Source organism: Triturus cristatus, chromosome 5_2 (genome assembly GCF_964204655.1).
Source record: "Triturus cristatus chromosome 5_2, aTriCri1.1, whole genome shotgun sequence".
NCBI classification, from domain to species: domain Eukaryota; kingdom Metazoa; phylum Chordata; class Amphibia; order Caudata; family Salamandridae; genus Triturus; species Triturus cristatus.
This window is the reverse complement of record NC_140588.1, coordinates 1098242397-1098386575: the sequence shown is the minus strand read 5'-3', so window position 1 is coordinate 1098386575 and position 144179 is coordinate 1098242397. Positions and strand designations below refer to the sequence as shown.

Below are 144179 nucleotides of genomic sequence, written 5' to 3'. Positions count from 1 at the left end.
TTTGGCTGAGTGGAAACTGGTGAACTTACATGAGCAGCAGGGCCCAGGGAGGATCTTCTTAGAAAGATCGGATCTTGGGACATACGGCGTTGCGTCATTTCGATTTCACTCTCCAACACCGATGATGCCCTCGTTATAAATTGGTCTAATGTCCCAGCTACCATCCCTATAGGTGTGGCTTTCGTGCCCCTTCTAGCAGCCATTTATGTCAAATGCTAAAAGTGTATAGATGAAGTACGAGTACTTACAATTTACAGAAGTTGTTAGAGGGCTAGCCCTGCCCGGCCTCGGACGGCCACAGATGGTCCCGCCCTTGTCCTGCGACACGGGCCTCAGCTGTTCTTATGGGCGCCTCCTGGCGCTGGCGCTGCGTTCAATGTGTGCGCTGCCGCTAGTGCTACCGGGAAATGGTGTCCCGGGGCAGCGACGCTGACTCTGGCACCCTTTGACTCTTGGCGGTGGCGGTAGTGGCGTGGATCGATTCTGTGCAGGCTGTGCAGGTAAGTTTCTCTGCTCCCCCCCGCTCTGCCGCCCTCAGCTGTTCTTATGGGCGCCTCCTGGCGCTGGCGCTGCGTTCAATGTGTGCGCCGCCGCTAGTGCTACTGGGAAATGGTGTCCCGGGGCGGCGACGCTGACTCTGGCACCCTTTGACTCTTGGCGGTGGCGGTAGTGGCGTGGATCGATTCTGTGCAGGCTGTGCAGGTAAGTTTCTCTGCTCCCCCCAGGTAAGTTTCTCTGCAGTTCAACAGGGTCTGTGCTGCTTCCAAAGACTGCATCGATGTTTCTTAGACGTGCATGGAAAGAGACCGGTGTGGCTATTCTTCACCTGAGCGGGGTCCAGTGCAGACAATTCCAGGCTCTCCTCCTCCTCGGGCCGGGGTAGGTCCGGTGTCTGAGCGCTGCCCCGGGGAAGGGGGCGGTGTATGTTCGGCGTTGCGGGGGGGGGGGCGATGTCTGAGGCGTGGCGGGGCGGGTGGGTTGGTTCGGTGTCTGAGGCATTGCCCCCCCCGAGGGTCTGAAGATGAAGATTCCTGCACGAGATGACGAAGACCTTCCTCAGCCTCAAGCGGGACAGAGTTGCCGGAAGTGATCCGATTTATACCTTCTCAACGTTAAAAGTTAATAAAATTTTCAGAGTGGAGTACAAAATTAATTTTTCTATACAAATCAACTGGAGCATTTATAGACATTATACATAATTTTAAAAAAAACTCAATTTAAAATAATACGCAATTCATCCATTTTTAAGAAGGTTCATATTAACCTTGTTTAAAATTTAAGACAGTTTAACATTTCTGCAAATTACAGCTAATTCTCTTTTAGATAACTTTTAATTACCTTCATATAGTTGCCTAATGCAATCGCGATTTTGAGGTTAGGCATTTCTGTAATTAACTCCACCGCCTGTGTCCGTAACTTTATGCCATATTTTAGAAACATTGGACGGAGACATAATTTACGCTGCTCTAATAAAGTTGCACAATCTAACACAATATGTAATATATCGCCTTTTGTTCCCAAAGTACATTTACAATGACCTTCATGACCTAACATTTTTCTTTTTGATTCTTCATTTATCAACCAGGGATTTATACCGGTTCTCAGTCTTAAGATTTCCTGTCTATACCAATGATTTGGTAATAGATCCAAGTAAGGGAACCAATTTTTATTTAACCATGAATCTCTCATAAATTGCACAGATTTTTTCTTTGCCAGATACTCCATATCTGCACTTCTAGAGACTTCTTGTCCGTACTTACTAAGATCACTTTTAGTGAATTCTACATCCAAGGAATCTTGACCAATTTTCACCTTTAAATTCTTACAGGCTAATCGTATTTTCTTCCTATTCTCTTTAGCCCATTTTATATTACTGTTTTGAATTTCTTTTCTACACCATTGGGATACTTTCTGGCCTCTCTCTATATCCAGGCGTTTCCAGAATCTGATTAAGGCCGTTTGTGCCTGTACCCTCCAAGCAATTGTACCTAACTCAATTCTTATTGCTTGGATCATCGCCGAATGTGGTAATGACATTAATGTTTTTAGGCATTTCCCTTCCTCTAGATCCCAATCACATTTGCCACTCAAGTGGAGAACTTCCGCTCCATAGAGTACTTGTGGGGGTATCATTGCGCTGAAGGCCTTTAACAGCGGTCTGTGCGACATGTTTCCATAATCTCGATTAAATTTTTTCAGGCCACAGATCGATGTAAAGGCCTTCGCCTTCTGGGCCTCTATATGGGTGTACCACTTCAGAGACCTGTCAAACCACATCCCAAGGTAGCGATATTCATTCACCGTTTCTAGTTTCAGGTCTTCTAAAAACCAATTAAATCGAATATCTTTTTTCCCAAAGCTTAAAATTTTTGTCTTTTCCATATTTACTGTTAAAAATTTCCTTTTTACAGTATTCATTAAAGGCAATTAACTGTCTTTGAAGACCTATTTCAGTCTGGTCTAATATTACCAGATCATCTGCATATAGTAGACAGGACACTTTATTTCCATTCATTCTCGGGCTTGCGCTTCCTTCGACCTCTAGGGTTGCTGGTAAATCTGCTAGAAATATGGCAAATAGCAAAGGGGCCAACACACAGCCCTGTCTAAGGCCATTCTCAATTGCTATTTTTTGCGTCAATGCCCCTTCTGTGTCTCTAATTACTTGTGCCCAGTTTCCACTATGCAGCTCTTTTATTATCACAAGTAAACTTTTAGGGATCTTTTTGTTTACAAGGGTTTCCCAGAGGCATTCTCGGTCAACTGAGTCAAATGCTGCTCGAAAATCAACAAAACAGCAGCACAGCTTACCATTTAGTTCTATTGACTTGCGTGCTACTGCCCACAGTGCAAAGCAGTGATCAACCGTAGAGTGGCCTTCTTTGAAGCCACCCTGTTCAACTGGTACAATTGAAAACTCCTCTACCCAGTCCTTTAGTCTATTTAAAATTATTTTTGAAAATACTTTTTCTCCTATATCTAGCAGGTTGATCAGCCTATAGTTTTGTGGTGCATTCATATTGCCTTTTTTATGGACTGGCCTTATTACCGCTCCCTTCCAATTCTTTGGTATTTTCCCTACCGTTAAAATTTCCAGAAACATATGAGAAAAGAATCTCGCCCACCACTTCATCTGTGACTATATTATTATTGCTGGAAGGTTGTCTGGACCTGCTGCTCTTGTTAATTTTAATTTCATTATTGTATTTTCTACATTCTGTTCTGTAAAATCTGTTTTTAATTCTTCCATTATGTTGTGCCATAACTGGGGCACTTCCGCTTCTAGGCCTCTGCGAGGGCCATACAATTCTTTCAGGTACTTCTCCCATACAGCCTCGGCTATCACGCAGTTCATTGCCCCCACTGGGTGATCGGCAGCTGCCTTCACCGGCTTCCAAAACTGTCTTATATTTTTCGATTCAATAGATTCCAGTAAATTTTCCCAACATTTATCTTTATACACCCTTTTTGCATTTGTCATTAGCTTTTTATATTCACTTTTTAATTTGTTGAGATGACTTTGTCTCTTCCGGTCATACTTTTTCCTAAGGCTTCTTTTTACTTTCCTTATCTCTCTTTTTTTCTTTAGGCAATCTGCAGTAAACCATTTTGGTTGTCTAACAGGGATTTGCTGCTGATTTATTTTAACTTTTGCTAATTCAGTTCGAAGGCATTGCACCACTTGATCTATTTTTCCCTCATACCAATCCAAATTTTGACCCCCTATATCTCCCAAGATTACCTTTTGTTGAAATGATCTTAATTTTTCTATATACTCTTCCGTTAATCTAGTTGTTACTCTCTTGGGATATTCAACTTGTTGTGAGATTACTTTATCTCGAACTTTCGGGGCTCCTCCTTGGATCTTCATCTGCAGGGGATTGTGATCACTGCCTTCTTTCTGTAATATCTTAAATTCCCTTATAAGAGAGAAGTTCCAAGCAAACATAAAGAAATAGTCTATTGGGCAATTTTGTGAGCCTATTTTGAATGTTTTCTCTGCTGGGCAATCTGATTCAAATCGGCCATTCAGGCAGAAAAGGCCCTTCGCCCTAAGATAATTTCCCAGCTCTTTATCCTGTCTTAATATTTCACAGGTTGGAAAGATTGCTTGTTTTACTTCATATGCGTCCAGTATACCCCTATGCCAAAGGTCTGCCTCCTTTGGGTACAATTTATGGTTAAAATTCCCCAAAATAAAAAATATGTCAGAGTCATACTTTTCACATAAAGAATCTATATCATTTTTAAAATATACCAACTCAGTTTCATACTCAGTAGCATTCTTCCATTGCATATACACATTTATAATGGAGAGGTGTGGCTCACTGGTTAGAGGCGGCAGATCCGTAAGCAGAGAATCAGCCAGGGACCAGGGTTCAATTCCCGACATGGCAGGGTCGTGGACCAGGGTCAAAACGGACTCGATAATTCTCACCTTGGTACCTACTCTAACCAGGAACACACTCGGCAACTCTGGGCATTAGCTTGCCTCATCTCCACAACGGCCCCCCACATTCGCCGGGGATGCCTGGTTTCACCTTGGAGATACCCTGGAGGGACCATCTCACAGGGATAGCCAGGACAGGTTCCCCAGCGGTCTACAGCGCCAGGATGCCTCAGGGCAGCAGTGCGCTTTACAAGACACATACATTTACATAATAATTATATTTTCATATTTTATGTCTACAGTCAACAGAGATAATCTACAGGCCAGGAGCCATTTACATTTTGCTTTTAGCGGGGTCACGTTATTTGTTACTTTTGTAGACAATAGGGTCATGATACCCCCTGCAGGACGGCCGAATCTTTTTTTCTTTGCCGGTCGATGGAGTTGGAGGGAACCATCGAAGGTTGGGGTTTCGTCGCATAGCCAAGTTTCTTGCAGGCAAACAATTTCCACTTTATTTGTTAGCTTAGTTATATGTTCCTGTTTTATTATATCTCCAAGGCCATTTATGTTCCATGATACGAGATTAAGGCTATGCGACCCCCCTTCATCCTATTCCACCTCACTTAACCCTCCATCTTCATCCATTATATCCTTATATCTCCGAGGCGGTCCTGCAGGGCTACATCTTTGGCTTCAAATATCCCAGGAGTTATCATTTACTGAATTATTTACTACTACATTCAGAGTACATCCCCCGGCCTCATTTCCCTCTAGTAACCTCACCTGTCGCTTTCCTAGACCTGCATGACAGTTTAGAAAGCTACTTCCTAATTGGCCATTTCCCTTTAGTTCCTTCTCTGGGATTAGCCTTATACCTTCCTGGTTTATCTCACTCGCCGCTTTCCAAATTGCCATTTTTACTAGGTCGGAGTAGACCAGTACTCTTGTAATCTCTTTTCCACTTATGTTTTCTATAAAACCCACCTGTCTCAAATCTGGCATCTGACTGTGGAAAAAAGGCAGAAAAGGGAGAAAACACAATGGAAAGGCAGGGCTGGGAGAAACCCTGCAGCAAGCACACTGGGACATGAAATACCCTTTGGCTGAAGCAATGCAGTAAATGGAAAGAAAAACAAGCAACACAAGGTCTGGTATACAGAGGTTCAAACATCTATACAGGAACAAAGGGCCGCACTCAGTAGAAGGTTATATGCAGATCTAGGCAGCAGCAAGCTCTGGATGGAGACCATGACCAGCTTTAGGGAGGTGCAACCGGTGCCACCGCACCGGGCCTGTTTGCTTAAAAGCACCTGCTGTTGCGTTCCTGGCCTCAAGCATTTTTCAATTAAAATGTCAAGAAAACTCCAGTGATTACTGTTCTTCCAGGCAAGATCGGCGTTTTGTCTTAGTAACAATTTTGACTCGTGGAAGTTTTGAAGGTAGTGCAGAGGGTTAATATGCCTGCTGCAAATAACATGTACCATGCAGGTAACAAAGTGAATATAATGTAAACAGGTCAGTGGGTTACTGCTTTTGTCAGAGACTTCCTTTTGTTAGTTTCAGTTTACAGTGAGCTATTAACTGTCATCAAAGAACTGCGTGCAGACTTCAAGGTATAAATTAAAGATATGGATTTTTTCCCCAGACTTTCATTATTGTAATGTTGCAAAAAGTGTTCATTTTGGGTACAAATCAGTTCTTGCTATTAAAGATTGCCCCAATCCATTGTGTTACATTTTAAATTCAGAGTTTGTGCTTCTCCAGACCAAGTACTCTTCACAACATTTACTATACAGTGATTTACAGACCTACGATTGATTGTCTCTGTGTAATGCGTGTGTTATCTAAAATGCTTTGACACCCTTCACTTTCATGGGTGACGTGAAAAGATTAATTAAATGCATCTGAGAGAGAGGTTATGAAGACTGTTAAAGGGTGGTAGTGAGGGTATCCGTGACTGAGGTGGTCGTTGGGGGCACCAAAAAACATTGTCGCACTGAGCATCCACCAGTGCTAAAGCCGGCCCTGATGGAGACACATGACTGGGCTGCACAAAAATAGGCAAAAAGTATGTAAAATTCCTATCTTCCACAAGTCCTGAACGAAAGAATCTACTGCTGAGAAACAGCAAGACCAGTGCCACCTCTGGGTATCTGTGAATACTTGGCAATGTATTCTGAGATCAGTAGTCTATGGAAGCAAACATAGGTTTTCCAATACGTCCAAGACTGAAGCGAGAAGCAGCAAACGTCATACAGTGACTTTGAATGAGTCTTAGTGGAGCTGCTGATGGTCCACGTACAGTACCCCCAGAAGCGGAATGATGGAACTGTAACAGTGTCCCTATAGAACTATTTTAATTTACTCTCATTTTTGATCAAGTTCTTTGAAAATTGTGGTTTAAAATGTACCATGTGGCCAGATTATTTCAAGATTACCCCAAGTGGAGAAACATCTTTCCTCACCACCTTGTCTCCAACCAAATGAGTGCCAGGTTTCCTTGCCATTTAAGTTATGGTTCACAGTAGGGGTCATTTTATTTTTCTGGTTACTTCCCTACCAAGATTTTCCTTTCCTGGAACAAATGTGGGTGGTCTGTGGGGAGAATGCACACAATGACAGTGTTAGTGAAATTAAAAAAGGTAATGACGAAATATTCTGCCATTGGGAGGGTCGTATCTGCTATAGGCCTTAAATCAAGCAATCAACATTGCCCCACAACCCACCAGTTTTATAGTGATAAACCTGCTAAAGGGGCAGTTAGGTCCTCTCCATAAGGATAATCATGATATACTACAGACTTAGGGGTCGATTCCGATCCTGTAAAAAGGCCTTACAAATCCTTGTAAGGAGCGTTTTACCCATACGACTCGTACCCGGTAAACTCTCCTTACAACCTAGGAAGTACGATTCGTACAGAAAGCCTTTTTCTGTACGAATCGTACAAAAGACCATACAGGCAAAAAATACCAGCGATTCTGATCCGGAACTGCTTGTACGCGACCTCTGCACGTATGCAAGCAGCGTTTTCCGGCCCAGCAAGTATGATTCGTCCCGCCGTCACCAAGTACCACGCTTTCATTACAGGAGCGAAAAACTGCCGGGAAACCAGGACCCTATGCCACGGAGCCCCGGTACGCGACGGACAGCCATGAACCCCGCCCTACGTGTCAACCTATGACCTGGTGCACCGCAACCGACGCACACGCCGCAGAAGGTGAAAACAACATCCAGGGGCCAGGGTGGAGGTGAGGGGCAGGAAACATATCCCATACCAAACACAAACCTATAATATGGAGGCCATACTTTACCACCTGGAACTGGTCACTTGGGGGGCGTGTCCACCAACCCCTACGTGCCGCAACAACGGAAGTGGATAGGTACGGTTCGTACCACACGTACCCCTATGGCACCATGACAACAGTGGTACGGACCGTACCCACGCATGAATGCGTGGGTACGGTGCGTACCACACATACCCCTAGGGCACCATTGCAACAGTGGTACGGACCGTACCCACGCATGAATGCGTGGGTATGGTGCATACCACACGTACCCCTAGGGCACCATTGCAACAGTGGTACGGTCCGTACCACACGTACCCCATTACGGTAGCAGGAAATGTTGGATACGAGGCGTACACATGCCAGGAATGTGGGCATATAGGACTGGCCCAGCATGTCACCTTCATAGTGTGTGTAGGTCCTGGCCAGCAGTGTACAGCTCCAAGGGGGTGCGTGGGTGGGTGCAGAGGACTCCCAGCAGTGTCCAGGCATATGAGGGGTGGGTGCAGAGGACTCACAGCAGTGGACAGAGATATGGGGGCGGGTGCAGAGGACTCCAGCAGTGTCCAGGTATATGAGGGGTGGGTGCAGAGTACTCCAGCAGTGGACAGACATATGAGGGGTGGGTGCAGAGGACTACCAGCAGTGGACAGACATATAAGGGGTGGGTGCAGAGGACCCCCAGCAGTGGACAGACATTTGAGGGGTGGGTGCATAGGACTCCCAGCAGTGGACAGAGATATGGGGGTGGGTGCATATCACTACCAGCAGTGGACAGACATATGAGGGGTGTGTGCAAATCACTACCAGCAGTGTCCAGGCATATGAGGGGTGACCTTTTTTCCAACTGGACGTGAGCAGTTATTTTTTCAAAACAGCTCTTACACAGGTTTTATTTCGTCACTCAAACAGAACCAATAAAGTATTATATCTGTTTCAGTAGATGATTTTAATATTCACTTTTTCACTGCACTGCTTTCCTCACCACCACTAACAAATATACCACATCCTTTTTGTACTACGGTAGATACTATATCTTAAACCGTGAGTAAGATTCTAGTTGCCCGTTTATGCTGTTGCCTTGTTCTTTCTAGAGGGCACAGTAAGGGCTACTGGATCCCAGATGATGTGGGTTGCTACCCAGCTGGCTGATGGGATTCATTTTCACTAGTAAAAGTACTCACTTGCTTTCTGATTTTTGAAACTTTGACCATAGGTTTTCTATTTTGTAGTTATATCATAATATGAGGGGTGGGTGCAGAGGACTCCAGCAGTGTCCAGGCATATGAGGGGTGGGTGCAGAGGACTCCCAGCAGTGCCCCACTCCCAGGAGGATGGCTGTCTTTCACACACTGCATGACACACCACATGTGTGTGTGAGTACATACAACACATCCATACCCACCCATGGCGGATGCCGCACAATACACACCCTGATTTCATGCCAACACACTGTATAGTCATGGAAATGCATACAAAAAAAGTTAGCCAAAGGGAACACACACTGTCACGCACATCACAGGAGTGATAGGAATGTCCAGGTGCTGGTCCAGCCACCCAGATGTTGTCTCTCATGGAAGGAATAGGCTTCACTGCGACTAGATACAATGGCCACAATTGTGAGTCAGATGCACAAATACCCAGCATTTCATTGTGTGTTAGGCTGTGATTACACACATGCATGGTGCTGAAAAGGGGCAATTGGTCCCTGATGCCATTCCTACATACCCAAAACACAAGTACAGTGACTGGCAAGGATGTCACAGACGATTCAGCAGGAGACATCGGTGAGCAGGCATGGCCATTGTTGAAGGGATCCGTCACCAACAAAGGATATGTTGACACAGGTCAGCACAACAATTGTGCAACTGCAGAGAACATGTCAGGTGCCACAGAGGAAGGAACACTGCTTGGGACAATGTCTCCCAATCCAAAGGAACACACACTACCAAATCATCTTTTCACATTGAGATGGCACACAGATACCATGGTCCACCTCATGACCATCATACTAAATCATTTCTCAGAACCCTAACACATTACCAGAACACCAACTTCATGGGCCTCCTCACCAACATCAAGTACCTGAAATGCAATAGTGTTGAAACTAAATGAAAATGCTTTATTCAGCACACAAAAAATATTATGTCAAAGAATACACTATTTACAAAGCCCAATGGGCAGTCCATAGTTCGAGTGCAAGGGTGGATGTAGGTGAGTGTGTCCACCCCTACCTTGCCTGCACAAAGTCACCTCAAGGGTTGTCGACCGGGGGGGGCATCATCACTGGGAGTACCAGGCACCGCAGGGACAGGAGTGGGTTGGGTAGGTGTGGTGGGTGCAGGGCTTGACGTATCCACCACAGGGGGTGGGGTAGCTTCAAAGGTGGTGGTGAACAGCTCACTGCACACTGCTGCCAGGGCGTCCAGAGGAACCCCTGCACTGGAAGAAACTGCAGGGTCAACGGAGGGGGGTGTCCGAGGGATGGGGTGCAGCGCTCTTGGGGAAGGGTGTGGACATGGGGGGGGACTCAACTCCCCTGCCCAGGGACTTTCTCACCCGCTTGCGGGGTGGTGTCACAGTGGGGCTGAGGTACAGACTAGCCATGAAGGTCTCTTTGTCTGACAGTTGGGCAGGGGAGCTAAGGGGAGTGGATTTGGAGGAAGTGGGTCGTGAGGACTGCGGACTCCGACTGTGGCTGCGTGTCTGCCATTTTCCCCCAGACCCTGTGAGTGTGACTACATCCCCCTGAGTGTGCGTGACAGGAGGTAAGCGCTGTGCCTTACTTGGGGGTGTGCTGGATGTGTCTGTTGGGTGTGTGCCTGTGACTGTCTGTGTGTGCTTTGGTCAGGCATGGGAGAGGGCAGTGTGGATGGGTCTGGGGTAGGGGGGGACAGAGCGCCGCAGGAGAGACACTGCTTCCATCAGTGAAGAGTCCATGGACCGCAGAAACCGGCGTTGATCAGTCATCGTTGATGACATGCCCTCCACGAACGATACCAACTAGTGTGTTCATGGAGGACATGCAGCATCGATGCCTGACCAACCTGCAACTGCCGCAGTGTCTCCACAGACTCTTCACTGAGGGCAGCAGGGATGACAGGGGCAGGGGCTGCGGTGCCTGGTCCGAAGGAGACACGGTGGGACACTGCACGGACAGAAGGGACTGGAGTACCTGGGAGGGCAAAGATGGCAATGGAGGAGGCGGGTACAGATGTTCGGATGATGCCAGATGTTGTTGCATCCTCCGCCTCCTCAAGGATGTCAGCCTGGGACCCGTCGGTGTCATACATGCTCTCGCCGCAAGACAGGTCCTCTGACTGACTTCCCTCGCCCTCCGTGCCACTGTCTCCTGCTGTCTCCACAGCACTGGTGGCACTGTCGCTGGGACCCTCCTCAAGGTCCATGCAGGTGTCTCCCTCGCTTGTGGATGATGATGCTGTGGGCTAGGAGAAGAAACAAAAAAGCATCAGTCACCTGTATTCATCTGACACATGAGCACAAGAATAATTGGTCACAGTGCATATCAGGCAATGCATCATGAGTAACAGCTACATTACTCCGCACATATGTAAGCCCTGTACTGCCCAGTTGGTAGGCTCACCATGCCACTTGGACACCAAGAAAATAAATACACAAAAGGCCACAACTTGAATGACAAATACACTGAGGAGCTAGTGTCTGTGAACCGGTGAGCACAGCAATACAATGAAGTCATGACACCTCTTGTTAACCCAGAAAGAAATAGTAGTGGTGCACTCAATGTAAACTAACACACCTCAATACTCAAGGTGTCACCACAGTCAGAGACCTGTAAGTCCTTTGGAACACAAAACGAACAAATGTTGGTACCTTAGGACTCTTAATACTTTACCCAATCTACATGTATTGAATGTGCCAATTGTCCATTTCGTGAAAAGAACACTCATGTGCCTGCATGCAATATGTGGCACAAGGCAGTGCACACAAAAGTACATTGACACTGTCATTGAAGAAGCTGGCACCTTTTCTGAGGAGCCACTGTTATAAATAGATGTTGTTTTAGAAAGTACATATACATGGGCCCACGAAGGTCTTGATGTCTTGACACTCGTTAGTTTGTATCACCGACAACTAAGGAGTCTCACAAAATCAAGACCACCGTGGAAACATGTATATGGAGAATCTGCAACACCATTTATTTAGAACAGTGGCTTCTTTGAAGAGGTGCCAGCTAATTCAATGACAGTGTCAATGTACTTTTGTGTGCACTGCCTTGTGCAACATATTGCATGCAGGCACATCAGTGTTCTTAACACAAATCATCAAATTTCAACATGTTAAACATGAACAACTGTTGACAAGTGCTGTGAGTGCCAAGGTACAATTTATGAAGAGTAAGGACTTGAATCATGTCAGTTGTCACCAGGCCATCCGTCACCTGATTACACAGTTGGCTACACATATGACCTACTGCCTGTCATCTGGAGTGGCACACATGTCCACACCCAGGACAATGCATCAGCTAATGGGCCTGCAATTGGGTGGTAAAAAAGCCCAGCTGTACTGTGGGGACACCCTCATGGCAAGCCAGAATGTACACACAGATGTCAGCACACAAAGTCAAAACTGCGTTGCATCAGAACCACACACGTGCAAAAAATGTCTGAGCAGGATTCTTGTTGGTAAAAAAATGACACATGCTGCAAAGCACGTACATTAAGCACTGGCCAGCATCACAGGGGCACAGGACAGTGTATTTTAGTCCAGGCAATTCTCACACACAAGTCAGACCTGGCAATGAAAAATCAGGGTTGCACATATATGCCTCTCCCCCCCCCCCAATACCTGAGTCAATGTGATTGATACAGATCAAGAAGTGACACCTCTTATTCAGGGTTACAACAACTGTGCTTGAAAAATTGCTTCATGTACACCACATCACCTCGTGGGGCTGGCAACACATATTTGTGACAAACAACCATCAACAGATTGTTGTGAATAGCCACACAGGCACTGCCCAGTGTGAGTATGCTCAAGCAAAATGGTGTATCCCTGTCCAGTGGACACATGTAGCACACATTAGCCAAATACAAACTTGTCCAGGGAACAATGCCATAGAGGCAGACCTATGCAGAACACACAGAGAATATGCACAGTGTTGGATGACACACATGATTTGGAGGCCAGGGTGTCTCAGGGGACTGTAGTGGGCACACTGCTCCATGGTCCTGGAATGAGCTGACTGTACCATGTTCGACCGTCATGGCACTATGCATATCTCACACTCATGCACATCATGTCTGAGTCCACAACATTGGTCATGCATGCTGCAAGGGTGTCCAGTTGAAAGCTCACACTCCTATGTTGAGAATCAGCATCTGTGACAACAACTATGGACGTAAAACATAGTGAACAGGTCATGGCACAGGCAAGGTACCGACACAAGTCACAGACCACCCTCCCACATGATGCAGAAAGCAATGTGCACTTAGATGTACTGGCACCCTAGATGACCATGTGCAAATGTGATTACACACACACCAGGGGACACATGTCAAGGAGAGGAATGGATGAAAAAGAGCCCCAGGTGACATTTGGGAACAGGAAATGCACTGCCCATATGAACTCCGTGAGTGTATTCATGAAAAATAGAACCTCCTAAAGCTGGCAAGACATAACACGACAAAAAGCCATGTACCTACCCCCTCCTTGCTGCAGTCTCTCCTGTAACTGCCTATCAAGCTCAGGGAAGACCACCGCCAGGACACGTTTCATCTGGGTGGTGCGGTGTCGGCGGCCGCCGTGGGGGCGAGGTGGTGATAGGTTGAGCCGGACCCGGGCGATCCGCTGGGTACTGCACCGGATGTCCTGCCACCTCTTGCGGACCTGGGCCAGCTGGCGATCACGCCTCCCCATAGTGCTCACGGCCCTGACGACGCTGGTCCAGATATCCCCCTTCTCGTAGACAGTTACCTGTCAAGATGACAAAGTGACACAACATCAATACACCTGCTCCATGTCCCAGGGACACACATTAGAACATCTTAGCAATGTTGAACAGGGCATAGGATGCTGACATGAATAGCCTCATTCACAACATGAAATTGGCCTGTGTGCAAGCGCCAATGCAGTACACGCCATTGAACGTCTACAGGTGGCATGAGGGGTGCAACAAACTCAATGCACATGCCACACGCTGTGCAGCACATGCAACAGCAGGCTGATGGCCACGCACCCTCAGCAGACTAGACAGACACACCCAGCTACAGATCACTGGCCTGTCATTGACAACAGCGGATACAACCCTCACTCTGCACATGTGCCATTTTCCAGTGGGGAGTCACAGGTGTGGTGCTCGCTCTGCAAGTCAGACACGAAGCACGGCTCACTTTTCACATCAGATGGGTAGATCTGTAGCCTCAAACATGCAGCTGTGGTGCAACATTTCACATATTCACACACATCAATGTCCATGAGGTCGTACACATCATTTGCACACTCTCACCACAGGTCCACTCAACTCATACACATCTGTGGGTACAGTCACCTGTCACACCGGGGGACTACTGAATCCCCTCAGGACAACAGGAACAAAAGCCCCCAATGATTTGCCAGGCTGAATGTGTCATGCACTATGCAGTGAAAGTCACTGTAAGCACTATGCAAGTGAGGAGTGCACACAGGAACTACATGATGCTCTGCATGAGAGCCTTAAGCATGACTAGCCCCCGGGACACACTCTAAACAACATTGCATGTCAGTCCCACCTGGACACAATATTGACAGTCACACAACAGGTGCATAGGCAAAGGTAGTGGACTCAGCAAGCACCTGCTCCACTGGTCTCCCATACAGGCTGGTGTACTTTGGTAGGATGACATCCAACAGGGCCTCATTCTCCTCCTGGGTGAATGGCTGGGCCCTCTCCACAGCACGAGACATGGTACAGGGAAGCAGTGACAGCAGCAATCTTGTCGACAGGAAAGTTGTGCAGGCAAGTGCCCTCTCATGGGTCCTGGCTGCCTTATATCTGTCTTGCTGAGGGGCATTCATCTTGAGGAGTACATAGTGATTGGTCAGAATCATTTGCACCTTACGTGTACTCCAATTCCTTTAAACATACACCAGTGACAGCATTTGCATCTTTCAAATTGTGAGCATCTTGTCAAATCAACAACCACTTTGCAACATTGTATTTTGTGGCCAACTGACTTTTCCAGGACACCTGATGGAAAAATTTGAACTGAAAACTCGGTGTCCATGACAACCAGCATGCATCTAGGGCCTAAAACTTGTCCCATATGTGTCCCCTATGTAATTTTTAAATCCACACACAGGTACGGTGCGTTTAACACGTACCCCTACGGCACCAGTTGCACAGTGCGTTTGACACGTACGTGTAGGCACTAGATGTACATGTACCCGTACGTGTACAACTAGTGCCTAAAGGTACGTGTAGGCACTGGTAGTACGCGTACGTGTAGGTACTAGTTGTACACGTACGGGTACGCGTACTACTAGTGTCTGCACGTACGTGTAGGCACTGGTAGTACGTGTATGTGTAGTCACTAGTAGTACGCGTACCCGTATGTGTACAACTAGTACCTACACGTACGCGTACTACCAGTGCCTACACGTACGTGTAGGCTCTAGTAGTACGCGTACCCGTACATGTACTATCAGTGCCGTTGTACACATACGGGTACGCGTACTACCAGTGCCTTCATGTATGGTTAGGCACTGGTAGTACACGTACGTGTAGGCACTAGTTGTACACGTACGGGTACATGTACAACTAGTGCCTACACGTACCTGTAGGCAATAGTTGTACACGTACAGGTACGCGTACTACCAGTGCCTACATGTACGTGTAGGCACTAGTAGTACGCGTACCCGTACGTGTACAACTAGTGCCTACACGTACATGTAGGCACTAGTAGTACGCATACCCGTACGCGTAATACCAGTGCCTACATGTAGGTGTAGGCACTAGTAGTACGTGTACCCGTACGTCTACAACTAGTGCCTACACGTACGTGTACTACCAGTGCCTACACATATGTGTAGGCACTAGTTGTACATGTACCCGTACGTGTACAACTAGTGCCTACACGTACGCGTACTACCAGTGCCTGCACGTACATGCAGTCACTAGTAGTACACGTACCCGTACGTGTACAACTAGTGCCTACACATACGCATACTACCAGTGCCTACACGTACGTGTAGGCACTAGTTGAACACATACGGGTACGTGTACAACTAATGCCTACACGTACGTGTACTACCAGTGCCTACACATATGTGTAGGCACTAGTAGTATGCGTACCTGTACGTGTACAACTAGTGCCTACATGTACGTGTAGGCACAAGTAGTACGCGTACCCGTATGCGTGCTACCAGTGCCGTTGTACACGTATGGGTACACGTACTACCAGTGCCTACACGTACGTGTAGGCACTGGTAGTACGCATACGTGTAGGCACTAGTTGTACACGTACGGGTACATGTACAACTAGTGCCTACATGTACCTGTAGGCAATAGTTGTACACGTACAGGTACACGTACTACCAGTGCCTACACGTACGTGTAGGCACTGGTAGTACGCGTACGTGTAGGCACTAGTTGTACACGTACGGGTATGCGTACTACTAGTGCCTACACGTACGTGTAGGCACTAGTAGTACGCGTACCCGTACATGTACAACTAGTGCCTACATGTACGTGTAGGCACTAGTAGTACGCATACCCGTACGCGTACTACCAGTGCCTACACGTACGTGTAGGTACTAGTAGTATGCATACCCGTACGTGTACAACTAGTGCCTACACGTACGTGTACTACCAGTGCCTACACATACGTGTAGGCACTAGTTGTACACGTACAGGTAGGCATTTAACATGCTTACAATGGTAATACAGGCGTACACATGTCAGGAATGGAGGGCTATGAGTCACACACAGATGTCCATCATGTACTTGTCATTGCATACTGTCATGTGCAGGCCCTAGGTGTGTTAGCCAGTGATATTGCACAGGTCATCTCATCTAGTTGCACAATTGATGTGTGATGACCTGTGGACACATGTCATGTGGGATGGTGCAATATGTGGCACACATCACCTTGACATTTGCCACATGTGTGTCTGTAGTCCAACTGTGTCATGCACAGCAGCAGTGGGATGGCACAGTCATCAACACCCGCACCTGTCTCCTCATGGCAGAGACAGGGACACTCCATCAACTGACAGGTCACGATCAGCATGCCCCTTTGTGACTATGTCGGGTGTGTGTCATGTGTTCACATGACCTTGATGTCAGTGTTCCATCAACTGCATCTGCTGTTGGTGCGTCCAACATGGGTCTGTGTGGATATGGGCATGGAACACATCTACTCACACCATGCCCCATGTGGATTCCCACGGCTGTAGTGTCAGTGTGCATCAGACATCGTGCTTCCCAGGCATACATGTCTTCAGTGTCTCAATGGCTGTGTGTTTGTGTTGTCACGTGTTCCCCTTCATCGCAATGTGTTTGATATGTACATTTCACATTCCATGTGACCTGTACGTGTGCCTTGCAATCAGCTGTCTGGATGAGATGACATCCTTCCAATGCAGCTATGTGGTTGTGTGTCACTCTGGTGATAACTGTGGCTTTTCACTCATACTGGCCCCCAGCTCATTTGAAGGCATGTCATGTAGACTTGACAATCAACAGGTGTATCTTGGTTTTTGTAGGAGTGGCAGCAAGCTGGCATATGTGTCCTGTATGTATTGCACCCACCCAACTCAATAGTTACCTGATGTGTATTGGCAGTGTAGCATGTGCTATGTTCATTGACATTGATGTTTCCCCACTCTCAATCTTCCTTCTTCTAAACAATGTTTTGCAGACACCACCTGTCCCAAGACCAATGCCAGACTTGGGTACCATGAGTGAACGTGCCTGCATCCGCCGGTACAGATTCACTCGGCAGTTGATTGAGGACTTGACAGACAGGCTGGCAGCAGACCTCCAACCGTGACACAGGTATCCTACTGCGCTGATCCCCAAGATGAAGGTGATGGCAGCCTTACATTTTTTTGCCACAGGTACATTTCAATTGACCTTAGGTGATGTGGGTGGGATGTCACAGACCATGTTCAGCCGTGTCTTGCGTGATGTTTTAGCAGCCATGTTGGGACACCTTGATGAATTCATCCAATTTCCCACTCCAGAGGAGTTGAGAGATGTCAAGGGTGATTTCTATGCCCTGGGAGGGATGCCCCATGTAATTGGGTCCATTGATGGTACACCTGTGGCTTTGGTACCACCACAGGCACAGGAGGTAGCCTATCGCAATCGCAAACATTACCACTCGATAAATGCCCTTGTGGTGTGTCGTGCTAACATGCTGATTTACCATGTCTGTGCACGTTTTCCAGGATCAGCACACGATGCCTACATCATGAGGCGTAGCAGGGTGCCACTAATGATACAGCGGCTGCACAACGAACGAGCATGTCTTGTTGGTGGGTATAGTCTTTTTGTCCTGTGTGTTGCGTAATCTTTGTTTCTTACGGCATCTCCTGCCCCACTTCTTTACATGATGTTTCCATGTAGGAGACTCTGGCTATCCCAACATGCCATGGCTGCTGACACCTCTCCGCAACCCAAGAACAGCTGCAGATGACCGATACAACAATGCACATGGGCAGACCAGGCGCGTGATTGAAAGGACGTTTGGACTCCTGAAGAGCCGATTCCGGTGCCTGGACAAGACAGGCGGGTTCCTCCCGTATGCCCCGGAGAAGGTCTGCAAAATCTTCCTCGTGTACTGCATGCCGCACAACATGGCAGTTGACAAGGCAGTGCCACTCATCCTCGATCCATATAAGCAGGAACATCCACCCGTGGAAGATGATGGGCTTGGTCACGAGGCTAGTGATGAGGAGGAGGAGGAGGAGGATGATATCCGTAATCAGCTCATACGCAACTTCTTCTCATGATGGTGAGTGACTGGGTATGGGTGTGGAAGCTTGTAGCATTGAGTGGTATGTGTTGCAATGTGTGTGTCCAACTGAATGAATGCTAATTGACTTTGATGTGTGTTCTGATGTGTTACTCGAGTGATGATGTCATGCCACACAGTTTGGCGGAGAGACTGTCTTTCAACTGTACATGTGTCCAACATTGTTCATGTTTTGTAAATGTCCATGTGTGCGGCGATGATAGTTTTAGGTGACTTCTTGTGTGTCTGTCATTCACAGGGTTTTGCGCCTGTTGTCTGCTCGTGTCATCGTTGTCCTCCTGCTATTCCTCATGAGTATTTCAACGTGTGCTAAATCAGCGTTCCATGCACGGACATGTGGAAATGTCAGTTTGGGTAAGGATTGCAGCAAGGCTATTTGGTGGTGGTACGGGTTGGAACTGTGTGGGCCTGCTTCTGTGCATGTTGTGGTACCATGCATACATGTATTCTCACCATGGACCAAATCACATGTAGCATCACTCCCATGACATGATAGTCACCCTCTTGACTGTCATCTGTAGTGGAGTGTGGCGTCTGATGAAGGCATCAATGTGTGTAAAACTTGCCTCTGAAACATTGCGGATGCTATGGGTGGACATAGTGTGGGACCTCACAACAACAGACTCTATGGGGAATTGCATCCTCTCTGTGTGCAGCAGGATATGTTTGGGTCATCCCCTTAATCTTGTGTGGCAGTTCATTGGGATTTACATCATCCGTGTTGTGAAGGTGGTGTCCAGCATATGTCCCACATGTTCTGTCAACTGACCTGTGAGTCTGTTCATATGGATGCATATCCCTTTGTGTGTGTATGTGCAATAAAGGTGTTCAGCACAATCCTAAGTGCCTCCTCTCTGTCACTGCAGCTGTCTTGCCAGTTTGCATGCGTCATCTATGGCATAATTGTCACAGATTGAGCATCTGTGTGTATGTGTCCTTCGAATGCAGGCAGTGCTTCATGGCTAATGATCTCTATTGTGCATGTAGTCCCTGGTTGTGTAGGTATTTCTGCAGGTTGCTCCACACAACGGGACGTGAATGCCTGATGATGTTGTGTCTGCTGTGCGCAGCTCCGCATTATGTTGCCTGATCCTATGTTCTTAATTGTGGTTGATTGTTCATACATTTTCTCGTGGTGACCCTTGAGTTTCCTTCCTTTATATACACCTGTTGCACTGTGCCTTTCTGAACTCCTTGTCTTTGTGTGCTACTTTTTGCGGAAATTCTCACCCCTTACACCTGCTGCTGCCTCACCTGCGGCACCGTCCCACCTTGCCAAACAGACCTGGGACTCCCTCCCCGGGCACCTCAACATGACCCATGAGCTCTACACCTTCATGATACTCTTCAAAATTGGTCTGTCTGAGCAGTATTGTAAGCCCCCCATCAGCAGCTTGTGGCCATCACGGGTGAGTATTGTGCTCCATGTCTGTATTTGGTGTTACATTGTGGACCATGTGTGTCCTCGACCAGACTCAGATCCCAGTATATGGATGGCTGGAGTTAGTTCCGCACTGAGGCACACTTTGACATATCCCCACACGTATGTTGTAGACTCATGCTAAATGATGGAAACATAAAATTTGAAAAGTAGATTTTTTATTTTTGGCTCTGGGCCGTGATTTGTGCAAAGAAAAAGGGGCAATGCAGGGACCATAGAATCCAAAGTTCACAGGGGGAGATGGGATCCTTGGCATTTGAAGTAATCAGAGTCCAGCCCACAGTGTTTGTCATCATTGGTCAGACTGTGACCAGCAAGTCCATGTGGCAGATGATGTCAGTCAATGAGGTGATGCTGTCTCACATGAAGGCCAGGTGCCAGACCAGGTGACCTGGGAGATGTGGATGGGCGGCTGCCTCTCATGATCTTTTCTGTGGACGACCCACCTTCCTCGCGGGACCCTCATATGCAGGCCTTGACAATGCATGGGATGCTCCATCGGACGAATCCTCCTCCTCCTCCCTCCCTGTGGCTGGTGCTGGTCTTCGCCTGGTGGCACAGGGAGGGTTGCCCATGTTGTCGGCAATCCGACGGAGTGAATGGCTAATGTCCCTTTGCACTGCCAGGAGCTCAGCCTGTCTTGCCTCCATCCGTCCTTGGTGTTCCTGTTGACTGGCATAGAGCTCGGCTTGCTGGTTTTTTTATCTCTGTGAGGGTCACCGCTATCTGGCTCAACACCCTGGTGTCCCGCCGGTATGCGGCCACGATGTCCTGTATGTGTGACATACCGGTCCCTTCAGCTGGCTGGTCAGGTTCTCGCCTTCGCTGTCCTCCACTCCCACCACCCCTGCCCACACGAGCCTGGGCTGCCGTTGTGGGCACATCGGGTCTACGGGACCCCTGAGGGATGGCAGTGGCGGGGTTGTCTGCCTCCTCCTGGGTGCCCGTTGCACCTTGTCCCTCCTGGTCTGACAGGCTCAGTTGTTCAGTGTGGGCAGGGCTCCGCGGGGTCTCCTGGGATGTGGCAGTCATGGGGGTGGTGGTTGGCACAGATGTCCCTGAACCAGGTGCTGCAGGGGCTTGGACACCAGAGGGTCCAGGTTGGTCGGTGTCATCCGGGGAGTTTTGAGAGGCGTCGCTGCCGGTGGGGTCAGGTTCCTCACGTGCCTGTGACTGTGAATCTTCCCCCCCCATTGTTGGGGGGATGTTCTTCACGTTGCCCTGTGTGTGAGAGACAGACAATGTTAATGCTGTTTCATGCAACATGCATGTTTCAGACACATTCAAGTTGGCACAGTTCCTCCAGGTAGTTGTATGTGCCTAGCATTCTCTGGAATGTTCACTTGTGGATGGGTATGTTGCGGGCGACCGATTGAGTCTTTGACATGTCGAATTGCGGCTTGGGTGCTTCTTCGGCTATGTATTGGTCTTGTTGTGTTGCATGTCCATTGTGACAGTAGGTGAATCCATTGCCTGTCCTGATGGTGTTTTCTTGTGTAAGGGATGTGTGTGACAGGGCCTGCTGGTGGGTGTAGTGTGATTTGGCACTGGGGCTCCCAGGTGATGTAGCTGTCCCCCCATGGAGCATGCTGCCATGACAGTGAGTGTGAGTTCCTGTCCTATCTATATGACCTTGTTGTCTTGGTGTTGGTGTTTGCACTGGTCACAGGAGGGCCTTGTGGTTTCTACACCAGGGCCGAGTGTGCGCTATCTTGTCAGTACTTTCCCAATCTCTGTGCATTGCGCATGGTGCACGGGTATGTAGCTGAGCCATATGGGATGAGGGCAATTGTGTCTGATTAGGATTTCAAACAAGCGTTTTCAGGCACCCACATCCATTCGTGGGTTGGTGCTTCGTGAAGCATGGGACATATCATGGCCTTGCTTTCTCAATGGGGCATACACATGTTATTGGCATTCATGTTGTTTTTAGGTCTCGCCTAGGCAGCGCTTACGCTGTCTCGTTGATACATGCTGTCTATACTATAGCAGGGAAGTTTTGTTTAAGCTCCGCCCACTCTCCACCCATGTTTTGGATTGGCTTACTTCCTAAATGCAGCATTCTTATTGGTTTTTGGTTTCCTAGTAGCGCCCCATGACAGCCATGTCGTCATTTGGGTCCTTCCATGGCTATCGCCCCTTTACTGCACAGACTATTTTTTTGTCCCTGACTTCTTGCCACCCCTCCCCTTGAACCGCGAGGGCTCCGATCTGTTCCCGCTGCTGTCCTGGCAGAGACAGCACCTGTTGTGCTTTGCAGGCCATCCCGAGGCACGAGCAGGAAGCTGCAGAGGAACTAGTGCCTCTGTGGTGGGCGGGGCTCAGTGAGTGGAGCCGTGCCGCCTGTTCCCCGTATACCTTGGCTAAAGCCATACGGCCCATTTCGCCTAAGATCAGAAGAGGTCTCCTTTAATTGTGAAACGGATTAACGTCAGTGCAGAAAAGCACACGCTTCGTGCTCGGGGCAAAATAAAAATTTGACACGGATTAACGTCAGTGCAGAAAAGCACACGCTTCGTGCTCGGGGGCAAAATAAATATTTAAATGCTGTTAAAGCTACTTGCGTAGCCATTAGGGGAGTTGCCTGATTCTTAAATGGCCGCCGAACGGGACGTGCAATACCACATGCGCCGGAGTAGGTGCGCACTGAAGCACAGCCAGCACTCCATGCTTCTTCCACTTTTACAGCTCCCAGTTTATGTGCCTCCTGCGGGTGGGCGCCTCCAGGGCGCTGCAGCCATTGTATTCCTGGAGCCTCTGTGGAGGACCCTGGTTTTCTGTAGCCACCTCCCGATGCTGGCCTGTCCGACCCCCGGTGTCTTCCTGCCGTGGTCTCTGAAGAAAGAAATTAACTGAATGAAAGTAAGTTGATGTACATCCTACACCACACATGCTTTGCCCACGCACCTACCCCCAACCCATAGCCTATCGTACCTGCGCATGCAAACCATCAACACTGGACCAACAGCACAAGGGCGAAGAGAACACATACAGCTTGTGCATGGCAGTCCCCAGGGTTTGCCCTGACACGCATTTAAAAAAGAAAAAACATATATTCCCGTCATGTTCTGGGAGTTTAATATCATAGTGTGGGGAATGTGGCCTTTCCTTGAGCATTTGACGGTATTCGCGTGTTTAAAGGTAGTGAACACTTATTGTCTTGAAACATAATTAATGCGTTTTCACTATTATCAGAAATTTGCATCTACAAATGTGTACAACCTATAAGCAGTGCTTTAAATGGTCCGGTACTGAGTACCAACACATTTTTCTTTTGAGAAGGAGAATACCGGCATTTCTCAAGAATAACGTAATACATTTAATTGGAGAGTACCTGAAACTTACAAACAAGCAGGCAATCTGGTACAGCGTACCTGCACTTCTATTTCTCCATTTCAAGCACTACCTATAAAGCTTTTCACACACAATATGATACTATGAGGGAACCCAATGTGTTTAGTGTGTTCGGCTTGGTTGTTTGTTTTTGTTTTGTATTTTGTCCTTTGCTATGGCTGCAGCCTGGCTGTTATGTGATTAGGCACTTGTGTTCTATACAAAGGATAAGCATGTCTATATGCTAAATTATCGTATTAGTCCTTCCATAAGACCGCTGTCTGTGTGCAGATGTCTTGAAGCTCTGCAACTAGTACAGATGTGGGAAACAGAAGCAGAAGATTAATTTGTCCCACTTGCTTTTGAATTAAGTTTGGTTTTAGCCTGCATATTTTCCTGGCCGTTAGTATGCAGGAAAATATTTTCACTGCTCATCAATGAGCAATGTGACATTTCATTTGGAACCTTGGTGGACATAACAAAATGTGCATTGTACTGCTAATCTGAACCAAAACAAGATGCAGTTAGATTTCAGTCATCCCGTATGTGTATAATATTTGAGTTATGAGGTATTCTGCCTAAAGTCACGTTAAGTGTATTTCAATATTAGGTAATTCACACTTCGTAATTTCTCAGCCTTCCAGTAGCCCTTTTAAATGCACACTTAACACAGTGCACAGGACCAAAAGTAGTGGTTAGCTTTGGCATAGTGTTTCAGGGGATGTTGAGGGCCATGCTCAGAACAGCTGTGAATGTATGATCAAATCGCAGGTCTTTTATGCCCTTGTGGCAGGGTCAGTGATAGGGCAGAGGCACACTGATCCACAGTCTAAGTGTGTTTACATCTAATACTCGATGATAGTGACGTGGTTTAATATCGTAATAAAGCAGCACCTCATGAATATTATTGCAAATAATCTCTGTGACACCCTCTCTTTCCTCAAGTGCAAGGTCCTGCTCAGACCTAAAAAAAACTTCTTTTTTATGTATGTTGCATGGCGTTAAAAAACAAGCATTACATTTCTCTGCAAAATGTCTGTTACAGAGTCCAACAGATCATCCACATTAAAAATAAATGAAAGGAAAACAGATTTTTAAACAAACTGCAAGCAAGTCAGTTCTCATTCAGTGGACAGATTATAACAAAGAAAGCAAGTCAGTTCTCATTCAGTGGACAGATTATAATAAAGAAAGCAAGTCAGTTCTCATTCAGTGGACAGATTATAACAAAGAAAGCAAGTCAGTCCTCATTCAGTGGACAGATTATAACAAAGAAAGCAAGTCAGTCCTCATTCAGTGGACAGATTATAACAAAGAAAGCAAGTCAGTCCTCATTCAGTGGACAGATTATAACAAAGAAAGCAAGTCAGTCCTCATTCAGTGGACAGATTATAACAAAGAAAGCAAGTCAGTCCTCATTCAGTGGACAGATTATAACAAAGAAAGCAAGTCAGTTCTCATTCAGTGGACAGATTATAACAAAGAAAGCAAGTCAGTCCTCATTCAGTGGACAGATTATAACAAAGAAATCAAGTCAGTTCTCATTCAGTGGACAGATTATAACAAAGAAAGCAAGTCAGTCCTCATTCAGTGGACAGATTATAACAAAGAAAGCAAGTCAGTCCTCATTCAGTGGACAGATTATAACAAAGAAAGCAAGTCAGTCCTCATTCAGTGGACAGATTATAACAAAGAAAGCAAGTAAATCCTCATTCAGTGGACTGATTATAACAAAGAAAGCAAGTCAGTCCTCATTCAGGGGACAGATTATAACAAAGAAAGAAAGTCAGTCCTCATTCAGTGGACAGATTATAACAAAGAAAGCAAGTCAGTCCTCATTCAGTGGACAGATTATAACAAAGAAAGCAAGTCAGTCCTCATTCAGTGGACAGATTATAACAAAGAAAGCAAGTCAGTCCTCATTCACCCAGGGTGCAGCAATCTTTTATTAGGCTGAGCCAGTTCTAGAAACAGAATACACACACATGTAATTATACCATGGCTCATGCTTGAAACAATCCTCATAGCATCCTTTCGATATACTTCTAAGCTATGCTTGAAGAGAGTTAATTTCAGTATATGGCACTCTCCGCAGGAAAATGTAAAATCGTAATGGTCGGGTCAACCTGCACAATGGAATTTTATTTTCAGAGATGAAATTGAGTTAACAGACAACTGACACATTTATCCTAAACACTGGCCATCAGTCCAGATTTACGGGTTGTGACTATAGTGGCCTGTATGAGGATCCCTACTCTTGGGGCTTAAAATTAAAAATAAAACGCAAAGAGGCAGACGTTCTCGAAAAAAAGGATTGTCCAGTTTGTATGATGACATCATTGTTTATTGATTAGATTTATTCATCAGGTACTCACTAATAATTCTACTCACCATTACATTTATTTATAAAGTTTTATACCAAGTAAACATGACCTTTGAGTGTATTAGAGCAGGTGCTTAGAAAATTGTCAGAAGAAAGAAACAGGAGTGGCAAATGACAACAAAATGAAGAGTGGTACAGAATGTAGTGGCTCACACATGGAGGAAAGATACCTCTACGGGGAAACATAATTTATCACGAGGTCGGACCCACGCAATACCTTTTTTTTCTTTATTTTTTAGTTTTATATAGAGTGAACTAGACCCGAGCGATCCGGTATCAGAACGCTTTACATGAGCACCAGTTTCCTTACAGAAGGACACATTCATTTTCACCTTTATCATGCATTCATAACCACACAAATGCCTTTAGCACACATGCCTTTACCACATGTGCCTCTACCGCAAATATGCCTTTATTACACATGTGTTTGCAACAAGATAAGAATATATAATGCGATGTAAAGGCCTATGCATGGGGAATATTTGCTTGATAAGGGCATGCGAGGTAAAGGCATGCGTGGTAATCCCATGTGTACTTCCACCAAACATCCCTCCAACAGACCAAGCCAACTAGACGGTAGACAAGATCAAACATTGAATAATAATCATGGGTGTAGACACCGAGCTATATTGTGTTAGCTAGAGCAGACATTTGTTCTTATTGTACCAGCTTGACAGACATTTTATGCCAGCATTTGACTATAATTTCAAAGAAAGTAATAAAGCAATCATGGGAAAAATGGAAAAGAAAGGGATTTGATTCTGGTACAATCTGACTTTTCCATCAGTGTGCTTGTTGACAGTTCCCTCTTTAGTTATTAGAATATTGCATTTCTCTTTCTTTGTGTGCTTTTAAAACAATATTCCTCTTATAATCTGCTATACTGTAGAAACTATATGCTTTCCGATGAAAAATGTGAACTTCATCAATGACATAACCAGCCTTGGTGAGACAATCCTTCAGAAACTCCTCATCGATGCAGAGAATGGGGAACTTGAAGTCGCCGACCATGTAAAACGTTGCTTCGAGGCAGGCACTCATTATCAGATGTCCTCCGGTCTTTAAGAGTGAGGAGACATTTTTCAGAGCTTCGCAGTAGGACTTCTCGTCTGTGACAAAGTGCTCCAAACAATGCGCCAGGAGCAGACAGTCAGCCTGGGGCTGGCTGACGGGAGACAGCGGGTTACAGCTCGTGACATCACACGTGAGAACTTTTTTTACTTTTCTTCGCAGCATGTCTTGGCTCTCAATCCATGTTTCACTGAAAATAAAACATGCACGATGATTACCATGCTCGTATTTCTTGACTAACATATATGTTGTAATGTGGAGATAGCCATCTTCATATCTGCTACATAAAACCGTGTAGAAATTTCTAAGATGGCCGCCTGGTTGGCCTGTCGTCTGCTCATTGTATCTCACACTTATTTGAAGCAAATGTCTGGTTTATGGACTGGAAGCCAGTACAGATGTCATTGCATTTCTGCCTTGAACATTATGGTATCATTTTTGTTTTCTGAAATTAGTTGTTTGCTGGACAAGCAGGAGCTCTGTGATCATTCAGGAGTAGGGATTCCACAACCTATGCAATGCGAACCAGGTCTATAGTTTGTGAAATGTGGTAATTGCCATCTGCATTAACAACCAGTGATTCTTTCCTCCACATCACACATGATTAAAGGAATGTATGGGAGCACTCTTCTCTCGCCATCAATCAGCCCTCCATGCATCTCAAACCTCTTACCAATAACAATAACAGCAAGGGCTACCAATGCAAGAGAGCCATCTCCAAAGCATCCTCAGAGCCCACTGGTACACTCTCCAAGGCATCCTCAGAGCGCACTGGTACACTCTCCAAAGCATCCTCAGAGCCCACTGGTATACTCTCCAAAGCATCCTCAGAGCCCACTGGTGCACACTCCAAAGCATCCTCAGAGCCTACTGGTGCACACTCCAAAGCATCCTCAGAGCCCACTGGTGCACTCTCCAAAGCATCCTCAGAGCCCACTGGTACACTCTCCAAAGCATCCTCAGAGGCCACTGGTGCACTCTCCAAAGCATCCTCAGAGGCCACTGGTGCACTCTCCAAAGCTTCCTCAGAGCCCACTGGTGCACTCTCCAAAGCATCCTCAGAGCCCACTGGTACACTCTCCAAAGCATCCTCAGAGCCCACTGGTACACTCTCCAAAGCATCCTCCGAGCCCACTGATACACTCTCCAAAGCATCCTCAGAGCCCACTGGTGCACTCTCCAAAGCATCCTCAGAGCCTACTGGTGCACACTCCAAAGCATCCTCAGAGCCCACTGGTGCACTCTCCAAAGCATCCTCAGAGCCCACTGGTACACTCTCCAAAGCATCCTCAGAGGCCACTGGTGCACTCTCCAAAGCATCCTCAGAGGCCACTGGTGCACTCTCCAAAGCTTCCTCAGAGCCCACTGGTGCACTCTCCAAAGCATCCTCAGAGCCCACTGGTACACTCTCCAAAGCATCCTCAGAGCCCACTGGTACACTCTCCAAAGCATCCTCCGAGCCCACTGATACACTCTCCAAAGCATCCTCAGAGCCCACTGGTGCACTCTCCAAAGCATCCTCAGAGCCCTCTGGTACACTCTCCAAAGCATCCTCAGAGCCCACTGGTACACTCTCCAAAGCATCCTCAGAGCCCACTGGTGCACTCTCCAAAGCATCCTCAGAGCCCTCTGGTACACTCTCCAAAGCATCCTCAGAGCCCACTGGTACACTCTCCAAAGCATCCTCAGAGCCCACTGGTACACTCTCCAAGGCATCCTCAGAGCGCACTGGTACACTCTCCAAAGCATCCTCAGAGCCCACTGGTGCACTCTCCAAAGCATCCTCAGAGCCCACTGGTTCACTCTCCAAAGCATCCTCAGAGCCCACTGGTACACTCTCCAAAGCATCCTCAACTGGTGCACTCTCCAAAGCATCCTCAGAGGCCACTGGTACACTCTCCAAAGCATCCTCAGAGCCCACTGGTACACTCTCCAAAGCATCCTCAGAGGCCACTGGTACACTCTCCAAAGCATCCTCAGAGCCCACTGGTACACTCTCCAAAGCATCCTCAGAGCCCACTGGTGCACTCTCCAAAGCATCCTCAGAGGCCACTGGTACACTCTCCAAAGCATCCTCAGAGCCCACTGGTACACTCTCCAAAGCATCCTCAGAGGCCACTGGTACACTCTCCAAAGCATCCTCAGAGCCCACTGGTACACTCTCCAAAGCATCCTCAGAGGCCACTGGTACACTCTCCAAAGCATCCTCAGAGCCCACTGGTACACTCTCCAAAGCATCCTCAGAGCCCACTGGCACACTCTCCAAAGCATCCTCCGAGCCCACTGGTACACTCTCCAAGGCATCCTCAGAGCCCACTGGTGCACTCTCCAAAGCATCCTCAGAGCCCTCTGGTGCACTCTCCAAAGCATCCTCAGAGCCCACTGGTACACTCTCCAAGGCATCCTCAGAGCGCACTGGTACACTCTCCAAAGCATCCTCAGAGCCCACTGGTGCACTCTCCAAAGCATCCTCAGAGCCCACTGGTTCACTCTCCAAAGCATCCTCAGAGCCCACTGGTACACTCTCCAAAGCATCCTCAGAGCCCACTGGTGCACTCTCCAAAGCATCCTCAGAGCCCTCTGGTGCACTCTCCAAAGCATCCTCAGAGCCCACTGGTACACTCTCCAAAGCATCCTCAGAGCGCACTGGTGCACTCTCCAAAGCATCCTCAGAGCCCACTGGTACACTCTCCAAAGCATCCTCAGAGCCCACTGGTGCACTCTCCAAAGCATCCTCAGAGCCCACTGATACACTCTCCAAAGCATCCTCAGAGCCCACTGGTACACTCTCCAAAGCATCCTCAGAGCCCACTGGTACACTCTCCAAGGCATCCTCAGAGCGCACTGGTACACTCTCCAAAGCATCCTCAGAGCCCACTGGTGCACTCTCCAAAGCATCCTCAGAGCCCACTGATACACTCTCCAAAGCATCCTCAGAGCCCACTGGTACACTCTCCAAAGCATCCTCAGAGCCCACTGGTACACTCTCAAAAGCATCCTCAGAGCCCACTGGTACACTCTCCAAAGCATCCTCAGAGCCCACTGGTACACTCTCCAAAGCATCCTCAGAGCCCACTGGTACACTCTCCAAAGCATCCTCCGAGCCCACTGGTACACTCTCCAAAGCATCCTCAGAGCGCACTGGTACACTCTCCAAAGCACCCTCAGAGCCCACTGGTGCACTCTCCAAAGCATCCTCAGAGCCCACTGTTGCACTCTCCAAAGCATCCTCAGAGCCCACTGGTGCACTCTCCAAAGCATCCTCTGAGCCCACTGGTACACTCTCCAAAGCATCCTCAGAGCCCACTGGTGCACTCTCCAAAGCATCCTCAGAGCGCACTGGTACACTCTCCAAAGCATCCTCAGAGCCCACTGGTACACTCTCCAAAGCTTCCTCAGAGCCTACTGGTGCACTCTCCAAAGCATCCTCAGAGCCCACTGGTACACTCTCCAAAGCATCATCAGAGTGCACTGGTACACTCTCCAAAGCATCCTCAGAGCCCACTGATACACTCTCCAAAGCATCCTCAGAGCCCACTGGTACACTCTCCAAAGCATCCTCAGAGCGCACTGGTACACTCTCCAAAGCATCCTCAGAGCCCACTGGTACACTCTCCAAAGCTTCCTCAGAGCCTACTGGTGCACTCTCCAAAGCATCCTCAGAGCCCACTGGTACACTCTCCAAAGCATCATCAGAGTGCACTGGTACACTCTCCAAAGCATCCTCAGAGCCCACTGATAAACTCTCCAAAGCATCCTCAGAGCCCACTGGTGCACTCTCCAAAGCATCCTCAGAGCCCACTGGTGCACTCTCCAAAGCATCCTCCGAGCCCACTGGTACACTCTCCAAAGCATCCTCAGAGCCCACTGATACACTCTCCAAAGCATCCTCAGAGCCCACTGGTACACTCTCCAAAGCTTCCTCAGAGCCTACTGGTGCACTCTCCAAAGCATCCTCAGAGCGCACTGGTACACTCTCCAAGGCATCCTCAGAGCGCACTGGTGCACTCTCCAAAGCATCCTCAGAGCCCACTGGTACACTCTCCAAAGCATCATCAGAGTGCACTGGTACACTCTCCAAAGCATCCTCAGAGCCCACTGATACACTCTCCAAAGCATCCTCAGAGCCCACTGGTACACTCTCCAAAGCATCCTCAGAGCGCACTGGTACACTCTCCAAAGCATCCTCAGAGCCCACTGGTACACTCTCCAAAGCTTCCTCAGAGCCTACTGGTGCACTCTCCAAAGCATCCTCAGAGCCCACTGGTACACTCTCCAAAGCATCATCAGAGTGCACTGGTACACTCTCCAAAGCATCCTCAGAGCCCACTGATACACTCTCCAAAGCATCCTCAGAGCCCACTGGTGCACTCTCCAAAGCATCCTCAGAGCCCACTGGTGCACTCTCCAAAGCATCCTCTGAGCCCACTGGTGCACTCTCTAAAGCATCCTCAGAGCGCACTGGTACACTCTCCAAGGCATCCTCAGAGCGCACTGGTACACTCTCCAAAGCATCCTCAGAGCGCACTGGTACACTCTCCAAAGCATCCTCAGAGCTCACTGGTGCACTCTCCAAAGCATCCTCAGAGCCCACTGGTACACTCTCCAAAGCATCCTCAGAGCCCACTGGTACACTCTCCAAAGCATCCTCAGAGCCCACTGGTACACTCTCCAAAGCATCCTCAGAGCGCACTGGTACACTCTCCAAAGCATCCTCAGAGCCCACTGGTACACTCTCCAAAGCTTCCTCAGAGCCTACTGGTGCACTCTCCAAAGCATCCTCAGAGCCCACTGGTACACTCTCCAAAGCATCATCAGAGTGCACTGGTACACTCTCCAAAGCATCCTCAGAGCCCACTGATACACTCTCCAAAGCATCCTCAGAGCCCACTGGTGCACTCTCCAAAGCATCCTCAGAGCCCACTGGTGCACTCTCCAAAGCATCCTCTGAGCCCACTGGTGCACTCTCTAAAGCATCCTCAGAGCGCACTGGTACACTCTCCAAGGCATCCTCAGAGCGCACTGGTACACTCTCCAAGGCATCCTCAGAGCGCACTGGTACACTCTCCAAAGCATCCTCAGAGCCCACTGGTACACTCTCTAAAGCATCCTCAGAGCCTACTGGTGCACTCTCCAAAGCATCCTCTGAGCCCACTGGTGCACTCTCCAAAGCATCCTCAGAGCCCACTGGTACACTCTCCAAAGCATCCTCAGAGCCCACTGGTACACTCTCCAAAGCTTCCTCAGAGCCTACTGGTGCACTCTTCAAAGCATCATCAGAGCCCACTGGTACACTCTCCAAAGCATCATCAGAGTGCACTGGTACACTCTCCAAAGCATCCTCAGAGCCCACTGATACACGCTCCAAAGCATCCTCAGAGCCCACTGGTGCACTCTCCAAAGCATCCTCAGAGCCCACTGGTACACTCTCCAAAGCATCCTCAGAGCCCACTGGTACACTCTCCAAAGCATCCTCAGAGCCCACTGGTACACTCTCCAAAGCATCCTCAGAGCCCACTGATACACTCTCCAAAGCATCCTCAGAGCCCACTGGTGCACTCTCCAAAGCATCCTCAGAGCCCACTGGTGCACTCTCCAAAGCATCCTCTGAGCCCACTGGTGCACTCTCCAAAGCATCCTCAGAGCCCACTGGCACACTCTCCAAAGCATCCTCAGAGCCCACTGGCACACTCTCCAAAGCATCCTCAGAGCGCACTGGTACACTCTCAAAAGCATCCTCAGAGCCCACTGGTACACTCTCCAAAGCATCCTCAGAGCCCACTAGTACACTCTCCAAAGCATCCTCAGAGCCCACTGGTACACTCTCCAAAGCATCCTCAGAGCCCACTGGTACACTCTCCAAAGCATCCTCAGAGCCCACAGGTACACTCTCCAAATCATCCTCAGAGCCCACTGGTACACTCTCCAAAGCATCCTCAGAGCCCACTGGTACACTCTCCAAGGCATCCTCAGAGCGCACTGGTACACTCTCCAAGGCATCCTCAGAGCGCACTGGTACACTCTCCAAAGCATCCTCAGAGCCCACTGGTACACTCTCCAAAGCATCCTCAGAGCCTACTGGTACACTCTCCAAAGCTTCCTCAGAGCCTACTGGTGCACTCTCCAAAGCATCCTCAGAGCCCACTGGTACACTCTCCAAAGCATCATCAGAGTGCACTGGTACACTCTCCAAAGCATCCTCAGAGCCCACTGATACACTCTCCAAAGCATCCTCAGAGCCCACTGGTGCACTCTCCAAAGCATCCTCAGAGCCCACTGGTGCACTCTCCAAAGCATCCTCAGAGCCCACTGGTTCACTCTCCAAAGCATCCTCAGAGAACCCTGGTGCACTCTCCAAAGCATCCTCAGAGCCCTCTGGTGCACTCTCCAAAGTATCCTCAGAGCCCACTGGTACACTCTCCAAAGCATCCTCAGAGCCCACTGGTGCACTCTCCAAAGCATCCTCAGAGCCCACTGGTGCACTCTCCAAAGCATCTCAGAACCCACTGGTACACTCTCCAAAGCACCCTCAGAGCCCACTGGTACACTTTTCAAAGCATCCTCAGAGCCCATTGGTACACTCTCCAAAGCATCCTCCGAGCCCACTGGTACACTCTCCAAAGCATCCTCCGAGCCCACTGGTACACTCTCCAAAGCATCCTCCGAGCCCACTGGTGCACTCTCCAAAGCATCCTCAGAGCCCACTGGTACACTCTCCAAAGCATCCTCCGAGCCCACTGGTACATTCTCCAAAGCATCCTCCGAGCCCACTGGTACACTCTCCAAAGCATCCTCAGAGCCCACTGGTGCACTCTCCAAAGCATCCTCAGAGCGCACTGGTACACTCTCCAAAGCATCCTCAGAGCCCACTGGTACACTCTCCAAAGCACCCTCAGAGCCCACTGGTACACTCTCCAAAGCATCCTCCGAGCCCACTGGTACACTCTCCAAAGCACCCTCAGAGCCCACTGGTACACTCTCCAAAGCATCCTCAGAGCCCACTGGTACACTCTCCAAAGCATCCTCCGAGCCCACTGGTACATTCTCCAAAGCATCCTCCGAGCCCACTGGTACACTCTCCAAAGCATCCTCAGAGCCTACTGGTACACTCTCCAAAGCATCCTCAGAGCCCACTGGTACACTCTCCAAAGCTTCCTCAGAGCCTACTGGTGCACTCTCCAAAGCATCCTCAGAGCCCACTGGTACACTCTCCAAAGCATCCTCAGAGCCCACTGGTACACTCTCCAAAGCTTCCTCAGAGCCTACTGGTGCACTCTCCAAAGCATCCTCAGAGCCCACTGGTACACTCTCCAAAGCATCCTCAGAGCCCACTGGTGCACTCTCCAAAGCATCTCAGAACCCACTGGTACACTCTCCAAAGCACCCTCAGAGCCCACTGGTACACTTTTCAAAGCATCCTCAGAGCCCATTGGTACACTCTCCAAAGCATCCTCCGAGCCCACTGGTACACTCTCCAAAGCATCCTCCGAGCCCACTGGTACACTCTCCAAAGCATCCTCCGAGCCCACTGGTGCACTCTCCAAAGCATCCTCAGAGCCCACTGGTACACTCTCCAAAGCATCCTCCGAGCCCACTGGTACATTCTCCAAAGCATCCTCCGAGCCCACTGGTACACTCTCCAAAGCATCCTCAGAGCCCACTGGTGCACTCTCCAAAGCATCCTCAGAGCGCACTGGTACACTCTCCAAAGCATCCTCAGAGCCCACTGGTACACTCTCCAAAGCACCCTCAGAGCCCACTGGTACACTCTCCAAAGCATCCTCCGAGCCCACTGGTACACTCTCCAAAGCACCCTCAGAGCCCACTGGTACACTCTCCAAAGCATCCTCAGAGCCCACTGGTACACTCTCCAAAGCATCCTCAGAGCCCACTGGTGCACTCTCCAAAGCATCCTCAGAGCCCACTGGTACACTCTCCAAAGCATCCTCAGAGGCCACTGGTGCACTCTCCAAAGCATCCTCAGAGCCCACTGGTGCACTCTCCAAAGCATCCTCAGAGCCCACTGGTTCACTCTCCAAAGCATCCTCAGAGAACCCTGGTGCACTCTCCAAAGCATCCTCAGAGCCCTCTGGTGCACTCTCCAAAGTATTCTCAGAGCCCTCTGGTACACTTCTACGTTCGTATCAAGACCCAACGCACAATCGTGCACACAAATGTTTCACCAGATACTGATAATACCCAGCACTAGAAGACTGGTGTCCTAATGCTCTAGCAGCAGTGGCACACACCTCATGAACCCTAATCAGACACCCAGCATATGCACTGATTTCCAAGTCAATCCTCCCTTCCTTCAAGGGTCTTCTGCATATATCCTGCTCAACGTCAAAACACCACCTGTACATTGTAGACTTGATCCTCAACAATACCCTGAACATGTTTTTATAACAGAAACCTGGTTAAATGACACCTCCCATATGATAACAGACCCCCGCTTACACGTTGGAGTGCCACTCATTCACAGAAACTCATTTCAGTGCAAGAATTTACAATATAAACAATTTTCCACCTTTCAGCATGCAACATGCAACAATATAAATGGCAAACATTGGGCATACGCAAAAGCCTTCATTGCAAAATGGTACATGCAAGTGCCCAATTAATGAGAGCTCACTGCCTAATGTAATCTTTTAATGCATTTGTCAGGATCTGAAATACACTTCGGTTTCCTCCTACCATATTCCCATGTAAATCTTCACTCACAGGAGAACCACCCTCAACATTAATGCAGATCTGGACCTTCTTCTGAAGCCACCACATGCTCTTTTACATCTCTAGCTTGCACCGGTCCGTCAAAAAATGAACATTCTTTAGTCACGTGAATATTGCTTATTTTTATTATTATTATTGAGGTTTCAGTCAGCATCCCAAAAAAACATGCATAGAACATTGTATGGTAAGCACTAACATGGCTCATGCAGGTCACAGTGATATTTATGGATCATAAGGCATATTTCAGCACAGAAACGAGTGCCCCCCCCTGCGTGTTACCATCTGTACCTCAGGACAACCTAATGCCTCAGGGCTCCAGAATCCAGTGCTTAGGTCTGTAGGGAGCCTCATATATCTCTTGGTCTGCAGTCCTGTAGTAATGTAGAAAAGTGTGTGTCCAGTTGTTCCTGGCAGTGCCCCATATCAAGCAGCCACTACCTGGTAACTGAACTGCTTTTTTGTTCTCTCACTAGGCTGGGCGGAATTCACAGAGTCGCACTACGCAGAACTCTGTGAAAACATCTGAACTATGCAGAATTCTATGAGCAGGTAGAGCTGCTCGTTGCACCCATTCGCATGACTTTTCACATTATACGCATCGCGAATTGTGTCCTTAGTTTGGAAATCACGTACAAACGGCACCATGCGGTTCACATTGGTGAAGTCATCTTGATTTTGCTCTGTTTATGGTGCTGGACCTACTTTTCAATCCTTCTTCAATCTTTTAAATCCTCCTCCTATCAAACGTATCTACCCCTCTTTTGTATTTATTATATTAGTGTGTGTCTTTGTGTGTATGTATTTTACGTTTTTTGTAATTATTTTCTTGTTTTTTGTGACTTCTGTACTATTTTTATATTTCGCTTTACTTCTACATTTCTTCCTTTCTTCCTTCCTTTTCTTGTTTCTTTTCTCTCCCCCACCCAGTCCCACGGCAGAGCAGGGTAGAGGAAGTGCCAGGCCGCCCACAACCACCAGCACCATCAGCCACCTACCATGTAGTCGCAACGCTGTGTTGGGATACAGCCCTGTGTTATTGTTTTGGAGGTGGAGGTGGAGGTGGCTGAACTAGTTTTCTTATGTGAGGTGCCACCTCCCCTCCATGCTGGCAGTAGGCAGCAGGCCTGGCAGTGAGTATGGCCTCCAGGAGCTTTGGCAGCTGTGGGACAGGGCGTGCATGTGTGTGCTCCACAGCTTTGGGGTACCTAACACCTGATGCACCGGTGGGCCGATATACTTGACAGGGAGCAGAACCAACTTGACCTTCTGGGGATTGAGGTTGTGGGGCTAGGAGAGTAATAATTATGTATTTGTTGTTTTCTATGTTAATATTTTCCAAACACTAAGCATCCTGCTCCCACTTGGAGGAAAGTTGAGTTTATGTTACAAATATTATCTGATCATCATATAGTCAGCTGCTCAGCGCTACCTAGTCATACTCGTGGGAACTTTCTTCGCTGAATATTTAAGAAGTCATGCAGAGACTCCTCAGTCCAGTCACTAATATAGCGGCAGTTAATAGTATTATAGAGTTAGCATTCTCTCTCTTCTCTGTGCCTTTCTTTTTGTAGCTCATACAGTCTCAAGCAATCTCCCAGTGATGTGTAGTATGCATTTATGCATTGAAAATAATGCAGATCGAGCTGTCCCATCATAGGGGGTCGAGATTGAGAGTGAGAAGAGAAGTGAAGATAATTTGTTGCAATGAATTTGTAGTTCGAAAATATAGTTCAGGAAATTTGGAATAGAGTTAGGTTCTGGAAATTAGGAATAGGTTCATGATACTAGTACTATAGGTGATCTGATTAGAAAAGTTCAATGTTACTGGATTTGATTTTGCCTGTCAAAATATTTCTGGGGAGATTATTAACCGTACCACTAATCTTTTTCATATTATTTTCTTTATTTCTTACATTAGCATCCAGTGACAAGAAGAGAACTGGAAGTACCAGAGAGGTGGGTGAGGAAGCTGGGGGGGGGCTCTACAAGTACCATGGCACATGGATATGCTGGCCCCAGTAAGTCGTCCTGTTAATATTATTTCTCTAACTCTTACCTCTCCACATTTAGAATTAGTTTTCCTTTTTATTTTTTCTATGCATGTCAATCTAATGTTTTTTTAAATTCTTGCTATCCCTGCATTATACTATTTACGTATTTTCTACATTCAAGTTTCTGTAGTTGACTTCAAACTCTCTATAGTAGTCTGTCTGTAGCTTTGTTTCTTCTGCTTTGTCAGTAAGCTTTCCCTCTCCGGTTAAATATCTTGTGGACTGATACTGTAGGACTCAGCGAAATGATTCTAGGTCATTTAATCTACTGTGAAGATTGCTTGCCCTAGTGAGGTAAGCCAAGACCATATTTCCTTCCTTGGCCAATTATTTCACCCCTTCATTGTGCTTTAATGATTCAGAGTCATCATAGCTCTGTCACTCTATTACGAAAAGTTCGTGGTTGGCTTGTTGCCAAACAACAAAATGCCCAGCATGATATTTGCAATCGAGGTTTAGTGATGTATTGTGGTTGTGTTTTGTTAAAAAAAATAATAATAGGAGGAGGCGTATTTGGCATATAAAATGTATAATGCTTTTGCTAGGCGCACAAAACCAAAATTGCCAGAGCCAGCGGTGAGAGCACCAGCAGCGGCGGTCAAGGGGGTAGTCCCAGTGGTGGCAGGGTCGGGTGGCGGAAAGTCCCAGTGCTTGAGTACTATACTCACTGCAAGGACATCAACTTGTGAACCCACCACTTTAGCAGGTACATTGGGGGTTGAGTTAAATGTCTCTTCTGCAACTCAGCAGACAACAGTTCATAGTGATGGAAAAGGGTAAAAAAGGATGGAAGGAGGAAGGATGGGTGAAATGTTATATGAGTGAAAGGATGCATGGGTGAAATGATGCATGCATAGGTGGGTGATAGTATCCATGGATGGGTGAAGGATGGATGAAAGGGTATATGGGTGAAAGTATGCCTGCCTGGGTGGTTGAAAGGGATGAAGAGTGAAAGAAATACTCAGGTGGGTTAAAGCAGGCTGGGTGAAATGATGAACGGGTCAAAGGATATGTGGGTGGGAAAATGGATGTGGTGAAAGATTAATTGAGAGCAATGTTTGGATGGATGGATATATATGGATGGATGGTTTGTTTTTCAATGGTGAACTACTGGATGAGAGGATGTAAAGCTTAATGGTATGTATCAAAGCCAAGTGATGAAGGATAACGGCTTGGCTGATAAAACAAGGTAGCACATTTGGAGAAGGACGTGCTCACCTACTTCTCTTGCTTGCAGTGGTTTTATCAAAGGTTTGATTCAAAGGGGTGTTGTTTCTGTCTACTCTCTTGACTCACTGTATTTATTAAGCATGGCAGATATTATGTATCCCACCTATAATCAATTAGTAAATCACTGGGATTTCAATTAATCATCACCTCCCATCCCTACCCATAGCAGTATGAAAGTGCCAACATGACCCGACTGCCGCATGGTTCATTTGGGCACTGAAGTGTTGGTTGGTCAATCTGTATCTGCTTCAGTTAACGTGACATTTTCAAGGTTTTCAAAGAATGGAAAAGCAAAAACAAGGTGTGTTTCCCTTCCCTCCCAGTACCCACTCAGTAACTTCCCAGAACTTCACTCTTTTATACTTTCTTAAGTTCTGTCCAAGCTTTCTAAAAAAACAAAATAAAAAAATTCATTTTCAGATGCACCGCATTGCTCTGTCCAAGTGATATACTTCATGGCTTCCATAACAAATGTACTCCTGTTCAAATGTTCCCGTTCAACATTTGTCAACTACAGTGGCTCACTAGCCAAAGCTTAGGCACTGGATGATGATCAGTGACACCCCACTATTCTGTAGTAAAACAATGCCACTTACATGGCCTAATCCCTCTAACTTACCCTACAGTGAAGTAAGTTACGTTTGCTTTCCTAACTGCCAAGCGAATTTATTTGGTGAAAATAATTATAAAGTGTGGTGGAGGCAGAGGCCAAGGAATAAAGTTTTGACTAAGTGCTCTGACTTTTGGGGATGGGATAGTATATGAATAACAGTCTATATCCCATTCCTTAATCCTTTCCCTGTACTGCAGTCCAACATGTACCGCACAATCTACTTGCGGCACACATGATATCTGCATGTTTTATTTTACCTGACATGCATCATTATTAATCTGCCTTGGAGTCAGTGTAAAATTGAAAGTCATTTTGAAGATGAGCAGGGCCATTGGAATAAGATACTTGTCCATTACAGCTGCCCCAGCTGTAGACTGCAGAGAGCAGCAAAGTACAACTACTGACTATGGAGCTAGCTAGCATGCCTCCATTAATTTAGCACAACACAAATGCTTGTATTCCATAGTGCATAATGCCTTGCTCATTAATTAGAGGTAATTTATATTTATTACACCCAAAGTATAAGTTTATTTAAAATAGGAAATCCTTTAAAAGAAAAAAAAAACTTTTTATTTAATCTGGAGTGCAGTTATTCTACCTTAATTCCTTTCAGACAGTTAGAGCATTTGCCTTTTACATGAGGCATGTATGGGTAATGGTTTTGACTCTTATCACCTCAAATTTGGATGGCCCTAGAGGACCAGCAATGAAGGTACTGCTACGGTGTTACTACTACAAATGTCTTGCACAGAGCATAGTTTACAATTTGTCTTTTTTTTATAGCAACTCCTGGTGGTCGAGCACCTACCAGGCATGAGATAGCGGCCCTGCTGTAGCATCAGAGGCCATACATGTGGAATTCCAGCATCTGGTGGCCTCAGCCAGCCACCAGTGTACCCAGCCTCCAATCAAGATCAGTGCCGCAGGCAGCTGTGAGCCACCTGTCATCGTACCACCACAGCTGCCTCCTCACACTTAGCGTCAGACCGCAATATGCACCTCATCCTACTGATGCTGATGCAACTCACGGCCAGAATGACACGGATGGATTGGTACACCTAACAGCTTCTTGCTCACCATGTTTAGTAATGCCCTCTTATCCAGCCCCTTTTCTATTATTTGTTTTGCCTATACAGCTTTCTGTGATAGTCTGATAGCCTAGAGGAACTGCTTCATGCAACACTGGAGCCATATCATCTCCTAACCATGATTCAGTTGTGAAGCGCAAGTCATGAAGTGTGTCGGTGTGTCGCTGAGGAAGGTCGTTAATGTGATGCTTGTATTTGTAGAGTGATCATCAGTAGTCAGTTTAGAGAATGTGTTTTGGTGATGGTGAGACTGTTTTGTGAAAGAGCGAGCAGTGTTTTGTGGACTTGTAGCAGATGTGTCCTTTTTCTTGGTATTAGCTATAATAGGATATCAATAGTGTGGCTGTTAATTGTCAAGTATTAATGAATGAATAAATGAATGAATGAATTTTAGGTTTATACAGCTCCTGGTTACTCCGAGGGAGCAGCCCCCTAGTCTTACATGGCATACTCTGGGGATCACTGCCAGAGCTTCTTCTCCTGATCTGAGTGTTCTGAAGGGATCAGGGGGAAGAGATAGCTAGGACTCCTCCGATGCATTATCTTATACATGAAACACAGGACTTTATAAGCAATTCTGGGTTTAATGAAAGCCAGTGAAGTTCAGCCAGACCATGGCTAATAGAAGACCATTTCAGTAGTCTCTGAAACATCTGGGCTGCAGCATTTTGTACTCTTGGCAGAATCGCTAACCTACCTATAGATGTACCCAGATAGAGCAGCAAAGCCTGCACTACTGTTTTTTTTGCCCCTGCTCTTTGTATGATATTCTTTTAGCAAACGTAGGTAGGACTCTTTGATTGGGGACAGTAATACTTCCGCCATTTACGTTCTAAACGTTTGCATAATTTCTTTGTGTGTGCGAGGTCCTCTGTGAATCAGCCTGCTGAGGGTCTGGACTGTGCAGAATTCAATGTTTTGCACAGTGCTATCCTATCTAAAGCTACCTCTAACCATGTTGAAACTTGCATTTTAGCGGCAGGCTCAGATGGCATTTTGATAGGTCTGTGTGTTTCGTTGGTGGAGATGGTGGTTGAGAGTGAGTTGGTGAGCTGTGTTGTTTTTGTAGATTGCCATGTTGCTTATTTTGTTTGCATCTCTTTCTGGTGGAATTTGTATGGGTTAGGGGTGGTGGTGCAGCATGTGGGTCATTGTGTAAGGTCCTAAATTGTCCCACGGGTGAAAGGCGGTTAGAAGAGAGTTGCTTTGATGCTGTGTGTGTTTAGAATGGGGGAAGAGAGAAAGCTTGGAAGAGAGAATGCTTGGAAGAGGATTTGGTATGGGTGTGTATAATTTGTGTAGTCAGGTGGGTGTATGTTTCTAGATTGAAAGTATTGAGGTAGTGTGTATGTTTTGTTTTTGAGGAGTAGTGAGAGGAGGTGTTGATGTATTTGTTTTCTGAGAAGTAGTTTTATGTAAAGTATTGTTGGTGAGTGGAAGTTGCAAGCTGAAAGGGGTGGGAATGTGTTTTGGAAAAGAGTGTATGTGGTTTACGAGGGGAGATTAACAAGATGAGTGCTTGTGTTAGATTTGATTTCTGGAAGAGGTAATATGTGTGGTACAGTAGAGTTTAAGGATTGTGTGGCTGTGTTTTTTGAGGTAAAAGGAAGAGGAGGGTATTGGTGGATAAAAGGTAGAAGGTCAAGTTTAGGTTTAGTGGTGACAGAACAGGGTCTACTAGGAGTAATAGGAGCAGGGAGTGTACGGCTAAAAGAGAGATATGGATAGATATGGTGTAGATTTGGGTTGTGTTGGAGATGAGTGGATGCTTTCGTTGTATTAGATGGAGTGGTGTGTCTGTGAGTGGTGTGTCTGTGTGTGAAGGTACACATGTGTTGTAGTTGGGGTAAAAAGGTACACAGGTATTGTTTGTGAGGTTTTGTAGTGGGTGTTGAGGCATTGAAATGTGTGTAAGGTGTGGTTGTAGTAAATGAGTAAAGTACTTTTGCTGTGAATGTGTTAATGTGTTTGTGGATGTTGATGGCTTAAGGTTTGTGCTGGTGAATGGGAAAATGGGCAGCATTTCTGGCCCTAGGCCCGACCTGTCCCTACCAGGCCAAAACAGGCAACTGCCCTTGTCCTCTATCCCCCTAGCCTCAACCCCTGGGCTGAGACACCCTGAACCCTGTCCTTAAATAACCTTAGTGATCAGGTGACCCATTCGGCCAATGGGAACCTAGCCCTAACCAATCACACCACTAGCCCTAAGCCCTAGGACCAATAGGAAACAGGACATTACAGCCAATCAAAGCCCTTATCCTAGCAGTCAATCAGAATCAAAACCCTAAGCTCTAGGTTCATTCAAAACCCTAGCCCCAGGACTCAATCAAAAACCCTAGATGTATTTGCCAATCAGAACACTAACCCTAATCCATATGTTCAATATCATCACTAACAGAGGGACAAATCCGAACACTAACCCAAAGCCCAATAGAAATATCAGATACAGCAGCCAATCAGAGAACAGATGTAATGTCCAATGGTAAACATATCTAATGAGAGTGTGACCTGCAGCACAAGATGAAGGCCAGTGAGCAGGCAGAGCTGCTCCTGAAGTCAGAATCTCCTTGGATACAGACAGACTCAATCCACACTTTTCAGGTCCTGTTTTAGCCAGCAGGTGAGGTCCAAATCTAATTTTAAAACCATTGTAAATACTGCTTTTTGAGTACACGTTTCCTAGCCACAATTGAGTGGTACAAACACTTTCCAAACACAGATTAAACCAAAAAGAAGGTTAAGCAGTCTCTTAAACACACTCTACTTGGCCTCTGAGGGTGCAGTTTGCCTATTTGTAACTTTTAAAGACACAAAGGGGTTGGGCTGGGGGTTGCTCTGCGGAGTGCAAGGAAAACTAGGAGAGAAATTCAGCAGTCACAGGTAGAAAAAAAATTAAAAGTACTGATTGCACAGAAAAAAAGGGACCAATTCACAGAACTAATCTGAGATTAAATTCTAAACCTACTACTTTTGGTATTCACAGAAGGCATTTAGTAGTAGTAAAGTTAGGACTCCTAACTTTACTACTACTAAACTGAGATTAAACCCTAAACGTAGTACTTTTGGTATTCACAGAAGGCATTTAGTATTAGTAAAGTTAGGACTTCTAACTTTACTGCTACTAAATGCCTTTTGTGAACACCGCAAGTCGTAAAGTTAGGATTTTGTCTCAGTTTAGTAGTAGTAAAGTTAGGAGTCCTAACTTTACTACTACTAAATGCCTTCTGTGATTACCAAAAGTAGTAAGTTTAGGATTTTAGCTTAGATTAGTTCTGTGAATCGGCCCCAAAAAGTTCAATTTACGCAAGTCATGGGTAAAAAACACAGCAGTTTTAAAGTATCAAGAATATACAGTACAAGTCTCTGTTTGCCACCTTTTCTGTTGTTTGTTCACTGGGATGTTTAGGGCACAGAAGGCTGGGGTCACAAGATAGCTCCAATGTGTTGACACCTCCTGTATCAGGGTTTTAACTGGTACTATATTAGCAACAGAAACCTAGTTTCAGGTTTTAAAATAATGGCTGAAATTAGTGCAGATTCTTTTGCAGGTGGTGAGCATGTTGCTGACTATGTCGTTTTTTTTGAGAAAGTGTTGCATCAGATGTTGAGGCAATGGAACAAACACAGGACCCTGAAATGGCCACCATCTGCTTAACCCCCACACAAGAGATACAGGGTGCAGTGATGCACATGCAATCAATCACCAGACAACTGGTTCACATGTCTGTTGTTAGGTGGATAGTAGAACACTTTGCTGCAAAGATGTCCAACTAATTGCAGCACATCATCATGCAGATCTGAAACAGCAACTCTGGCAAAATAGGATTTGACTTGGATGCTTACATTTTGGACAGATGGCTGCCACAATTTATAAGAATCCCAATCCGTACACAAAAGAAAAAGGTAGATCAGAAGCTAACATTTTTGACAGCATCCCATTTTACAAACATCCTGTTGGGTGATTGCGGTCATTGGGCCCCTCCTGAATAAACATGTCCTTTATAGTAGCCTGTATTTTTTCTTCTTTTATGGGGCACTGACACAGGTGGCTTTTGAGAAGTAGGTGGTGAGAGACTCAGTGCATGTCATGATGGGGCAGTCACTGTATGGTGTGGTGTCTTGTGCCATTGTTAAGTCACTGAGGCGGGCGATTCTGATGATGCACTGCCGGGGTCAGGGCTGCTTCATGTGATGATGTCACTCTCTTCTTCCACATCATCACCTCCCACTCTGATTGGACTTGTAGCTGATCTTCTGCAGCTCTCCTCACCTTCACCACCACAACCATGCTCAGCCAATTTTTTAAGGTGCTCCTCCCATCGGATTGCATGTTTTTTTATTCATATGTGTCATTTAACCTCCAGTACCTTAATTTGTATCCGCTTACCTCGACGAACATGGGTGTTGCAAATGCTGCATACTGCAATGTGCTTCCCCTCTCTGCTAACCATAAAAAAGTCCCAAACTGGTGAGGAGTACTTTTATTTACTGGGCCACTGCCAACGCCTAAAGATAAAGGTAGGTGGGCATGTCATTGGTTGCCTCTCTGCAGTGCACACTTCTACTGAGGTAGTGGTTAGTGTAGGTCTCAGCTAAGCTTTTGCAAATATGGGAGCTGGCGGTGCTACTAGTGCCATATCCCTCGGAGCAGGTTGAATAGCAAGGTCGGACTCCTCTGTTTCACCTACAAAAATGGTGTTTGGAAAAGAAGGTGGAGTTGTAACCTTCCTTTTCCTTGCTGGAGACCTGGGAGCCAATTATTCTAAAAGAAAAGATTCTTTCAAGGCAGGAAGCCCAACCTTCTGTTCTGCTCCAACATCAGGAAGATGCAATATTTCTGACTGTGGCTGTTGTCCATTTTGGGTACTATTAGGTACTACTTTGGGAAAGGGACAAATCCAAATAAACTTCACTGCTGGTAGGTGTCACCATGGTTTCAGGGGCCGCCTCTCTAACAAACATGGATTTGGGCTTAGTTTGGGATGGTGCTTTTGATTCGGGATGGGGGCCATCTTAATGTTCTTAGTTGGCAGTTGCACTAAGATGCACAAATGGAAGAGATTTGAGGGCTGACATGTGGCATCACTGTACAGGCCTTCTTTTTGGCAGCACTGCAGCTGATGTCTGTTCTCGTGAGCACCTAAAACCAAACAAGGAAGAAAAACATTTAGTGAAATGTGGCATTGTTGCAGTTTGAATTACTATAGTGAAAGGCAATATTAGTATAGTTTGTTACATAGACAATAATAACTACTTTAAAGTCAAACCACAACACAATACCATAAAATGTAATCACCCATTAGGATTACACACACAAGATACAGATAGAGCTCTTTTCTTTATGTTCATACACTTCAAAAGAGACAGGGAACTACAGGGAAAATGGAATAATAATCATTAAAAAAAGCAGGTAAGCATGTGGCATGCGAACATTAAAAAAAATGGATGATGCTGAATCTGATGTGTCTGGAGTAAATGGAGTTCTACTGAATGCTGTACGCGGCTGTGTGCCTATGGTGGATGGATGGATGGATGGATGGATGGATGGATGGATGGATGGATGGATGGATGGATGGATGGATGGATGGATGGAGAGATGGAAGATAAATTGATCAACCAAGGCAAAATGAAAATAAAAAAACTGAAATTTTAAAATATATAAAAAAGTTTAAAAAAACCAATTAAGCAAGCAAGGTGGCATGTGGAACCAAGAACACATGCAAGCCTATGGCAAAAGCACAATGGCTAGATGCACAAACTGGCTGTCAGCCAGTGTCATATGCTCAAACAACAATATTGAACAAGGAGGCATAGGGAACAAAGAACACATGTGAGCCTATGGAAAAAGCACACTTGCTGGATGCACAAAATGTATGCCAGCCTGTGCCACATAGTCAAACAACAACAGCAAGCAAGGAGGCTTGGGGAACAAAAATACATTCAAGCCTATGGCAAAGGCACACTGGGTGGATGCACAAAACGGCTGTCAGCCACATGGCCAAAGCACAACAGCAAGCACATTCAGGCCTAAGGACACAGACTCTACAAAATGGTCCCCGGACAAATGAATAACTGAATTAATGAAAAGTATTCGTTATAGCATGACAGCTACTCAAAAAGAGTTTCCCCATGCTGACAGAAGACTAGTGGCAGGGATCTAGATACGCAGCGAAGTTTTAAAAAGCCATGTTTTCAACTGTTTCTTAAAAATTGAAAATTATGAGATGGCTTTCAGTGTAGCAAGGAGTCTGCTCCATGCCTGTGCACCCAGAAAACCAAACGACCTGCCTCCCATACAGGCCAGCCATACTTTGGAGGTACAGACAAGGTCAGAGAAAGAAGATCTTAAAGATCGAGCAGGAGTGTAGCGGTTCACTCATTTGATAAGATAGCTTGCTCCCTATCCATGAAGGGCCTTGAAAAAAACAAGGGCTTTAAATCTAATCCTTTCTTTCAATCAAAGCCAATTGAGAGACTTAAGAGGGGGACATATGAGACACTGGTTTGGGTCTAAAGATCTCCCTAGCCGCGGCATTTTTCACTACTTGCAGGTGCTGGATAAGGTTGCTGGGAAGGCCCAGATACAGGATATTAGCATAGTCCAATCTTGACGTCACAAAGGCCTGGACCACAATTTTCCTAGTGTATATTTTCAGAAGTGGAAGAATTTCTTTTTAATGTGCAAAATACCATAGCAGGTGCCAACCAGAGTTGGACCTGGGTCTTCATGGAAAGGGTGTTATCCAGAAAAACACCTAGATTGCTCAAGGATGTATGCTCTATGTGAGGCAGTGATAACTATTAAGGCCACCAATTACTAACTGCAGGTTGGCCAAAGAAAATGATCTCAGATTTTTCTGGATTGCATTTCAGCTGATTCACCTTGAGCCACTGATACACCTTTGTAAGACATGCTCTGATGTTAACACCGTCTAAATCAGTTCCTTTTTTGCAGGTGAAAATCAATTGCGTGTCGTCCTCATAGAATAGAATCTTAGCACTGTTTGCCTCTGCCAGGATGCCAAGGGGGACAAATGGCATTGAGAACAAAGACAATTCAATTGAGGCCTATGGCAAACGTACACAGACAGTGGACAGATAAATGAAAACACTACCAATTATTCAGTAATGTCAAAAACAAAAATGATCTGAACTATAAACAATTTACAACAACACACATCCTCCCAAGGCATAACATATTACCTCACATGTACACTTTCTGTTCACAAAAAACATGAAATATAAAAAAACTAAAATGTTTATGTGATCCAATGCATTTACAGCCCTAAATGATGTTTTAAAACAACATGTACCCCAGTAACAGTTGTTTCCTGTACCCATGACTAACACTGGCCTAGGGCTTCTGGATGGCAACTTGGCAGACTAAGCCACATAGTAACATAAATAAATATTGCAAAATTAACAAACATGGAGAAAATGTACTGAAATGTGCAACATTGTTACTTTACAAAAGAAAGTATAATTAGACCCCTCCAGAAAAAATGCAGGCAACCCACCACAATAATTTTGAAAAATTGAATAAAAGTACAACCAAAAATTGGTGCAGCCCATCTATCAAACAAACAATACACTTATGCAAGAGTTTGTTTTAACTTACTTGTGAATTCTCAAATACAAAGTCCTTAGTGGTATGTATGCATCAGACATAGAGAGTTATCCTTCCAGCCCTAAATCCAAATGAAAAGTGACCTGGAGATGGAAAAGGCAATGGACAGGAACAGGAATTTGGAGTCTCTGGGGCACTTCCATCCTGTTAAAAAACAAAAGTAACAAAAAAAGGTTTCTTGCACAACAAAACAACTCAAGCAGTCCATTGGAGAAGAAAATCCACTTGAAAAGCCTCTTTAGTTGCTTCTCAAGAACAAAGGCTATGCAAGTTGTGGGTCCGCAACTGGCACTACATTGGCACCATCACATCTGGAGGCATTGCGAGCAAGCCTGAAGTCTTGAACCCACTCGCTAGCAGCCCAAGAGTATTGTGGTACTCGTGAGTGCCAAAACAAATCTCGCGGGGGAACAGAAAAAAACCCTCCACTTTGAGATTGAAAGGCAGAATACAGGAACCCCACACTCCTCCGCAAAGCACCAAGTTCCTGAATTCCGCAAACTCCATAAGTAGAGCGAGTTTACTGCCCTGGACTAACTCTAACCAATTCCCCAACCATAGTACTCTAGAATGCACATACTGTTCCTGTAATGCACTATGCACATTAGTTATGTGTCCAACTTTATTAACACCCACATGTTTCCTGCCTATCTATTCCATACACGCCCAGAGAATGTCTTTAAAGACAGACATCCAACCAACACTATTTACAAATCCTAATTTCAATTGATATTTAACCTCTCAATTCAATTCAATTCAATTTATTGCATAATTAATAAAAATTATTACAATCCACATTTAATAAAAACAATTGTAAAACTTGCGATCATAAATTACTTGTTTCGTCTTGTCTTTTTTTTTTTTTTTTTTTTTTTTTAAACCAGGTCACAAGTCCTCGGAAGAATAAACTTATAGTTTTTGAATTCTTAGTCTAACACGTTTTAAGATGTAATCACGTGGTAGAGCGTCCGGCCTTAATCACTGTGTTCCACTTTAGTTAAAGTGTAGGGCTGCTCATTTGCCCGGGAGTAGTTTTTTAGCTTCTGTCATGAATTTGAGTCCCCGGCAAGCAAAAGTGGGAGAGGAGCCACTCAACCAAGTTATTATCGCTTGCCGGCATGTTTTTATGTTCAAATTGAGACAAATAGCACGTAGGTATTTCCTTCTCAGTGTCATTAGCGCTGGGCACACGCAAAACAGATGAGTTAGGGTTTCATTATGGTATCCACATAGTCTACATTGGAGACTTTCATTCTGATATTTCCACGACGGTCTTAGATCTTTAGAATAATGCAGACCCAGTCTGTAGTCTATGAAGATTTTTTTTAAGTGTTGACTAAAGTGAGTTGCTAAATAGGTCTGCTGTTTCTGATAAGAGTAGGAAGAGATTACGGTCCAAGCGTGAAATTTAACCTCTCAATTGTTCCATTCCACTAAACCATTACTATGAGGATGGTACAAGAATGCAATTTTGCTGCGAAAGCATGATTGGTAAAGGAATGCATGGTTAAAATGCATTTTCCTTAAAACTGCAGACAGCCCTGGAACTTGTCTCTCTCCCCCTCCGCCCTGAGCCCTAAAACTGCATCAGCCCTTAAAACTGTCCCTTCCTCCAATCCACCCTGAGCTCTAAATCTCGGCCCCAACATTCTAAAATTCTAAAAATGACCCTGAGTCATAAATCCCGTCATAAATCCCGTCACCCAGCCTCATAATCTACCCACCACCCCCTGATCCTTAAAACAAGCCCACAGCCCTAAAAACCCTCCACCTTACCCTTAAAACCCACACCTGCTCCAATTACCAGACCATGTCCTGGAGCTTCTTCTCCCGATCCTTTCTATTCCTCTCTTCACCAATCCACACATTTAGACCGTGTACTGCCTTAACTATGCATATGCATGGTTAAGGTACATGTGTGGATAAAGCAAGTGTGATTCCGCTTGCGGGTAAAGGATACATGTGGCTCGACCTGCATTGTATATACTAACACTCTCTACAAATTTTATTTCCGACTGCTTAGACAAGTAATTTACATGAATAAGGATACACTTGGATGTGCTACCTAAAACACCAAATGGGCCTGAAATATTGAGAGCTGTCTTGCTCCATGGAACTGTTGAATCATCAATGAGTTATAGGGAAAGGTATAGTCACCTGTATCATGCCCTTACATGATGTTCAACAGCTCTGTCTATGTCTACTCCAGGCTAGCAAAATTATACTCTTTTTCTCTGCTTCATGGCCCAAATACCAGCATGACCTCATAGGCGAGATTTAACACTTTGTTGCAATGCCCCATCATGACAACAAGAACCCAAATACCATCCTCTATTAAAACACAATCAATACCTGTTAATTCTTATGCAACATAACCATAGGAAACCATACTCACCATGCATTTCCTTCAAACATGGGCAAGCTTTGGATACAAATCCCATTACTTCCTACAAGCTGACCGGCAGTTCCAAATTATGTCTCAACTCTTTTTCAGATGAAGCACCACCTGGTATTCAGTCAAAATATTGAGTTGAAAATGTCAACTTACACAAATATTGAGTTTTAAATATTGTGAGACAGAAATATCAACTGCAAGAATAACGTAATCAAGAATATCAAATTTAAGGTAAGAAATATTGATTTCCAAAATATTGAAGTCATTATCGTTTGTAAAAATATCGCTGTTGAAAATATCGATTTTTTTTAATTAGTGGTATGTATTTTAGTATATATTTTAAATGTATATGATGTCTTTTTTGTATAAGTATTGTTTATGTTTTTTTAATATATGTGTGAATATTTTAGTAGATTTTAATTTTATTTTAAATACATTTTGCCTTATTTAGTCCTGTAGAGGGTCATGGGTTTATAGGGGAATAGGGTGGGAAGTAATTTAATTATAATAAATTAATGAATATTCTTTATTTTTAATATTTATTTAATTGAGATTTTATAATGTTAATAGTTTTTTTCATTTTTTTCGTTAAATGTTTTGGGTGGTTTGTTGGGTTTATAGGGTATAAGGTGGTAATTAATGTATTTTTAATTAATTATTAATTAGTTGTTGAATAATATTAGTTAATTAATTTAAAATTAAATATGGAAATTGTGTAATTAATTTTAGTTGTGGGTTTCTAGGGGCAAAGGGTGGTAAGTAATTCATTGTTCTATTCATTAATAATTAGTTGATAATTTATATCGATTAATTAATTGATAATTAATTAGGGTAATTGTTTATTTTTTGTGTGGGGGTCTGGGGTTTATAGGGGTAAAGGTTGGGGAGTAAATTAATTTTAGTTACTTTACAATTGAAAATAAATTTTACTTGTGGAATACATTTTTTACAATTAAATTTTAGGTGTGGATTGTGGGGATTATAGGGGTCAAAAGTGGGAAAATAATTATTTTTTGTGTTTTAATTTGTTTTTAATTAATAATATTTGTTTAATTGATACTTCATAGCGTTAAGTTTTTTTTAGATGTGGGTTGTGAGTTGTGTGGTGTTATAGTGTAGGAAGTAAATAAACTACAATTACATTTTTTATATTAAATATAATTTTATTTTTAACATATTTATATTATCTTTTATGTACATTTTTCATTTTTTATTATTATGTTGTTGATGATATTTTGTTTGTTTTTAATTTTAAACCACCTGGAGTACATTTTATCCCTCCGCTATCCAACACTTTCCCTACTGTTGCAATCATTAGAGTGGGAATAGTAAATATTATCCCTCAGCTATCCAACACTTTCCCTAATGTTGCACTCATTGGAGTAGAAATAGTAGATTTTATCCCTATGCCATCCAACACTATCCCAATTGTTGCAATCATTGGAGTAGGAATAGTAAATTTTACCCATCTGCTAGCCAACACTTTCCTCTACTTTTGGGCTCATTGGAGTGGGAATAGTCATTTTTACCCCTAAAAAATCCAACACTTTCCATAATGTTGCACTCATTGGAGTGGGAATAATAATTTTTACCCCTCGACAATCCAACACTTTTCTTACTGTTGCACCAACTGGAGTCGGTATATTAAATGTTATCCCTCTGCTCTTTAACAGTTTCCTTGGAATTTGTATTGGCTTGATTGCATGCAATATATATTTTCTATGTGTAACTTATCTCTTTTACTACTTTTGCACTTATTGAAGTGAGATTTTAAAATGTTATTTCTATCCAGTCTTAATATTTATGTGCTAAATGGGAGTGGCAAATTATTTATGTATTTAATGTAATAGTTTGCGTACTTTTGTTTAAATTTTAGTGGGAATAGTACGTGTATTAAATATTCAAATTCATTTTGTATTGTTATACATTTTATTATTATGTTCTGTTTATAGGGGGTCCCAAAACGTGTTTTCTCCATGTTAATTTCCATAGGAAACATTAGACAAGGCTGCAGGTCGAACGGGTGAACGGAATTACCCCAGATTTTGTAGGGAGAAGGGTCTTGGTCTAAAAAGCACGCTTTTGTTCATTTGGTGGAAATTCATTTAGTAGTGTTTGAGAAATATTGAAATTTACACATATCGATATTTGGGAATTCTGCCATCTGATTGGCTGAGGCGTTACGAGCACGAGCTTGTTGCTGATTGGCTGCGAGTGGTGTTGGCTGCCATTTTGTGATTCAGTTGAAGCGAGTAAGGTGAAAAAAGGGGGGAGAAAGGGGGAAATAGGAGGGTAGGAGCACTTTAACCTCTGTGGGGTGTTTAGGGTGTGCTATAGAGGGGGTGCGAAGTGAAGTATTTACCCCTGCCGGTGTGTAAGTGGTGGGCTGCGGAAATTAAGTGAGGTATTGGGTAGAGTCTGATGCGGGTATGGTGAGCTGGTGCGGGACTCGGGGATTAAAGTGTGAGCCCAAATTGTGTGTCTTATGCTGTGAAGTCATGTGCCGTGGCCGCTGCACTACAGTTGTGGAAGTAGTGTCCGGATGTGTTTATAACTACCAGGATGAACTACTGACCCGTACTGGTATGAAAGTCCTGGGGTACGGAATATATGTGAGGTATTGTCTAGAGTCTCATGTTGCTAAGCTGAGCTGCTGCTGGAGTCAGGGATTAAAATGTGAGGCCAAACTGTGTGTCATATGCTGTGAAGTCATGTTCTCTGGCCGCTGTGCCACATCTGTGCAAGTAGTGTCAGCATGTAGTTAGAGGTACTTGGATGAACTGTTGTTTAGAACATTGCAGCTTGTGTATGGTGCTTAGATGTTGTTGTAAAGGGAGTGTGAAGGTAAATAAATATGGTATTTGTAGAGCACAAACTACTCACCCCTATGGGTGAGTAGAGCTGGGGATCAAAGCGAGAGGTCTGTGCTGCAAAGTGAGATGGTCTGGCCTCTGACCCACAGCTGTGTAGAGACATTTTGGCGAGGGTGCAGGAGTTGGCGTTATATGGCCCTAAATTAGGGGGCCTAAGTTGTAAGTTATAGGGTAGCTCTAAAAAGAGCCCTTGTGTTCATTAGTTGGAGCTACATATAAGTGCGGATGCACAGCTTCAAGTTATTCAGTAAAACTCGGTTTTCCTGATCTGTGAAGTGTTCTCCATCACTTCTGTATATAGCCGCCATATCAAAACATATGTTGTTGTTGTATATGGACCCCATTTTGTGGTCTCTGAGGTATGCAGAGACATTTGTTGACTTTTTTCTGAGATTTTTCAATCTGAGGACAAAATTGTTTGGACCATTTCCACTTCTGTCTTTGGCATATATTGGAATATACCAAGACAGTTTGAGGCAAAAGTAACATCAATTGTCCAAAGGTGTCCTTCATAAGCATTTCCAAATCTACTCCAGTCAATGTGCCTAGGTCGTTTCCACCACAGTGCACAATCATGAGGTCAGGGTGGTGGAGATGCAAACAGGTTTTAACCAAAGGCAACAATTGGTGCCACTTCAATCCTCTCTGTCCAAACCATTTAATGTCCACATTTTGTAAACCTAGGTCTAAGTAAATAAGTCTCTGTTCCACATACCTCTTGCACCAGAAAACATAGCTATGTCCTACGATCCACACTAGCATTTTGAAGGTATGGCTGGAAGGTATGGAAGGATGTCTGTAGCTCATGCAGTTCCTTCGTAGAATAAGAGATATGTTTAAAGATGGGGAACTAGTTACTTTTCGCATACAAAACGGTACCTGATTGGGAGATGAAAAGCATTGTTTTTTAAAAGTAGGGTGCACATTCGTCTTGTGGAAAAGTATGTTTGTGATTGGTTAAGAAAAAGCAGTTTGCACTTACATATTATGGTACATATTAAAGGATAAAATTTGCTCAACTCACCGACACCTGCTACTTGCATTTGGAAGGCATTGTTCGAGCTTAAAACAATCGTGAACTTTTAACCTGCACGTGGCGTTAAATGTTCAAAAAATGTTTGCAAAAAAATATCGTTAGGTTTAAAAATATTGATGAACTTTTAACCTCCACGTGTTGTAGAATGTTCTAGAAAGTGTGTTGATAGAATACGTTGCATTTCTGACTACGATGTGTACTTGAATATTAAAAAAACTATTTAAATGGAAAAGTAGAAAGACAATATTATAGAGAATTTTTGAAAGCTAAAAGAATCAAGGAACTACTGTAATTTGTTCTTGATTACCTACTGGCGGTCGCCAGTAGGTAGTTATTACTGTTAATGGTCTGAAAGTGCGGTGTTGCTCAGAGTGGCATGGTGGTGATATGATATGGTGCTACACTCGGGTATGAAACCGAGAGTCTAAACCGTGAGGTCATTGCTGTAAAGTAATGTGGTTTGGTGTTTGTAGCATACGTGTGCAAGGAGTGTTAGTAGGCGATTATACCATACAGGGAGTGGAAAGTGAACTACTGACCGCTACTGTGTGTTGATAGTATACCGTAAGCGGGAAGCGAAGTAGTCACGACTACCGGTGTGAAGACTTGGGGATGAAACCGAGCTGATTGCTGTAAAGTGATGGGCTCTGGGCAGTGTAGGATACTAGCCGCTGTAGTATAAGTGTGTAAGTAGTGTTAATATACGTTTATAGTATATAGGGAGTGGGAAGCGAACTACTCAGCCCTACTGGTGTGAAGACTCAGGGATTAAACTGTGAGCCTAAATTGTGAGCTCATTGCTGTAAAGTGATGTGCTCTGGGCGCTGTAGCATAGTTGTGGAAGAAGAGTTAGTTTATGTTTATACAATATAGGGAGTGGGAAGCGAAAGTCCTACCCCTACCGGTGTCAAGACTCGTGGATGAAACTATGAGCTCATTGCTGTAAAGTCATGTGGTCTGTGCAGTATTCCATTGTAAGTCATAGTAGAATGTTAGTATGTAATTCTACTAGAATCTAAGGGACATATTATCAAGGAACGGCGTTAAAATTATCCCCACTTTAGCGCCAGGAAACTGCCGCTAAAACGTCGATAATGGGCTTGATAATATGCCGTAAAGAATTCCAATAGAAACCCATGTTAACACCAGAACATGGGCTTCTATTGGAATTCTCTACGGCATATTATCAAGCCCATTATCGCCGTTTTAGCGTCAGTTTCTTGCCGTTTAAGCGGCGATAATTTTAACGCCGTTCCTTGATAATATGGCCCTCAGTATGTAATGTTAGAATGTAGGGCTGTCATGAGGGGAACCTTGCGGAGTTTGTACACGGTGCTGGATTAGACGGTTGCTTTGCTGTCTGCTCCTGTTGGTGGTTGTTTCAGGTGTCTTGTTTTCTTGTAATAAATCTAATTATTGGATTCACTGCTGTCTGCCTCTTCACTACATAATTTGGCGACGAGTGGGAGAAGGCAAAAAGAAGGCACCACTCAGCAATATTTCAAAATTGCTTGCGTTGTGCTGAAGATCCGTATTGTTTGTGTAGCTGTTTCTACTCATGGCAGGGTCGCCGGCTCATTGAACTATGTCATCCGACTTCTGGTAGAATTTATATTTTTAGATGTTGCGCTTCCTCTGCTTCTTCACTGCATTCTGGTCGCTGTACTACATGTGTTTAAGTATTGTTAGTATGCGTTTATACTAACAAATGCATCATGGTAGTAGGGAGGGAGACCTCACAGGCGCAGCTCATTCAATGTCCCGGGGTGTGCATTCGCTGGACATTTGTGTTTACTAATAAAGGGTGGTGCATGGCTTCCACCCTGTTATAGCAAATACTTGTTCGACTACTTGAAGCAAGAGGAGGAAAACCTTGTATCGCTATAATAGAGGGGATGCGGATGGTAAAAATGGAGAGACAAGAACAAAAAAGCACCTGTTCTTTTAAATGAGGCCCCTGGTGGGTGGGTAATGTTCCGTGGCCAATCCAATTATTATATTGCGGGGTCTCTGTAGGACAGGGGATCTCAATGTCACATGTAAATTAGGCACAGAAGGGCACAGAGACGTTTTGCAGCCTAGGGGAGCGCCACCTTCTCGGGTATTGTTTACTAATTGTTCAGGGGGTTCGATGCCAACTGAAGTCCAGGGATCGCCAAACTCTGGGTCTTTATTTAAATATGCAGGGTGGGCCTCGGCAGTCCCTGAAGCCTCTGTGGTCCTAGGCAGTGCCTTATTTGTTCTGTAATCACACGGGCAGTACTTATGGTGTATAAAGTGATACACTCATAGAACTCTTGCAGTTGTACAATTACCCAGTCTTCATTTGTATACTAGTCAGTTAGATTATGTTTGGTAGGTGCACTCTAATATTAAATAATGTTGTCCTTAAAATCTCCTATAAACAGATGACTTTCACAATAAACAATACACAAGTGTCGTCAGAAAAAGAAGACCTATACACTTAGTTATTTATTTGAAAAAATAAGTAACCTTTATTAAAACAGAAATAAATAGAAATGTAACTTTAATAGAACAGTATAATAAAAAAAAACGTGCATTGGACTCCAGTGGAAGCAGCGTAGGAAACCTGCAAGACAAAAATGAAACATAAGTATGTGTGCTATGTGGAAGAGGTAAAAAAAGGTAGTCTGAATGAAAGAACCAAAGTGAGAATGGAAGGGAGGGGGAGTGGGTGCAAGGGAGAAGGGGAGGGAGAGTCAAAAGAAGAGAGGGAAGAGGAGACAGAGCGTCGGCCTATTGCACCCACCCCTTAGTGTTTACCCTCCATCACCCGTTTGTCTAGGACGCTGGGGTCTGCGTAAAAGAGTGTGGTTCAGCAAGTCCTTAAAATTAAATACATGAGGCCAGAGATTATGGGCCAGAGATTATGGGCCATATTATGAAGGAAGGGCGATAAGATTATCGCCGCTTTAGTGGCAGGAAACTGCCACTAAAGCGCCGATAAGGGGTTAATAATATGCCCTTGTGAATTCCCTTAGAAGCTCAGGTTCTGGTATGAACCTGGCCATCTATGGGAATTTACAAGGGCATATTATCAACCCCTTATCGTCGCTTTAGCGGCAGTTTCATGTCGCTAAAGGGGTAATAATGTTATCGCCTTTGTTTGATAATATAGTCCTACATTATTAGCTACGAGAACATCGCTTGCATGCACCTGTGCACCCAGGGTGCTGCACCCCAACCCCTTCCCCCGCACTGTGCTCAATTGTAGGTCTGGCACACCGAGGCTTCACTGCTCACCTGCCACCACTGGTGTGTCCCACGACGTGTTGGTGCAAGCTCCTAGTCCGGGGTATGTTTGTATGATAGACCAGGTCTCCGGTCGGGGACGCTGTCTTGATACCACGATGGAAGGTGTCAGAATGCCAGGGCATCATTGCGGGGTCAGCTCCCGCTCTGCCCTTCTTGTGGCAATCAATGGAATGTCTGTAAAGGGAGAAATAATTTATTGGTGGAAATGTCTGGAGGTAAATGAAGGTTTATTTCAAGCTTGATAGAAAATAGGAGTTGAGTGCATCGTTCGTTTTTTAAGTACGATCTACCAACTGTTAGTGGTAATCGTGGTTCAAAGAGGAGTTCGAGTGCACGAGAATACGCATGATTAAATAATAATATGTTATGCCAGCGTTCACATACAAAGGAACAGAGCGCATGCTAGAAGCATAATGTGAGCGTGTAATGCAGTGGCAGGAGCCTGTGTGCATGTATACTTAGTAAGGAGCTCACTACTGTGTCCTAAAAGCCAACGCCACGTGTCTGTTGGGCAGCGCTGCCTGCTGGCTCAGGCCTACAGTACGGTTCAGCAGGTCCTTAAAATTAGACCGATGTGACTAAATGAGGTCAGAGATCACATCATTACGCACGGCAACAACGCTTTTTTGCATGTGCGCACTCAGGGTGATGCACCCCACCCCTCCCGCAGAACTGCCCTCAACAGGTGTCTATAGGGCAGCGCTGCCCGTAGGCTCAGGCCTACCTTATGGTATAGCAGGTCTTTAAAATGAGATGTGACTGAATGAGTTCAAAGATCACATCATAACACATGGCAATATCGCTTATTCGCACGTGCGCAGTCTGGCTGATGCATCTCTTCCCTACCGCAGCACCGAGCTGAAGAGGTGTCTGTAGGGCAGCGCTGCCCGCTGGCTCAGGACTACAGTACAGTCCAGCAGGTCTTTAAAATGAGACAGAGCTGTGACTGAATGAGGTCAAAGATCACATCATAACACATGGCAATATCGTTTGTTCGGACCTGCGCAGCTAGGCTGAAGCACCCCACCCCTCTCGCCGCAGCGCACTCAATTGTAAGCCCTGTACACCCAGGCCGCTCTGCTTACCTGCTGTCATTGTTGTGTGAGCAAACACTACGGGCAGCAGTGCTTACAATTCAGATGGAGTGTTGATTGCAGGAGAGTGTACACCTCATGGATCCCTTTTGTAGACGACGGGCAGTAGGGCTCACAATTTAGAGCTCGTGTTGATTGCCAGGATGGAGTACACCTCATGGATCGATTTCTTTTTTTTATTGCGCATTGTGATATGTGAGGTGGATGCGGCAAATCATTTGAGGTAGTGCGGAAGAAGAGGGACGTGTGGCGTCATGGTTATCCTATTTATACCTACGCAAAGTGGGCTGGGCTTGCGTACGCCAGGCCAGCGTAGGGGTGTGAATAATTATTCTGGTGACTTGGGCGTTGTTCAGTTCCTGCCTGGCCAGGAAGTGTACTTATGTGTGTTTCTTTTGTAGTTTTCACCTCGCAGAGTGTGCAATTTAGAATAGTGTAGCATGTGTCGGGAGGGCGGAAACTATCGTTAATGAGATGGCATGTGATCTAGGATGTGCAGTCTGCCCGTGGCTGATGATGCTCCTTACAGCTAGCAATACCCAGGCCAAAAGGCTAATGTACAGAGCATGTGTGTTCGAATCCCTCCTGAGGCGGAAGCCAGGAGGTTGCTGTGATACTTTGTAAAAATGTTATGTTCCTTGTATTTTAAAACTGCTTTGCCTACTTAGCTCGACCAGCTTGATCTACTAAGCGTTATTTTAAAAATTGTTGTAGTGATCAGCTTGACACAAATATACTTGTATTTTAATGCTGTGTGTAACGATCGGCTTGACTCACTAAGCCTTTTAAATTTGCACTTTACACTTTGTTATCCCCCGCTCTGCTTGGACCTCTCAGCGCGGTCTCAGCACCTCCCCACCCTCGTATTATCACACTTACCGGGTCCGTCCCAGCCGACTCAGGCTCTGAGGACATTTCTCCATCCCCGGGCGAGATCTAAACCGCGGCGGCCATCTTAGGTTGGGGAAAGTGTCAGACGCTTCCCAGTGGACAGCATAAAAGAGGAAGGGCATGCCTCCGCGCAACGGACGTGAGCATCGGTCACACCGGGTCCGCGCCGGAGTCGTGCCAGAGTCCTGCACGTCTGTGCCCGTCAGCGCCAGGGAGGCACCAGGGGCCAGGCATACCACTCCCCAAAATATAGATCCAGGTATTTATTTCCAGTGAATTCATACTTTCTCTCAATAATCACTCTATACATTGTTACAATGTTCTGAACCCTGACACATGGGTAGGCCCAGTCGGCTGTCAGCACTGTAAAGCTACATTTGCCCCAGAGCCAGCACCCAATGATAAACTGCGGCCTATTGTCCTGCAAGGGGGGCTCATTAACGCTAGGTCTCTGTGCAAGAATGCTCTACACATCCATGACCTGATCATGGAGGGGGATTTAGATTGTCTCCTTATCACAGAAACCTGGCTAATGGCCTGGTGCAATCCGGATATAGCAGTGGCCCTCCCGCAAGGCTTCTTAATTCAACATCTGGATAGGCAGAAGAAACGGGGAGGAGGGCTGGCCATCATCTATCGTGACACCATGAAATGTACCACGTATGAGCTACCAGATATCAAGGGTGCAGAGGCCATGGCCTTCTGTTTAAATATGCATGATTCTTTTACGTTCTCCGGTGCCCTGGTGTACCGTCCCCCGGGCCAACCCAAAGATTTTCCTGGAAAGCATTGGTGATGTTCTGAGCGAGCTCACGCTCAGATTTGCTCACTTTACGCTGCTTGGAGATCTCAATCTCCATCTAGACTCCCCGGAAGGACCAGGGGTAGCCTGTTTCATGGACATAATCAGCGTCCTCGGCCTTAAACTGATGACGCAGGAACCTACTCATACCGCAGGCCACATACTAGACTGTATTTGCTCCAACTCAGACGCTTTGACGATCAAACCCCCTAGCATCCAAACCTGGTCAGATCATAAATCTGTCACTGGGAAACAATGCTCCAAGGAAAACCACTAGGAAAATAACCAGGAGTTCCAAACCTGACTGGAAAATATCACTTACCCAGCCAGATCTCTTAGGGAAAGCAATAAAGAGCAAACCCACACTAACTGGCCACACCTCGACAGACAACCAGCTGTTCTGTGAATGGATCATGTCACTTAGCAAGCCCTCAGATCCAACGAGCTCAAAAAACAATTCACGCGGTATGAAAAATAAAAAGAGCGCCCCATGGTTCTCACAAGCGTTAAAAGTGGAATTAGGCGAAGTTAGAACGTTGGAACGAAGGTGGCGTAGAAACTATGAGACCAACGATTGTAACATCTATAAAGCAGCCCGGAGGCAGTACCATGCTTCAATTAAGCTGGCAAAAAAAGCCTATTACCTAGAGGGGATTTCCTCTTCTGATAATGGACAGAAAGAAATCTTTAACATCGTAAATAGTTTCACCAACCCCAGAGCCCTCTCACAGGAAATCCCACCATCCTTGACCCTCTGTAACTCCATTGCCAACTACTTTGAAAAGAAAATCCTAGACATCGTCAAGGACTTTCCAAAACCGATACTGACCGCCTCAGAAACTGAAAGGAGGGAGTCAATCAAGGAAAACACCAATATGCCCTGCTTTAACGCATTTGACCCCATCTCCTTAGAGGAGTCTCATCAGGCCATTCTATTGAGTAAATCCTGAAGTACTGGGTATTTTAGTCCCAGCGGTGCAGGGGCACACACCCTATGACTTCTGGGTTCACCCTGTTCCAGACCTACAGAAACACAGAGTCTTCTGGGTGAAGTCAAAGATTCGTTTATTGGCTGCAGACCAATTACAGGTATCCTAGAAGTACAACAGCGTGTATGTTCTCAGGAGACTGCTGAAAATCATAGGAACGGGCTTCTCCTTAAATACAAAATATCATGCTCCAGGCCCACATTCCTTGGTTTACGATATGGCCATTATAAGTATACATTACAAACGAAAAAGCAGAGTCATGATGACCATCCCACATTCCAGTTCGGCCAGCCCACAATGATTTACACAGTAAGGTTCAGATCCCACATTTGATGTCAATAGACCCCCCAATAAACATGAGCATCTCCTGTTTTGGGAAACAAGTCATAAAGCAGGAACAAGCAGGTGTGGAAGAGATTAGCCGGGGGATTGTATAGAATGAAAGGGTTTTATGACGGGTCAAGCCCTGATGCTAATCACAGGTGGACGGAGGAAGGGGAGCTCGTGAGACCGGTTTGACCTGGGGCAGCAGAGCCAGCTGCCCAGGTCACAGAGAAGTCAAAGGAGAAGCCCATGTACTGTGAGGCCCGTATTTACTCCATTATAGCCTATGTGAGGGCAATGACAAGATGGCCACTGCTTCCAAAATGGAACCCGCGTAGTTGAAGCAGAATAACGTGTACACAGTGCATACATAGCTAGAACGATATATAAAGCACTTGTACATGCCGCATTTACCATTTGCGGTTTGTTAATACCAAGATAGACAGGGGTAGGGCCCTGTCCCCTACGCGGTCCCGAATATTAAAGTACGACAGACCCTCCTTTTGCCCTTACATAGGCAATCACTATACTCATCTTAATCCGAGTCTAGGTCAATGTTCACAAAGTCATGGAGATGTTGCTGTAGCATCATCCTATTACTTAGTTCGTCCCTCGATACAGGTTTCCTTACACATAAGGTAGCACAGAGGCCACATATCGCAGGAGCACACTGTATGCACAGACAGAACAGGAAAAGAATGGCTAAGATCATTCCAATGACCATCAGAACTTTCCAACCCCAGGCAGATATCAATTCCCAGAACCACCCCACCAGTGACCAATCTCCCTTATCCACGTGTATGGATTCAGATATTTTATGGAGTTTGGAGATGGCTTGATACACTGTTGGAGCATTATCTGGTATGAAAATGCAGCAACTGGATTGGATGACCTTGCATACCCCACCGCGGTCTGCAAGAATAACGTCTAGAACCATGCGGTTCTGCAGAGTCATAAGGCGATCCGCTTGGAGCTCAGCTGTCAGATTACTAAGGGCACCAGCCGTTACATTGACAGTGGATTCAACCACACGAGTCAGTTGTCTCAGGTTCCTACTATTGACCATAGGTCCCCAAAACGGCAGGAAACCCAAGAAGAAGTCTCCCGCTTCCTGACCCGCAGTGTCTTCCTTACTAATCACGCCTCTCACAACTCTGGTCTTGTGATAGTCAGAGGCAGCAGTAAATGTCGGCGGTAGCAAGTTCGCAATATAACATGTGCCCGAGAAATCAGGGGGCAGCCATGTATATGCTCGGTCATTACAGATGAAATATGTGTCCTTGGCAGCCAAAAACGCAGGGGAAAACTGCGACGGGAAGGTGTACGTTTCAGTACAGTCACTCCTTCCCAGTTGAGCTCTAGGATTCTGACCATTACCCTGTAAGCAGAACCGACCCATGTGGGGTACGACCCAGATTGGAGATGAGATTTTTCGCTGTCTTTCACCCAGACTAATACTATACCCCGTCGCGTTCCATCCTACATAAGGTCTCAACTCTTCTTTGGGAATGGATGAGTATGCATCGATATCCCTACTCATATCGGCAACTCCTTTTATCAAAGCCTTATTATTGGTGATAGGTCTGATGGAACGCGGTTGGCGAGGGGAATATGTATCTAGAGCATAGAGAAACATGGTCTGGAATGCCCATGACGATCCATTGTAACTATACGGCAGCACTAGGTAGGGAATACCCTTGTTAATGGTATGTGGCATTAACCCACACACCCAGCAATTGGTCGTATTCATTACCAGTTGGTGCTGGTGCAAGAGTTGGATAAACGAGTTATTTACGAACTCTGATCGTCTGGTCTGTTCGTGCTCAGGCAAAGGGTGAAAAGAGTGAGAGGAGGCGGTAGAAGGAGATATAGGCTGTTGAGTGGGTGCAATGGGCTTTTGAGCGGAGAAAAACACAAATCCTACAATAAACATTATTATGCTACACAGTGTAAAAAGGCACAAAAAGACAAAACATTTACTTTTTACAATTCTACACATCCTTGCGTTAAAGTTCATTTCCTCAATCGGTCTCTCCATCTTAAAAAACTCCATCCTCTACTCGGGCCGCTCGCGGTGGATGAGTTTCTTCTGCTAAGGAGTACGCCTGTCAGTCCAGGGAAACGCCCTAGACCCACCAGAACCGTTGACCTAGCGTCTTCGGCCTGTACCCCAAAGTCTTGGCACCGCGACCCTGCGGCAGAACCCGGATGGTGGTTCAAAAAACAAAAATCAAGAAAGTCCTTCAGATGGGAGAGCAAAAATGTTAAAAAGGAAATAGTGAGGAAATCTTTATTTGTCCATGGGCCTAGGTCTCAAATTATAGCGGAGACGGCCAGGTGCTGTTTGGTCTTGAAACAAAAGTTCAGGCTCAGTGGTGTCCAGTCGATTTGATGGTGGCACAGCTTCCTGCAGAATATTGTCACTCTCTTGGTCTGAAACTGTGTCTTTTATGCGTGCGTCACTGAATGGTACAAAACGAGGCACAGTGTCCGTCTCAGAGTCGGCGATACCCTCCTTGACCCACTGGTCATATGGCAGAGGCAAGGGGACTACTTTGCAGTGGGTACCATGGATCCAGTGTTTCTTCCCTTTTACTCGCACTGCTGATCTTGTCGAAAGAAGAACAAGATGAGGGCCGATCCAGCGAGGCTCGTCGTTGCTCTTGCGCTGGAAATTTCGGACTAGCACCCACGTACCAGGGTTGATAGGGTGTCCAGGAGTTTCAGAGGCTTGAGGGAGAGTATCATGTACCTGTTGGTGCAAAACACGCAGTTTAACAGTCAAATCATACAGGTAATCAAGCAGTACTTGATGCTCTATCTCACTGAACTTCGTAGGCCTCGGTACACCCCATACGTTGGCCGGACGGCCAAAAACAACCTCGTAAGGGCTAAGTCCCACTCGTGAGTGTATGGTCATTCTGGTGGACAGGAGTGCTAAAGGCAGAGCGTCAGGCCATTTAAGACCGGTGCTCGCCTGGATTTTGGCCAGCTTGAGCTTTAAGGCTCCATTGTAGCGTTCTACTAATCCAGCTGATTGGGGGTGATTTGCAGCGTGGAACTTCTGCTTTATCCCTAGCCCTTCACATACGTTCTTCATCACTTTACCCACAAACTCACTTCCATTATCACACCACACCATTCTTGGCATCCCAAACCTAGGGAAAAATTCCTTCACAAGGGCTTTGGCTGTGGATAGGGCAGTGTTATCTTTCAGAGGATAAGCCTCTATCCATTTTGAGAAAGCACAAACAACCACCAGTACATATTTCAGGTTGTTGCATCTTTCCATGTGAATAAAGTCCAGCTGCAAAACTTCAAATGGACATGATGGGGGTGCAAAGTGACCAGCTGGAGTTGGGGTTCCCCTACCAGGGTTGTACTTCAAGCATACTTTGCAATTCTTGACCACATTCTCTGCACACTTGGGAATCCCAGCATTCTGCCATACTGGAGCCAACAACTTGCATATACCTTTCATACTGATATGTGCCATTCCATGTGCCATAGTAACCACTGGAAGCACATATGCATCAGGCAACAACCATCGCCTATGTTCTGTCAGATCAATCCAACAACCATTCTCATCCAACTTACCCATACTTTCTCTCCACTTGCTTAACTCTTCCTCTGTGGCTTCAGCTTGAAGCGACTTCACACTCTCTATTGTGTTCTCACACATTCCCACATCATTAACCCATCTTGCGGGGCCTGCAACATACATTCTAGTCTTCACATTCTGTGCTGTTTCTTTCGCGGTCTCATCAGCAAACGCATTCCCACGTCCAACATCGTCTGTGACTTTCCTGTGCGCACAGCATTTCATGATCGCAACTTGCAACGGTAGGGTCAGTGACTCAAGGAGATCATTCACCAACTTGCCATTCCGAATTTTAGCTCCATGCGACGTCAGGAACCCACGCTCCTTCCACAGTCGCCCAAAATTATGAGCCACGCCAAAGGCGTCCTGGCTATCTGTGTATATATTTACTCTCATTCCTTCAGATAACACACATGCTCTCGTGAGGGCGATTAATTCTGCTGCTTGGGCCGAATTATGTGGCACTCGTGCAGTTTCCACGACCGTGTGCAAAGTCGTGATAGCATATGCAGCAGTCGTGTCACCATTAGGGAGCTTGAAACATGAACCATCTACCCATAAAGTGCCATCACACTCAGTCAGGGGAGTATCTTTTAGATCTACTCTCCCTTTCGTCTCTTCTTCTGTTCTGAACAGACAATCATGTTGCTCAATCTCATCTGAGTCTGCTGGAATTGGCAACAATGTAGCTGGATTCAGCGTATTGCATCTTTTTATGTGTATGTGATTTGCTAACAGTGTAAGCTCATAACCTGATAATCGCGCACTAGTCAAGTGTTGTGTCTTGGTCCTATTTAATAATGTGTCTACTGCGTGTGGAACCATAACAATCAATGTATTGTCCATTACCAAACCAGCAGATTGTCGGATAGACATCGCTGCAGCAGCTGTCGCTCTCAGACAGCTTGGCAATGCCCTCGCTACAGGGTCCAAGGTTGATGAAAAATATGCGCATGGGCGCGGTCTGTCGCCAAAAGGCTGTGTTAACACTGATAACGCACAACCATCTTTCTCGTGAACATACAATGTAAAAGGCTTACTGTAGTCAGGGGTACCCAACACAGGTGCTGAACATAATGCATTACGCAATTCCACAAAACTTTTCTGGCACTCTTCAGACCATGGGATAGGATTCGGTGTGTCTTTGCATGTTAAGGCTACTAAAGGTTTTGCCAATAAAGAAAAACTAGGGATCCAATGCCTACAGTATGAAGTGATGCCCAAGAAAGCACGCACTTCTCTCTGTGTTCTTGGCACACTCAACTGTGCAATGGCTTGAATTCTTTCTGGGGTCAGTTTCCTTCCCTCCTTCGATAAGAGATGACCTAAGTAGGTCACTTCTTGTCGACAATATTGCAGCTTAGAGAGAGACACTTTGTGATGGAAAGCAGATAAATGGCGCAACAGTGACAATGTGGCTTCTTTACAAATCTTTTCAGTATCCGCAGCGATCAGTAAATCGTCCACGTACTGAATCAGGATAGCGCCACTAGGTAAAACAAGTGCATCAAGCTGCGCTTTTAAAGCTTGACTATATATTGATGGACTTTCACAGTAGCCCTGGGGAGCGCGTTTGAAGCGGAAGCTTCGGCCTCCCGGACTAAAACCAAAAATGTCTCTGCTCTCTTCTGCAATTGGGATGCTAAAGAAAGCATTCTTTAAATCAATCACTGAAAACCATGCAGCAGAGGCTGGAATCATCGTTAACAAGGCAGTTATATCAGGGACAACTGGAAACTGTGGCACAACAATCTTATTAACCTCTCTGAGATCGATCACAAATCTGTAAACAGGTGGCTGTGAAGGGTCCGTTCGTTTTAAGACAGGTAAAATCGGGCTATTGCAAACGTTGCCTCTTGTCTCTTCAATCACACCCTTATTAATCAAGTCGCTGACAATGTCTAACAATGCTTTCTGCCCTTCATTAGAGATCTTGTACTGGGGAATACGTGGCAGTCTGACATTAGCCTTTAAAGTCACCACATATGGCGGTATCTCCAAGAGGCCCACATCATTGGGACCAGTAGCCCAAAGGGCATCCGAAAGGGATGACAATTCAGGCGGCATTGTGTTTTTAGACAAGTACATTGGGGAAATCACTTTCTTGCCTAATGTAAGTTGTACTCCTGAAGGAGAACAATACAGTGTAGCATGCAATCTTTTCAACAAATCTAATCCCAGCAAATTCTCACCACAACCTGTTGTCAGAATCAGGGGTGCTTTCAGCTCACAAGGTCCAACAGAAAGTGACATGGGACTAGAAATCGGGTTCCTAACTGGGGCGCCAGAAAAACCTACCGAAACATTGATATCGCCAGACAAAGGTGCGCCAGGGAATTTTGAATGCATGATTGAACTCTTTGCAGCACCAGTGTCTAGCAGAAAAGGCTCCGTTACATTTGCTGTAGTTACCTCAACATATGGTCCACTCTGATCCACTGGCACTGAAACAACTCCCTCTCTCTGTCTATGGCTGTCCTAGTAATCATTACTTTCTGCATCACCGTCCTCTGCATAATAATCATTATTATAATACTGGGCCGTATTACTAATCACGTTAGCTTGCTGATCAAAGCTATTGATGGTATTTTGAGGCGGCAGAGGACGCGCGTTCTGGGGAACACTTCCACGCCCTCTGCCTCTAGGAGCTTGCTGACCACCCCTACCTCTTGCGCCATACGCATTACCGTTCCGCTGCATTAATTTAGGGCAACTATATTTATAATGACCTTCCTCTTTACAGTATGAACATTGGTTGGGACCTACAGGAACACGTGGTTGATAATACCCGTTCATTTGCTGATTGTTCTGAAACTGTTGGGGTTGGTGATAGACACCTTGGGGTTGCCTATAATTATTCTGACCTCCACGTGGCGGATAGGCCTGCTGTAAAAGGACCTTTGTCTTTAGTTCCTTCGTTTTCTTTTCTGTTCTACCTTTCTCGTCTTTATCTCTATTTTCATAATACTGTGCAGTAGCCAGTATTTGCACTGAAGAAGAAACAGCCCAAGAACTTTCTGAATCTTTTAACTTTTTACACAGGTCAGGAAGTAAATTCTGCACAAACTTATCCACAAATAACCGTTGGCCACCCTCAGTACTCATATCCTGCCCACTGTGGTCAATAAATGTTTCTTCAAACCTAGTAAAGAAGTCTGACACTGTCTCATCTTTCTTCTGCTTGCATGCAGATAACTTGTCCCAATTTACGCGCATCGCAGGCATTATTGTCTTCATATACGTGATGATTCTACCAGGCAGTTCAGCTACGAACGGTTCTGGTTTCGCACCACCAGTTTGTCTAGCATCAGCAGCAACAATGTTAGCCCATGTATCCCCTAGTTCTGCATTGTGATCTACATTACGAATTGATCCCCATAGAGGCTGTGGAACAACATTACCAAACAACATGTCTATGTCGGCCAGATTCATAACGCATGACCCTGCCGTCTGCGACAACTCTTTATAATAACCTGCTGGGTTTTTACGGGGATCAGGCAAGGACTGCTTAAGCGCTAACACCTCAGAGCGCTTCCATGGAACATGCACCCAAACACGCTGGAAATGCGCTGCCACAGCGGGGTTACCACCGGCAGCTGCAACCGCTTCCTTCCATACCGGGGGAACTTCTCTCATAGGGTATTGTCGTGCTTTTACCTTTTTCCCCACAAGGACATCTTGTTCAAACAATGACTGTTGGCAATCATCATTCCTAAAGGACAATACAACCGCAACTGCTTTATCTACTCCGCGGTCCACAATTATACCATTTCCAAAATCGAACCTCACTCTACACAATTCCTGCGGGTTCAGATTTTTACCACTATCCTCCAATTCTTCACAGAGAATTTCGCACATTTTCTCGAACACATATCTCTGTTTTGGGGCATCCCACTGATGGAAAACGTTGACAACTGATTCCACATCATACAGTGAAGGGAAAACAATCCATCTACGCGCCATGTTATCTATTACCTTTTTCTCGTCAGGGTTAGGCAATTGGCTGCGCAACTGCTTACGCTGTAAACCAGGAGTCGCACCAGATGACTCAAAGAGGGGCGACATTAATGTAGTAACCACATTAGCTAAGCGCTGTCGCGCTGAAGGAGAAGCTGAGGCGAGAACAGGGGGAAAAACAGAGGGAAGAAAAGAGGATGTAGAGACAGGTACTGGAGTGGTGGAAGGAAGAGTGTCAGCGGAGGCAGCTGCTGTATTAGGCAAAGTCGCAGGAAGTGCGGGGGCAGTTGGAAGCACAACTGGCGGTCCTTGAGAGGGCTGCGCTACATGGATAAGAGCCGGCTGCAAAGCAACTGGCGGTTGCGGCAAGGCTTGCAGTATATTCACTGGAGGTGGCATATTTACAAGCTGGGGAGGCGCCGTGGCATTTTGAGCATACGGGGGTGGCGAACTCAACAAATGTGACATCAGGGGATCTTTCTCCTTTTCTTCTAACCCATTCTGCTTAGAATGTGGTAAGGCTGGGTAACATTTGTCAATCCCTAACTTGCGCTGCCTATGCAATTGCTCACTCATCTGCTCCTCTTCATTGTCTTTAAATTGTACAGCTGCTTGCATTACTGTCATACCTTTCTCTCTCTTATTCTTTTTCGCTAACTTAATTTCCTTTTGTTTGGCTTCCTTTCGCCATAAGCGGAAAGAGTCAAACATCGCCGGCCGGGCTTTTTTCTTAAACAATTTAATTTCCAGATTATCTAAAATATCGGTATCAAAACTACCATTTTGGGGCCATTTTAAAACACCATCTTTCCTGGTGTAGTGGATCCACACTTCGTTATATGCAATGGGGCCTACGCCATGTTTTACATAGAGCTCATAAGTTGGAGTTCCAACCGGAGGAACCGGACATGATTCCTCTAGCTGGAAATCCTTTCCACAACCCAAACAGAATAATCTACCAACTAGTCCAGAACCAGGCATCTTTGCTCACTAGTCTAGATCCAAACGTCAAAGGATTATCGATTACGATATTCTCGTGAATACACGAGTCCTCTGGGTTTGGCGTTTGCAAACTCCAAAGTACTAAATTACCAAATCAAACGATCCCGAAGGATACCAAAAACAAATGGGAGACGCTCCACTTATACTTAACTGAATATTGCTGATCGATGGCGTCACCAGAAGACTCTCTCGATTGTTTCGCTCTCTCAAAACTCGTCAAGGGTCCAAAACAGGTCGATTAATCAGGGCAGCAGTCCTTCGTAGCCGTCGGGACGCGGAGAACCTCGCAGAAAAGACTTTCGGACCACGTCGACATGCAGGGGTCGATGAAGTGGCGGCCTTCCTCCGGAATTTCCACACGAAGCTCCTCACGAACCTCTGGCTTGGACTGGTACCGCTGAAATCGTCCCGAGTTGGGCGCCAAACTGAAGTACTGGGTATTTTAGTCCCAGCGGTGCAGGGGCACACACCCTATGACTTCTGGGTTCACCCTGTTCCAGACCTACAGAAACACAGAGTCTTCTGGGTGAAGTCAAAGATTCGTTTATTGGATGCAGACCAATTACAGGTATCCTAGAAGTACAACAGCGTGTATGTTCTCAGGAGACTGCTGAAAATCATAGGAACGGGCTTCTCCTTAAGTACAAAATATCATGCTCCAGGCACACATTCCTTGGTTTACGATATGGCCATTATAAGTATACATTACAAACGAAAAAGCAGAGTCATGATGACCATCCCACATTCCAGTTCGGCCAGCCCACAATGATTTACACAGTAAGGTTCAGATCCCACATTTGATGTCAATAGACCCCCCGATAAACATGAGCATCTCCTGTTTTGGGAAACAAGTCATAAAGCAGGAACAAGCAGGTGTGGAAGAGATTAGCCGGGGGATTGTATAGAATGAAAGGGTTTTATGACGGGTCAAGCCCTGATGCTAATCACAGGTGGACGGAGGAAGGGGAGCTCGTGAGACCGGTTTGACCTGGGGCAGCAGAGCCAGCTGGCCAGGTCACAGAGAAGTCAAAGGAGAAGCCCATGTACTGTGAGGCCCGTATTTACTCCATTATAGCCTATGTGAGGGCAATGACAAGATGGCCACTGCTTCCAAAATGGATCCCGCGTAGTTGAAGCAGAATAACGTGTACACAGTGCATACATAGCTAGAACGATATATAAAGCACTTGTACATGCCGCATTTACCATTTGCGGTTTGTTAATACCAAGATAGACAGGGGTAGGGCCCTGTCCCCTACGCGGTCCCGAATATTAAAGTACGACAATCCGGATCTCCTTTCGACCCCTGCCCCCCTTCGTTCCTACAAGCCTTGGTTAACGAGGTGAACCCCATCATCAACAGCATTATCAATTCCTCACTCTCCTCGGCTGAAATCCCTAGCGAATGGAAATTAGCAGCCGTCAAGCCCCTCCAAAAGAAACCCCTGTCTGATCCGACTATCCTCTCCAACCTACGTCCCATTTCGCTGCTCCCTCTGTTGTTTAAACTGACTGAAGCATTTGTCAACAAACAACTCACAAAATTTCTAGAAGAGAATAACATCCTGCATGCCAACCAATCTGGCTTCGGGGCCAAACACTCAACCGAATCCGCCCTTCTAGTCACGGCAGAGACCCTGCGAACAGCCATGGACCAAGGGAACAAGGCCGTCCTGATCTTACTTGATCTGTCGGCGGCCTTCGACACGGTCTTGCACACTATCCTGAGTGACCGTCTATTTAACTCACAGATAAGAGAAGTAGTGCTGACATGGTTCAAAAATTTTCTTGGCCTAAGACGTCAAGTCACTGTACTAGGGGAATTCAGCTCTGAGGAAAAATATATCAGCGCAGGGGTCCCTCAGGGCTCTAGTCTGAGCCCTGTACTTTTCAATCTATACATGGTCCCCCTGATTGAGCTTATTTCCTCCTATCAGATCAGCACAATATCATACGCTGATGATACACAGCTCATCCTGGTGCTGAACAGAGAGCTGCCTGGAGCTCAAGAAAACCTCAAAAACTGCCTCACTGCTACTTTCGAGTGGATGAAGTGCAACCACCTCAAATGTAATTCGGGGAAAACCAAAATCTTGCCTTTCGGTCCACATAATCTGTTCTCGCCCAAACAGTGGTGGCCTGAAGATGCCGAAGCTCCCCCAAACACCATCTCCTCTGCCCGTAACTTAGGCATTAAGTTCGGTGACGCTCTGTCATTTAAGCAACAAGCAGTGGTCGTGGCGGCACCTGTTTTCACATCATCAGAACCCTCAGAAAGTTTTTTGACCTCCTCCCCCTCCCAGCAAGAAAAACGGTAGCGGTTGCACTCATAACATCTAGACTGGACTACTGCAATAGCCTGTATGCAGGAGCAAATAAATCCGTGCTCCACAGACTGCAGATGGTCCAGCACGCAACCGCCCGCCTGGTCCTTGGCTGGCCTAGGAAGTCATCCGCTTCGGCTGCACTCAGTGCCCTTCATTGGTTACCAATACAGAAGCGTATCTTATTCAAAATCCTGGTTATCACTTTTAGAGCCTTTCACTTACAGGGGCCCAGGTATCTGTCGAATGGCTTCAGACGCTATCTGCCTGCGCGTAGCCTAAGGTCCTCCAATCAAAAACTACTAGTGACCCCTAAATTCAGGCTCACCAATAAGGGTGGGAAATCCCTGGCTGTCATTGGTTCCAGGGCGTGGAACAAACTGCCACCACAGCTTCGGCAAATCTCAACAGAAAGGAAAGCCCTGAAGACCTGGGTTTTCTCCCTTACAGACACCGCCTGTAAAGCCCTAGTATAAAGTATACAGGACCCTTCGAACGACATCAGTTAGCCAACATGTTCCACCTAGGTTGGCACCAAGCGCCAAGATGCTCCTTGGAGTGATAGCTGAGCTATACAAATGTATTTTCCATTCCATTCCATGAATATTGATCAAGATTATCGTTGCATGTTGCGTGTAGTATAAGATATGTGTATACAGGAAAACACTTTTCAAAAAGGTTTTCTAAGCAGAAGAGGTGTCTCTCATCAAACGCTGTAGAGAGAATGAGTAAAATGGGTGGGGTCGTACAACTGTTACAATGGGAAATGTTATGAACCAATCAAATGCTTTTTTTAGGGTCACTTGGCAATCGTGCACCGAGTGCGCAAGGAGGCCGCACCCAACGCGATTTTATTACATGTTAGAAATATATAAATGCTTAAAATAATTTAGATTTTCGTGTGCTATCATATACAGTTTAAAGTTATTTAGATATACTTTTGAAACAAAAAAAAAGGGAATGGCGTACCCAGCAAAATATTATACGTCTGTGATGTAACACAGGGCCTGGCAGCGTGTACTCGTCGAATACGCAACGCGCAGCAGGCGTGACCCCATACGTACATGATGTAACACGTGGCTTGGTACTGCGTACCCGTCGGATACCAAAGTAGTACCTGGGGTGACTTCATGCGTATATGATGTTACACGGAACGCAGTGCCACGAACTCGTCGGATACGAAATGCGCATCATTTACGAGTTTAGCAATATGGCGGATAGGATTCGTGTGGTGATGGAGCTTGGCACGCTACCGGTATGGGATAGCAGTTTTCTCCCCAAAAAATAAAATAAACAGTTATTGAAGAAAGATATAAAACATTACATGATTTTTAAAGTTAAAAACAAGAAGTATAATAGAGTTCCAAAATTAAAAAATATAATAGAAAAAATATAGGTTTTATAAATATTAAAATATGAAATTAACATTTAAAAAACCTTCGAAATTCACTGAAAAAACCCACAGATTGTACAGACGTTATAGTTAGGAATTAGCATTTAAAAAACCTTAGAAATTCACTAAAAAAACATAGGTTTCAGGGACGTTATAGTTAGTTGAACATTTGACTCATTTAAAAACCAGAGAAATTCACCTGTTATAGTTAGTTGAGCTAGCCATAACTTGCGCGCCCGCAATGCAATGCTGATGATGTCATGGTCAGTGACATCACTGATGACATCTCAAATGACATCACTGATGACATCACTCATGACATCATCCACGTGACATGCAAATAACATTAGTACTATACTTAGAAAGTAACATCAATAGAAAAGAACTAAGACTCTCTGAATAAAATAGGAAACACAATAAGTGTCAGAACATGGAACAAAGAAGCACACAGGACTTAATCTGAAAGTGACTCATAAAAACTACTAAGACCAGAATGCATCAGAACTGGCTTTTCAATTGAACACTATAAATAAGGGAAACTAAGAAAGGACTCACGTAACCGTGACAAAGACCATTATCTTGGTCGAAACGTTGGTGGGTGGTGGTGATGGTGGTGGAATTTACGTTTTATTAAAAGCTTTCACAGAAAGGCGACTTCTGGAGTGCGGTGACCTTTCATTTGTTTGAAGATATATATATATAGATATATATATATATATATATATATATATATATATATATATATATATATATACATATATATATATATACATATATATATATATATATATATATATGCAAGGAACTTCGTCTTCAAATTCCAATCCACAGGGAAAGACGACCACGGACCCAACGAGATAAAGTGCAAGGTGTAGTTTTATTTCATTCGTGCACCTCGTACCACCATGACGCATTTCGGCCTCAACACGGAGGCCTTGATCACATGACGCTTAGGGCGGAAGCCAGAAAATTTAAAGTGCAAGTGCAGGCAACACGTGACAAACAGGCCAATAGACATAGAAAAAATATGTTGTCACAAATGCAATCGTACATATTGTTAAGCATCAAGACAGTCAACACATTAACCTGAACTCAGGCTGTTATAAATCTAATCTAAATATTCCAGATTAATAGTGTAGATTAGTCAATTTTTGCATAAAATCAAATCGTGTCAAACACTGCAAAATATTAAAAATTCAAATGACTGTTGGTACCATGCCACCTATGTTAAAGTAGATGAAATAGCAAAATTGCCTTTAGCGCTATGGATTTGATTATGCGACCACGTCTATATAGATGAGGTGACTGTGCAAATTGCTGCATAGTGCAAATTTATACGAGTGTAGAAATACTGGAATTTTACAGAACATTAATGGAATAAATATCCATTATTAATGTACTGTCCGCATTCCAGTATAAAATACTGAATAATTTCAGTAAACAGTGCGCTGATCATACCATACTATCTGCCTAGCTAAAAATAACTGTGCAAATCAAGGCAATGTGCAAAATATAGCATGTACAAAATTTGGGCATGTGCAAGAAGTATACTCCTCATAGTGAGGTAACGTCATTAGAAGATCATCATATTAAAGTGCGAATGCAAACAAGAAATGTGCAAAATATACAATATTACAACATCTGCGACTATCACGCTTAAGAGGCCACATAGTATGGAAAATGCATCATATAGGTTCCCGAGCCCGGAAACCCTTCCATTATTAATGTCTAATCTGCCTGAAAGAGAATCACGTGTTGAGTGAATCGATTGTGCAAAAGAGGAGTGATAAATATATACAAAAGTAGCTAAAAATGAAGACGTGCTCCTAGGTTGTGACTTGCTATACAAATGAAAGGTCAGCCAGTATCACCTTCGCTGAGACCAAATAAGGAGAAAAATATATATCAATCAGTCTGTCAACCCTATAGCTTATTAACAGCTGTCAGATTATAACCAAGGTGCCAGCAAGTCTCACTGGCAGGTAAACAGGTCTTCGCTGGAGTTCAGACCGTTAGGAGTTTTGGAGTCCAGCTCAAGTATGTACCTCGTCTCCAATTGTCTGAGCAATGACTCACGGTCACCACCCCGGCGAAGACGCGGCACAGTGTCAACTACAAAGTAACTCAAAGACTCCAGGCTGTTACTATGGAATTCCTTGAAGTGCCTCGCAACAGGGTATGTTGGATCACTATTGCCAATTGCCCGTATGTGTTGGAGAATGCGTTTGTGAACCTGCAGCTTGGTGCTCCCAACATACTGCAGGCCACACGCACACTCCAACACATACACGGCAAACTCCGTCTTGCAAGACCGTTTCTTGGAGATTGGAGTTGGAGCATCACTAAAGGGTGTTGTATATGATGTCTTATTTTTTCCAAATCTGCAAACCTTGCAGCTTGCACATTTAAAAAAACCCTTAGAGCTCTGTAACCATGTACCGCTAACACTGACTTCAGGGCTACTCTTAACCAGCATGTCATTCATAGAACGACATCTACGAAATGTAATCGCTGGGAGTTTGGGCAACTGTTCACCTAGGATCGGATCATTTTGGACCAACGACCAGCTTTTGTTAAAGATTGATCGCACCTTGCTATGTTGACGATTATACGTGGTGATCAATCTAGGTGGCTCCGATTTGGGGCCTCCTTGTTCAGGCACTCGATTGGAGGCAGGACAGTTACTAAGTGCTGCCAAGCGTGTAACAGAATTGGCTTTGTGAATTGCTAAATCAAGCATTTTGATGGAATAACCTCTGTTTAACAAACGTTTCCTGCTTTCCAACTGAGCTGACACGCAGTCAATATCCCTACTACAAATCCTTCTGATGCGCAGCATTTCACCATAGGGAATACTGCGCACCAGGTGTTCGGGGTGATGTCTAGAAGCGTGCAAGATTGTGTTGCCTGCCGTGGCCTTACGATGTAATTTGGTCTCCAAGTGACTGTCCCTGATGAAAACTTCTGTGTCTAAAAAGTCAACTGAAACATTACTCACGGAAGCTGTAAAGACCAAATTCAAACTGTTCACATTGATGTCATTGACAAACACATGAGCTGAGGCTTCAGAACCCTTCCAGATTATAAACAAATCGTCAATATAACGATACCAGGCTATGATGTTATCATTGATGACATGACCAAAACGCACTCTGATGACCCGCTCCTCCCACAGTCCCATATGTAAACAGGCGTAACTGGGGGAGAAGCAAGCCCCCATCGCCACGCCTCACATCTGTTGGTATACCTGATTCTGGAATAAGAAATAGTTGTTGTTTAAACAGATCTGAATCATCTCAATTAGCATCTTACTGTGTTGTGACATGTGAACAGGTTTGGTCCGTAAGAAATGTTCCACTGCCCTGATTCCATCCAAATGGTGGATGCTGGTAGAGAGGGCCGTGACATCTAATGTCATCAGGAGAAAGTCATCTTGCCAGGTTACAGTGCCTATTTTTCTCAGGAAATCCCCAGTATCTTGTAAATATGAGGGTAGACTTTTTACATGATCCTGAAGAAAGAAGTCAATATAGCGTGAAATGTTCTCCATCATACTGGATCTTGCGGAGGTGATTGGTCTCCCTGGGGGCTTGGCTGGATCTTTGTGCACTTTGGGAATCAAATAAAAAACTGGAATCACCGGGTAGTTGGGTGTTATAGTTAGCTGGCCATTTCACTCGTACAAAACCATAGAAATTCCTCCGTTATAGTTAGTTCTGCTAACTATAACTTGGGCGCCCGCAATGCACTGCTGATTATGTCACATATTGCATCATTCATGACATGGTCAGTGACATCGCTGATGACATCACTGATGACATCTCAAATGACATCAATGATGACATCATCCAGTGCATGTGGTTTAGTTTGAAATTTAAATATGTATTATATATATACCAATCTGTATTGAAGATTGAGTGGATATATAACTGTCTGGCATCACGGTAGGTGCGCGCATTCTAGCCGCCATTTTAGAAAAGCCGTGAAGGATCTGCGTACGGTGTGCGACGGCTGCGTGTTTTTCAGTTACATCATATACATTTAATATTACGTGGTGTGCACGATTGGTGTGTGACCAATCTGCGACTCCTGCTCCCGCGCATTCGCGACACATGTACATTACGGTACGAGATGCTTGCGCGGTTGCTGGTCCCACGTGACGTCCTATACGTGCTGGGGCTCACTGGGTGCGCAACTCCTGCTAAAAAAATGTATGTTCCAAAATGATATGTATGTGTCTTTAATATACATATTAGGGCAATAGATTATCTATGATATTCATAAAAATTATATATTTGTACTTATAATAAACTCAGCTTATAATAAAGTCGGGTGCGTGCATCGTGAGTGCAGAGAACCAGGTCAGTAGAGCTGCTGTAGAGCCAGAGATTCCAGGTCAGCAGAGCCGTTGTAGAGCCAGAGAATCAAGTCAGCAAAGCTGCTCTAGACCTAAGAAGCAGGTCAGCAGAGCTGCTCTAGAACCAGAGACCCAGGTCAGCAGAGCTGCTCTAGAGGCCAAGAACCAGGTCAGCAGAGCTGCTATAGAGCCAGAGAACCAGGTCAGCAGAGCTCTTTAGAGGGAGAGAACAAGGTCAGCAGAGCTGCTTTAGAGCCAAAGAACCAGGTCAGCAGAGCTGCTCTTGAGCCAGAGAACCAGCTCAGCAGAGTTGCTTTAGAGCCAGAGAACCAGGTTAGCAGAGCTGCTTTAGAGCCAAAGACCCAGGTCGGCAGAGCTGCTTTAGAGCCAGAGAACCAGGTCAGCAGAGCTGCTCTAGAGGCAGAGAACCAGGTCAGTTGCCCTGCTTTAGAGGGAGAGAACCAGGTCAGCAGAGCTGCTTTAGAGCCAGAGAACCATGTCAGCAGAGCTGCTCTAGAGCCAGAGAACCAGGTCAGCAGAGCTGCTTTAGAGCTATAGAACCAGGTCAGCAGAGCTGCTCTAGAGGCAGAGAACCAGGTCAGTAGAGCTGATTTAGAGGGAGAGAACCAGGTCAGCAGAGCTGCTCTATAGCCAGAGAACCAGGTCAGCAGAGCTGCTTTACAGCCATAGAACCAGGTCCGCAGAGCTGCTTTAGAGCCAGGGAACCAGGTCAGCAGAGCTGCTCTAGAGCCTAAGAACCGGGTCAGCAGAGCTGCTCTAGAGCCAGAGAACCAGGTCAGCAGAGTCACTGTAGAGCCAGAGAAACCAGGTCAGCAGAGCCGCTTTAGAGCGAGAGAACCAGGTCAGCAGAGCTACTTTAGAGGAAAGAGAACCAGGTCAACAGAGCAGCTTTAGAGCCAAGGGACCAGGTCAGCAGAGCTGCTCTAGAGCCAGAGAACCAGGTCAGCAGAACTGCTTTAGTGCCATAGAACTGGGTCAGCAGAGCTGCTTTAGAGCCAGAGAACCAGGTAAGCAGAGCTGTTGTAGAGCCAGATAACCAGGCCAGCAGAGCTGCTCTAGAGCCTAAGAACTAGGTCAGCAGAGCTGCTCTAGAGCCAGAGAACCAGGTCAGCAGAGCTGCTGTAGAGCCAGAGAAACCAGGTCAGAAGAGCTGCTTTAGAGGGAGAGAACCAGATCAGCAGAGCTGCTTTAGAGCCAGAGAGCCAGGTCAGCAGAGCTGCTTTAGAGCCAGAGAACCAGGTCAGCAGAACTGCTCTAGAGCCAGAGAACCAGGTCAGCAGAGCTGCTTTAGAGCCATAGAGCCAGGTCAGCAGAGCTGCTTTGGAGCCAGAGAACCAGGTCAGAAGAGCTGTTTTAGAGGGAGAGAACCAGATCAGCAGAGCTGCTTTAGAGCTAGAGACCAGGCCAGCAGAGCTGCTTTAGAGCCAGAGAGCCAGGTCAGCAGAGCTGCTCTATAGCCAGAGAACCAGGTCAGCAGAGCTGCTTTACAGCCATAGAACCAGGTCCGCAGAGCTGCTTTAGAGGCAGAGAACCAGGTCAGCAGAGCTGCTCTAGAGCCAGAGAAGCAGGTCAGCAGAGCTGCTCTAGCTGACACTGACTGACTGACACTGACTGACTGACACTGACTGATTGACACTGACTGACACTGATTGACTGACACTGACACTGACTGAAACTGACACTGACTGACACTGACACTGATTGACTGTCTACTAATCTCTACTACTCACTCTACTACTCACTCTCTACTACTCTCTACTACTCACTCTCTACTACTCCCCTACTCTCTAATACTCACTCTCTACTATTCAATCTCTACTACTCTACTACTCTCTACTACTCTCTCTCTACTACTCACTCTCTACTACTCACTCTCTACTACTATCTCTCTACTACTCTCTACTATTCACTCTCTACTACTCACTCTACTACTCACTCTCTACTACTCACTCTCTACTACTCACTCTTTACTACTCTCTACTACTCACTCTACTACTCTCTCTCTACTACTGACTACTACTCACTCTACTACTCACTCTCTACTCTCTACTATGATATTCATAAAAATAATATATTTGTACTTATAATACACTCAGCTTATAATAAAGTCGGGTGTGTGCATCGTGAGTGCAGAGAACCAGGTCAGTAGAGCTGCTGTAGAGCCAGAGATTCCAGGTCAGCAGAGCCGTTGTAGAGCCATAGAACCAAGTCAGCAGAGCTGCTCTAGACCTAAGAAGCAGGTCAGCAGAGCTGCTCTAGAACCAGAGACCCAGGTCAGCAGAGCTGCTGTAGAGCCAGAGAAACCAGGTCAGCAGAGCTGCTTTAGAGGGAGAGAACCAGGTCAGCAGAGCTGCTTTAGAGCCAGAGAACCAGGTCAGCAGAGCTCTTTAGAGGGAGAGAACCAGGTCAGCAGAGCTGCTTTAGAGCTAGAGAACCAGGTCAGCAGAGCTGCTCTTGAGCTAGGGAACCAGCTCAGCAGAGTTGCTTTAGAGCCAGAGAACCAGGTTAGCAGAGCTGCTTTAGAGCCAAAGACCCAGGTCAGCAGAGCTGCTTTAGAGCCAGAGAACCAGGTCAGCAGAGCTGCTCTAGAGGCAGAGAACCAGGTCAGCAGAGCTGCTTTAGAGGGAGAGAACCAGGTCAGCAGAGCTGCTTTAGAGCCAGAGAACCAGGTCAGCAGAGCTGCTCTGGAGCCAGAGAAACCAGGTCAGCAGCGCTGCTTTAGAGGGAGAGAACCAGGTCAGCAGAGCTGCTTTAGAGCCAGAGAACCAGGTCAGCAGAGCTGCTCTAGAGCCAGAGAACCAGGTCAGCAGAGCTGCTTTAGAGGCATAGAACCAGGTCAGCAGAGCTGCTCTAGAGGCAGAGAACCAGGTCAGTAGAGCTGATTTAGAGGGAGAGAACCAGGTCAGCAGAGCTGCTCTATAGCCAGAGAACCAGGTCAGCAGAGCTGCTTTACAGCCATAGAACCAGGTCAGCAGAGCTGCTTTAGAGCCAGAGAACCAGTTCAGCAGAGCTGCTCTAGAGCCTAAGAACCGGGTCAGCAGAGCTGCTCTAGAGCCAGAGAACCAGGTCAGCAGAGTCGCTGTAGAGCCAGAGAAACCAGGTCAGCAGAGCCGCTTTAGATCGAGAGAACCAGGTCAGCAGAGCTGCTTTAGAGGAAAGAGAACCAGGTCAACAGAGCTGCTTTAGAGCCAAGGGACCAGGTCAGCAGAGCTGCTCTAGAGCCAGAGAACGAGGTCAGCAGAACTGCTTTAGTGCCATAGAACTGGGTCAGCAGAGCTGCTTTAGAGCCAGAGAACCAGGTAAGCAGAGCTGTTGTAGAGCCAGAGAACCAGGCCAGCAGAGCTGCTCTAGAGCCTAAGAACTAGGTCAGCAGAGCTGCTCTAGAGCCAGAGAACCAGGTCAGCAGAGCTGCTGTAGAGCCAGACCAGAGAAACCAGGTCAGTAGAGCTGCTTTAGAGGGAGAGAACCAGGCCAGCAGAGCTGCTTTAGAGCCAGAGAGCCAGGTCAGCAGAGCTGCTTTAGAGCCAGAGAACCAGGTCAGCAGAGCTGCTTTAGAGCCATAGAGACAGGTCAGCAGAGCTGCTTTGGAGCCAGAGAACCAGGTCAGCAGATCTGCTCTAGATCCTAAGAACCAGGTCAGCAGAGCTGCTCTAGAGCCAGAGAACCAGGTCAGCAGAGCTGCTGTAGAGCCAGACCAGAGAAACCAGGTCAGTAGAGCTGCTTTAGAGGGAGAGAACCAGGTCAGCACAGCTGCTCTAGAGGGAGAAAACCAGGTCAGCAGAGCTGCTCTAGAGCCAGAGAACCATGTCAACAGAACTGCTTTAGAGCCATAGAACCGGGTCAGCAGAGCTGCTTTAGGGCCAGAGAACCAGGTCAGCAGAGCCGCTTTAGATCAAGAGAACCAGGTCAGCAGAGCTGCTTTAGAGGAAAGAGAACCAGGTCAACAGAGCTGCTTTAGAGTCAAGGGACCAGGTCAGCAGAGCTGCTCTAGAGCCAGAGAAACAGGTCAGCAGAACTGCTTTAGTGCCATAGAACTGGGTCAGCAGAGCTGCTTTAGAGCCAGAGAACCAGGTAAGCAGAGCTGTTGTAGAGCCAGAGAACCAGGTCAGAAGAGCTGCTTTAGAGGGAGAGAACCAGATCAGCAGAGCTGATTTAGAGCTAGAGAACCAGGCCAGCAGAGCTGCTTTAGAGCCAGAGAGCCAGGTCAGCAGAGCTGCTCTAGAGCCAGAGAACCAGGTCAGCAGAGCTGCTTTAGAGCCATAGAGCCAGGTCAGCAGAGCTGCTTTGGAGCCAGAGAACCAGGTCAGCAGAGCTGCTCTAGAGCCTAAGAACCAGGTCAGCAGAGCTGCTCTAGAGCCAGAGAACCAGGTCAGCAGAGCTGCTGTAGAGCCAGACAAGAGAAACCAGGTCAGTAGAGCTGCTTTAGAGGGAGAGAACCAGGTCAGCAGAGCTGCTCTAGAGAGAGAGAACCAGGTCAGCAGAGCTGCTCTAGAGGGAGAGAACCAGGTCAGCAGAGCTGCTCTAGAGCCAGAGAACCATGTCAACAGAACTGCTTTAGAGCCATAGAACCGGGTCAGCAGAGCTGCTTTAGGGCCAGAGAACCAGGTCAGCAGAGCTGTTGTAGAGCCAGAGAACCAGATCAGCATTGCTGCTCTGTGGCCTAAGAACTAGGTCAGAAGAGCTGCTCTAGCTGACACTGACTGACTGACACTGACTGACTGACACTGACTGATTGACACTGACTGACACTGATTGACTGACACTGACACTGATTGAAACTGACACTGACTGACACTGACACTGATTGACTGTCTACTAATCTCTACTACTCACTCTACTACTCACTCTCTACTACTCTCTACTACTCACTCTCTACTACTCCCCTACTCCCCTACTCCCTAATACTCACTCTCTACTACTCAATCTCTACTACTCTACTACTCTCTACTACTCTCTCTCTACTACTCACTCTCTACTACTCACTCTCTACTACTATCTCTCTACTACTCTCTACTACTCACTCTCTACTACTCACTCTACTACTCACCCTCTACTACTCACTCTCTACTACTCACTCTTTACTACTCTCTACTACTCACTCTACTACTCTCTCTCTACTACTGACTACTACTCACTCTCTACTACTCTCTAATACTCTCTCTCTGCTACTCACTCTCTACTACTCTCTACTACTCACTCTCTACTACTCACTCTCTACTACTCTCTACTACTCACTCTCTCCTACTCTCTACTACTCACTCTACTACTCACTCTCTACTACTCTCTACTACTCACTCTCTACTACTCACTCTTTAATACTCACTCTCTACTACTCTCTACTACTCACTCTCTATTAAACACTCTACTACTCTCTACTACTCACTCTCTGCTACTCTCTCTACTACTCTCTACTACTCTCTACTACTCACTCTCTACTCTCTATTACTCACTCTCTACCTCTCTACATTCCTCTACCTCTCTCTCTACTACTCTCTACCTCTGTACCTCTCTTCCTCATCCTCTCTACCTCTACCTCTCTACCTCTACACCTCTTCCTCTACACCTCTACCTCTCTACCTCTCTCTACCTCTCTCTACACACACACATATGCACATATATATGCATATATATGCATTTGCATTTATATATATGTATGTGCATATATGTATACATGCATATATAAACATATATATATTCTGCAAATCTAAATAAATACAAATATAAATGCATGCATACATATACATATACATATATGCATACATATGCATGTTATGTACATGAAAGTTTGAAAAACACTAATACAAGCAAAGCTAAAAAGCCACCTAATTACAAACAGAATTGCTTTAACTTAAACGAGGACGAGACCTATTGCATTTTCAATGCTTGTTTACTTTGGTCCCATCAAGAAGGCATTCAGATGTGTCACACATTTGCAATAAATTCTGAATGGTAGCACTCTAGTTGCTCATTATATCACTGTAGTAAAGATACTGCTCACCAGGGAAGTCTGCTGCTGGTATTCAAAATGCATGTTTCAGTCGGCATGTCAGAATTTTTTAATGAAATAGAAGAGGATTTGAGAATCCAAATTGTGCCCTAATTTTTCTTTTTGCAGCACTAATCATAATTTCTATGGCAAAATGAACCCCCTCATTTTGTTCCTTTGCAAATTAAATGTTTTGAGTGTTACCACTTTATTCCAATCAAGACGGCTTCAGGTGTGCCATACTTTGGTAAGAAGTAAGACTGTTAGCACTCTAGTTGTTCTTTAGAACACTCTGGGACATTCTGTCCTTGGGCTATACTTGTGCTATATCTGGGTGTTATTTGTGCTACATTTGGGCTCTTTTGTCTCTGGTGGCCATCTTGGGAGACTTATTTGTTATGAAGTTTCCTAATTTCCTCATTTACTAGAGTCTCCTCAGTAGGAAACACTTTCAGGTTCTTTCTGCAGCACTAATCATACTTTCTATGGCAAAATGAACCCCCTCATTTTGTTCCTTTTTAAATTAAATGTTTTAAGAGTTACCACTTTATTCCAATCAAGATGGCTTCAGGTGTGCCATACTTTTATCATAAGTAGGACTGTTAGCGCTCTAGTTGTTCTTTGGAACACTCTGGGGATCTGCAGTAGAACACAAAGGAATCAACTGACAGTCTCTGCCCTTGTTGGATGTACATGTTTTACTGAGAATGTCAGACGATAATGTGAATTTACAGAAAATATGCTCTCAGTTTAGCTTATAGATCACCTTCCAAACCTCTGTGGGAAAAGCATGAGAAAATAGTTTTCTCTCAAACATGATTCATGATATCCCAGCATAAGGCTTTTTCACATAGTAAAATCACCTTAGAACATACCATAATTCCTAAAATGAGTATGGTACCATCAACAAATTATTTATAATGTAACTAAAGTCTTAAAGACTTTTATTAACAGCAATGCTTTTTAATGAGGTGCTATCATGTAGATTGGTCCCAAGTTGGCTGCCAACACTTCTTGGATGAAGTGCTGACAGCCAATCAGATCTCACGATGAGATGTGTGGTTAGGCTCCGCCCAGATATATATATGTGATTTAACTTTTGATTTTCTCAGGAACTACTGAACGGATTTACACTATTTAAGCAAAATGCACAAATCTGAACTGAGGGCTACCTTTCTGCCAAATTTGGTGTAATTCCGTTCAGCAGTTCGGGCTGTAGCTGCGGCTAAAAGTCCTATGGGAGATTGCAAGGGGAAATCACGTTTTGAGACCCCCCTTTTTTTTGGCCCCCTCTACACGAATCATCCCGAGACTTTCAGGATAGGAGCAGACCAGAGCTGGCCAAACGTTTTGAAAAGTTTGCGAAGATTCGTCAATCGGCACCAAAGTTATTGGGAATAGAATGTGGCAGATTTCCTATGGAAAATAGGTCCTAACTATAACTACCTACTGTATATATATATATATTCACTGAAAAAAACAAAGGTTTCAGGGGCGTTATAGTTAGGAATTGCCATTTAAAAAACCTTAGAAATTCACTGAAAAAACCATTGGTTTCAGGGGCGTTATAGTTAGCTGGACATTTCCCTCGTACAAAACCCTAGAATTTCCCCTGTTATAGTTAGTTCAGCTAACTATAACTCGCGCCCCCACAATGCACTGCTGATGACGTCACATATTACATCACTCATGACATGGTCAGTGACATCACTGATGACATCACTGATGACATCTCAAATGACATCACTGATGACATCACTAATGACGTCATCCATGTGATAAATTAGTCCATCTTCTCACACCCTAATATAACCTTTGATACACCTGCTCAAAATTTCAGACGGCCATTTTGAAAACCATAGATACTCCAATACCAACAACTACATACCCACTCATTGACTCTTAGGTGTACATACATCTCCACTCACTCACTTGTACAGTCACTCATACTTACAGTCACTCCGTACAGGACTATTATATGCATTTATACACCTATATAGACACTCACACACCGCCAATCATCCATTGCGGTACTGACACACCTAGTCAGTCATGCAAATAATTAATCACAGTCCAATTTACTCACCTATACAGTTAAACACACTCAAGTTCACTTACTCCTAAAAATACTAACAAATTCTGACGCTCTTATACAATTACTGATACAAGCACACACTCACCCAAACAGCCACTCCCGCAGTCACACACTCTCACATATCGATAGTTATATACTCTTACACACATATACACTGCGTTTCACATATGTAGTTACTGACACATGTACAACTGAGATCTACATTCAATCACTATCACACCCATACATACACTCAATCAACCATACAGTCCATCACAGTTGCACTCTTAAAACCATGCACCCATAGAATCACCCACTCACACATCTAGTCACAGAGTCACACACACCCTACCCACACAAACACTCAGGCACCCATACAGATACTCAGACAACCAATCAATATCCCATATAGACACTCATATAGCTATTCACAAAACCATGCAGCCACTTATACACCAACACACAGACACATACAGACATTCACACAGTTTAGTCACTAGTCTGCAGAAAGATACATTTAATGACTCACTTATAGAGTCAGTTATGCACCTAGAAAATCATCCATTCACACACTTGTACACCCACTCATTCTTCAACAGACCTTTCCCTATATATATTAAACATATTAAAACTGTACAGAAACACAGACTCACTGGATGATATCATCAGTGATGTCATCAGTGATGTCATTTGAGATGTCATCAGTGATGTCATCAGTGATGTCGCTGACCATGTAATGAGTGATGTAATATGTGACGTCATCAGCAGTGCATTGCGGGGGCGTGAGTTATAGTTAGCTCAACTAACTGTAACAGGGGAATTTCTAGGGTATTGTACGAGGGAAATGTCCAGCTAACTATAACGCCCCTGAAACCTATGGTTTTTTCAGTGAATTTCAAAGGTTTTTTAAATGCCAATTCCTAACTATAACGTGCATGAAACCTATGGTTGTTTCAGTGAATTTCAAAGGTTTTTTAAATGCTAATTCCTATCTATAACTTATCTCTAAAGATATCATGTTTAATGATTTTCATTGGATTTCTATACTTTTCAAATTCAGTGTGTCAATTTCATTAATTATGTTTTTTTAAAACACTTTTTTATCACCATTTTTTAAACTTATTTTTTCAATTAATTATTTTAAAAATGTAAAAATATTATTTGAATTTAATGGGTTTTTCAAACATATTTTTGTATATTTTTCAAAATATTTTTTTAACTATATGTTCAAAACTTTATTTTATATATTTTTGTTCCATGTTTTTGGATCCGCGCACCCTATACGCACCGTTCTCGATCCCTACGCGTTAGCATCCACGTATGGTATGCGTTGGGTACGTGTTTAGTGCGTGATCGCAATGCGACCAGTATGCGACTCCCAGCCTACACGCGACAGGTTTGATGTACGTAATGCGATGTTTACGCGCTTCCGCGATGCGACATCTGCGTCTATGACGCGGTAGGTGCGTGGATCCCGCGAAATATTTAACATTTAAAAAAACGTATATATATGTATTTCATGTGAATATTAATTGAAGACAAACTCTAAACTAGTCTTAAAAGTAATATATTTTTACATGTAATCCTATATTTTTTTTAATTCAATTTCGCGGATGCGCACTGGGTGCGTGATGCGTAAGCGCAGGGTGCACGGATCCCATGTGACCTGCAAAAAAAGAGATTTGATTGGTTCATTACACTTCCTGTTCTAACTATTGAAAGACCCCACCCAATTCAATCATTCTTCTTTCACCTTCTTTGGAGGAGCATCTCTTTGCAGAGAAGAAGATTTTTTAGACTAAGTTTACACTTAGCTCTAACTTTTTCCAACTAAAAATGGCTTCAGGGCAGCAGGCATCACCTGCATCTCCTCATTCATCTGAGGATTAATTTTTGGAGGAGGCACCATCCACCCCACGTTTTTCATCTGTGGTGTGGAAATTTTTTACTTTTCCCGAGGGGCAAACAAAGACCAATGCCACCTTGGTCACGTGCAAGATTTGCAAAAGAGTGCTGTCGCGAGGGGATCCTAACAAGAAATACTCATGCGGCACGGCGAGTATGATGAAGCACCGAAGGGCCCTTCATCCGAATAATCTTGCACGAGAAGAGTGCAAACGGATGAGAAACACAACTGCTCCTGCGCCTTCCACCTCATCGCAGCCGAGCACTTCAAGAGTGCATCCATCAGCCCAAATCTTGGACATCCGTCCTCAATTTCAATATTTAAAAGTGCTCTGCGACTTTGTGCTACGGTGAGCAGTCGATCGATCTGATCTGCCGCCGGCAAGAAAGTCACATTTGCTAGTTTTTTTTTTTTTGTTTTTTGTTCCCTGAAGTTCATTGTTTGGTTCCTCCTGTTTTGTTTTTTGTTTTTTTTCCAGAAAAAAAAAAAAAATCACAAAATTGTTAGAAAACCTCCCTAAAAAATATAAAAGAAGAAAGAAGAAAAAAAAAAGTTCTTCTAAGAACTAACTTTCCTGGTTTAAAAAAAGAGCTAAATTTCTTTGTTAGTGTGTGAAAGTTTAGATTAATGTATGTGTTGTACGTAATTGACTGAATGAATGCATTAGTAGCGTATGGTGAATGTATAAGTGCAGAACTATGAGGAAGTGCTGCAGCATCCCAGAGTAACCTCTTTAACTGCAGTGTGCTGTAGTACTTCCGAAGCACAGGAATGCAACATATGAACATAAATATGTTGCAAATCTATGCTTCTCTCTGCACGGCTGCTTATACTGCACCCATGTGGTGACACAGGCACCCTTGCACCATGGTGCAAGGATATCTGGGTCATGTGCTGTTTGTTTTTGTGCAGGAAGACACACCTTCCTGCACAAAAACAATCAGTAAAGGCATTTTTCTCCTTCAATGTATGCTGAGCATTGTAGCATGCATTGAAGATATAAAAATGTGGAGAACTGAAAACAATTCTCCTTGTTGTGCTTTCATACACCAATTTTAGAATGGTTCAGCATTCACACACATATCGAGATTTATGATTTCTGATAAATCTAGACATGTGTCTTGTTCTATGAGTATTCAGTGCAATCATGCACAACAACACTTATAGAACACCCTTTCGACGCAAACTGGTGTGCATAATGAGGTTGTATTTACATGGAGTATAAAAAGTGCACAGAGTGCCTTTTCCTCTCTTTGTAAATATGAAAGAGTGTCTTGCGCAATAACTATGTTACAAAAAGTGACATATTTCCAGTTTTAAAATTCCTTGCGAATGATAGAAGGAAAGCACAGAGTTTTGTCTGCAAAGATGTTCAAAGAAGAATGATTGAAATGATTGCGGTCCTTCAATAGCTACAATGGGAAATATTATGAACCTCTCAAATCTCTTTTTTTGCAGGTGACATAATATCTGATTATGGTCAGATTTCAAAACTACATAGGTATAAACAAATTGTTTTTAGAAACGTGTTTCAACTTTGTAGCTTCTTGCAGACTTCCTCATTCTGCATATTGAGACTTAGTTAAATTTACCTTCACAGTAATAGCAATAAAAAATGGTATACATATTTTTCAGATTTTCATTGCAATCTAAATTCATATAAATTGCTTATTTTTAAATTTGGATCTGTGAAAGAAAAGGAAAAAAAAATTATAACATGTAATAATACATTTTTTCCAACACAGCATAATTTCCACAAAGTAATTTGTTTGCCTTGTTTGCTGTTCTCAGAATATATCGAATTTCACAAAAAATTTTGATTTCAATTGTACTCATCACTTAACAGTGGGCAAAAAAAAAACAATCAGAAAGATTGTTAAAAAAAAACAACATGCTATTCTCAGCAAAATACCACAAGATACAAATCACAGATATATAAAATGCTTACGGCTAACAACATTTTATAAGTTTAACTTACAAAAACTGTAAATGTTGTCGCTTTAAAATATTCATCGAATCTAAGGATACATTTTTGGAAGAGGCACCACGCCCACAACGTTTTTCTTTAGTGGTGTGGAAATGTTTTACTTTTCCCGAGGGGCAAACAAAGATCAATGCCACCTTGGTCACGTGCAAGATTTGCAAAAGAGTTCTGTTGCGAGGGGATCCTAACAAGAAATACTCGTACGGCACGCCAAGTATGATGAAACACCTAAGGACCCTTCATCCAAACAATCTTGCACGAGAAGAGTGTAAATGGATGAGAAACACTCCTGCTCCTGCGCCTTTCTGAGTTTCTTTTCTTTTTCTTTTTTTTCTGGCATGATTTCTCTATTTTTACATTGAAAAACAGTATCTGTAAAAAAGAATCACAAATAAATGTATATTAATAACTTTCAAATTTATACTATTCCATTACTGTACAAACACATTTTATATAAAAACTGACTAAGAAACTATAGCCCTGAACCACAAGTGTGACGATGGTTAAAACACTACATGCATAGTGCATACTACTTTGAAGCAGTTCATGCCCTAAAGCCTACCTCACTAAAAGACTACATGCTAACTGACTAAATGATTACAGTACTATAAGGAGACACACTGGGTGAGTAACAGGGTGTTTGCTAGAAGTGTATAAATACTGACTGGAGAATTGAAGGTGTAAAAGACAACTGTGTAGGTGGTTAGAGGCCTGCATGCATAGTGGATAGGCATTTGAAGCAGTCTATGTGCTAAGGCCTGGCTCACTGCATGAGAACTTGGGAACTGACGGAATGATTAGAGTACAGCAAAGAGAGTGCCTGGGTGAATTTATAAGTGGTTGGCTTTTGACACAGTGAATGGATTAGTACTTGGTACTGAATGGGTCACTAGAGGAGTGCAAATGGAGTGACAGGATGTTTGCTGGACTGTATGGATACTGACTAGGGAATTGAAGATGTGAAAGACAAGTGTATAGTATGTTAGAAGACTGCATGCATACTGCATAGACATTTGAAGCAGTCTATGTGGTAATGTATGGTTCACAAAATGAGTACTTAGAAACTGACTAAATCATCAGACTACTGCTAGGACAGTGCCTGGGTAAAACTTTTAAATTTTCAATTCTGGCACAGTGAAGAGAATAGTACATGGTACTGCACTTCAGGGTCAAACCCTGACTCATTTTATCAATGCATAAGCAAAGAATAGCTTCTAAAGCTACTAAAACTTGACAACATGACCGGTTTTAAAACAGTTATCTGTCAGCAAATACACGATGTTACCAAAAGCTTCTATCACAATCCTTACCCAAATGTAACAGACTCACATTGTGATTTTAGACAAGCAACACTATCCTAGGAGTTTACCAAAACTCATTCACTAGTCTAGAATAGGTAAGGGTACTGCACACAATCTACATATTTAAGTACAGCACATTAGTGTCAAAGCATGACTCATTTTATTGATGCATAAGCAAAGACTGGCTTCTAAAGCTACTAAAACTTCACAACATGCCCGGTTTTAAAACAGTTATCTGTCAGCAAATACACGATGTTACCAAATGCTTCTATCACAATCCTTACCCAAATGTACACAGACTCACAGTGTGATTTTAGACAAGCAACACTATCCTAGGAGTTTACCAAAACTCATTCACTACTGTCGAAGTGATAAGGGAACTGCACACAATCTACATATTTCAGGACTGCACTTTTGTGTCAAAGCCTGACTCATTTATTCAAAGCATAAGCAAAAACTGCCTTCTAATGCTACTAAACCTTGACAACAAGACAGGTTTTAAAACAGTTATCTGTCAGCAAATAAACAATGTTACCAAATGCTTCTCTCACAGTGGTTCCCAAATGCACACAGACACACAGTGTGATTCTAGACAAGCAACACTATCCCTAGCAGCTTACCAAAACTCATTCACTACTGTGCAAGGGGTAAGGAGACTACACACAATCTACATATTAAAGTACAGCACATTAGTGTCAAAGCATGAATCATTTTATCAATGCATAAGCAAAGACTGGCTTCTAATGCTACTAAAACTTGACAGCATGACAGGTTTTAAAACAGTTATCTGTCACCAAATACACAATGTTACCAAATGCTTCTCTCACAGTGGTTCCCAAATGCACACAAAGTCACAGTGTGATTCTAGACAACAACCACTATATCTAGGAGTTTACCAAAAATCATTCACTACTGTGGAAGTGGTAAGGGAACTGCACACAATCTACATATTTCAGGACTGCACTTTTGTGTCAACGCCTAACTCATTTAATCAGCGCATAAGCAAAGACTGGCTTCTAATGCTACTAAAACTTGACAACATGACAGGTTTTAAAAAAGTTATCTGTCAGAAAATACACGATGTTACCAAATGCTTCTCTCACAGTGGTTCCTAAATGCACACAGACTCACAGTGTGATTCTAGACAAGCACCACTATCCCCAGGAGTTTACCAAAACTCATTCACTACAGTGGAAGTGGTAAGGGACTGCACGCAATCTACATATTCCAGGACTGCACTTTTGTGTCAAAGCCTGACTCATTTAATCAAAGCATAAGCAAAAACTGCCTTCCAATGCTACTAAAACTTGACAATAGGACAGGTTTTAAAACAGTTATCTGTCAGCAAATACACGATGTTACCAAATACATCTCTCACAGTGGTTCCCAAATGCACACAGACTCACAGTGTGATTCTAGACAAGCAACATTATCCCTAGCAGTTTACAAAAACTCATTCACTACTGTGCAAGGGGTAAGGAGACTACACACAATCTACATATTAAAGTACAGCACATTAGTGTCAAAGCATGACTTATTTTATCATTGCATAAGCAAAGACTGGCTTCTAATGCTACTAAAACTTGACAACATGACAGGTTTTAAAACAGTTATCTGTCAGCACATACACGATGTTACCAAATGCTTCTCTCACAGTGGTTCCCAAATGCACACATACTCACTGTGTGATTCTAGACAAACAACACTATCCCTTGCACTATACCAAAACACATTTCTTCATCTAGAAGGAGTACTACATTTTAGTATAGAAACATAACTCATTTCACAAATTCATAAACAATGACTGGTTTCTAATTCTACCAAAATATAAAAACAGCACAGTTATCTGTCTGCAAAAACATGAAAAACACAAATGCTTATCACAGAATGGTTTCTACATGCACACACACTGTCAATAAGATTGTAGAGAAAAGAATTACTCCCTACACTTTAGCAGGAGAAGTACATTAGTCTGATTAAAATCAAAATAGTCTACATACATCCCCTCACAATTAAATAACTCACCTTTCAAGTTGTTTTGTAGATTAAGAAGTATATCAGTCACACACCAGATATCAGTCACACACCAGATTTTCTTTTACAGAATCTCTGCACTGTGCACCTCTCAGCAAAAACAAAGAATGGCAAAGTTTCCCTTTCATTTTCCACACATATACATGTAAACATCAAATCACAATCCTTCACACATAAATTCAAAAGCAAACACACATTTCTATTGGTTAAACATTTCAACCCTTTCCAAATGAAATACATTTCAACCCTTCCCCCAATCTGCCTTCTGCCTGTTACCATAGAAACAGGTCATGGAACACTGCACTGAGCACACAGGTCACAAGTTCAGCACACAATGTTGCTAAACAAGACAGCAAGTGCGCATGACTTTTAAACATATCAGCTTATCATATATAATCTTTCATACAATCAGTTTTTGTTAACCAATAAGAATCATGCCTTTAAAAAACAGAAATATACACCCTACCTTTCAGTGTAGAAAGTTGTCATACAACCAATGATTTCTTGTCTTTTTTCAATTTATTTTTCCTTGTATCCGTGCGCCCAACGCGAGAGGATCCGTGCACCAAACGCGATAGGATGCGTGCACCCTGCGCGCATTTTGCCATTTTTTTTTAAAAAAGGGGGCCCCAAGGGGTCCTTCTGGGACCCCCAAAGCACCTCTAGAGGGTCAGAGTATTTCCACTCTGCCCCCATTATATGTTTTACACACTTATTCCCCTTGCTTCATCAGCCTCGCTTCTACCGAGGCAGAAAATGGCTGCCAACAGTTCCTGGTTTCGAATGTAGACAGACACTCGACAGCTAATTAGCATTCAGCGCGCGATCGGGAGGTTGCGCGCTTGGTTCGGGGAGGGTGCCCTTACGGTGCGGGTAGGGTGCGCGGAACCTCCCTGGCCATAGATATCAATAGCTTTTTTACCCTAAATTTCTCAGGAACTACTGAACAGATTCACACCATTTATGCAAAAGGCATGAGTCTGAACTGAGGACTACCTCTTTGCCAAATTTGGTGTCATTCCGTTCAGCGGTTCGGGCTGTAGCTGCGACAACAGATCCTATGGGAAATTGCATGGGAAAAACGCATTTTGGGACCCCCCTTTTTTCTCGGCCCCCCCTTGACGAATCACCACGAAACTTTCAGGGTAAGAGCGGAGCGGAGCGGAGCTGGCCAAAAGTTTGGAAAATTTTGCGAAGATTCGTCAACCGGCGCCAGACTTATTGGGAATAGAATGTTGCGGATTTCCTATGGAAAATAGGTCCTAACTATAACTATCTACTGGCGACCGCCAGTAGATAATATATATATATATAAATGCAAATGCTCCTCCCAAAACAAAGGACACAACGCGATATCTTGATAATTACAGCCAGGGTTTAATCAGTGGCTATGTCGGACGCGTTTCGCCTGAACCAGCAGGCTTGTTCACCAACAATGTTTTGTCAAAAGATACCACCATTTTATGCTGTGCACGTGATTAGGTCATGTGAGAACTACAAAACAATTGCAATAGACAAAAGACTAGTAGTTTTTGCCTGCTAAATACAGAAATAAAACGCTAAACGGCATCGGAGTGTCTGCTAAAACAAAGTGATACACAATAAAATGTAGACAATATTATTAAATCCACAATTAAAAAAAAAATTTGTACCACAAATTTATCAGGCACAATCCCAAAGGAATATCAATAAGCGCCTAATATAGATTTCACTACCAAAATGCCCCAGTGGGCATTGACAGCTCCATACTTTCCGATTTATATAATTTAGCCCCAGGGGGCATACCTTTTGTATTTAACTAACCACATAACGTAGTTCCTCACAAATTGTGAAAATAAAGTGAAGTTGTTCAACCAACAATAAACTTATTAACAAAACAAAAATAAAAAAAGAAAGATTTAAGAAAAATATAATATTCCAAGCTTTAAAAACGGAAATTTCAGGAAGTTTTGATGCTAATTTAAACTAAGCAGATGCTCTTTATACTACAAGTGTGTATGCAGATCTTCTTCCATATTAAGGCCCATCGGTGCTTTGCTGTTCAACTCCACAATATAACGTGATTCCAATTTTCTCAAGCTTTTTTGTCTACCACCCCACTCATATTTGGGGCAATAGCATCAATGACAAAATACGTTAAACCAGTCACATCACTACCATGAAAGGCTGCAAAGTGACGTGCCACAGGGTAGGATCTTTAACAATCGCCCAGATGTAAGGATGTACTCACACAGGGTGATGATTCACAGAATCCTTTATTTTGAAACCGGCAAAATGCATTCCAAAGATTATTTGCCGATGTGTTTTGAAGCATCCAGGCTTCTTTTTCAAAGGCACTGCTTTTGGAAATCACGGCAGTGTTGTCGCACATGTATTTAAGCATTTATTAATTGCCCTCTGGTGGGATTGCCTGATGGGTAAGTTCACAATGCATGCTGGTATTTGGAGTGTGCGCCAAAACAATTCTTTCCCTTTGGTGGGTTCTGAGAGTTCCAAAAAAATTATGAAATTTACAATGCCCTCCAGTGGGCCTCAGGCAGCATTCTGGTTTCCCTTTTTATAAGATCTCCTGTGCCGATTTGGTGCATGACAAAGTTTCCAACCCCTGCGCCCCGCATTTCAATCTTACTGTGGTGCATTCCTTCACAGCAGGAACCGCTGTGATTTGTATCTCCTAACAACTGCCCTGATGTAAGGATGCACTCACACACGATGATGATTCACAGAATCCTTTATTTTGAAACCGGCGAAATTCATTCCAAAGATTATTGCCAGATGTGTTTCGAAGCTTCCAGGCTTCTTTTTCAAAGGCACTGCTTTTGGAAATCACGGCGGTGTTGACGCACATGTACTTAAGCATTTGTTAATTGCCCTCTCGTGGGATTGCCAGATGGGTAAGTTCACAATGCATGCTGGTATTTGGAGTGTGCGCCACAACAATTCTTTCCCTTTTGGTGGGTTCTGAGAGTTCCAAAACAATGATGAAATTTACAAAGCCCTCCGGTGGACCTCAGGCAGCCTTCTGGTTTCCCTTTTATAAGATCTCCTGTGCCGATTTGGTGCTTGACATAGTTTCCATCCCCTCCGGCCCGCATTTAAATCTTACGGTGGTGCAGTCCCACACAAAGTTTTGGAATTGTTGAATACCCCACCACAGACCCAAATCCTCATTTTCAATGGTGGAATATGTTGGCTCAGCTTCTTGCAAAATCCATGAAGCAACAGCAATTATTTCTTTATTATCCTTTCTTCCCCTTTGCAATAATACAGCTCCCAAGCCATGATTGCTGACATTGGTTTAATAGTGAACGCATCATTGGTATCAAACAACTTGAGTGGGTGAGCTCTCAACCACATCTGATCTGACAAAAAGTCACAATTTACCCCTTACTCCAAGCATACATATAACACAGCAGTTTTGCTAGAAAATGTTTAATCAGACTTAGCACAGTACCACTAGGAAGGACCTAAGCTAGTGTTTGTCTTTGGCAACACAAAAAGATGATGACAGAAAGCTGAACATTGTCAAACATCTACTCACAGTACAGAGATCTGGGCCTAGATTCATAGTATTTTTTCTTACCATGATATTACAGTTTGAACACAGCAATATGCAAATCAGTCTTTACTCTGCTCCCCATAGGAACGGTCCAGCCTCCACTGCTAGGTTAGATCCTCCTTAGACCAGAAACAAGCATCCTGGGACTGGTTTTGGGATTTCACCCCCCATGAGCCGGGTTAGGTTGAATCCAGTTATATAGTGTGCACAGAACCCATTTCTAGGAATTCCCTTCCCACTTAGGGTGACTGTAGCTACATAAAAAGATGATGTACAGAAAGATGAACTTTGTTAAACATTTACTAACAGTACCGAGATCTTGGCCTAGATCCATTTTTTATTTTTTTTTGCAGAGTTTCATATAGCGCAAACTTGACCCGAATCCAAACAGGTATCAGAGCGCTTTACATAGCACCAGTTACGTTATGTTACATGAGGACACACATTCATGTTTTGTTAGGCACAGGTTGATTAAGTATTTGCCCAGAATCACAGGATGTTTTAGCGTTATTACCGAGACTTGAACCCAGTTCCCCAGGTCCGAGGTCGAGCGCCCTAGCTGTTAGGCCAACTCTTCTCCCCATTGATTTTTTTGCTCACCATGATATTACAGTTCAGACCCAGCCACATTCAAATCAGTCTTATCCCTGCTCCCCATGGGAACAGTTCAGCCTGAACTACCAGGCTAGGTCTTCCCTGGACCAGAAACAAGTATCCTGGGACCGGTTTAGGGGTTTCACCCTTCAACAGCCGGCCAGCTTGAATCAAATTGCATAGTGAGCATGGGACCTACCTCTGGGCATGCTCTTCCCACTCAGGACAACTATAGCAATACAAAAAGATTATGGACGGAATGCTTATCATTGTCAAACATTCACCCACAGGGCAGAGATCTGGGCCAAAATCAATCGTATTTCCCCCTATCCCAGAATGCTAGTTGTCAGGTCCAGGGAGGACCTAGCTTAGCAGATCCAGAACACGACTCAGACAAGGAGGACTTTAATGAAGATTACCTGTAAGCAACAACATATTAACCCTCATTGGACCTCCTCATCCTAGTCCTTATATTAGCGAGGAGTTCACAAGCAAAAACACAAAGAGAAATAATGACACCAAGAATGCTGAATTCATGTTTTTAATAAAAACAAAACAAAACAAAGCTGCGTTCATAATGCCAACAGCAAAATTGACCACACAAGCATGAAACACATACAGATGATAATGCTTGATTAAAGTATGATGTGAATGCCAGGTAGCCACCTTACTGAGTCAAGTGTCCCTAAACCTGAGTTGGATGAGCCAGACCCACAGACTTATTGGACTGGTAAAGTGCTAATTGCGTCAACCTATTGATGGTGGATGGAGATACCTTCTTGCCTTTTGCCACTACCCACAGGACACAAACAGAGCTGGGAAAAAATAAAAGCCAAGGGCATTTTGCAGATATATCTGAAGGGCCCTCCTAACATCCAACATAGAAGGTACCAGAGCACCCTAAACCTTTGGAAAATCAGGAAGAACAATCTCCTGCTGCAAATTGAATTTATGGGAGACTTTAGGGAGAAAGGCGGATCCAGCCACACTACCACCCTATCTAGCAGGAAATGAAAATAGGGAAAAGATATATGCTAGGCCAATAATTCCCCCAACCACTGAGCTGAGGTAATGGCCAACAGGAATGCCAACTTAGCAGACAACCACAGCAGATCGACCTCCAACAATGTCTCAAAATGGGACAATTGGAGACAACTACTGGAGGGACTGGATAACGAAGCCTAAATCTCCATAGCAGCACAAGCCACCAAAGGAGCAATATCATCCAGTGCAACTCCAGAACCCCTACAAGTATGGATAGCTACCCTCTGAGCAGCCAACTTGGAGGAGGAAAGATTCTTCAAAAAAAACCCTCTGAGAAATTCAAGAATTTTTGTCAGCTCTCCAACCACAGGATCCACTCCATGAGAGGCACACCACCTGACAAAAGAGCCCCAATGCTTACTGTAACACTTAAGAGTGGAAACCCTGCAGGAATGTTGGCTATCGTTTTCTACCAATGAAGAACAACCTAAAGACTATAAGATCAAATGTTCAAGAGCCAGACCGTCGGTTTCAATTGACGGAGATGAGGTAGTGACAGGAGGGAAAACTGAAGCAGGGACAGGTCCACAGGAAGCTGGACAAACCTGACCCTGGATAAACTCATCAACAGTGAGAACCAAAGGTGGCGAGGTAAAAAATGAACAATCAGGACAACCGACACCCTCTCCACCCAAACCTTCTGTAGCACCCTCAGGAGGAGGGAAATCAAAAGTAAGGCATACAGAAGATCTGAGTGCCAGGGAATCAACAGGACATCCACTACCCATGCCTGAGAACAAACTCCTTGGAACAGAACCGGGGAAGGAGAGCATTGTAGGGAGATGAAAAAAGGATCCGCCTTTGGATTCCCCGAACTGGAGACAAATGTCTCTGAAAAGCAGGTTGTGGCTCAGGCAGTCCACATGAAAGTTTATTTGACCCTGATTGTAAACAGTCCTCAAGGCCCTAGGGTATGATTCTGCCCAGGAACAAATCAAGGAAGCCAGATGATTCAGAGATGCGCACATCATCCCCCCAGTGATTCAACTAACCACATAACTTGGTTGTCAGCGCAAACCAATAGATTCACCCCCTGCAGCTGAACCTGAAAAAATTGCATGGCCTACCAAATAGCGGCCAACTTCAGCCAATTCAAGGAGCAGATGCTGTCAGCCTGAGACCACTGGTCCTTGACCTCCAAGACCCCCAATGTCGCTCCCTAACCCCATAGACTGGCATCGGTCATTAGCAATAGAGACAGAGGAAGCTGTAAACTGATCCCTTTCTCCAGGTTGGGAATGTGAAGCCACCAACCTGATTCCTGGACCATAATGGAGAGAGAGGAACCTGAGAATCATACTCTGCATGGGAGGGGTCCCAATGAGACAACAAATGATTCACCAGAGGTTTGAGTTGCAGGTGAGCACAGGGAACCACAGCTGTGGTGGCAGCCATTACCCCCTGGATCCTCAATCAAGTCTGAGCCTGAAGCTGACTGCTGAGCCAGAACATCCAATCGAAGATGCTGCAGTGTAGCAATGGGAGCAGGTGGGAGAAACAGTGCCCCAATCTGAGTGTCGAAAAGACCCCCAATAAACGACAGTCTCTGGGCAGGGACCAGCTGAGACTGCCCTAGATTCAACTTGAAGCGCAGGTGTTGGAACATGTTCATGATTGCTTCCACTGCCAGTAGAGCGATAGGAAGCGAGGAAGCAGAAACCAAACAATCATCAATAAAGAGAAACATAGAGAAACCCTGACGCTGCAAAACCCCCACAGCTGAAGCCAATACCTTGGTAAAAGACAAGGGAGCATTGGAGAGTCCAAAAGGAAACACCTGAAACTGGTAATGAGCACCCTCCACAGCAAACCACAGGAACCGTTGGCTTTCTTGATGGACAGTCATGTGAAATTGGCATCGTCCAAGTCCAGGGATGCCAAAAGGTCACCCTTTTGAATGAGTGGAATGACAGCCTGCAATGTGGACATCCGAAAATGAACCAGTTTCACCTTTCTGTTCAAATTTGGGCAGTCAGATCCATCTGGTTTAAGGACCAAGAAGAGAGTCAAGTAGAAACCCTGTCAGGAGGCGGGATCAACTCACTTATGTAAGGACTAGAACAAGGGCGTCCAATAAGGGGGTAATGTCACATACTTCTAAGATGGCCAACATGTTAATGTTGTGGTGCGTATTTTCTTTATGCAGTGCTTTTTGTTCCAAAAAAATATTTAGCTCTGTCCAAATGTTAAACATTACTCCTATTATACTTCAGAGGTTTCTAAAGGTAGTGAAGCTTGTGTACATTGTGAAGCGGTAATGGGCATATGGACGTTTAAAGTTATGGTAGTCAGAGTGTGAAACACAGGGATTTGCTTTTTTTGCTGTTTAATATAGCGCTAACTCCACCTGTAGGTATTGGATCAATTTACATAAACATCAGTTACATTATTCCAGGTCACATTAATTTTTATAGACATGGGGAGAATACATGATTTGCCCAGAATCACAGGATGTTGAGCCGAGCTGAGACTCAAAACTCATTCCCCTGTTCCAAAGCAGCAGCTCTGGCCATTACGCCACATGCTGGCTGGGTTTCCAATGTGATTTTCTTAACCACCACAATAACAATGTGTTAAAACTGACTGAATACCCAGGTGGACCAGACAGGCCTGAAACTGGCAATAGGCTCCACTCATCCAGAGTGTTGTTTGCTTGCACAGAATGTTAACTAGACACTCCAGACAATGGACAGGAAAAGCCTCACTGCAGCATCAGAATGGACATGGAGCCACTGATGGCCTTTTATCACCAATGGCTCAGGCATACTTAAGTAGGTTTATTTTATCACCAACAACCAATTCCAAGTCCTAGCAGCATCTGACAGAACATAGATTTGTGCAACAAAAACCCATTGCCACATCCTGTAATACAGAACAACCACACTACTGAGGTCAGAATCTAACAGGGACGAAAACATCATGTTCTTGAATTGAATTTTATAGGAGGAAACATACAACAAAATAGAGTTGAGTGGAGCTTACCAGCTCCCAATTCATCTCTGCTAATCAGTGCCACAGCGCGAATGCTCCCTGTGTAAAGATGACTGTATGAATTGGGATAACCATAATTGGCTTGTTTGGTTTACCGGTCAGTCCCTAGTATAAGTGCACTGTGTGTGCCCAGGGCTGGTGGACCAAATACTGCTGGTGGGCCTGCAGCGCTGATTTGCGCTACCCACCAAAGCAGCTTTCAAAGTATGTCTGTGTAGCATGTTCTAATAGCGAGTTACCCTCCATTTCACTGTTTACTATTGTGATGATATCCGTTCTCATAGGCCAAAATGGGCAGGCTGAGTATTACATTACATAATCCTACCTGCCCCCAGGAACCTGATAGGAAATTCAAATTTGATATGTTTAAGCTCAGGACATTGAGATACATCTTTTAGTAAGGATCATTTGCATATCCCGTGTTCGAAAATGCCTCTTCTAGAAATGAGGTATTTTCTTGCCTAAGCTTTCCTGTAGGCTTTGCTAGTGTGTGTATTGGCCACCTGGTTTTGGAGCAGCAGGGCCAGCTGGGTCAGACCTGGCTGGAGAGAGAGATCGGCATTCAGAGCATGGGGAGGGGGGACTTTTTCATCTGAGCAGGGCTGTGCCTGGCAAGGTGAATAATGGCTGAGTGCCCGCCATTGTGCCAGCCTTGTCGAGATCATTCTTTGTCCTGTGGGCCACCGCGGTTAAGAGAGAGCTTTAGCCGCTGAGTGTCCGCCGTTGTGCCAGCCTGGTCGAGATCATCCTTTGTCCTGTGGGCCGCCGCAGCTAAGAGAGAGCTGCTGCGGCTGAGTGCGTGCACTTATGTCAGCTGTGCATCATCGTGATTCGTCCTGTGGGCCGCCACAGCTAAGAGAGAGCTGCTGCCTCTGAGTGCCCACACTTGTGTCAGCTGTGTATCATCATGATTTGTACTGTGGCTCCCCGCAGCTAAGAGAGAGCTGCTGCCGCTGAGTGCCCGCACCTTTGCCAAATTTGCATCATCGGGATTTGTCCTGTGGGTCGCTGTAGCTAAGAAAGTGCTGTTGCCGCTGAGTGCCCGCACTTTTGCCAACTTTGCATCCTCGTGATTTGTCCTGTGGGACACCACAGCTTAGAAAGAGCTGCTGCTGATGAGTGCCCACACCTTTGCCAACTTTGCATCATCATGAGTCATCCTGTGGGCCGCTGCAGCTAGAAGAGAGCTGCTGTCACTGTGAGCCCACCACGGAGCTGCACAATGAGAGCCATCGCCACTACCAGCCCAGACCGCCACAGCCGCGTGCTGCTGCCGCTGAGAGCCTGCCTGTCCCCGAGTGCCCGAATCATTTTGAGTGCATGTTGCGGACCACTGCAGTCAAGAGTTGTGGTCACTGGGAGGCCGCCTATCACCTTCTCTGCTTCTTCGAGAAGCTGTGTGCTATGTCCCTGTCCAACGGCAGGTATCTGGTGCACAACGGGTCACGTAGACCCAGGTCTTGAACTCAGTCAGTGCCACGTTCTGGTGAATACGTTATTGCTTTTTTAAGTCCCTACTGATTTACGTGCATTGTGGCTGGTTAAAATTATTTGAGAGTCTTGTGTTAAACCATCGATAAAGATACTATTTTTCTATACCTACTTGAGTTGTGTCCTTTTGTGGTGTCGTTAATGCCTTATTGTGCATGGTCATAAATGCTTCACACACTGCCTCTGAGATAAACCTAACTGCTCGTGCTACGTTACCACAGGGTTGAGCAGGGGTTATCAAAAGGGGTAGCCCACTTGCCCTGACTTCGGAAGCCATTGCCAACTAGAGACCCCCATTTCTAACGGTCAGTTTGTATAATAAATTCAGTACCCCACACTATTTATTAACTTCTATCTGGTCAGTGATATCAATACTTTCATTTTCTTAACCTAGCCTCTTGATCTGTTTGCTCCGTGGGCATTCACATTATTTGTAAATGCTTTAGGATGAAAGTCTGAAGAGGAAATGTAAGTAGGACAGTTTTATTGCAATGTTGGATCCTTACTCAGTGCCTTGAAGCTCACAGATCTTCTTTATTGCATCACTCCAGTCGATGGCATCTGGTTCATTCTTCAGCCATCTCTGTACCTCCCGGATGGATTTGTCATCTGAGCAAGCATAGATGATCTCGTTGAAACACCCACAGGCTGGAAGAGTGTAGTAGATATAAGGACCACAGGAAAGTGCAATCAGGGTGTGTCCCTTCACGTCACCTGTTTAGAAAAATGTTCATACTTGAGTGAACTGAAAATCAATGATGTATTACATGTGTCTTCCTTGGCAGCAAACAATAAAAAATGGGCATTTGCATTTTGTTCATCATCATTAATTATGTATTTCATCTTGTAGCCTCCTCGAGTCACATGAGTCCTGCTCATCCGCTCTCAAGCTCTGATTTGACCCTCCTGACCTCCCCAGATTTACCTTAGGGTGAAGGACCTCCCGTCCCTCATTTGGGATCAGCTGCAGTATCCGGAAGTTGGAAGTGTATCTCTTAATGAGGGCTCCTGGTTTTATGGTATTTGTTTTTTTTAACATTTCCATCTGTATTCATATTTATTTTTGTGCCATCTTATTTGTATTTATCCATATTTATTTTGTGTTTCAAGAATAAACGTAGCTGTAAAATGGTAAATTTCTGCGTTTATTTAACTCTCGGACGTGCACTCATACATGGGTGCCTGTCACGTTTTAGCAAACTAAGCAGCCACGTATAACAAAAGACAACACTCACAGGTACATATAGGCGTCATACTACAAATTAACATATACATGTATTTAAGGAAATCTCATCCTGCATTTTAACCCTCCATGCTGCCTGCCTGCTCAGCTGTTGTCTAGAATTCATGAAAGACAGCATGGAGAGTTTCTCACAAGAAGCACAATTTTCAATATATTCCGCTTTTAAAAATAAATACAGACAGGAAGCACACTGTTTCCTGTCTATATTTATCTGTAAATCAGTAAAACCTGAAAACCGGAAGCCTTATTCTTAATGCGTACCTTCAGCTTCATTCTTCGGTGGGGAGAGGTGTGATTTGGGGCGCCTCACACTTGTCACTGCGCCTCTGTTATAGATAGGGGCGCCACTGGTACTAAGGAGAAGGACTGACCCTTCCCAGTCCCACTTCTCAACCTGTCTTGCAGTGACCGTGCCACGGTATTTGTCCACAGTGATGTGGCGCTTTCATAAAACGTTTGGCAAACATCATTTCCCCCGAGATATGTTTCCTGTTTTTCCCTCCCCCCTACCCTAGCTCCTAGTGACCATTTCCTCTTTTTTGGTTCTTTATCTTTTCTCACTCCCTCTTCACTTGTTTTCTTTATCTTTCATGTTGTGCTCTTGTGTTGCTTCGCTCTTTCCCTCTCACCACTTCCATTCTTTGACACTAGTAGGCTCCCCCCCTCCCCCCCCACAAACCCTTTGTGTTTGTTGTGGTAAAGGCTGCAGATGAACATTTCACATTCCAAAGCAAACTGGCACATTCATGAAGAGGTGCTGTAAATTAACTAGGATGCCTTAAAGGCCGTCAGGTTGTAATCAACAACTGATGGACTTTCCTCCCCCGCTCTCATAAAAGCAGAGCCCCCTCCTCGCTCATAAAAGCAGAGCCCCCTCCCCGCTCATAAAAGCAAAGCCCCCTCCCCGCTCATAAAAGCAGAGCCCCCCTCCCCGCTCATGAAAGCAGAGCCCCCTCCTCGCTCATAAAAGCAGAGCCCCCTCCCCGCTCATAAAAGCAAAGCCCCCTCCCCGCTCATAAAAGCAGAGCCCCCCTCCCCGCTCATAAAAGCAGAGCCCCCCTCCCCGCTCATGAAGGCAGAGCCCCCTCCCCGCTCATAAAAGCAGAGCCCCCCTCCCCGCTCATGAAGGCAGAGCCCCCTCCCCGCTCATAAAAGCAGAGCCCCCCTCCCCGCTCATAAAAGCAAAGCCCCCTCCCCGCTCATAAAAGCAGAGCCCCCCTCCCCGCTCATAAAAGCAGAGCCCCCCTCCCCGCTCATGAAGGCAGAGCCCCCTCCCCGCTCATAAAAGCAGAGCCCCCCTCCCCGCTCATGAAGGCAGAGCCCCCTCCCCGCTCATAAAAGCAGAGCCCCCCTCCCCGCTCATGAAAGCAGAGCCCCCTCCCCGCTCATAAAAGCAGAGCCCCCTCCCCGCTCATAAAAGCAGAGCCCCCTCCCCGCTCATAAAAGCAGAGCCCCCTCCCCGCTCATGAAAGCAGAGCCCCCTCCCTGCTCTATGCTTTTTAAAAACTTCATAACAAGCTCTAGGGCCCTACCCTTGCCCCAGTGATGAGAGTCACATGCACCAGGCTGCTCCTCCCTTATGAAATGGCTCTGAAGGTGTGTTTGGTACAGATTCTTTCCTTTTGGACAAACTTAATGAACTGCTGGACTTACCGCAGCATGGCCCCTAGCACAAATCCGACTGGAATTCAGCTTAACCAACTAAATGCTGGAAAGAGATGGGACCAATATAAAAACATGTTTCAGCATTGAGCCACAAATGAAGACTCACTGGAACCCCAATTCTGGCAGAGATCTCACACACAAGCAGTCATTCAGCAGCTCAGGCCAGCTCAGGGCTGCAGACAAGGGCTAATGTCATCTTCTGTGCCTTTCACAACCTTCAAAAGCCACAGCAGAAATCCTGATGAAAGACAAACAGTGCCTGGCAGATTTAAACAATTACAGGAAGCCAGCCCTGCACCCAATCCTGAGCCTCTGTACATCAAAAAAGATCACTTGGAAATGGCTGTAGTATTGGACAGCAAGCTTGCCTGTACTAGACTGTATGGCCAAAGGGTTAGGGACAACAAGCGACCACCTCTGCATACTCTGGTCCCCACCCCCCAGGCTCTGACTAAACCTGCCCTCAATTCTGAATCAAGTAATGGAGGTCACCCTACCTGATGGTGGCTGAGAGAGGATTCTTGGAAGAAATGTGTCTAATGCGCAGTGAGTAACAGGCAAGGATGACGGAAGAGCGCAGCGTTGCACCAAATCTTTGTAAATTTGGCCCTAACGGGCTTATTTACAAACCCCTTGTGCTGTTGTTACATACTTCTTTCCCCTGTTAAAGTTTTCCATAAGGCACATATGTACAAGTTAATGTAAGAGTGTGGAGCTGTGCAAAGTTGGGCAGAGCAGCATTCTGACATTTCCAAAATGAAGGGAAGTGCCGTATTTACAACAATATGGCACACCCCTGTGTTCTCCCTAACATTGGCGCTAAAACTAGCTGCCGAGCGCCAGTGCAAGCACTATTTCACCATTGTGCGAAGGGGCCTGCGTTGCAGGGAATGATTGTTTATGTGCAGGAAGGTGTCCCTTCCTACACATAAACAATCAGGACTGGTGATTAGTTACATCTGTATGTGCTTCAGAATGCCCCACACATAGAAAAAGCAAAAACAAGGAGAAATTAAAAGTATTTCTTCTCGTTTCAGCATTCTATGTCTGCTATTGCATGGTGTCCATTTTTGGCGCTGCGTCAGATTTACACATCCTTATAAATCTAGGGGAGCATCAGAAAGCAATGGGTGTTGTGGTGGAACGCCCACAGCAACACCCATCGCATCCCCCTTTCATACTAAGTGATGCATGTAAAGGGGCCATTTTGACAACTTTTTGTGGCTTAACATCACTTAGCATATATGGTGAAGGGCATAGCGCCTCCAGAACGTCACTAAACAGACATTGTGGTGGTGCTATCCCCTTGTAAATGTACCCCAAAGTGTCTTCTGCTCTGGTAGAGTTACTGACCTCCATTATGCAGAAGTCATTGGAGAACTACAAATGTTTAGAGGCCTTTTGAAGTTACAGGTGAAAAATTGAGAAGACTTTGTGTAGGAGTGTGAGGGGAGGTACTAGCGGAGGCTCACAAGGAGAAGAACGTGGCATTGCCGGGGTAGGTTCGGTGAAGGAGGGGGTGGGAAGACTCGTTCAAGAGTGAAGAAGTACTTTGAAAGTAGAGTCCACATGGGCAAGGATCTGATGTGTGGATTGAACCATTATCTAGTCATTATTGAAGAAAGGGGTTGACAGTTTCACACCGAAGGAGGTAAGGTGGGTCCTTTGTTTCTTTCCATTTCTAGACTCCTCCCCTTCAGGTCTTTGGAAAGGTTTTCTTACCAGTGGGAAGAGTGGGGAGAGAGGAGCAAAACGCCTGGTTGACGCATCTCTTATGGAGCAATAGAACATCGCCTGTTGCCTGCGCTGTCATTGCGTCAACGGGGCAATTACTGACTCAATATCACTAGCCCACAGGCGAGAGATTGCTCATTATTTCACAGCGGCAGGTTCACTCAAAAAGGAGATTGACTTCAAATTTGTGACTTTTATGTATTTGAGGAGTCACCTTTGTAATGCACTGCATGAGCACCTTTTGCCTGTATCACTTATGTACAAGATGAATTATTTTTTTTTTTAACTTGTGATAATATAGCATTTGTTTAAATCATTGCTGTGTTCAGGCCTACATTTTTATAAATGTATGTTCATTTCCATATATAGATAGGCCATTCCAAGGATTATTAGGTAAATAGAGGCAGATATTTGGAGCAAAATGATTGCTGCATGATCTGATGGCTTTTCCACCATAACAACTTTACACTCATTGCATGAAATACTTCACAGCTGTACGTCATATTAAGAGCAAAGAAACTGTCTGACAAAAGTATCATGGGCAAAATATTGTGTACAGAAATATCAGGTTGTATGACAGAGGCATGCATGGCTAAACCACACGTACCTCCACCATGCAGCGCGAACCACACATGCAACTTAACCATTAATTCCTTTACCACGCAGGCCTTTACCACATGAATTTGTGACAAAGGCGTGGTTGGTACAGGAGTATGTATGGTTAAGATCACCACTATCCCCACCCACCTCCCTGCCATAAGCCCTATAATTCTAACCCCATACTTCGCCCCCTGCCTGAGGCCTAAACCCTGCCTAACCCTTAAAACTAACCCTTCCAATCCCCCTGCCAATGCCCCTGCCTGAGGCGTTAAAGCCTGCTCTTTACCATAAACTACCCTGACCCCAGCCCCCCACGCTGAGCCCTAAAGCTCAGCCCCACATTATCCATAAAACTACCCCAACCCCTTCCACTGCCTGAGGCCTCAAACCCTACCCCCCGATTTAAAAAACTGCCAGACCCCATACCCTAAACCCTAAAACCTCCCCTGTTCTTACAAACTCCCCCCAAACTCAGCCCCAGCCCTTAAAACAACCCCAACCACTTCCACCCGCCTTGACCCCTGAACCCTGGCGCCATACAAAAAGTACTCTAAACTCTCCTGGGCCCTAAAACCGACCCCCCTAAACCAGGTCCCAGCCCCACATATCTGTCCGCATCTGGAGCGTCCCATCCTTCTCTCCGCCCACCTGAACACTAGACCGCTCTCTGCCTCACCCCCGCGCATGCGTGCTTAAGGCACATGTGTGGTTCAGAGAAGTGTTGCTGCCTTTGGTTGGAACGGCACACACGACTCTGCCTGCATTGTTCCGGCCGTTTTCCAAACATCTATTCTATTATTATTTTTAATATAAGTGAATCTTTTGCAGAGGAGAAAAGATTTGAAATGTACCAGTTTCATTACAAAAAAAGTTCTAGTGTTGCAAACCATTCGGAAGGGAAACATGCAAGAGGGTGAAGAATGCTTGGATTTGGTCTGCGGGGAGAAGTGACCATCGATGGAAGCCAGATGTGGAGGACACGATACGGAAGAATATGAGGGGGATTTATAAGATTAGGATTAATGGACAGGCAGTACTTACTAATATGTTCCGTAGAGGTTTCAATGTGTCAGAAATGGTCGGAAATAAAGGATTGACGCAGTTGGAACAGAGATGCGTGTCTCTTTTGGTAAAAGCAAAACAGATCAAAAGGAAAAGGAAAGCAGGTCCTCTGGAGAAGAGGTGTGTGTCCTGTAAGGATGTTGGTGCCAGTAGCAAAGTGCTGATTTTACGTGATTCCCCATTTTTCTGGCTGGACTTGCTGGTATTGTAAATCTGGACGATTGAAATAACTACCAGTCAGGCGCGCAACACCCATTGGACTCACAAGGCTTCAGCCCCACCCCCCCGTCGTGTGTGGCAGCCCGGGATGAGACAGCTTCCCGGGCCACACACAGCCGCACCCGAGCACTTCACAGGTCTTTAAAAGACCATTTGCATGTTAATGAGGCCTCGCTGTTCTTTCACCCCTTCCAAGAGCCCCTGCAGCTCCACTCTGCCTATGGCTTAAAAGACTCAGCCCCCCCCCCGAATTTTTTTCTTAGCCCCCCCCCCCCGAAATTTGTCTCTAATTGCGCCTCTGCTACCAGTGCGTATGTTCTCATCTCTAACAAAATAGGTCATTGGATAACCCTAATTGGCTTTTAGGTAAGGGTTCAACAGCAACAAGCATTTGCAATGCATTAGGTCTCGCATTTACGCGAGTTTGAGCTATTGACATTGCAAATAACAATGCCTATTGGCATTGTCATTTACAATGCCAATAGCTTTAACTCGTGTAACTGCGAGACCTATTGCATTGCAAATGCTTGTTCTCTAATGCAGCCCTGCCGCTAATCAAGGTGTCGGTGCAATTCCTTGCGAACTTACCCCTGGTTGTTTTTACTGCGACACGTACAAAAGTGTGAAATGAAATAATATATGAGTCTGGGTCTAAATGTGGGTTATTGGCTCCGAGTGACAATAAACAAATGAAGTACAGGAAAGACGGGGAGGCGAAACCACTGAAGAAATATACAAAGGCATGTAATGTACATTTGGAAGTACACTTTTAGTAAACCAACCAGCTACCATATTCCTCATTTTGTTCTGTACTTAAATGAAGGAGCATGGTCCCAACGCTTCTATTGGTTAAGTTGCATTGTAAGACAGCACCTTAATTTGTGGCGGTGCTGCGAAAGCGTTGCATTTTGACCCGGGCGAGTTATCCTAAATTTAATTGAATGAAGGTGGGGATGAGGGGTCGACTGTTAGAGCTGCATTTAGACAAATACCCAAAGATAGGGGGGTTAGGGTGCGCCCAGAGGATGAGCTTGTGGAAATCTGTGTCTGCTGCTGAGACGTGACCGGTGGGGCTTACATTTGGTCTCCTTGTTTTGATGCAAATGTAGGATCAGTGTCCAGAGTGTCTTAGACTTAAAGCTGCCTTTAATTTACGCATTTTACAGCTCCCATGAGGTGCGTGAGAGGAGCATTTTGACCGTGGTGATTGGAGTTAATAATCTCTTTATGTAGGTTTTGAGAGTCCGACCGGAAGAGCGGCGTTTCTAACACGATGCGGCTGTTGAAGTTGCATTATATTTGAAGGAGATCGTGCCGTTCGGAGGTGTGCATAAAGAGTGTTTCTAATCTACTGAGCTACATGTAATTAAAGTGAACATGTATTCCTTAGAGGGACGGAAGCTGCTTATGAGTTTGCTTTTGTTGAAGGGGCTTGACGGGAGACGCTTGAACCTGGCTGCATACTTTCTTCTGTACTGAAGCGGAGCAGCACGAGCGTTGCATTTTGAACCGGGTAAGTTCTTTTTATTAAAAATGAATGAAGCTGGGGAGTAGGGGCCGACCGTAGGAGCTGCATTTTGGGTAAAAACGGAAGGTAGGGGGTTGGGGTGCAGCCAGAGGATCAGCTTGTGTAAATGTGTGTGTGCTGCTGACACGTGACCGGCGGGGCTTGCATTTGCTCTCTTTGTTTTACGAAAAATGTCGGAGCAGTGTCCCGAGTGGCTTAGGCTCCAAGCTGCCTTGAAAGTACGCATTGTACAGCTTGCGGAGGTGCGTGAGCGGAGTATTTATAACGTGGTGATTGGAGTTAATAATAACTTTCGGTAGGTTTGGAGGGTCCGACTGGAAGCGCTGCGTTTTTAATACGATGCGGAGTGCTGAAGTTGCATTACATTGATCGAGAGTGAGATTTGAAGAGGAGGGAATATAAAAAAGTGAAAGTGATCGCGATTGCGATCGCCGCGAAAGTGAAAGTGATCGCGATTGCGATCGCGTGCTGCGGAGGAAAGACACATGGCCCTGCGCGCGTGCACGTTCACGTGCACTGAAGCTTTAGGCCACGGCAGCACTTTGAAAATCCCAACTATAAAATGTCTCTCCGAGCCAGCGCAAGCGCTGGGGCTCAGCGAGACCTAAAAATGAGTAAAACTGCAAAAGTGACACAGACGTCACCTATTTCACAAGGGCTGCATTCTGGCCATGCAATCCCAGAGCAGAAATCAGAAGGAGCCTTTACAAGTTTACAAACATGCTTCACATGTTACTTGCTGGATCTTGCAGCATACAAGGTATGTGTGTTTAGGGAGTAGAAGGGCCGCGTGCCAAACATGAATCTGGCATGCCTCCTCAGTAACAGAATTTAAAAGGGCTTTCTTAATGTACAGGCTGGAGCAGCTTTTCACATTTCCAAAGGCATACATGATAAGTCAAGATCACACCATCCTAACTCAAGAAAGGAAAAGAAAACATAGAAAATCGAACTCTTTTTGTTAATTGTCCAATGTAAAGATTCCATATAAATGCCAAAAAGATTCCAGATAAGTTTGTTTCTCTGTCTGAGCCTCATTGGACGACAAACTACACTAGCCAAGCTCTCCTCTCATACAGTGCCAGGAATGAGATGTCAGTGTCCAGAGGTGACCTAGAATAGATGTAAATGGTGCTTATCAGATGTTGCCTGGAAACAAAGGGTCACCCTCGGTCACTGCCCTGCTTGAACATCATTGGTGAAACATGGGAGAAGTTAATCACAGACACATCAACTAAACCCATCCAAATAATTTGACAGCAGAATAGAGAACCTACAAATGACCTTTCAACAGCACTGGCTTGAACTTTGGAATTTAACTTAGTTATGTGAGGACATTGATAAAGTGCGGGCCTCTCTGAATCTTGGGCGGAGCTTTTCCTGTTGCAATTGGTACATGCCTGATTTGCACATGGCTGGTCCCTGTCTGGCTCAGCTGGTAACACATTTCCAACCATCAACATTTTTTCCCTTTGTAGTGAGCCTATTGCCAGCCACTTTAACAATGGAGTGGCAGAGCCACTGTACCTGTTGGAGCTGTGTTTTCACTGGTTTGGGGAGGGAGGCATCCTCTTGTAATTTTCCCATCAATGAACATGCTATGATTGATGTAGCAGCTGAAGAAGTCTACTGCCAGCAGGGGTGGCTGGTGGAATTTGAAACTGGTGGGGGAGCGTATGCAGAACTAATCAACGTATGTGAGCGAGCGCAGCTTGCGAGCCTGACGGCAATCAGGGGGGTTCGGGGGATTTTCCCCGTGAAGATTTTTTTTTTAAATTAGCATCTTTTTGGTGCGCTTTTCAGCACTATTTCTGTGATAAATGGACTAAAAATTAATTTCTTCTAGGCATTATTAAAAGAAAACTCATACATTTTTTCAGAGAATTTCTGGGTTGCCAAGCAAGCCTGACTTCTGAAGAGGGTTAGGGTACTAAGCAAGACTGCTTTGGCTCTACCCTTTCCAATAGAAAACACTAGTTAGCGATGTGAACAAGTTCAATGGACAAACCTGGGGTCTAGGGAGAGTCCCTCTCCTGAGAAAGAAATGTAAAAAAGATTGGCAAATGGTGCATTTTAAAGCAAATGAATGCAGCGATAAAGCAAGGTTTATTAGGCAGTGGGAACGTATAGTCTTGAAATATTAACACATAAAAAACTGCCCTGTATCTACTTGCATTAATTTGTTCAACATTTACTGTAATATGTAAATTGTTCTGCATGACAACTTTAGCCCTTTAAAATCTATGCTTGCCCGGTGTCTTGCACTGCATGCAGCATTAACTTTGGAAAAATATGCTCTAACCAGACTTCGGGAAGCACCCACAGCTGCTGACTGTAACCAGTCATGTAGAAATATGTGCAGACAGGTCGTTAAGTTAGGTGAAAAAAGTGGGTGCTCCCTATAAAGGAGCATGCCAAATACATTTCTGTGAGTCCCATAGTGTGCCATCAGACCGGTATTTTGGTTTCTCCCAGAGATGTAATTTTATCCTGATAAATGGCACAGCAACTGACATACGCCTAAAGCCTGTCAGTGTGATTGGCTTTGTCACTGGGTGTTCGCTGTTTAAGATAAATGAGGCAGAGGAAAAGGAAGAAGTCACACCCTCAGAGGTTCAGGACGTTCCAAGTGGCATTTAACATATGCAGATAATAGGAAACATAATAGACCCAACAAAACAGCATGTATTAAAAAAACATCAGCAAATAAGCAAACAAAACCAGGCAGAAGAAATAATGTACATAACACAAATACACAGAACTAAAAAAACAAAAGAACAAGGGAAACTGTGGGTACATCACAGACAGAAAAACTCACGGAAGCAGCCGGGGACAGAGAAGTGTGTGTGTATAACATAGACATCAGCAAAAATCAACAAACCCGGGCAGGAGGGACTGTGTCCACTATCAGGAGCTAACAAAAAACAACAGAGCTTTGGGAATTGTGCTTGTAGCACAAAGAACAGGACTAGCAGCTTCCTAGTGTAAACGAGGCCGACAAGCAAGTGAGGCAGCAACAAAAAAAAACACTTAATAGACATCTTTAAAAACAAACGAATCCCAATGTCAGGGAACTGATATACCAAACATATATTCTGCTCCCTAATTTCCACAAGTGTGGACATTTAACCCATGCTGGGACGTTCCCTGCTGAAATAAATTGTTGCTATCATCTATGAACGCTGATAGTATTACAATGAAAAGAATGTCTCTTGATGGGGCGAAAAGAATAGATGAATTAGGATCAGATGAAGTGCTCGTGTATTTCATTAAATTGAAATCCCAATGTGCGTGACAGATAATCATTAATCAGATACATTAACAGAACTTCCAAAAGCAATTTCACCCACGAAACATATTTATGAAATTAATGTTTAGAAGCTTTTGAGATATCTTCTGAGACAGATTATTGATGACGTTGTTGGATTTATTAAGATCTGGAATATTGCCATCGGCATCACACACTTCTCATGTAATTAGAGTTCAGATCAAGCTGCCCAGTGCCTTCTGTGAAATACCCATGTAATGTTGCTCTTAACGAAGCATCGTTTAATCGGCGTGCAGGGGCCTTGTTTCTTAAGGATTCCAAGACCACGGACACTACTTTTACAAAACAATAACAGAAAGCAGAGAGCGTTCACTTGACCTTCGGTGGGAGGTTACAGCAATTAAATCTCATTTGAAATGTCGCGAGGAGCGTGGTTGTTCGTGTTTAGTGCTAAATGGTCACTTCCAGTGCACCTGAGTGAATATTAGTTATCGAGTGCGTGTAATGGAATGGTTTTTCATATTTTAGCAATGCACACATGATATGTTGTCGCCTCCATGTACAGGTTAGCAAGGTCATCGATTGCCTTTCTTTGCAATTAACATAAAGGGTTAGTTCAATGCTGGGTCTGCTTTTTTTACTGTTATATTCACCGGCTCGGCTGAATCAGCAGTGATTAATGTTTCTTCACTTTTGTATTAAATGAAAAATGATGCTATAAATGCATGCAATATTTTCCCATCACCAGTGACATACACAAACTAGCAGGTGGGTCGAGAGCAGGGTCGCTAAACGGCACCGGTCTACCTCCCCAGACCCTCAGCTGCTTCCGCCTGACACCTGCCCTCTCATTGGTCCTCTTCATGTGTGACGTAACATCCGGACCACTAACACCAGAAACGGCATTTACTAAAGTTAGACCACAGAGCACAGGACTTCACCAATACAATACCGTAGATATGGGCAGAATGAATTATTATAATAGCCTCGTAGTTGGTCTGTGCACTCCCTCACTCTGAGCATGGTTTGCCAGACACAGTCCTTCCAATCTACACCCACCTCTCAATCCTGACACAAGCGAGAGGCATTCCAGGAAATGTATGGTACTATTTAAAATGCGCTCAGAACCGTTCTGGGGACAACGCCATTAATCCTTACACTCACCCTTCGCCCGTCACAAACCTAGAAAGAATCTATGCTCCACCAACTGTAACCTAGAGAGCGCTCTCAAAGTATCCCACACACTACATCCGGTTTCCATCGGTCATCCTCTGGGCCAAGGCACTGGAAACCCTGCCTAGCTCCAGGCCATTGCCACTGTTTTCTCTTTAAGACTGCCATAAAAACAAGTACAATAAATGGAGAACCACAGCGCGACGGACAGTCCTCCTACCACAGGAGTGGGTGCACTTACCATAGTAACACGAAAGAAGCTTAGTCGTTACACCCGCCTTATCCATCATGTGCACTTGTAAGTCACCAATCAATCAATATTTCTTTATTCGGCATTTCAGAAAAAAGGCCATAAAAGATACAGTTAAAACATATACATTGTAAAATTCCTCATTAAAACCTGTAAGTTTAAAAATCATCTTACATCATAGACATGGGTGGTAGCAGTGCTTTCCATCTGGTTAGTTAAAGTGACAATGCAGAAAAATAACATATTTAAAAGGTTATATTATGATCATTTTGGCCATAAATCAAATAGATTAGATTACCCTAAATTCAGTCTATGTCGCATAATATACTGTAAGAGGTTAGAGACAATATAAACCACCTCTTCCCCCTCGAGTGACTGTAGAAAAAGTAAAGCTGGGCGACATGTACGAAAGCCCCAACGCTTTAATAGGGGGATTAATAAATTCCTCCGTTGATCCATGTAATATTTACAGAAAAGAATAGTATGTACTGTAGACTGGGGTGATGTCCCATCACAGGAACAAGGTGGCAATATTTTGTCCCAGTTATTCTTCAATGGGAAAGTCACCAGACGATGAAAGCGGTTCAGTCTAAACCTGACTAAAAGAAACAGTTCGTATGGAGCTATATTATAGGTCAGGTAAGGCTGAATCCCAAATACCGTCTGGACTAATAAACAGTGTCTGGTTGTTTGTTTCATAACCTCTAAGTTAAGTCTAAGGTCTTCAAGATGGTTTAAACAAAGTTTATAGAAAACCTTTCTTGTTAACTGTTAAATCTGGGTAGGATCATTATAATATTTTTCCAGCCCAAGATCAGTTAGAAACTTTTTGACATAGACTAACCACCTAGATCTGTGTGCATTGTCTGTTGGATAATTTGCTGGGTAAAGACTGTTTGTTCTGACGTCCAAATCCGATGCCATAGTAACAAAGGCTGGATTCTCACCAGGTCTATCACATACGGAAGGCCCAGTTCCACGTGGCAAGGATAATTGGCGGCTGTAGTAGGTAAGGCAAGAAGATATTTCAAAAAGCCATTCTCTACTAATTGGATAGGGGCCACGACTGCGTGGCCCCATACGCCTGCTCCGTATAGAGCCACTGAAAGGCATTTGGCTTTATAGATTTTAAGCATCTCTACAGGTGCTTTTTTCCCTATTTTCCTGGAAAAATTTATAAGTGCAGAGGTGGTTCTTGCAAATTGTAGTTTACTAACTTCAACAGCCGGTTTCCAGCTAAGTTTTTCATCTATCATGACGCCAAGATAAGGATACTTGTCAGTAGTTAATAATCTTTCGTTATTCAAATAAATGGGCCTAGTTTTGTTTTTCCTTCCAACACCTGCCTTCATGACAAAAGTTTTCCCAATATTGACTTTAAGGTCTAGGCTGGCCATAAATGAAGCATAGCTACTTAGGGCCCTCTGAAGTTCGTTGGGTGTACGGGCCAATATCACAGCATCGTCAGCGTACAAAAGGGCTGGTACATGGTGATTTGCTACCATAGGAAGGTCCCAAGCTCCTTTCAACATCTCCCTCTCCAGACCATTAGTATAGAGGGTGAATAGAAATGGGGCCAGGACACATCCTTGCCTCGTGCCCTTTTCCACCCCAAACGGCGCTGTGAGTTCTCCACTAGTGCCAAACCTTACTCTAGCTGATGCATCAGCGTACAGTTCCCTAATATAGGTTACTACGGTTTGTTCCACCCCCAGATCTAATAGGATGGGCCAGAGTTTGGAATGGCTAACGCAATCAAATGCAGCTGATAGATCTACATAGACCATATATAAAGCTCCAACTTTGATGTTAACATATTTATCAATTAGTAGTGATAAATTTAGAGCTTGGTCTATGGTCCCCAGACCTTCGCGGAACCCATATTGTAAGTCGGATAGAATATTATTTTCCGTTACCCACTCCTGTAAATGGTCAAGTAATATCCGACCCATCATTTTTCCTGTAGAGTCCAAAAAGGAGATGGGGCGGTAGCAGGAGGGTAGGTTCCTATCCCCTTTCTTGAAGATACGGACTAATATGGATCTCTTCCGGGATTCGGGGATGCCGATGGAGGACAGCGCATTAAAAACCCTGGTCAAGAAAGGAATCCAGAGCTCGGCATGCGTTTTGTATAAATCTATGGGGACACCATCGGGGCCCGGAGCCTTACCTTTCTTACTTGCATTTAGAGCCCTTTCGACTTGATCGCATGTAATGGGCATGTCAATGGGGAAAGTCGAGGGCTGGTAATGGGAAGAATCGTTATCTCTAGGGGTGTTTAGTAGTGAGTTAGTCTTAAAAATTTGTGAAAAATACTCTACCCATTCTCTTTCGTCTATGGCAACCTCTATACTTGGAAGACTACCCTTATCAGTTAAGAAAAGTGTTTTTACTACCGTCCAAAAAATAACATTATTATTACTAAGACAGCTCTCGTGTAATTGGTCCCAGAGTTGTCGTTTTAATTCCAATTTCCGTTCCTTGATAGCAATATTATAGGCCCTCCTTAAGTTGGATATTTCTACCCGATCAGTGGCCGTCTTGTGTAAGGCGAGTTTTAATTTAGTATAGGCAACAGTGCACGTGTGATTAAACCAGCCCTGTCTGTTCTTCTTGGAACTATTCTTTTTTACCGTTAGGGCTTTTTTTATGGTTTGTATCACTATGCCAAAATTAGTAATGACATCATCGTCTGAAGTAGTCAGATCCAGACATTTCATTACAGAGAGGTATGCTTCAGTGATCACTGTGTTAGCTATTTCTATTGGATCGACTAAAGCCCACTTTAGCGAGTAGCCATTAACTCTAGCTAATTCTAAGTTATTTTGGTCAAGAACGCTAGGGATTTTAGGAATAGGCCCAGTGGAGAGAAAAAAGGTTATACTAAGAGGGTAGTGGTCGCTCAAAACTATCTGATGGATGTTGAAGGTAAAATCCTTCGAAATAAAACCGTTTGAAAGCAAGATGAAATCAATGGTGGAAGTGCATCCCCTACCATGAAAGGTGGGGGCCAGCATCATGTTTTTATTAGCTGGTTTGTTTGCAATTCTCAAATCTAAGTTAAAAATTATTTCATTTAGCGAGCTGCCTAAAGTCGAATGAGAAAAATGAGGGATGGGGTTATCATCCCCATCGCTTAAACCACACAAAAAGGCATTAGGGGCAGCACAAATAGTCTGATTAAAATCGCCGCCCCATATGATGGTCACTTCTCTGCTTGATTTCTTAATTATAGGTGATATTAGGGAAAAAATAAAATTAATTTTCCCCATTGCATCCAAATCTGATAGGTTGTTATAGTAATTAACTAATTAACCAAAAGGAAAAGGTCCCTGGAATTTGGTATAAGGCTAAGAAGCTGAAAGTTAGGGTCCAGCTTTATGACCTTTATCTTTTCTAACTTAATCAAATTTGATATATACATGGTTAATCCTCCTTTAGCCCGGCCAAAATTAGAGTATTGGGCGGGTGAGAAATATGTTCTGTAACCATCCAGATGGGTCGCTGTTGTCAGCCATGTCTCCTGCAGACACAAGATGTTAGAATTTAAAATAAAATCAATCCAAATGTCATTTGGAGCGTAGACCTGCCACGTTCCAAAATACTGCCGCAATTTTTAATTTGCTAGGGTCTTGATCAGGAGCGTTATTAAAATGTGGAGCAAGTATCGGGGATTCCGGTGTTTCGTCCCTTAGCTGCACATCGATATTTTGAACTAAAAAAGATGACTCCTTAGTAACTTGGGCAGTGCGGGGTAAGAGTAAATTGGAGGGATCACTACATGCTTGTCCACTCCTTATACCGTGAAAAGTGCCCTGGTTAAGATCTTTTTGAGAGAGTCAATCAACGTCCTCTAACCCTCTAAGAGGAGAAAAACGATTGGATGTTAAAATGTTAAAATTAGAGGACCTTGGTCGGGCCCATGGAAAGATATTGGGCTGTATTGAGTTTCTAGCTAGTGACTGTGGATAGAAGTAGGTCAGATCGTAAGTTCTAATAGAGCTTTGATCTTGGCCTTGTAGCCAGTTGATTATGTACCTGGTTGCTCTGTGATCTCTAAAATTGACGATAATCACATCGCCTTGTATTTCTTTCGGCCGTGGGCCTACCCAAGCTAGTCTGCGGACGTTCAGGATTTCCCCATTGATATTAGGAGGCAGGGGCCTGTTCTGTCTCAGCCAGTACATCACCTTATTTTTCAACTCGTAGTAGCCCTCTTTTTTCCCTGTTTCCAGGACCGGGGCTCCTGTTAAAACTACAACATAAGGAACCACTTCTGGAGGTAAGTCTATATGATTGCAATTAGAACCCTCGTTGAGTCTCGTGGCAATATCGGCAGATGCGTTGCATGGTTTTTGTTTTAGATTACTAATTTTAGGGTTGTCAGTAGTCTGACCTTGCGCTATTTCAGTGTTACTCTCTGTAGCTGGCAGCAGATGTTTGTGTATTACTCAAGTTGGTAATTTTTTGCTTGCCTCTGCGTTTATTTGTCTATCTTTTATTACTGAAGGTAAATTGAGAGTAGTAGAGCTTTTTAAAGATGGGATTATATTGAGCGATAGGTCTTTCAGTTGGTCGGTATTTTTTTGTGTCAACTTCTCTATTGAATCTAGTTGTTTGGACAAACCCTTTATTCTTTCCAGCACAGGAAGGACAAGAGATTTGACTAATAATTCTAATCGACCTGTAAGTTCATTCATTATTAGGTAGTGGCTACAAGGGCTGAATAGTCACACACGGAGCAATAGAAGTAGAAAGGGCACAGTATATGGAAAGATGAAATGTACCTTTTATCACTTTTTCCCACTCTTCAGAAGGAGACCCCAGCCCAGCATCGTACAGCCCCGGACGGCCACAGATGGCCCGCCCTTTGCCCGGGCTTAGCCCGGCGCAACCCGCGCGCGGTACCGCAACGCGGGAGTCACAGCGGTCTTTTGTGCGCCTCCTGGCGGGAAAACGGCACAGCGGTCTTTTGAGCGCCTCCTGGCGGGAAAACGGCAACGCGGCTCCCCTGCTGCTTAGGATGATGGGGAGTGTAGTCCCGTCCCCGCTCCGCGGCCGCAGATGGTGTTAGCGGTGGCGGGGGATGGAAACACAGCAAGGGAAGAGGGTCGGCGATGTAGGGCAGCAAAATCCCAGGCAGATCCACAGATACAAGTAGGAACCCGCTCTGCCGCAGTCACAGCGGTCTTTTGTGCGCCTCCTGGCGGGAAAACGGCAACGCGGCTCCCCTGCCGCTTAGGATGATGGGGAGTGTAGTCCCGTCCCCACTCCGCGGCCGCAGATGGTGTTAGCGGCGGCGGGGGATGGAAACACAGCAAGGAAAGAGGGTCGGCGATGTAGGGCAGCAAAATCCCAGGCAGATCCACAGATACAAGTAGGAACCCGCTCTGCCGCAGTCACAGCGGTCTTTTGTGCGCCTCCTGGTGGGAAAACGGCAACGCGGCTCCCCTGCCGCTTAGGATGATGGGGAGTGTAGTCCCGTCCCCGCTCCGCGGCCGCAGATGGTGTTAGCGGCGGCGGGGGACGGAAACACAGCAAGGGAAGAGGGTCGGCGATGTAGGGCAGCAAAATCCCAGGCAGATCCACAGATACAAGTAGGAACCCGCTCTGCCGCAGTCACAGCGGTCTTTTGTGCACCTTCTGGCGGGAAAACGGCAACGCAGCTCCCCTGCCGCTTAGGATGATGGGGAGTGTAGTCCCGTCCCCGCTCCGCGGCCGCAGATGGTGTTAGCGGCGGCGGGGGACAGAAACACAGCAAGGGAAGAGGGTCGGCGATGTAGGGCAGCAAAATCCCAGGCAGATCCACAGATACAAGTAGGAACCCCTTCTAACAATGCTGTTATCATGTTATGTCATCTTTTGTTGTTAGTAGCATCTGAGCAGAGACAGCGCGAAATTCATCACCGCGATACTCGGAGCAGCGCCAACAAAAACACAAAGCCAGGCTTTCATGCAACACCCTGCATTTCAACACAACTCCCTTGCCTGTCTGAGGGAGGGAATGCAGTAACTAACATACCACATAGTCAAACAAAAACAGGGACTCCGAAATTAAAATATATAAATGTATTGCTAAGGATTTGCGTTATTTAAATTGTGCTTTAGTTCCATTTTAAACATCTTTTCCTCAAAGTGGCCATAGCCGAAATGAACAATATCTGTGCATGCCTTCAGAACGTGGTCTCAGTCTCTCCTCTTCCCAGCCGCCCCACCCACACACATTTCACCCCCGATCCGCCAGCCTTTTTCTCGTTCCCCTAATAATCAAAGTAATGACTCCCTCTTCAAGCCTCATAGCTTCTTCTGCCTCCCTTGCAGAGTAGAATCCATTCCTCGCTTTGCTGTGCCTACCAGGCATGCCTCCCTTTCTGCTCCCCTCCCGGTCTATGGAGATTATGTCAACCGTTTGTGTGTGTGGGTCTTCTAAATCTACTAGGCACAGCTGTCATGCAATTACACAATCTAGGGGACCCTAGTCACGGCTCGCAGACCGCAGTACTCGCGGGGGTGGGGGCCCGAGGGTGAATAACATTTTGAAAAAAATTACCTGACCGCCTCTGCTCCTGGTCCGCGTTGGCGCCTCTGCCCTCTTCAAACAGGAACAGCACGTCAGCACTGGAGTGGCAACCCCTCAGCCAATCCTGGCGCTGCTGCAGCACCAGGATTGGCTTAGGGCACGGTTATTCTTCGCCCGCCGCCTGCCCATTAGGAGACCTAGGGGCTCCTAATGGGCATGCGCAAGCCAGTGCAAACACAAGTGCGCATGACTGGGCACGGGCAAAAAATTTGCTCACCTTCCCCACTCATGCTGCCTGTCCCTGGCTGGTGGTCTGACAATGCATGTCAGTCAACATGACGCCGGACTGCCCACCCCCTTCAGACTCTGAAGGGGGTGGGCGGTCTGACGTCATGCTGACTGGCATCCCTGAACTTAAGTAAACTGATCAGTTTACTTAAGTTCAGAGATGCAGAGGGAGCTGCGGGCGCGGGCGGGCGGGGGATCAACGCCCCAACGACCCAATGGAAGCACCGCTACTGACTGCCAGTAGAGAAAGCAAGTAACATACCATCTTGGCTTTCCTGATGGTGTATTCATTAAGGGTGATGTCCTCGAGGGTGAGGTTAGTGTCTGAGCTAAATCCAAGTGTCACTGTGTTTGCTTAAATTTGGGGTGCAAGTCCATCAATGCTCATGACATTGAACCAGGTTTGGAATTCTCTTTTGGTGTGGCTGAACTTCAAGGAGTGTGGTGGGTATAGTGGTCGCAATTATGTGCAGGCAGTTTGTGAAGAATGTCTTGAGTGGAGAAGACTTCCAAGTAGAGTTGTGTGCTATTGATGTATTAATTAATGTTGATGTTGTCTCGGAATTAGATTATCTGGGCCTTCATTTACAGTTTAATGTAAATAGGGTGAATGTTGTGTGTCAGAATATTGCTAACAAAATTACGTTCTGAAAAAAACATTGCTATATGAAACGTAAATTGCATTTTTACATTTTTAAAGCACACTAACAACACGCAAGGATATCCAGGCATTTGTGGTAGGTGCATGAGGCCAGCCTAGAGGGCTTAATTGAAGAGTCAGGGTCTTCAGGTTGTTGTAGAATTTTAAAAGGGAGGATGAGATTCCGACCTTTTGAGGGAGGCCATTCAAGGCTTTAGGAGCATGGTATGAGAAATGCACAAACCCTGATCTGATTTTGGGTATTAGTAGGGTATGTGCCAATTGAATTCCAGTAGGGAAGAGGTGTCTGTAAGGTTGGTGGGTATTCATTTAGGCAGGGTCTGTGTTGTGGAGAGTTTCATAGGTTTGGGTTGGTAGTAGGAAGGGTGCTCGTTCGTGTCTCGGGAGGCAGTTAAGTTCCATAAGGTGAGGTGTTATTTGGGCTCAGCTTGGCATGGGAGGGTGAGGACAAGCCTGGCTGCTGCGTTCTGGATGGTATGAAGTTTCCTCATAAGCTAGTAGAATTTTCCTGTGCATAGATGGCGATTTTAGTTCTTTGCCTACCCCCCTCCTGTGTGGAGTCCCGCAGGGCTCTTCACTGAGCCCGACGCTTTTTAACATCTACATGGCCCCACGGGAGGAGGTGGTTGCCCCTTTCGGGGTGACAATGGCAACCTATGCAGACGACACTCAACTGATTGTTTCTTTGTCCCTGTCGGAAAGCCAGGGGGCGAAGTTTGCGGCTTGCCTTACCAACATCATGGCATGGATGTCGGACTCCCGGCTAAAACTGAATGGGACGAAAACGGAGCTTATGCTCCTTGGCAATCTATGCTCATCACTGCCCAAATGTATGTGGCCAGCTAGTCTGGGCGTCCCCCCAGCCCCTAAGGGCGCCATAAAAAGTCTTGGGGTATGGCTGGAACCTGAGCTATCTATGATCACACAAGCCAAACGAGTGGCAGGGACGTGTTATGGGCTGCTCCGGTCAGCCCGAAAAGTCCTGTCGCTTCTCCCTGATACTTCCAGGAGACTATTGGTCCACGGATTGGTGCTCTCCAGGCTTGATTATAGCAATGCCCTTTTCCTGGCGGCACCTGAATCCACACTGAATGTTCTCCAAAGAGCACAGAATGCAGCTGCACGGATGCTCACTGGTACTGCCAAAAGCTCTTCAGCTCGGCCTGCCTTGAAGGCCTTGCACTGGCTACCTATTAGAGCGCGTATTAAATTTAAATCTCTCTGCTTAGTGTTCAAAGCCCTACAAGGATCGGGTCCCCCCATTCTAAGAGATTTGGTCCACTCTTACAAACCTACGCGAGCCCTTCGCTCTGAAGATGGTAATCTAGTAATGATACCCAGGGCAAAAAAGGCGAAATCGGGTGGACGTCGGTTTTCCATTAATGCAGGTCAACTATGGAATGCTCTACCGACGGCTTTGCGTAAAGAACCCAACTTGGCAAAATTCCGCAAAGCATTGAAGACTTATCTTTTTCCTCTGTAGGTCTCTCCCTGTGTCTTGGGGTAGCGGCTCAGTACATTGTTAGCGCTGGGACGCTCAAGGGCAGCCATGCGCTTTAGAAATCTCTTTTCATTTCATTCATTTCATTCAGGGGGTTCCTGTATTCCAGTCTGCTGGCGATGAGGGCTTGGGTGACCGATTTCCTTATGCTAACTGGTAGCTACTTGAAAATTTTCTTCAGCATCCTCACGATGATGAAACAGGATGAGGCAACTGCATTTACAAATGGCGGCCATGTCCAGTAGTTTAGAAATATTCTTTGATTTCTTGTTTGTGAACTGGGTATTGGGTGAGTCTGAGATCAAGTACCAAGGCAAAATATCTTTCTGGAATACCACCACTTCAGTCCTGTCTGTGTTCAGCTTGAGGCAGCTGGACTTCTTCCAGGTGCCGCTTCTGTCATGCATGCGGTGAACTTATTCCGGATGTTGGATGTTCTATCCAAGAGGTACAATATCAGTGCAGGTCGTCTGCTTATCTGACGATGTTTATGTTGTTAGTCGGGGTGACATCTAACAGTGGAGTCACATGTATTTTACAGAACGTCGGTCTGAGCGTGGAGCCCTGAGGGACGCAACAAATAAGTTTTCTTGGTTGAGTGCGTGTCCTATTTAGAGAATACACATCAATACAATTTAAGTAAAGTGTGGCACTCTGCATTTCTCAAGACCGACTCTGAGGTTTGCATCAACTGGTGTCTTGCATCATGTTTCTGCTGTGACTTTCCAAAGACCAAGATATCATCAGAGCAAAACGGAAAATTGGGAATACATTGCATTACCTTGTGTATCTTTTCCTGAAATTCTTCGGCATCCAAGAAAACACTGAAACTCAAATAATTGTATCTGGAAATTCCTATGTAAGTAGCAAAAATAGAAATGTACCTTGTCATCTCCTCTCACTCCAGCTGATGAAATCCTCTATCAAGGTCAAACTTTGAGATGTGTGCATCCTTGAGTAGAAGTTTTGGAACCTAGGTACATCATAAATCCTCCATTGCATTGAAAGATTGGGCTGGTATTTAACTACAGAGATGCATGACAGGCCCCTTGCAGGTTTTTGAGAACAATAAAATCCATCCATGGCATTGGTCCAGCAACAGGTTCTATAATATTTTGATCTGTAAGATTACCAATTGTGGTCACCACCTGTCTGTAAATGTTGAAAGGTATTGATTGCCAATATTGAGCTACTGGCTGAACAACTTCATCTATGTGCTGAAGGCTCTGTTTACCATTGATTTAGCCTAATTCAGATAAAGGTTTGGTAGCATAAGGATTCTCTGATCTATAAGTCTTCAGTATTAGATAACATAGTACATGCAACAGCCATAGGATGTGCCCAATGTCTACATGAGATGTAATAACAAATGTCTTAAATTCAAGTTGTTTGTAATCAGGAGACAATAGAGACTGAAAATGACCCTTGCAGGGTAGGGGTGTGTGTGAACTGCATTCAAGATCAGGACATTCGTCTGTTTGAGAGGAAAGCTGATGGTCAGTTTGACAAATTCAGTGCCTTCTACCAAAGTCATTCCCAGTTTTCAGTACAAATTCTGTAATGTTGTCATCTTCAGTGATGAGATTCTGTTAAATAGAGAATATCTTTGCAGTGCTGCACATGCACACTAGTCAGGTAAACACCAACACAGTTAGAGTCCTTGTGTTGGTTCAGTCTACGACTAAAAGACGCTGTTAAAAAAAGATTCTGCTCCACATGCTGGTCACTTGTCCAAACGAGGAGCATATGTCCCTGTGAATTCCATTATGCAATGCACCCCATTTTTCCGATCTTACGTTGGCCTTAAAATTTGACGAGAGAGTCATGTTGTCTTGGAAGGTTAAAGACATTGTCATCATCACAGTGCTGTACTTGAACACTCCGGGTACGTACATAAAGATACTTCTCGTAACATATCTGTGATCCGATGGCGCAGATGAAATCTAACATAAAAGATTGAATCGAAATTAGGGGTGAATAGCACAGGACTTCCATGAACACCACAGATCGCAATTGAAAAAAGTATGAGTGGTGACTCAACAAGTGGTGAGGAAGTGGAACAAAGGAAGAAGCATACTATATGTTTGCAAGAAACTGGGACCCGTATTTTGAAGCAGGGTTTGGCTTTCTGGGGGCACAGGCATGGAACAGACTCCCTGCTACACTGAAAGCCAGAGTATTCAATTTTTAAGAAACACTTTGTACATTTTGTAGAGTCTGTGTCTATAGGCCTGAATGAGCTTGCTGTTGTTCTTTGGCCATGTGGTTGACAACCGTTTTGTGCATTCAGCCAGTGTGCCAGTGGACAATAAAGACATTAACACATTCCCATATTCTAACAATAAAATCATGACTCCTGAGAAAATTGCATGGGAGGAATTGAGCAAGTTAACAGTGCATGGAAGAAAATAAAGGGCACTGATATAAAGGGTTATGAAACGCCAGAAGCTGACCGTTTGGGAATGATCATGGAGCGTGCAAAATAAATCTATAAGACAAAACATTTCCAATAGCCTCTAGTATAAAGGACACTATCAGCAAGGCGAGGCGATAGAATTATTGCCACTTTTGCAGCCGTTTTTGGCCGAAAAGCGGCGATAATTTTATCGCCTAATTAGCAAGCTCATGCTAACACGTGACCTGACCTGAGATGACAGGAGAAATGTTGCTAAGCGACATTTCTCCTATCATCAAGCCCCACGCTATGAAGCATAGCAGCAAGAAAAGTAGCGATAACCCCTGTTATCGCTACTTTCCTTACGCCTGCTTCAGGACTGACTTAGCCATGATATCCTATGGAAGGTGGATATCATGGCTAAGTTTGGGAGTCCCTATCATCAAGCTAACGCCACATTGCGTGAGATTATCGCTGGGTTTCCAGCGATAATCTCACGTTAGGCAGTTAGCGTGAGGATTTTTATCACTTTTGAGATAAGCGTTGCTAATAGCACGCTATCTCAGCGATCAAAATCCACGCTAGGCGGTGATAATTATTCTCACGCTAAGTGCGCTGAGCGATAATTATCGGCGGTTGTTGCTGATATGCCCCTTAGTATTTTGCATTCATCATACTTCATGTAAAGTGGAGTGGTTCACGGTGGGATGTTATTGCTCCCATTGTTTATGTAAAGTTATAAACATAGAGGTTAATATGGATAGGAACTGCTGGGAGGAATGATTTGCAATAATGTACAAATGAGCCTGTTTTTTGTGTCTAATGAGTAAGACACTGAATCTGGTCACTTCCTTTCCTAGATATTGCATATTTGTTATAATATTGTGTCCTGAAGAAGTTGAGGAGAATCAACTCACGTGCCACCGAAACTCTGCGTCAACGGTATTTTTTAATCAATTGTTCCTGTAAATGGTTTCTATGAATAGCCTTGAAAGATATCAATCCTTTTTTGTGAATTATTTCCATGAACAGTTTTAAAATTGTGTCAGATTTTGTTCTAAGGGTTTGGCAAGGAATTAATGTATTTACTTGTACAAGCGTTATAATGGTAAAACTGTGTGCAATATGCTTTTAAATGTGTATAAGTATGTTTTTATGAGAAGGTTTATAAACTGACTGTGCAAAATAAAATCGGACATTGTTATAGAAGACAGTGAGCAGTGTTTAATAATATAATAATAGGTCTTTTGTGGAAATACATCTATGGTTAGTGCATTTGCATAGCCTCTTTTAACTAGTATAGTCATATTCCACGTCAATCAGTTGCACAAAAGGGAATCTTTTCTTAGATTTGTGATGATTGCAGCACAATTTCTTGAAATAGAGAAATTCTTACGAATAACTTAGTTCTCCTATCCCTATCCTAATAGATGCATAGCAATTATAATTAGCAAATGCTTCAAGCACAGTGAGATGATATTCTGGACATCACATCACTGTTTTTCTGACACCAACAAAATTTAAAAAAATCTATTTTCAGTAGATAAACAGGGACAAGAATAGTACATACCTGATGAATAGATTTTGATGAAATTGGAAAACATGTCAGTAATAGTATCTTCAAAAAAGGCAGATTCGCAGACCAAATACCTCTCCTTTGCCTTTAGCGTATCAGAACATTTTTCATGGAGCTCCTTCAGGGAGATAGTAGTGGCCATGGCTCCAGTGTATGTTTACCTTGCTCTCATTCTTTGTGACTTGCACTCATGTTATATACCTAGAAATTTTAATTTTAAATGCTCTTTAAACAGAGGGAATGTTTACATATGCAACTTATTTCAACATCAACACAATTTCACTTTTATCCTCAGACTCAATGGCCCAAGGCTGAACTCATATTGTTTGCCTATATGCAAGTAAAATACTTTAAACCCTGAAACACAAGCTTACACAACATGGATAAATGTGTACATGTCCATGAGGGTATGAACATTGCCTAATATGAAGGCCTGAGCAAACACCCACTCTTTGCATGGACCTAAGGGAAAGAGGAGCTGGCCTAACGGGTAGGGCTTTCAACCTCGAATCTGGGGAACTGGTTCGAGTCTCGGCAATGACGCTGAACATCCTGTGATACTGGGCAAATCACTTAATCTCCCTGTGTCTAACAAAAAACATGAATGTGTCCTCATGTAATGCAACTGGTGCTATGTAAAGTGCTCTGATACCCGATTTGGGTCAAGTTTGCTATATATAAAACTCTGTAAAAAAACAAAACAATTGGCTCTATTTTTTATAGAGCTTAAACATGTAAAATCAGCAGCACAGTCCAGGTCAGAAAGTGCTTCCTGGTTCCCAAGAATGTTTGCCCTTCATTAGGACTGGACTCTTAAAGCCAGTGGGATCTGTAACTGTAATCAGAAGGCCCCAAAAAATGATGAGGTCCACTGGAACACTGAAGATTTGTTTACGTTTCCCTGGCGATGACAGTTGCTCTGTGTGTCCAAAATCTCCAGTTGAAACTCTGCTGAGAAATGAGGAACTACCGGGGGGTTGGTTCTAAAATTACAAATTCACCAATAATTCCCCATTTCTGGGGTGTCCTCTTGGTGCCACTTATAATACTCCACCAGGCTTAGCTCGATGGCATAGACCTACAACTACTCAAGTCAGATAAAAAAAACAGCATCCCCTAGATAGTAAAGACAGTATTAGACAAAAATCACAACCCACGGACAATATGATCTTGACTATCCAGGCATCCCACATGAAATGGTGTACATTACCCCACGCCAACGCCTATTCTCAGCCTCTCAGACTGAAGGACTCCCTTTCTGATAGGGACATTAAATCCTTCCTATCTCATTTAATTCTACTTACTCACTAAATAGAGGCAATCCGACACAAATCTAAACAGTTTCTACTAAACCTCACAGGGCACAAACTCAGAGCCATAAATAAATCAAACCTTAAACAAGTGTCCATCGCTAAGTCTTCATTTGCTAACACCAAACCACATCTGAAATGCATGCTATTCAATTACAGATTGACAATAAAAATTCGGTGGACAACATCGCAGACCTCATCTTTGCGCATGAGCTTGACATACGAATCCGGACTAAAACTAGGCTAAATGAGGCCTCATCTCCTGCTCTAGACCTACAAGTGACTCCTAATCACAACATCATTATATTACACAGGCCAAGCTGACCTGGTTAAGACACAGAAACTATCTTGCAGTGAAACAGTCACATATGCAAATACTTTTGCATTGATATTTTGAACAATAACAATCCAGTGTGCAAATTACACATGATCCACCACCCACCAGGTGATAACTTCAAATTTGAAGAACAAATTTTGGAAATCATCTCAACCAATGTAGGGCAACATGGCACCCACAACTTCCTAGAAGACTTCAACCTACACTGTAATTGCCCCTAATGACCCATCAGTCAACAGCCTTAAATGCTTCATATCAGATTGCAACCTGACTCAATTCTGTGACGGTCCTACATACAACCTGGGTGCAACCTTGGAATATCATCAATATGGAATCTATCATACTATGTGAATAGACAGATCATCACTGCATCACCTTCCTCATCACAGAATCAGTAAACACAGGAAAGTCTTGTCTAATGAAACCCTAACAATGGGGAAAAAAGCATTAACTGGAACAATAACAACATCCTTACTCTTCCATCCCTCGAATATGGCAAATGTCCATGTCATCACAAACCACTATAACAACTCCATGATGTCATTTTGGATGCAATTGCACCCTTATAGCTAAGAAGAATGAACACCAAAGACTCCAAACCTTTGTTCAATGGCAGCTTGAGTGATGAAAGACATACGCTTAGAATACCTGAATGAGCTTGGATACCTATACCATCCCCTAAAAACCTTAAACACCTAAGTTGAGGAGCATCTACAACAAATGTATCAGAATATCAAAAGTAAAAAATATTCTAAGCAAATTAGATAAAGCCAGAAATTATCCCCAACAAACAGTTTGATCTGGAAAAGCAACAATCCAATATGCAACCTTACACTACCCCCACAGGATCTTGTCCACAACCAAACTATGAGGATGTTGCCTGAAACCAGCCTCAAAGCGCTATTCATTCATACCCAATTGTCACACTCCAGGTCTATCAGTTCTCATCTCCAAATACAATGCTTCATGGAGGACTTTAAAAACCTTGGAGGAAAGCACCATTCTCAAAATCATAAGAATATTGAAACCCTTAGATCATTTCAGTGACCCCCTTCCAACAATGACCTTTAGTGAGATCAACTTGTCTCTACTCCCTCTCTGGACAAAAATAGTAAATGCCTCACTACTCCAAGGATCGATCCCTGACTGCCTTAACGCTGTGCAAGTGACATCCATAAAAAAAGGAATGATGGCGGACCTATCAGACCTAAACAACTTTCGCCCTATCTCTACGATACCGGCACTAGCAAAGCTCCTTGAGAAATGTCTACAAATACAACTGTGCAACCACATTGAACAATTCAATCTCTCAGATCAATTCCAATCCGGCTCCATCATGGCTACAGTACTGAATCGGAGCACACACACTTAGTGGATCAGAACAAATCCTTCTTTCTTATTCTCCTCATCAGTCTTCAAAACTGTCAAACACGACATCCTCAAAAGTAGGATGGGTCTATTGTGGACTGTTTTAACTAGTTTGCCTCATTTCTCCACAACTCAAAGAGCTCAAAGAATCAAGGTCAATATGTACCCCTCCAACCCCAAACAGGTCACTTTAGGGGTCACTCAGGGGTCTGCATTCTGTGGAAATGTGGATTTTCCTGACCAGTTATGTCCCCTATCTTGGACCCCAATGGTTCTATATGCATGTTACAAGTACATGTATGTTCCCTCCAGTTCCAGTTTCTAAGACGCAAACATATGTGTGTCTACCGTCGACATGTTCTCTGTCAGATCCGCCATCAATGGGCTGGATATTCGATTCCTAAGCATGAAAGGCCACCGACTTTATATGGCTAAGGTACTCCATTTTTACAGTTCAGGCAAGTAGGCCCGATTCTGTCCTCAAAGCCTTTCCCTGCTCTCTGTCTTTGACAGCTTCAGCTTGAGCTCGCATCTGTATCCATGAACTTTGTCCTACTCCCTGTGCAGCTAACGGTGCCCGCCTCGGCCAGTTTTCGCCTGCCTGCCAAGAAGTTGTATTTCACCTTCGAATTATCTATTTTGCTCTTCAGCCGATGCATTCCTGTCTAGTGATTTAGGTAAACATTTCCTCTAGCTCACAAGCAAAGGACTAAGCCTTTCCGTCCTCCTGCAAGTGATTCATAGCCCTACTGCCATGGAAAGTTTTCTACCCCTCGCATCTCATATAGACACTTAGACGTTTGTGCACGCACACAGTCAGTATAGACTAGATTCTGTTCGAGAGTCCTTCCTTGTGGATAACATAGTTCTTTAAACATGGGATGTTAGATATGATTTGGGATTAGGTTGACTTGACCCCCCAGACTTCTCGTCTCCACATGTAGAGCTAAATGTCAAGTCCCCTTCACCCCCTAGTTGCACGTCAATCACACGTCATACTGCTGCGCACGCATCTATGTTAAGTATTATCGTATAGATCCACCTATGTAAGATAATCAGAGCCAATCATGTTTCTTTTTGCTCCTTATTACGCCTAGTTTCGATTACGTACCTGTTATGTCACTTTTCTTATCAAATGTTACGCCTTCTACATTCGTTTCATTGTAATGTACTTATTATAAAAATGCATGTCTGTCAATAAAGTATTGTACTTCACTTCCTGAACCCTCGTGGTGACGGAACCTGAAGGCCGCGACTCGAGTCGGCCATTTTGAATGGAATAAAGCCCATTTAGAAAACCTCTTATACCACGGATTCTGCCTCTTGTTATTTTGAGCTATTTTACTTTATTTTAAAGATTCCGTATGAAATTCAGTCCGGTAAAGAAGATTTTATTTACCACATAATGGCGCCCGAATAGGGACACTTTCTCATCTCACGCGCCGGCGGTGCGTTGCAGGCCCGGTCTCCTGCCACAGCTGGACGGATCATAAACGCGTACCAGCAGGATTTCCTGTAAGCTCCCTCCGGTCAAGCGGGGGCGACTGAGGCTGCGATCAACCCAGACGAGGCGGTGAGAAGTGCGAAGTATCCCGACCAGAGCCTAGCTGAGAGAGCAAGATCCGAGGTATACCGAGGCCCACCAGGTCTTTCGAAATCCCGATGTCCAGAGGGTCCGCTGTCCGCAGTTATCGAGTCCTGTCCATTCTCTGAGGCCTTCCGTTTCAAGGAGCTACTCGGTGAGTACCATCGCCGGGGAGGCGTGTTGACGCGCACATAGGTTGTGCCGGTCAAGACGGATTTGGGTACACAAATCCGGTCTGCACTGTTTAGCAGTGTATATGTACTGTTTAGCAGTATATCAAGTATTCCGAAGTATTCAGTTATTGTCAAGAATTCAGCGTGGTGATTAGTTAGGCAGACTGTCATCATTGTCGGTCATGGTTACAATGTTTAATGTTTAATGTTTAAAGTGTTCAAATATTGTGGTATGAATGATTGTTCATTGTTCACTGTTCATTATTGTGTTTTTTCGTATTAAGAAAATTCAAGAGTAAGTATCAGATCAGTTGTCAATATGCCGCTCTTCTCGAAGTTAAGACAGATTACTACCAGAAAAGGGGTGCTTGAAGAAGCAGTTCCTATTCCTCCTAGGGACACTCCAGGGCATTTTATGTACCATAAGCATGGCTTAGATGCCATATTGTTTCTTGATCTATGGGTAGATTATACCAAGGGATTGCCGGAAAGTCAAAGGTGGCCCGTAGCGGGAACCTGGGATGCAGAGTGCATCATGAAAGTGGAGGAAGAGTTATGGAAAAGAAAGGTCAGACAATCACAGAAAGACGCTGTTGAGTTATGGCGTAAAGAATCTCATAGACGAACAGAAAAAGCACGTAAACAAGAAGAGAGGAGTAAAGAAAGTTCAAATAAAGTTCAAGAAAATCTATTAATTGAGGAAGGTATCCGAGTGAAATCAGAACAAGTAAATAGACAGAGAAATGCTCTTATGAATGGTATGTATCCCCTCCTAGCCGAAGGACTACCTAAGGCTGCTCCAGAGATACCAAAAGACTTGCCACCCCCATTATTTCCAATTAAGGTACATCCAAAAGGGCATCCCAGAACCGCAGAAGATGTCTTTCTTTCCTCATATCTAGACGACGCAGCTCCCGAGTATGCTAACGCCACACCACATAGACCGTCTGGCGGAGGGGTTTAACGTCAGGATCAGGTATCTGTCCCCGTGCAACAGCAAGTCCCGACACAAGCTTCGGCAAGCACATCTGTTTCCGCATCTGTCTCCGCAGTCGACTCTACAGAGGTATCGACACCCATAGTTGCTGTGTCACGTTCAACGAACCCATTCACACCCGACGCCCCAGATGGGGCCACGGGAGGTGCTAGCAGTACCTTTACACCACCTAGAATAAATAAACTTGTCTTTCAAGAGTCAGCACATTCACGTACACCAAAATTCGTAAGTGAACGTACGCTTAAGGAACTCCTTGTTAATTGTAGATATGACCCGGTGGTTGGTAAAGAGGACGAAATGGTCCTGGCATCATTACGTATCAGGCGAGCCGCAGAGTATTTAGCAAGGTTACCAGGAATGACTACGCATCTAGATAACATATATCATTTTGTTCAAACAGGACGAGATCCAGGATGTATTAACAGAGCTATGGAATTCCAGAAAGTAGAAATACAGGGGGAACTGTTACGTTTCCTCATAAACTGTGTAATCAGAAATCAAGATCGTCCGGGGGTAGACCCGAATGCAATGCTTATTCTTACAAGATGGAGTCAGAATATATCAGAAGGGAGACACGATAAGCAAAATTGTATAATAGCCATGTGCCGAAAAATCCGTAAAGAAATAGAGCGTATTCATGAAGAAAGATTGGGAACAGACGAGTTCGAGCAAGATGAAGTGTCCGAATCAAGGAATTCCGCAAGACAGTCAGAGACCATAGCCTATGTAGGCAGAGGAAGATCCTGTGAAAATACTAGATGTTTTTCTGATCCCATACACTCTGTATGCCCAAATAATAGCAGAACGTATCCGACGCCTGTAATAAATCTGAAGTCTCCTGAACATTCGTTTCAAGCCGCAGATAAAATACTGCGAGAACGAAGGGGTTACCACCTCCTCGATTCCATGGATGAGCAAGAATTAGCCAGATCAGCCGTTCACTGGATTGACAGTCCTGAAAAATACGGTGATGAGACCGTAGCACACACGTTTTTTAATCTCAGTACAGATGAACAACGTTTAGCTGGAATCTATATGATTCAGCAACTCCTCATATTATATAAGAGCCAACATGCTGACCCCGGTCTTTTACCTGATATATTAACGGAACTACTCACGAACAGATGGAGAGGTTCTAGTAACAAGCTAATTAAAGAGATATTAGTGTCACGTAAACAGTATGTCCTTTTTGTAAGTCCGGATTCTCTCTCGCTGCCCCGCAGAGAAAGAGCGCCGTACTATATGGATAGACAAAATCCCTTACGAGAAGTGCACCCAATAAAAGGCGAAGACAATGAGTTTCACCGTGTATTTGTTTACACACCCATATCAAAAATGGAATTATTAGAAATGAAAAAAGTAGTACCTAGTCATGACAAAGACCCAGCGGGTTTCCACCGAGAAATTAAAGACATGTTACTAATGGGAGAGTACACCTTTCCTGATATTATGACGATATTAAAGGTGCTTTTGCCTGCTGGCATTTATGAAAAACTGAAAGAAAAAGAGTGGGAAGTGGGAGACCAAAAGATAGACTGGACAGCATTAGCAGAGGAAGAAAGGGGCCGAACTGCAGGTTCAGGGCTCGGGGATAAAGTTAAACTGTTACCAGGTTTACTAGTACAGGTACTGCCACGTTTATTAACTACAAAAAAGGAAGATTGGGGTGCAATCACAGCCTGCAAACAAAAGCAAGATGAAGACACAAGCGATTATTATGCTCGATTTGAAAAATGTTTTGGTATAAATAGTGGTATAAAAGCAAGTAGTGACTCATATCCACATTTATTTGTGACAAAATTAGTGGAAAATGCATTGCCTCCAGTAAAGAATAGAATATTGAAATTCGAGAGTACCTGGCAAAGTAACACTCCGTCGCAAATGCTACAAATGTTACAGTATCATCACAATAGAATAAGGGATGAACAAGAACACGAGCATAGACGCATGAAGGATACAAAAATGAAAATGCTAGTTTCTCAGACAGTACCAGCAGATGGTCACAAAAAGGGTGTGACACATTCTGGTGATTCCGCAGTTCCTGTAAAAGGAACCTGCAATTACTGTAAACAACTAGGCCATTATGTACACGATTGTCCAGTCCTGAAACGTAATATAGCTACAGGTATTGCAAAAGAGAGACCACGATTAGTTAGACACGATCAGAATGAACAAGGAGCTATGCAGCATGGACAGTCCATGCCAGTTCAGCAACAGTCCATGCCAACCTCACAGCAACCCATACAGTTTGTGCCAGCTGCACCACCGTTGCCTGCTACTGCCACACAAACCACAACACGACAAATGTATCAGACTGCACAGTATGAATACCCTGAATATCAGCGCTACGCATGAACCAGCCTAGAGAGGGAAGTTGACTTACCGCTTATCGAGATTCCTGTAGATCAAGAAGGACCTTATGTACATAGTGAATTATTAGGTCAAGATAGAAAATTCTTACTCGATACAGGGGCAAGTCGAACAACCATAAAACGTAGTGAAGTTCCAGGGGCACCCCTCTCAGGCTCTCAAAATGTTTCCCTTGGTTTTTCAGGAAAACCTATTGTTAATGAAGTATCACAGCCTCTACCACTTACGATAGGACCTTTGACACGAACTACAGATTTATTGCTTACTAAATCATGCCCAGAAAATCTGTTAGGAATTAAAACTCTGAAAGCACTAGGAGCCATAATATGTTGTTCTCCGGAAGGAGTAAGGTTGTTTTTACGTGATTTTAAAGGTCACTATGTGTCTAGAGACATGGATCCCCGACTACAGACTTTACCAGTACATCTATGGGCACAAGGCCCTACGGATGTTGGCTGCATGAACATTACACCCTATCGAGTTACATTGAAAGCAGGAGTGGTACTACCACGAATGCGACAATACAAGTTACCGCATGATGCTGTAGTGGCTTTGCTGAAAATCATTGATGAGCTGATTGCCCAGGGAGTAGTTGTAGAAACAGACTCCAATATATGTAATTCACCGATAATTCCGATTCTTAAACGAACTGATCCTACTGCCCCACCAGTGTACCGATTGGTTATTGATTTGCGTGAACTAAACAAGTGCATTGTACCACAATTCCCTGTGGTCCCTGATATATCATCATTATTGACAGCAATTGATTCCGAAGCAACATTCTTTACTGTAATCGATCTCAAGAATGCCTTTTTCAGCGTCCCAATAGATCCGGAAAGCCAATACTTGTTCGGATTCAGTTTAAATGGGCGCAGCTTTAAATTCTCACGCGCTCCCCAAGGATTCACAGAAAGCCCCAGCATCTACAGCCAAGCACTGAAAAGAGAACTTGACAGTATCCACATGCCAGTCAATACTGCACTGCTTCAATATGTCGATGATCTGCTGATCACCGCGAGAAGCGAGCCAGAATGTGAAAAAGCTTCTCTGACAGTTTTACATTTTCTAGCCGACAAGGGGCACAAGGTGTCTCCTTCTAAGCTGCAATTCTGTGTCCAGCGAGTTATTTATCTTGGTCACTCGCTGTCCAAGGAGGGAAGGCAGCTTACACCAGATCGCATCCAGTTAATTGCTAACATGTCAATACCCCAGACACAAAAGGAGGTGCGGGCTTTCATAGGCCTCACTTCATATTGTAGGCAGTGGATCCCTCAGTACGCATTTCTAGCAAAACCACTCATTCAGTTAACCACACAGGAGGCAGCCACATCGACTGTTCTCCCTTGGACTCAGGAACATACACAAGCTTTTGAAAGTCTAAAGGAAGCTTTATGTCAAGCACCTGTTTTAGCAACACCATGTTATAGCAAACATTTTACACTCTTTGTTACAGAACGCGAAGGTACTGCCTTGTCAGTACTCACTCAGGATCAAGCAGGATCACGCAAGCCATGTGCTTATTTTTCCAGTACATTAGATCCCGTAGCTCAGGCGTTGCCTGCATGCCTGAAATCAGTGGCAGCGACAGCTTTAGCTATCAGACAAAGCGATGCCATAGTATTAGGACACCCATTGACAGTACAAGTACCACATGCAGTAGAGGTTCTTGTGAACCGAACACAAACACAACACTTGACCATAGCAAGACTTACCGGTTATGAACTGACATTGTTTCAACCACACATAGAGATCCGACGGTGTAATACATTGAATCCTGCTACACTATTACCTGTAATTGGAACAGACCCACTAGCTCATGATTGTGTTGAAATCATTGAAATAAAGACGAAACCTAGACAAGACTTGACAGACGTTCCATTGTTAGATCCAGACCTGACGTTGTATGTAGACGGATCGTGCATGAGAACAAGTACAGGAGATTTAGTGGCCGCGTATGCAGTCACAACAGACAGTAAAATTATTGAGACAAATTGTATAGATACTTTGTCAGCCCAAGCAGCAGAACTCATTGCTCTAACACAAGCCTGTATTCAAGCCACAAATAAGAAAGTTAATGTATACACTGACTCACGTTATGCATTCGGAGTTGTACACGACTTCGGCGTGCTGTGGCGAGAGAGAGGTTATTTAACCTCCCATGGTGCCCACATTCAGCACGGACCCCTCATTCATGCTTTATTAGACGCAATACATCTACCCACTGCTATATCGATTATGAAATGTAAAGCACACACGAAGGTTACTGATACCATTTCTCAAGGCAATGATTTAGCTGACAGAACAGCTAAACAGACTGCTCAGAATCGCACATTAGACATGACAAAGCCAATAGTTCAGACACCAACACAGTGTATGACAATTAAGGATCCCGCACTTGACGTAATTGACATACAGACACATGCCACAGCAGAAGAAATAAAGAAGTGGACTGAACTAGGAGGGATCCAGACAGATCAAGGATGGATGACGAAGGAGAAATCTGTATGGTTTCTCCCTGATTCCATGGTTCAAGCCATTATAGCTACAGTTCACAGTCCAGCACATTTAGGAGAGAAGGCTATGCTAGACAGCATTCAGCACATTTGGTTCAACAAACATTTACGAGCAGCAGCTAAACAAAAAGTTCGTACCTGTATGATATGTTGTCAGTTTAATCCAGGAAAGAGTGTTCCCGTAGAGCAGGGTGGATTTCAGCCTCCTGACCATCCTTTTGAAGTCCTCCAGATGGATTATATTCAGATGGAACGTTGTCGAGGATTCAAATATGTTCTCGTAGTTGTTTGCGCTCTCTCCCGTTGGACAGAGGCGTATCCCGTATCAGATTACACTGCCCCGACTACTGCCAAGCAGCTAGTTCGAGAATTCTTCCCACGGTACGGTTTACCACGTGTTGTATATTCAGATAACGGTCAGCCTTTCTCATCCGAATTAATGAAACATGTCTCACTCTTGTTGGGATATCAGTGGAAATTCCACTGTGTCCGACACCCCGAGGCAGCAGGTCTCGTGGAACGACATAATCAACTTTTAAAAATCAGATTGTCTAAAATATGTCAGGAAAAGGGTGTGGACTGGATAGTAGCCTTACCAGTTGCGCTATTTTACATGAGGATGGTAGCACACTCTCGAACAGGGCTATCCCCTTATGAGGTGATCTTTGGTAGACCACCGAATATGTGGGGGACGCCTATACCCCGTAAAATAACTGATGTTGACTGTAATATGCTGACAGATTACCTGGCTTCCTTGATGTCTGCACTACAATCTTGTCGTTCACAGGTAGTCGCAGCTTTTCCCGACAACACCGAGGTGAAACCTCATGACGTAATTCCCGGCGATTATGTTCTCGTCAGGAATTTTGATCGGAAAACCCAACTGGAGCCAAGGTGGAGGCTTCCTAAGTTGGTCCTGCTGACGACCAGAACAGCTGTGAAGATCGAAGGGAGAAAAGGCTGGGTGCATTCCAGCCATATCAAGAAATTTCATGGACTTCCTCCTGACACAAACAGTACTCCCCGTGTGTCTTCCCCCATTGACTCAAAGCTACCTTTGGCTGAGGCCAGTAGCACCGAACTCTATAAGCAGAAACTCAGGTCCAGATCCAAACTGTCGGACGATTTGATTGTTTAAGTCCTCTCCAAGGTGAAGCGGTTGAATCTGTCCCGACATGTATCCCTTAAGTCTGAATGATGCAGAGTCCAGAATCATAATGAAACGACATGCTTATTGTAAATTACTGCGTAGCCACTGTATTGTGACTTTATTAATTTTGTTTTCCTTGAGTTTTTTAATAGTTACTGCAAGTATATTGTTGCATATGTATTATCCTGTTTCTAAACGTGCTTTCAATATAACTGATGAACATTCTTTTAGTGACCTACCACCACATGAGTTGTCCTATAGACTTGCGCTGCGCAATAACACATTCATTAGTATGTTACATCATTCCCATCAGACTAGTAATGCCACCAATTGTTGGGTGTGTGGCCGACTCCCTCCCTATCAGAATAACAAAGGAGTTCTGCCTTTCTTTCCACATCCGTTCACACACAATGGCTCCTGTGGAGCATGGTTTAGTTTATTAAATTCCATAGACCCAGACACAGCAGTTTATCAACAACATTGGATATGGGGAAATCTGAATCTAGTTTTATTCAAAGTCTGTCACCCCAATAAGGAGGGTCACCCCAGTAGAACAGGAACTGATTTAGAAAATGAAGTGTATAAATTAGGTAATTTTACGCCTAATCTTATGATTTTGAATGTCAAATCCGAAGTTGAACTAATTCTGCCCACTATGTCAGTATTTCCAGTTAAGGGTGAATTATGTGTAAGAAAAGTTGGTTCCATACATATGGGCCATAGCCAATGCGTTACTACAGTAGAATATAGTGATCAAGGTAAATCTTCATTTAGAGCAGAGGTCTTCAAACTTTTGGATGCCGAGACCCCCCTGTCAACATTTTGAGGCGTAAGGACCCCCTCTTGACAAAAATGTCTAAACCTGTTGACTAAATTGCGTGGGATGAAAATGTAAATAAGGTTATGTGATGCCGCGTATTTTGGGATCGCATTGCTTCATTATTTTGATATTTGTTACACACAGTATCGCTGAGGAAAGATTTCACCCAATCAGTACCCATTTATAACCAAAATACAGCAATTATCATCAGAAAGATTTCAAGTCAACGTTTGTGAAGGGCCTTCCACTCTGCAGCAATACGTGCTGCCACATTAGAAGCTCACCTGGCCCTGACCGGAAGAAGCAGGGGTCCCTTAAAACCCTGGCGGTTTTGTGTAGAGTTAAGCCTTTTACCCATGCAGCTTTCCTCTCACCCCCTCCCTTCCATCCCTCTCTCCTCTCCTAACCCCGGATCCCTCTCTCACTTTGCAGGTCATTTTCTTTCACCCCTTTTTACAACTTCTGAACTCTCCCCATTCAACCTCTCACTTCACCTTTAATCACCTCTTGCCATTCTGTCCTTTCACTGCCCTCATCTCTAACAGTCTCTCACATTTATCTCATGGCCTCTCTGGCCCTGTCACCTCCCGTGCCCCTCAGCACTTCTCATTCACCTCGTCTCTTCATTCAAATTTTTGTCTATTTGTATCTTACACTTCTCCAGTCCCCCCATTCCTCTTTCACATCTCTCCTTTGTTCTAACAGAAGCCCTCACCTTTGGATCACACTCACTTCTTGCGTGTCCATACTTCTCTTCGGCAATTCACATTTCTCCTCATCCCGGACCTCTTCAATCAAATTCTCTCACTCCCTTGCTGTCCTCTCTCATTTTGGGTGCGGATGCAAGTTCAGAATGGGATGAATGAATGTATGATTACTGATGGGCTTGTTTGAGTGAGTTGCATATTGAGTAGTGAGGGGGACAGGTGAGTGAAGTGTCACATGAGTGCAGGATGAGTAGTGTACTCGTGTGACTGCAGGTTGAGGGATAGTGTGAGCAGGACAAGTGCATTTTGAGAGCAGAGTGATCACTGTGAGTGCAGGGTGAGCGGGTGAATGGTGCAATTGCATGGTGATCATTGTGAGTGCATTGTGATCGCTGTGAGTGCAAGGTGAGCGGGTGAATGGTGCAAGTGCATGGTGATCAGTGTGAGTGCATTGTGATCACTGAGTGCAGGGTGAGCGGGTGAATGGTGCAAGTGCATGGTGATCAGTGTGAGTGCATTGTGATCACTGTGAGTGCAAGGTGAGCGGGTGAATGGTGCAAGTGCATGGTGATCAGTGTGAGTGCATTGTGATCACTGTGAGTGCAGGGTGAGCGTGACAATGAAGGGCGAGAATGAGGAATGAGTTGTCTGAATGCAGGGTGCATTCCCAGACCCATGAAGTAACTCAGCATGTTATTGACGGGGCGTAGACTTTAAGATCTAAGTTAAACTATTGCGGCATTAATCGGGGATCGAGGGTGAAGGAAATAATGTGCTGATCCTGCAACAAACTTCCAGTCCTATGGTTAGGGTTGCCAGCAGATTATTTTGGTGGCCCAGTCGGTACAAAAAAAAAACAGTCACCTAAAGCGGTATTTTCAGCGCTTATCTGTGCATACTTCCCAGGGCCAGCTTTAGTGCTGGTGGTGCCCTGTGCGACCATGTTTGTTGGTGCCCCCCACAATGACCACCCCCACCACGGATTCTCTCACTAGCACCCTTTAACAGTGACCAAGTCTCCATAACCCCACACTCTCAGATGCATTGAATTAGTTATATAGTGCCACTCATACCAGTGTAGGGTGTCCGAGCACTTTGCATCACAGACACATTACACAGAGACAATCAATCATAAGTGTGTAAATCAGTGTATAGGAAATGTTACATAAGCCAAAGGACTAAAAGTATAGGAGTCACATGTCATCCATACTGGTAGGCAGTATAGTTAAGAGTGCTTGGTGTGGAGAAGCACAAACTCAGAGTCGAAAAAGAAACCGCATAGTTGGGAGTTTCCTTTAATAATAAGAATTGATTTCTAGCCAAATTAACCCTTTTTGCAGCATTAATCAATGGTCTAATAATGTATTCTTTGTAGTGTGTATGCTGTTCTAGGATGAAAGTTAATAGCTCACTATTCTCTATTAGGACTTTAAGTTATAAATTGCAAGTAACAAAAGGATGTCTCTTTTGAAAGCAGTAACCTGCTGATCTGCACTCTGTAATCTACTTGGTACACGTTCTTTGCAGCAGGCATATTAACCCTCTGCACTAACATCACCCAAGTCAAAACCTCAACTATACAACAATCTGATCTCTCTCCAGGAAGATAATTAATCACACAAGTTA

General features: G+C 44.6%; 1 protein-coding gene across 1 annotated transcript; it reads right to left on the bottom strand.

Moving 5' to 3' along the window:
• Positions 1-25376: 25376 nt before the first annotated feature.
• Positions 25377-129393, bottom strand: LOC146829760 (nicotinamide N-methyltransferase-like). The gene is made up of 3 exons (XM_085608483.1): positions 129218-129393; positions 104047-104254; positions 25377-27092 (listed from the first exon to the last, which is right to left on the bottom strand). The coding sequence occupies exons 1-3, from the start codon at positions 129363-129365 to the stop codon at positions 26642-26644; spliced, it is 807 nt and encodes a 268-aa protein (XP_085464609.1). The 5' UTR covers positions 129366-129393; the 3' UTR covers positions 25377-26641.
• Between the last annotated feature and the right edge of the window lie 14786 nt (positions 129394-144179).

Bases quoted from the DNA above. Each gene is read 5' to 3' on its own strand.
- LOC146829760 (XM_085608483.1), bottom strand. From the start codon at position 129,365: ATGGCCACTACTATCTCCCTGAAGGAGCTCCATGAAAAATGTTCTGAT. The intron at 104,255-129,217 runs GTATGTACTATT...TTTTCTAAACAG, and splicing joins CATCAAAATCTATTCATCAG to GTGACGTGAAGGGACACACC. The intron at 27,093-104,046 runs GTAAGGATCCAA...TTTTATTTTCAG, and splicing joins TGTGAGCTTCAAGGCACTGA to TGAAACATGGATTGAGAGCC.